Here is a 142,655-nt window from a genome sequence, read left to right as displayed (position 1 = left end):
AATCCTTCACCAAAGGCTGGCCTTGAAGAAGAGCTGCCCCTGTGCTCAGCTGCAGAGATTTGGGTGGATTTAACAGAGTTTTAACGTGGTTTTGGCCCAAGGAGCTGCCCTGTGTTTTCCAGCCACACGATCCAGGAGGGATGGGGGGTGTCAGGACACTGGAGGTGACACCAAGGGACACGAGGAAAGGGAACTCCAGCCCTGCAAATCCCAGCGTCGTCCTGGTCCTGGACGTGGGGCAGGAGCCCTCCTGGTGACACCCCTGGAGCTGCAAACATCCCCCAAAACTCCCCAAACACAGAGTGGGGCACAGCTCCAAGCTCACACATCTCCTGGGGCTGGGTTTGCTTCCAGCACAGCTCAGCCCACCCTTGTGCAGTCTGGAGCACAGAAAGGGAGTTCTAAAGCACAGAAAAGGAGTTCTAAAGCACAGAAAAGGGATGTTCTAAAGTACAGAAAAGGAGTTCTAAAGAACAGAAAAGGAGTTCTAAAACACAGAAAAGGAGTTCTAAAGAACAGAAAAGGGATGTTCTAAAGTACAGAAAAGGGATGTTCTAAAGAACAGAAAGGGAGTTCTAAAGAACAGAAAGGGAGTTCTAAAGCACAGAAAAGGGATGTTCTAAAGAACAGAAAAGGGAGTTCTAAAACACAGAAAAGGGATGTTCTAAAGCACAGAAAAGGAGTTCTAAAGCACAGAAAGGGATGTTCTAAAGCACAGAAAAGGGATGTTCTAAAGAACAGAAAAGGGAGTTCTAAAGCACAGAAAATGCTGTTCTAAAGAACAGAAAGGGCTGTTCTACAGCACAGTAAAACAGCTCCTGCCCCTTTCCGTGCCTGTGGTGCCCAGGTGGCCGTGCTGAGGCACAGCCCAGCCTTTCCCTGCTGGCTCCATCCTCCTCCCGCTGTCTCTGGGGGATAAACTCCCCATTCCCGAGGGTCTGAGCAGAGCAGTGTGTGAGGATGGCATTCCCGGGGCTGGCATTCCTGCTTTTGGTACCCGCAGGTGGCACCGTTTCCCTGCACTTGGGCTCCTCTGCTCACCGCGCTGTAAAAATCAATTTATAGCTCAGCATCGCTGCAGGAGAACTGCTGTGCCGAGCTCTGCTCTGTCCCAGTCACACCAGTGCCGCACCAGTGCCACCAGCTCGCCCAGCATCCTCCCCCCTTCAACAGACGCAAAACATCCTCAGAAGCTCGGGGTGTGCTGGAGAGCTCTGACGCCTTCTGTGAGCGCTGCAGATGAATAATGCAATCAGCGGCTGCTTCAGGCAATCAGCACAGCTGACGATGGCAGCAGCGATTGAGCCCGAATTGGGAAAAACATGTGCCCAGAAGAAAAAAAACAAAAACAAAAACAAAACAAAACAAAAAAAAAACCAAAAAAAACCCCCCAAAAAACAAACAAAAAAATCAAACCCCCCCCAAAAAACCAAAAAAAACCCCAAACAACAACAACAAAAAAAATAAACTGAAAAAAAAAAAAAACCAAACCCAGAGCAAACAGAAGAATGGTGGAATAATGGCTGGCAGGGAGGCACAGGATGTGTTATTGCAGACCTTAAACGCAGCAATATTCCGTGTCTGCTCTCTCCTTCCCCCCTTGCTGAGCAGCGCGGGGGGCTGGGGGCTTTGGGACGGGGCGCAGGGAGCTGGCAGGAGGAGTTATTTACATTTCCATGGAGGTAAGGACGCCGGAATTGCGATCAGCTCATCTGGGGCTCCAGGATGCTCAAGGCAGGGACAGAGGGAGCCCCCAAGGAGGGAGGAGCAGGGTGGCTCTGCTGGGTGACACCCGAGCCCCTGGCTCTGCAGGTCCCCTCGGCAGGAGGAAGGGTCAGGCTGGAGAAGGGAAGCTTTGCCCATCCCCATTCCTTGCCAGGAATGAGCTCCCTGCACTTCCAGCAGGAATGGCTCGTTCCCAAATCGCTCAGCAGCACAGCAGAGACCCCGTGCCCCTGGCTCTGCAGGGGCTGGCAGCTGGAGCAGGAACGGGACAGTGCAGCAGGCTCTGGGTTTTCCTTCATTTGGCTGAGGTCTGGTTTGGTCTGCACTGCCACCATCCCTTGGGATGGGGTCTGGAGCTGAAATCCACCCAGGGACCCCTCGTGCTGCACGTTCCTGGGGCAGAGCCAGCACTGCTGCGTCCTGGGAGCCTGGGGGGGACATCCATGGACACCCCGAGCTTCTCCTGGGTGGGACATCCATGGACACCCCGAGCTTCTCCTGGGGGGGACATCCATGGACACCCAGAGCCGTGTCCTGGGAGCCTGGGGGGGACATCCATGGACACCCAGAGCCGTGTCCTGGGGGGGACATCCATGGACACCCCGATCTTCTCCTGGGGGGGACATCCATGGACACCCCGAGCTTCTCCTGGGGGGGACATCCATGGACACCCAGAGCTTCTCCTGGTGGGGCAGGGCTCAGCCCTGTTCATATTTACAGGCAGGGAACCTGAATGAGAGGAACAAAAGCCCTGAAGGAGTTCAGCAGGACCCCAAGAACCTGATTCCACAAATCCCTGGTGCAGGGTGGAGCTGCTCCCCTCCTGCAGCCCCTCTGCTCGTGCTGCTGTCCCCACCAGGAGCCCTCAGTGCCACAGCAGCAGCTCAGCCTCCCCTCGCTGGAATAAAACCTCCAGAACATTGCAGAGCTCCTCAATTCGGCCCCTGTTCAGGATTTTCCTAATTTGTTACGTTGATGGTTCCTTCTCCCGACAGTTAATTTTCCATGCCTGGAAACAGATGTGCTTCCTCCAGCTGCTGGGAGGGCTGCAGCTCTGAGCAAAGGCTGAATCCTGACCTCACGGCCACATTTCTCTGCTGCCAGAGGAGCCATCCATCGGGGGAAGCCACCTCCCCTGTATTTGTGCCTGCACGTGCTGATGGAGTCTCCTCTCTGTTTCCTCTTCCCAAATGACTCAAGCTCACTTCTACCAGAGATGCTGCCCAGACTCTGAATCATTTTTAGGGCTCTTTTATGAAGCTTTCCAGTTTTTGAGCCTCCTCTTTGATCTGCAGACACCAGAACCACTATCCCAGAGAAGCCTGGGGGATGGGGCTGGATGGAGTGGGGAGCTCATTGCACCAGGTCTGTGCAAGGCAGGATTTGACTTTAAAGTGCACAAATTTCAGTGGGAAAGGAGGATAAGAGAGGCGTGGAAAAGGGGAGGTGTTTCCTGGAAGGATTAAACTCCTGCTGGGGCAATGAGAACATCCACACTCGGATTAGCCTGGATGGTAAAGGAGGAAAGAGGAAGGTGAATTCTGCTGCTGCTTCAGAGCAGAACCCAAGAGTTGGGAATAAATGCCAGCTTTGGGTGGATTCATTCCCCTGGAACTGCTCACTCTGCAGGGATGGGAGATGCTGGGATCTCTGGGAGCTCTGGGATGGGTGGTCTGGAGGGCACCTCCTGTCCATCCATGGAGTGGGGACACACAGGCAGCAGAGACAACGCTGTGCACTCACAGATTAAACCCTTCTGCTCCCCCCCTGCCCCCAGGCCTCTCCAGGTGAGGAGGGAAGGAACCGAACCTCATTTTCCAGCCTCCATCGGGGCTGGGACTCGGCAGCCCCTGAGCCCTTCTTGGCAAACAGCCCCCACTTCTCCTGGGCTCCGAACCTTCCAGGTGCAGAATAAAACAGATTGCTCTGGAATTTGGAAGCAAATGAGCCATGCTACTTGCTCCAGGCTCCCAATTTAATAAACATGCATCTATAGCTAATGGACAGTCTGTCACTTCCCTTTAATAGAAATCACCTGCTCCTCTAATAATCATTAAACAAATTGACAGCACGATAGCCAAGGCCTCTCATCTCAATGCCACCTGCAGCAGGACTGAAATAATCCACCCCCATCTCCCCAGAAAAGCCATTATTCTGCTTAATTGGAAGGCACAAACACCCCCTCGGTGTGACACGGAGTCAGACCAGGAGAACAGACTGCCGAAGAATTCCCTTTGTTTATTTAATGTGTGTTTTATTAGCGAGATCATTTCTCATTTCCTGCTAATGAGGATGATAATCTCTCCTGTCTCCTGCAGTGCCTCCTCTGCTCAGGCCAGAAGCAGCTTTTTTTGGGGCAGAACAGCCAGCAGGGACATCCCAAAAGCTGCTGCAGACACTGCTGGGAGGTTTTAGGTCCCCTTTTGGAAGGGATTAGAATTCATCTCCTCCACACCCTCCTCTGGCAGGATCCACGGGGATATTGGGACTTCTGACATCACCTGTAGAGCTCTGCTAAGGCCCACGGTGGCAAATTCCCATAAAAGCAATAAAGATACTTCAAGGCTCACAATAATTGGAGGGGAAAAAAAATCTCAGGAAGGAAGATTGTCAGCATTCTCAGGCGTTTGCCTCGAGCATCTGCTCCTCTTAGGCTTGGCTCTGGTTCTGCCTCCCCAAGCCCTGATTCCAAACAGCTCCCACCAGCCCCAAGCCCTGCCTGGTGCTGGCCCTCAGAACCTCTCACCCACAGCATTCCTTACTGAGGGACACTCCAAATTAATGAGGAATTCTCTCAGCCACCCCCTGCAGCCAGGGTGTGCAGAGCAAAGTTTTGGGACACTCCTGGTGTCACTCAGCTCCATCCTGGGATGGTTTTTGTGCACTCAGGGCTTTGGGACACTCCTGGTGTCACTCAGCTCCATCCTGGGATGGTTTTTGTGCACTCAGGGCTTTGGGACACTCCTGGTGTCACTCAGCTCCATCCTGGGATGGTTTTTGTGCACTCAGGGCTTTGGGACACTCCTGGTGTCACTCAGCTCCATCCTGGGATGGTTTTTGTGCACTCAGGGCTTTGGGACACTCCTGGTGTCACTCAGCTCCATCCTGGGATGGTTTTTGTGCACTCAGGGTGTGCAGAGCAGGGCTTTGGGACACTCCTGGTACAAATTTGCAGGAACAGAGGAGGAGGAGCTGGGCTGAGCCCACTCAGGTGACTCCAGAGAAGCCAAACACAGGGAGTGGCTCCTCCTGCTCCGTGCCATGATCAAAGAACCTTCCATGGGTATAGCAGAGTGTGCCCAAAGTGCCTCAGACAGGCAGAGATTAACAGGCCTAAATGATACATGTGCTCTAATTAGAGAGCGTAATCACCTCGGGCTGATCATTATTGCAGCCTTTATGTTTATCATTGCACTGCATTAAGGTCCCTGGCAGTTCTTTCATCTGACTTACACTCAAGGACATCAGGTTTTTAATCATTAAACACCTTAAACACTATTTTTCGGGAACCTTTGAAGAATAATTATTTTACCAGTATAAACTGTACATCTCTGAAGGTTGATTTAAAACCCTCTCATCTCCAGCTGCTGCACTCGTGTCAAAAGAGCTCTTTGGAAATCAGGCTCGGGGAAAGGAGCACAGAAAACACAGAAAAAAATGTTTTGTCATTCTTACTCTGCTTTTTCATCTGTTTTGTTTTGTTGGAGGATTTGTAGCTCTGCTCTGGGACCTGTCAAAGTTTCAGCCCTGTCAGATCTGAGGGGTTTTCATTGCACACAGAGCTCTGGGGGCTGCTGGACAATTCCTTCCTTCTGATTTCCTTTCATGTTCCTGCTCACATCCAGGTGCTCCCCTCCCCTTCTCCCACAGGGGAAACAACACAAACAAAAATAATTCAAATTGCCACACGATTTCCCTTCCAAAAGCTCCCTTTGCAATATTGGTGATGTTCAGGAAAGACCAAGTGTGACTTTTTACGCATCCTCTGCCTCGTGTTCTTGGGATGTGGTGGAATTAATTTGGGATGTGGTGAAATCAATTTATGATGTGGGATTGAATTGTGACGTGGTGGAATTCAGTTGTGACGTGGTGAGATTCAATTGTGATGTGGTAGAATTAAATTGTGATGTGGAATTCAATTGTGACACGGTGGAACTCAATTGTGATGTGGTGGAATTAATTTGGGACGTGGTGAAATTAATTTATGATGTAGAATTCAGTTGTGACATGGTAGAATTAATTTGGGATGTGGTGGAATTCTTCTATGATCTGGCATTCAATTGTACCATGGTGGGATTCAGTTGTGATGTGGTAGAACTCAATCATGACGTGGTAGAACTCAATTGTGATGTGGTGGAACTAATTTGGGTTGTGTAATTCAATCGTGACATGGTGGGATTCAGTTGTGATGTAGTGGAATTAATTTATGATACGCAATTCAGTTGTGACGTGGTGGAATTAATTTGGGACATGGTGGAATTAATTTAGGACGTGGTGGAATTAATTTGGGACATGGAATTAGAAGCTCCAGGTACCCCCAGGGTGTTTCACTGTGTGCTCCCCCCTTTGCTCACTCGATTCTGACTCTGCTCCGTGAAATGAGCAGTGCTGGGCATCCCCAGCCCCCAAACTGACAGGGAACGTGCACAAATCCAGGAGAAGCATTGGGAGAAATTGTAAACATCCCTGACCCAAGCTGCATTTCTGATGCAGTTCACGGCACACTGAGCCAGAGCCCTTTGAAATTCAGATTCAGCCTTTTCCAAATCTGTTTGAACACTGTGGGGCTGTGCTGGGCAGGCTCCTCTCACACGTGCCACGGATGCTTTTCCTGCATGAATACCAACAATTCCCAATAAAAGCAGCTTTGCTGACCATGGCAAGGCACAGAAATCAGCAAAAGGCAGAGGGCTCCTTCTCCCAGCCCTGACCAGGACAGGGACCCCTCTGAAGGCCAGGAATTCTTTGTGTTTGGGAAGACAAAGTCCCAAAAAGGCCTGGGAGCTGCAGGAGTGGCAATGTGCTTTTTAAGGGGTTCTACAACACAACACTGAGCCTGCAGCCAAGAATTCTCTCTATTATTAGAAAATCAATTACTCCTTCCAGTCTGACTGCAAATATTGGAGGTGGCTAAATAGCCTGGGATGTTTTTCACTCATAAACTTCTCTCTCTACAGTGGGAGTAGCAGAGAGGGGGTAATAAAATTTGTGTCTCGCGGTTCCTGCACGTTTCAATATTGCTCTCCTGCAGTGGAGCCTGGTGAATGGAAAACAAATTTAAATCGAGATAAAAGCCCAGGCAGTTCTCATCCATCCATTTTGTTAACTGCTGTTATGGGCAGAGATGGATTTTGGCTCCTTTGGGAAGGACACTTGTCATTTTTTCTCAGTGTGGAGCTGTAACTTTTACTGTCCCCGAGCAGGAGCAGTTTTCCTGGGGTGGGATGGAGGCTGGGTCTGAAATGGGATGGCTTGGGCTCCTTCCTCATCAGGAGCACACAGATCCTCTGCCCTTGTTTTCCTGTCTCCATTCCAGCTCAGGGCTGGGGCCAGCACAGGCCCTCACGTGGCTTCAGGAGGCTTTGGAGCTCAGCTCATCACAGGGATGTGCTGGAGAATTTCCAGCAGCAAGGTATAAAACACATTCCCTTTGTGGAGGGGTTGGGGTGCTCCTGCAGGAGCCTCAGCTACACCGGGAGTGTTCATCTCCAAACCCTCCAGGGACATCCCTCCACTCAGGCACAGCTCATTAATTAATACTCCTCAACGGCCAGAACACAATTTGTCATCAAAGCTCAAAACAAATAAAACACGCCTTGATCTCCCCTCCCTCGCACGGTCACACCATGACTGAACTGCCAGAGCTCCAGAACTCCATCACAGTGACACTTTTCCTTTATAATCCTTTGAATGAGGGAAAACCACAGATTTCCTCCAAAGGACTTGGCAGAAATGTGCACCGCAGACAGCCTGAGCTCTGCTTCCATGGAGCTCACACCTGCTCCCCCGGCTCTGTCCCTTGTCACACCCAGCCCAGCGCCTGCCTCAGCTCTGCAACCCAAACCCACACCTGCACAGGTGCAAAGCCCCAGATTGCCCAGATTGCCACTCCAGCCCGGGATGCAGAGCGGTGCCAAGGCTCCTGTCCCTGCCCTGGGAGCTGACGCAGCTGGCTCAGCTCTGCCCGTGTCACACCTTTCCTTCACCCTGGCCACAGTGACCGCCAAGGACTCCACTTTTCCAAACCCAGCAACCGCCTGCTTTGGATATTTTCCAAAACCCCTGCAAATCTCAGCCGCAAAACAACTGCAATCACTCCGTGCTTTCCTGCAAGGAGACTCCAACTTCTCCCTCCTGCTGGGCCCAGGGATCATTAACATCATTAATGTTCTCCCTGCAACTGTTTGGAGACTGTGACAAGCGCCATTTGTCCCTGACAAACCAGGTGGGAGTGAGTTTGAGACGCCCCAGCCTGGCTGCTGTGCCCTGCACACGGCTGGTGCCTCCTGACAGGTGGAATGGCTCTTTTGCTAGAGGAGCTGTCATTTCATCAATCTTTTCAGCTGGCTCCAGAGGGGAAACCCCTCCACTGCGCTTGCTTTCATTTCTGCTTTTAGTTTGAGAAAAACTGTCTTTAAAGTGCGAAGATCAGAGCCCCAGAAGGGAAGGGAATTGCTCAGAGGTACCCAATTCCTCGAACAGAGCGATTTTTGATCAAGTTGTTAACAGGTTGGTTTCAATTTCTGCCTTTACACCTTTATTCTGATGGATTCACTCCACACCGAGCTCCCTCCTGCACCTTCCCCTTGCTGCTTCTCCAAAGTGGCAAATCCACACGTGCAAATTGGGGGATCAAGCTGATGCCAGGGCAGATAAATAAGGTGGACTCAAAATCAATCTACACAACTAATGTGGGACTTCTTCCTTTTAAATCCTCCCAGAGCCACGCCAGGAGCTGCTCAGAGGAGACTCACTGGTCTCTTTTGGTGGAAGATGCTGGTGATTACCCGGTGAGAGTTCAGAAACACCTGGACAATTCCCCAGGGGGTGATTCTGGGGGGGGGGGAAGAGGAGAAGGTGAGTGTGAAAGGTGCTGCAGTCGCTGTGTTTGCAGCAGAGCTGAGTTGGTCCATCCCAGCCCCAGCGATCCCTGCTGCTGAGCTGCCCCAAGCAGCGCTCTTGGAGCACAGGGGATGCAATTCTCCTCTCTGCAGCTCCAGCAGAGACTTGCGTGGCCTCAGAGCTCGTTTGGAGCTAAAATCCCGATGAGAAATGCACAACGAGAAAGGTCTGACAGTTGAATGCGCTCCTGCAAAGGAGAGGGAGTTGCCAGGAGGTGGATGGGATAAAATGATCCCCGAGATCAGCTGCAGGTCGGGGCGTGCAGAGGGACTCAGGGCTGGGGACGCAGCCTGGGTGACACCTCTGGGAAACTCAGGGCAAGTCTTAATCAAGACTTCAGCACTGTCAGGTTATTTCTGGTTGTTTTTGATCCCTGCCTCTGGTCAACACGACTCAATTCAGTATCTTGGTAACTTCTGGATGCGCACCCAAAACACCTCTGGGTGTGTTTGTTACAGAGTCAGGGAACTCAGACAATGTCCCGTGGTAGAGAGCAGTGTAAAACACAGAAGCTCAGCCAAGAACTCACAGTCCAAACTGAAAATCCAGGAAAAGTGACAAAATCCAGGAAAAGTGACAATCCAACCAGACAATGCAGGACAACTGTTCTCGGGGGGAGCAGGCTACAGCTCTTCAGCGATCCAGTCCTGCTGTGATTCCCAGCTCCTCCATCCCTCCTTTCCCCAGCGTGGGCAATGCCCAGTTCCTTCTCCTGGCACGGGACCTGTGCAGCCACCCCTAATGAACCCCAGGTTAATCACCCAAACCCCTGTCCAGGACCACCTGAGCTCCAGGAGGCTCCCCCAGCTCCTGTTCTGATCTTCCCTGAGCTGTCACAACCTGACTCATCAGGAGCCTGAGAACAAAGTGTTGGCATCATTTAAAAAATAAAATACAAGCAAAGCCAAGATGCTCGCAATGACATCTTTGATGTTTTATAGATTAAGAGAGTCTCTCATGAATAACAGTCATTCCTTGTGTCATCCCTTTTCTGGCTTGGAGAGTTTTCATTAACTGAGATTAACATTAACTGGAAAATAATTAAACTGGCTTAGAGAGTCAGGCCTTCTCATCAGCACCAGCAATAATTAATCAACACAATCAATAGATTTTAATAGCATTAAAATTCTGATTTACTGCCTTATTGCTCAAGCCCACACCTCCCACTCCTATTCTTAGCCTCCCTGTGGGCAGGACAGTCCTTAGGACAATACCAAGAGGACAAATATAGAAATTAAAATCAACCTTCATTTTCACTGTCCCTGTAAGAAAAGGTCGGATTTTTTTTTCTTCGTAATTTTTTCTTCATAATTCCCCAGCATCAATTACCCCTGCCTGACCTGTGATTCTGAACTCATCAGGTTCCCTCTCAGCTCCACAAAGCCAAAATAAGGAGAATAAAACGGGAGCCCAGCCTGTGGCCAGAACCAGCTCAGCCCCCACTTCATCCCCACCTGGGAGCAGAGAATTCCCTGGCGGGGCTGGGACAGAGAGGTCCTGCAGAGCCGCTCTCAACAGGAGCAGGATTTTCTGTGGAAATCCAGGCAGATTTTCCCCCTTGTCAGTGAGGATCCATCGGGTTTGGAGGCAGAGCTCGGTCCTGGTGAGCTGATGGAGGAAGGCTCCAGCTCTGGGGTTTCTCTGCACCCATCTCATCTCATTCCTCACCACGAGCTGCATCTCCTCTCCCCGGGGAGTTCAGTGCTTTATCACAAGGGACAGCTTTAATTCTCCATTTCTCCGTGTCTGCGGCACTCTTTTAATTAACGTCCAGGTTGCTCGGGAAGCTGAGCATCCCGTGCTGTCTGTTAGAGCTGGATTAACCATTTCCTTATCACAGGAGCCACGTTTCATCTGCTCCCAGCACTGCTCACACCTGAGAGCGGCAGCAGCACCTCCAGCCCCCGTGACCGAGTTCTACAGCTGGGAAATGCAGGAAAAATGAAATCCCAGGTACTTCCTAAGCCTCTGAATGCAAGGCCTAATCCAGGTAATCCACAAGCAATCTTGCTGGCAATCTAATTTTGTTTTCTGTGGAGGAGGCTGCAAGAACAGTTTGTTTACACATAATTGGATCCCTTTATATGTTTGTATTGTGCTTATTTCTGAAACCTTTCAGAATTGAAAGGTCTCCTGGAATATTTGGCTTGGCCTTCTACTCCAGCCTGAGGGATTACCCATTATTTTGCACATAATGGCCCAGACAAATATGAATTTTGTGTTAGCACGGATCAGAAAGTACAGCTCTCCCTCGAGGGCCAGCAACCAGGACTCGCCAGGAAAAGGGAGGAAACGGCGCTGGGTTTTAAATCCCTTTTTCTGTTGAGTTGTTTCTCTCGGGAAGCTCTTGCTGGAAATGCAGGTCCGTGGGGAGAGCAGGGCAGGAGAGGCTCCGTGGCTGAGTTTTTAAAGTCACCACAACTTTCACCCAGATCTTTGTCTGCATCTGCTCAGGGAAGGGATGGACCTGGGGTGGGCTGGGGGGTCCCTCCATCACCCCCACAGCCCAGGAGGAGATTCCAGAGCCCTGCCCAGGGCAGCAGCAGCTCCTGGGGGCTGCAGAGGGAGCTCAGCCCTGCTCTGGCACAGAGCTCCATGTGCAGACACCCCTGGTGTCACCTCATCCCTGGGGATCCTGGTGTCACCTCCTGGTGTCACCTCATCCCTGGGGATCCTGGTGTCACCTCCTGGTGTCACCTCATCCCTGGGGATCCCGGTGTGACCTCCTGGTGTCACCTCCATCCCAGGGGATCCTGGTGTCACCTCCTGGTGTCACCTCCATCCCAGGGGATCCTGGTGTCACCTCATCCCAGGGGATCCTGGTGTCACCTCCTGGTGTCACCTCATCCCAGGGGATCCTGGTGTCATATCCTGGTGTCACCTCATCCCTGGGGATCCTGGTGTCACCTCCTGGTGTCACCTCATCCCAGGGGATCTTGGTGTCACCTCCATCCCTGGGGACCTTTCCCTGGCTCTTCCTTCCCCTCCCTGGGGGACATTTTCACCCCAGTCCCAAGCTCTGCTGCAGAGGCTCCATTGCCTCGGAGGGGGCTGGAAGATGAATTCCAGGATTTTGCCAGGAGTTTTTGCAGCAGCTCAGTGAGGAGCCCACTGCTGGCTCCAGTCACGGCCACTGCCTGGTGCTGGAGGAGAAAACACCAATCCAGGGAGCCAAAGGTGGGGATTTGTGTGCCCAGAACTCCCTCCCTGCCTGGGCTCGGTGTTTCCTTTCCTTTTCTCCACACCTGGAAAATCCCAGAGCAGATCAGTCCCTGTTTGCTGCTGCCCAGCTCCCTGTGAGGGTGGGAATGAGTGGGGAAGTGGGAATGTGCTGGCCCCACAGGTAGGGGTGGGCAGCAAATCAAAGCAATCAGCACCAGGTGAGAGGGGTTGGGGCCAGAGCAGCAGCCGAGGCTGAACCTCATCACCCTGATTGCAGCACAACTCGCACTGCTCTGCTTGGAGCCATCCTGATGTACAACAACCCCAAATTTGCAGTTCCAGCTCAATCCAGTCACTCCACAAAAAAGAACCTTTCATGCTCGCTGTCGTAGCAGACAAAAGCTGCAGCCTGCCTCGCTCCTCCTGACACTTGTAAAGCTTTTCAAGCAGGCACACAAGATTTGTCAGAACAAAGTTGACATTTTAAATGAAGAGTAATGATGAAATGTCTAAAGATGTGCTGCAGAAACGCTCTCACAGGGAGTGCTGGCAATTTGAATACAACAGCAATGTGTCATCATGGAAAAGTCAAAGCAGGGATTCTTTCATGTGGCTAAACAGGGGATGAATTATGGAAAAACTGCAGGAGCTGTGATGCAGAAGGGGGAGTTCATCAGCTCTTGGTTTGGGGCTCCACATCTGCATTGGGAACTGCACTTGTGGCACTCCTGACACGAGCACAGATATTCCACGGACACAGAGTGGATGGAAAGCAAAGTCTGGCTCTCCAAAAAGCCAAAGCAAACGAAGCCTTTTCCATCCTGTTGAGCTGAATTTGGAGAATCCCCCCCCCCACCCCCTCAGCATTTCAGCTGCCCCAGCAGCACCGATAATGGTGAATTTATTGGAAACAACAGAGGCTCTTGGAAGAGCTGGAATGTGTGGAAATGCAGCTCAGCATTCAACACCCTGCCCTGGCCAGGGGAATCCTGCTCTTTTCAGGAATGTCTGGCCCTGGAACATCCACACTGATGAATTTCAGTGAGAATTCAGAGATTTCTTTCTGCTGCCCTCATCCTCCCTCCCAGCAGAAGCTAAGCATGCCTAATGCTGTAACATGGGGACACAATAAGAGGTTTTAATCCAATTTTCAACCGCCCTGGATGCAAAGGAAATTTGTGAAGCATATCTAAAGTAACAAATGCCCAAGCTGGAGACCATTTTCCATTTCAGAAGTGAAAATTTATTGGGCAGCCCCAAAGCTAGAGCCACTTCTCAGGACACGGAGAGAGTGGGGAAGCCTGAGAGCTCAGCCCTGCTTTATCCTCTGCTGAATCCCAAGGCAGAGATTCCCTGATTCCCATTCCAGGGCTGCTTTGTTGCAGAAACTGAGCCTTCCTTTGCTTCTGCATCTCCCTGATCCACAATCAAAATGAGATAATGAAGCACACAAACTCCAGTGAAGAGTCAGCCCATCGTGGCAGGATGCAGGGATGTCTCTGGAGCTCCAACAAGGTGAGGGGGGAACTTTGGGGCCCCTTTTTTGCACCTCAGTCTATCCCTGCTTTCTCCTTTTCCACCTCTCCTCGCTTCCAGAGCAGTTTTGTTTAACAAGGCAGGTGATGACCCACTTTGAGCTGCAGAATTGGCACTCGGGGGGAGAAATGTGCATTAAATGTGTTTAATTCCAGCCTCTCCAGGATGGATTCAGGGAGCTGAGCCGGTCCTGATGTGACAGCGCTCAGCAGGTTTTGTTTTCTTCGCTTGTTTTGGAGTTTACAGGTCCAGGAGGCTCCGTTTGGAGCAGGCTCTGCAGAGTTCAGCGGAGAAATTCCCTCCCGGGGACCCATTCCTGATCCCCTCGGGAACGCACAGCGTTCGTGCTGGCTCAGAATGCGTCCTGGCTCAGCAGCAATCCACGGTTAATTAGTGACTGACCGTGCCCTCTAATTAGCTCAGCTGATTGGGGCAGGCAGGGCTCCGTGGGTGCAGCGCTGTCTGCAGTGCACATCCTCTGCCAGACGGAGTCTGCCTCCCGTTCTCAGGTGTGACACTGCGGATTCTGAGGTGTCACAGTCCCTGCTGGGGCCACAAGTGAAGGAGCTCTTTGGAAAAGCCCACGGTTGGATTTGCAGAGCTTGAGTTCCACTTCCCACCCTTCACTCCCATCACCTGCAGGTTGCCAACAACTCTCTGCTTCTCAGGCTTCCCAAGACAGAGAGAATTCCAGTGGATGGCGGTGGAATAAGAAGATGAAGAGTGGATCTTGCTTTTCCCAGCACTCCCAGCTCAGGTGTGACTTTATTTGGTGCAGCCACAGGTACCCCAGGGGCTGCAGGTGGGGCTGAGCTCCGTTCTCAGCCCTGAGCCCTCTGAGCTCAGGTGATTCCAGCCCAGCTTTCACTTGCTTTGTCTTCCCTTTTTTACATTAACGTTTTAAAGACTGAAAAATGAGCCGAGAAAACGTCCTCAGTCAGCAACCTGCAATCTATTACAGCAATTAATCAAAACCACACTTTGTCAACTCCCCCTTGTTCCCTTCTGCTTTATGGCTGTGTTGTTATTTCATCCACACAATAAAAAGGGATTCGTCTTCATTGCTGGGGGAATTCTGCTCGGGATGAAGGGTGGCAGCCCTGGCTGTGCTGCTGATCCCGTGCTCCTGAGAGCAGGATTCGTCTCTGTGCATTCACGGGGCCCTTGGGGCTGTGTTTTGTGTCCTGCCATTGTCACAACACCCCTCTGTCACCCGGGGGAACATCCCCAGCAGCAGTGAGGCCTGGGAGGGTGTCCCTGGGTGTGGGACTGGATCCCAGCCCCAAAAACAGAGCAGGATGTGCAGCCCTGCTGGAGAGAGCCCTACAGGTGCTCAGAGCAGAGCAGGAGCCATCCCTGCACCTGCAGACATCCCCAACAGCTCTGTGTCACCTGCAGACATCCCCAGCAGTTCTGTGTCACCTGCAGACATCCCCAACAGCTCTGTGTCACCTGCAGCTGGTCCCAGCAGCTCTGTGGTGTCACCTGCAGCTGGTCCCAGCAGGTTCTTGCAAGGCAGCTGGCACCTCTGGCACCTGTGGCACCTCTGGCACCGATTATCAGTACAGGAACAGGAGATTTTCCAAGCACAGCACAGCCAGAGCGAGTTCCTGCAGCAGGTCCTGTTTGGCAAAACCTCCCAGCAGCGATTCCAGCAGCTCACTTCTCACTGAGTGACAAAAACCTGACTTGCAGGGCCTTGCAGAAATGGGGCTTCCAGCCCGTGAGGAAGCAGCACAAGAGCACGATTGCAATTCCAAACACACAGCGAGCTCCAAGAGCTTTGTCCTCATAGATCTGAGAGCATCAGGGCACTAAAAATAAACATTTCCCCAGAACAACAGCTGTAATCACCTCCCACATCCCTTCAGCCCTCAGAGTTTCTGTAAACTTTTGCATGGATTAGAAAACCATGCCCTGAGTTATAACTCCTCTGTATTAAAGTGATCATAACAGATTAGTGATAAATACAAAGTAATTGATTTTTTTTCATCTCCTCCCTCCCCAAAACAAGCTTAAACTAATAACAATAATTACATGAAAATGTTGCCATCGGGAAGTTTGTGCATTTCTGGCGGTGAAATCAATTGTTCCGAGGGTGAATTTTATCTCAGGAATTAATCACTGCTGCCTCCAGTGACTGCATCCCCAATGCCCTCCAGGATGCAGAACATGCAGGGGAGCATCTTCATTAGGAAACGAGGCTGTGCACACCCCAGAGCCTCGGGAGGGGAAACTCCTCTGGTGGAGCCCAGGGACACCAACACTGCCAGGCCAAGGTTTCCTGGGAGCTGCTGCAAGTAGAAATGGAAATAAATAGAAATAAATGATGTTTACCCCGTGGTTCTGGCCGTGTCACTTCCACAATTCCTTCCTTCCACCCTTGCTTGGAGCAGGTGCCCAGGGATGCCCTGAACATCTCTGCCAGCCCCTTCTTCCCAGAGTCAAAATCCCTTCTTTACAACGAAGCTAAATTGCAATTTTCCACCTCTAAGTGATACAAATTTATTCCTGTGTGCAACTGGGGGTGCTGGGCTGGGAAAAAGCTTTCCCACAGCCATTCTTTAATAACGTCATTTAAAGAATCCTTTAGGGATCAAGGAAAACTATGTATTTTAAACATTACAGTATTATTAGTAGTAAGCAGTAGAAGTGATTGTTCTGGAATAGAAAAACATTTCCTGAAAGAATCTGTGCCAGCCTTAATTGCACTCCCATTGTATTTTATCTTCCTGCTCCCCACACTGAGACAAAGGGTGGGTGGAAAATAATTGAAACAAGGTGAAAATGAGTGCTCATTAAATTGCAGACTACACAAGTACTCATTCCATGTGAGAGGGCTGTAAATATGACTTTTAATGAAGTTATGACATGCTTGCCAATAAAAGTCATTTACTTCACAGTTTTACAGTTAATTATACACAGCTGGAGCCATTTATTGCCCATCCCTTGTTAACTTTGCCTGGGCTCGTTAACCCTTTCACAGCTCTGGGCCTGTCACACTTCCAGGCAAGAAGGAGAAGGCAAAGGGCTTTTCCAGGGGGGATTTCAGGAGGACGAGTGGGGATGCTGCAGAGAACAGAGAGTGCAAAGGCTCCAGCTCGGATTGTGCACCAGCTGTGGGAGCAGCAAACCCCGAGGAGCCCCTGCAGTTTGTGCCCTGCTGCTCTCACCTGTTAATGGGTCTGCAAATGGAGTTTCCCTGGGTTTTCCTGCTCTGCTGTAGCTCGTGGAAGGTCCTTTGTGCAGCTCCCAAGGACTTTCAGCTCCCCCAGTCCTCGCCCCTCTTGTCCTGGAGCGTTCCCCTGGTTTGTGAGTTGAAATGAAAATTCCCCCAGCCCAACAGCTGTGATCACCTCCCACACCCCTTCAGCCCTCGGAGTCACTGTAAACTCCTCCATGGGTTGGAAAATCCGTGCCCTGAGTTATAACTCCTCTGTATTAAAGTGCTCATAACAGATCACAACAGATTTGTTGTGCTCTGACCTGCGGCCCATTCAAACCCAACGCCTGTGTTATTCCAAACTGGGCAGCACCCAGGTTTTTAAAAACCCCAAATCAAAGCACGTTAAGCGACCTTGGCACCACAGCATCATTTGCTGCAGTTTGATAATGAAGATGAATTTCCCTGAGAATTCAGCACGGCTCTGTTCCTGACCTGCAAACCATCCTGCTGCTTCTCCAAATCCTGTTTGTTCCTTCTTCCTTCTTTATTTTAAGCTCCTGCCTGCCCCAGGTGCCTTTTATGTAAAGAGGAATTGGTCACTGGCTGTGTGAGTTTCTGCAGGGAGCCCTTTCATGGAGACTCCTGCAATTTTCTCCAGGAACACTCCAATAATTGCAGTGCCTGGGGACTTACACTTGGGTGTCTGAGAGAGAGCTGGAGGGGAGGACTTGTTTGTTAAACTCCACACAGGAAAAAAAAAAACATTGTGCTGAAGCCACAGGGTGTCCAAAAGCAGCAGGGCTAGGGGGGGATCCAGAGCTTTGGGATTTTGTGGTGTTGTTCCTACAGCTGGGACAAGAGAGATGCAGGCTGGCAAGGGGGACATGGACAGGGAGGGCACAAGGAACACACAGGGAGGAGGAAAGGAAGGAGAAAAGCAAGAGGTGAGACTGGCCTGTGGCTTCCAGGGGTTGGGAAGAACTCTTGGTGGGATCAGTGACCTGACCAAACCATCCAGCACTGCACAGCCCCAGTCTAGAGCAGAGAACGAATTATTTGAATTACTATATTTTCATTATCCATGGGGTGTGTGGGAGCCAGGGAGGCACTGCCCTCTCCACGGGGGAAGCATTTTCATTGGAGTTCTGCTGTTTGAGCTCCTGCACTGGCACCACGAGCACTCTGCTGCACTGCAGGAGAGCAGGAAGGACAAAGGGAGCCAGTGCAGGCATCACTCACCTCGGGTATCAGAGAAACCACGAGACAGCAGCTGCAGCCCCTCTGCTGCTCAAGGCTGAGGAGCCGCTGGTGAAATATTAATTAGAGAAGGAGCTGAAACTTGTGAAGATAAAAACTCGGGGAATCGTGTTCTAATGGCTGGAGTAGTTAAAAAGCAGAATACAATACCCAGCAAGTAATGCTTAATCTGTTGGATCTGTGTCCCACTGGAGATTTTTAAGGAGAGATTAGAGGAACACAAGAGCAGTGCCAAGTCTGGCTGATGCTGCCTTTGAACGCGACCTCCAGAGATTCCCTTCAGCTCTGTTTTTCTGTAATTGTGTGTTGTGGAAGGCTCTGAAATTCAGCCTTTATTGAAAGACAAATGTAAAGCTTGAGAGAGTGCCTGAATACGAATGCAGCATCTCGCTGCATCCAGAAGCTGGGGAAGGGATTAGGGGATCTCAGGAGCACAGCCAGGCCTTGCTGGCTCTCCACAAACCCTCAGCACTGCTGTGCTGCCTGCTTTTGACTCAGAACATTCTCACTTCCAGACTGAAGCAGGAAATGGGATTTTAGAGAATGCTCAAGCAGCCCCTGCATCACCGGGAGCTGCTCAGCAAAGCCTCTGCTCTCAGGCACTCACAGGAATATTCATGGGCTGGACAGGCAAGGGGAGAAGAGGCAGAGAGAAAAGAACCCCCCTGAATTCCAGGAAAAGAAAAGCTGGAGCAGAACCTGGAGGTTTTAGCTCTGGTCTCCAGAACAAGGAGGGGTGGCAGATCATTTCTGCTTCTCCCTCATTCCACTCCCAAGCACCAGAACAAAGCTTGGCACCAGGAATTCACCCTGAAACGTTCAGATCCTCCGGGCAGGATCACGGGAGAGGAGCCCCTTTGAGGACAGGGGCTGTGTCCAGGCTGGGACTCTGATTGCCTCAGCTAACGAAGCAATTACTTTGCTAAATGAAGATTTGGGGTTGATGCCCTGCTTGCAGGGGCTCTGTTCCCAGTCCTGCACCTTCCCTTTCTGTGCAGGATCCTGCTGGCAGGGTTCCTGCTCACGCAGCTCCTGCTCTCTGCTCTCCTGGGCCTGGCACTCGCCAGCTTTGGGATTTATCGAGCTCAGGGTTTAATTCGTGATGAATTCCCTCAGCCTGGTGAATCCCGAGTGCTGCTGGCAAAGACCAGTGGTCCCAGCCCCTGTGGCAGGCTGGAGCTGGGGGGAAGTTGAACATCTCCCCTTGCAGCTGAGCAGGGACAAAAGGAAGGGGAAAGCAAAATCCACTTCAGGAGCCTTGGGTGGGTGAATGTGCTGCAGAATCAAATACTCTGTTAAGGAAGATCTAAGGAGTTTCCTTTTCCAGCCGGGTGTGTCAGCCTCTACCACCAATTGCCTGTGAAGAAAAACCCCAGAGGCTCCCCAAAAAGGGATCTGCCATCCCTCCGTGCTTAAATACTTTACTCTTCACCTATTCTATGAGCTCTCACTACTTTAATTTTCATTATTGTGGTTCTTACTACGGAATTCTTCAGGGCCACACGAAGAAGGAAGGAGAAATAAGATTCTGTGGTTCCTGACAATTGAATGTCTCTGATTCCTGAGCCATCTGCAGATTGGATTATTCCAGATGCTGGGTTTGAACAGGATCCCTAATCTTCCTTCAGAAGAACTCGGGTAGGGAATTCAAAGAGGTGTTGAGAAATAAGGGGGGAACACCAGGAAAATCCAAATCCCAGCTAAGTGTGGGCATCCCGAGGAGCCAGGACCAAACCAGACCCTAGGGATGGATTTGGAGGGAGCTGGATTTAATTTGGCTGCAGCAGAAGCAGCCCCAGAGCAGGGACTCTGCAGAGAGGGCAGGACTCAGCAGGATCTGCTGGAAAAGGAAAAGGAAAAGTTTAATTCAGTTTGCAGCTCATGGTGTTTAAGCCCCTTCCATTTAAGGTTTTTGTTGTTGCAGAGTGTGGGCTTGCACACTCAGATGCACGGGGGAGGTACTTACACTTTTTGTTTGGAAGTAAAACATGAAACCTCTCCCCTCCTAGACCAGAAGGGAATTCAGCCCAGCCTGCTCCTGCTCACAGAGCAGCAGCTATTCTTTATTCTTTATTCTTTATTCTTTATTCTTTATTCTTTATTCTTTATTCTTTATTCTGTCTCACCTTTGCCACTTCAGACAGACCCAGCAGTGACTGATCAGAGGAATCCTGACTCCAAGGGCCCCAGAGGGAAGCTGGAGAACGCCCCAGCTCTGCTCATTTCCCAGGGAATGAGCAGCTGAGGGTTGCAGCAGCTGTGAGAAGAGGATTCCTGTTTACAGCAGCAGCCCATAACCTGCTCTTGTCTAAGGGCACCTGCTCCATCCCAGGCTGGGGATGTCACAGCAGGGACTGTAAATTACTGCCACAGCAGCTCCCACCACCTGCAGCCTCTCCGTGACCCATAAATCTCCCTGACATCCTTTGCCACAGCTCTTTTCATGCTCTTCCCTTTCTTCCCTCCCTCCCTCCCTTTCTGCCCCTCTTTGCTCTGAAGAGCCCAGCAGTTCCACCAGGAGGAAAGGGGAGGAGAAGAGCAGCGAGGAGCAGGGAATAATCAGGTTTTGTGGGGAAAGCTGGAGGGGAGCACTGGGGGAATTGAGAGTCCTGGTGCTGTCAGTGCCTGGCAGTGTGGGAGCGAGAGGGGCTGGCAGGACAGAGGAACCCTTCACAGGAGCAGCAGGCTGCTCGCAGGGATCGGCTGAGCCCAGCTTCCCCTTGAGTGGGAGCAGAGATGGAATCTCATCCAGGACGGGCTGCTCTCCTGTGGTGAATCCCTGCTGCTGAGGGAATCTGTGAGCTGCTCCCCCAGGACAGGGGCGCAGGGCACAGAATGAGCTCTGCCTGCTCTGGGCTGTTGGAAACGGTGAAATCCTCACTGCTCTGTTCGGGGGGACAGAGGCAGGAATGGCAAATTCCTGGCGGTTCAAACAATCCTGTGAGTTCCTGGGATTTCCCCCTCAGCTGTTTGGGATACCTGGATGTGCTTAGTGGGACTTTGTGGGGTCTCAGGAATTCACAGGGGGACACAAGGGACAGTGAGAACTCACCCGGAGCCTTTGGATTTCACAGCCTCTCACCAGACTGCAAATTCTCCGGGCAGAGAAATCACTGAACCGATTTATGCAATAATAATTTCCCCTCACACCTCCTCCTTGGCTCACTGGACAATCTGACCAGAGCACAGAGATTGCTGCTGGATTTTCTCATTTCATTACTCATTTTGCTTTTTGCTGTTACATTTATTTGATTTAGACAATAACATCTCTGTCAAGTGCAGTTTAATTGGTATCTAAGGCCTAGTCTGCATTTACATTTTACTGGAATAATAATGGTGCTAAGGGGGAGGATATTTTTTAAAAAAAGACTTATGCTGCTCTGAACTCCTTGGTGGCTGCGATGAGGTTGGAATAAAAGTGATTTACTCTGGTTTGCTTCTTCCCTTACTCCGTGGTAATAGCAATCTAATTATAAAGTATGTTTATGCTGACACAATCATATCCACAATCGGGGTTTATTCTTTCATTCTTCATTTGTCTTAATGTAAATTCTGCCGGAGGAAAACGCCACACGCACCAGCAACAGGACCAGCAGAGTCCCCAGAACCCATTAGGGTGAATTCATCAGGAGATAATTCTGTCCCTGGGGCTTTCATCTGGGGTTTGTGGGGAGTGACTGCTCCATTTGCATTGCAGCAATAATAAAAGACTCCCACAGCGCTGAAAAACGCCGTTTATGGGACTGCCTTTTAGGAAATGGGATCGGCAGCAGTGAGGGGCTAAACTGATTTTACTTACAAAGACCACCAGATTCGTGTAACCCTTAAAGCTCTGCTATCAAACTACCCTGGTAAGAAAATGCCAGAGCTTCTTGCAGTCCTGTGGAAAAAGCAGAACAGCTGGAAACTGCACAGCAGGAGCTGGGCTGCTGTGCTGAGAGAAGGTAAAATGCAGTCAGTTCCTGGGGGGAAAAAACAATTACTGCTGTTAAAAGGAGAAATCAAATGGCCCTTGTGGGAGGATCAGCTGGGAAATGCACAATTAGGGGCAAGAGGGAGCAGTTCATTAATTGGTGCTTAAGTCTTGTTGTAGGAGAGCCAGGACTGCACTTGGCCAGGGGTTTGGGCTGGTTTTGGTGTTTTGGTTTGGTTTTGGTGCTTTGTTTTTGGTACTTTGTTTGTTTCTGATGCTTTGTTAGGTTTTGGTACTTTGTTTTCAGTGTTTGGTTTGGTTTTGGCCTTTGGTTGGTTTCTGGTGTTTTGTTTGGTTTTGGTGCTTTGTTTGTTTTTTGCTGTTTATTTTCGGGTCTGTTCTGACTGCTCCTGCTGGCTGTGCCCATCTGTGAGGTTGGATCCGACCCTGAGCATTCAGATAATCCTATTTTCGTTTGGTTTAATCTGATCAAGTTCCTCAGTACCAGTCAAGATTAAAACCCATGACCAACAAATGCTTGAATAAAGATAAAATGCAAATGGTGTTTTCTGCACCTCGGAGTCAGAGGGTTTAGAACAATTCCCAATTAATGTTCAGCCTGGAATTAGGGCTGCAGAAGTGAGTGCAGGGATGAAGTGGTGACTTTTCATCCCCCAGAATAAAGACAAAATAAAAGGATTACAGCACAGGTTGCTCGAGTTGCCCTTGGGCCGTGCAGCAGGAGATAATTCTGGGATCACAACAGGAGCATCCTCCTGGAGACAGCTGCACAGGAGGGCTTGGGGATGAGGAATCGTCCTGTCCCTGTTCCTGTCCCTGTTCCTGTCCCTGTTCCTGTCCCTGTCCCCATCCCTGTCCCTGTGTCTGTCCCCATCCCTGTCCCCGTCCCTGTCCCCGTCCCTGTCCCCGTCCCTGTCCCTGTCCCTGTTCCCATCCCTGTCCCGTCCCCGTCCCTGTCCCCGTCCCTGTCCCCATCCCTGTCCCCGTCCCTGTCCCCATCCCTGTTCCTGTCCCTGTCCCCATCCCTGTCCCCGTCCCTGTCCCCGTCCCCGTCCCTGTCCCCATCCCTGTTCCCATCCCCATCCCCGTCCCCATCCCCGTCCCCGTCCCCGTTCCTGTCCCCGTTCCTGTCCCCGTCCCCGTCCCTGTCCCCGTCCCTGTCCCTGTTCCTGTCCCTGTCCCCATCCCCGTTCCTGTCCCCGTTCCTGTCCCCGTCCCTGTCCCCATCCCTGTTCCTGTCCCTGTCCCCATTCCTGTCCCCGTCCCTGTCCCCATCCCTGTCCCTGTCCCTGTCCCCGTCCCTGTCCCTGTGTCTGTCCCCGTTCCTGTCCCTGTCCCCATCCCTGTCCCTGTTCCTGTCCCCATCCCTGTCCCCATCCCTGTCCCCGTCCCTGTCCCCGTCCCTGTCCCCGTCCCTGTCCCCGTCCCTGTCCCCGTCCCTGTCCCCATCCCTGTCCCCGTCCCCGTTCCTGTCCCCGTTCCTGTCCCCGTTCCTGTCCCCATCCCTGTCCCTGTTCCTGTCCCAGGTTGGACACATCTGAGGGTGGCACTGATGAGCTGAGGGGAGGCCGGGCCATGACAGAAAAGGATGGAAGTGTTTCCCAGGCAATGCTGCAATAAAAGCCATCCCTGGGGTGGCTCGGGGATCATCGGGCTGGGTCCTGCCAGGGGCTCCGGGGGATGCTCAGGGGCTGCTCTGGCAGAGAGGTGAAGCTTCCAAGCAGGATTTTCATTTGGTTTCAGAGTGAAACTGCTCTGGCTGCTCTCCTGTGGTGAATCCCTGCTGCTGAGGGAATCTGTGAGCTGCTCCCCCAGGACAGGGGCGCAGGGCACAGAATGAGCTCTGCCTGCTCTGGGCTGTTGGAAACGGTGAAATCCTCACTGCTCTGTTCAGGGGGACAGAGGCAGGAATGGCAAATTCCTGGCGGTTCAAACAATCCTGTGAGTTCCTGGAATTTCCCCCTCTTGTTCTGTGCTTCTGACCAGACTGTTCAGGATCTGAAGGCGCCTCACCCTCACAGCACTGTGCAAACACGGAGAGCTGCAGCTCCCTTCGCAGGTTCAAACGCCACACTCGCACTTTTATCTCTGAGAAAAACCACCCTGCACAAGCCAGCAGCGGTTTCAGTGCAAAAGGAATCATCCAGCAGTGTGGGAAGTCCATAATTTGCGGGCTCCTGCTGCTCCCCTTGGCCTGTAATGACCCAAGGCTGTCGGAATGTCACAATTCCAACGGGGAGTGAAGTTACAGCCCTAACACTGCGTGTGCAGGCATCAAACATTCATGCCCACAGCTGAGGATTTCTAGGCCATAAACCTTCTCTGAACTCGAGTAATGGAGTTATCAAAAAGACAGAGCAGCTGTTTGTGGGGTCTGTGTGACATCCTGGGCCGTGCAGCACCTTGGGATAATCAGAGCTGTTGTATAAAATATGAGCCAGATCTCAACTTCTGGCTTTTTCCAATTTTCCCCTGCAATTTCAAGGATAAGCGCATTATTTGGTGCAAACTTTTTTTTTTTCTTTATTTGTGATCCTTCTGGAATAGGTGGGAATTTTTAAGGTCACTTCTTTTTCACTGTTTCACTTGAAAACCAAACCAAGCCCGTTCCTGTTTTCTGTCATTTCCAGACTCTTTCTGAGGAGATTCCTGTGCTGTGCTAAGATTGAGTCAGTCCCTCGTGGGAGCTGCATGGAAAGGGAATGTTCCAACACCTGGAGCAGCGTGTGGGGATCTGCTCGCTGCCTTAGGGGATGGAAGTGGTGAATTCCCAGTGATCCCAGCTCAGGGTCACCAGTGCCAATCCAGTGCCGCACTGGTCCCAACTGAGCGCTTTCCACGGGGACAGGGACAGGTTAAAGGTCTCACCAGTCAGAGTTACACTGAACTCCTCATCCCACGGCTGCTGCTGGCCTTTAGGAGCACACTTTGTCACACCCTGAAAATTGGGAGCTCTGCAGTCAGGACATGGGGACAGCGCTGGCTTTGGGGTCAGCACCAGACCAGTGAAGGTGCTGGGACTGGTGACCCTGGCACTGTTCTGGTGATCCTGGTTCAGGACTGGTGACCCTGGCACTGTCCTGGGGACCTTGGTGTTCTCCTGGTGACCCTGGCACTGTCCTGGTGATCCTGGCACTGTCCTGGGGACTCTGGCACTGTCTTGATGATCCTGGTTCAGCACTGGTGACCCTGGCACTGTCCTGGGGACCTTGGCACTGTCCTGGTGACCTTGGTGTTCTCCTGTTGACCCTGGCACTGTCCTGGTGACCCTGGCACTGTCCTGCACACCCTGTGGTCCCTTCAGCACCGCTTTAATCCCAGTGACACATTCCCTGGCTGAAGGCAGCAGCAAAGCTGAGCAGCAGGAAGGTTTGGAGCTGTGCAGAGCTCTCATGTCCAGCTGCTGTGGGGATTCCTGAGCTGCAGCCTGGAGCTGGAGCTGGGATTTATCTGCATGCAGAGCCAGCAGGGCCTTCCGTTTTCCATATGGCAGCAGGGCAATAAGATTTGAGAGCGTTCTGCTGGACAGCTCGTGCTCCAAACCTTGTGTCCCTGCCAGGGAAATCTGCTCCTGTGGCCCGGCAGAGCAGCCCTGACGCCCAAATCCTGCCTGAGCCTTGCACTGAAAATTTCCCCCTGTGCCTGTCTGAATTTTGCAGCATCACCCCGTGCACGTAAATAATTTATGGGGAACATCCCCTGGATTTTAAGCCTTGCCCTTTTGGCACCTGCATTCTCAACAGGGCTGGGACAAACGAGCTCCCCCGTGCATTGGCTCTGGTGGATTTTAGGAGAAAGCAAAAGTAGCTGTTACTCAAGTAAATATGCTAAACTTTGCTGGTAACAAACTGGGGGGGAAAAAAAAGGCTAATTAGTGTAATTACTGTCATTATAATTCTAATTTAACGGCATAGACTTGTATTGCAGCAACATCAGAGCTGTCACATTTGCAAACTGCATAATTATATGTATTAAGTGCTGTCTCTGTAGCATCCAATGTATGAAATGGGCTGTTACCTTGGAGTGCTCCAAAAAAGAAGTCAGGATGTCACTAAAGGGCTGACTTCTTGGTTTTTCTGATCACCGGTGAGGGGTGAAACAAAAAGCTTGTCTAAATAAACATCTCAAAATTTCCTTGATAAAATTCATAAATAGATGGGGAGCAGGAAATGCTGAATGAAATCATTCCAGGCTTGTCAAAGAACTCCAAGACCTGGCAATGCTGCCACAGAAGAGCAGTTCCCAGCATGGAAATGTTTTATTTGTGTATTTTTCACAACGTTTTGGTTGTGTATTTCACACACAGCTCCTGGCCGAGTGCAGGTTTGGGCCAAGTGACAACTTGGGAACCGCCAGGAAGTTCTCCTGGAACTGGCTGTGCACTGGGACATTGGCTCCTTCCTCAGGCAGGAATTCTCCTCCTCCGGGGTCTGAAAGTCGTGTTTGTCACCGAGGTGGGAGGGCAGGGGTGGTCACCCTTCCTTTGCTTGCCCAGAGCTCCCAGTGGGATTCACTGGCCTGGCTGGGAACTGCCCCAACCTCTGAGCACAGCCTGAACCGAGGACTCCAGCTCTGGTCAGGACGAGCAGGAAACTCAGACAGGAGCAGAGTTCTGACACGACCCGAATGAAATTTGGAGCCCGGCTCTTTGAACTGGGTTTTGTTCCCTCAGACCATGACATGTTGCACACCCTCCCGAGCTCCCAGCCCTCCTCCAGCAGGCTGGGGAAGAGCATCCTGTGAGACTTCCCTCGTTAATATGTATTTATGCTTCTGGAGCACTCTTGACGGTTTGTTTTCTCCCCCTTTCTACATAAAAAATGAGTTGCTTTTGTAGCGCTCAGCATTGTGTTATGAATATTAATCCAGAGGGTTTATTTTTGTTATTCTAAATCTGCCTGTATCCTTTGTAAGAAGAAAAATGGGACATAATTAATCTCTGTGTTAATCTTGATATTTGCATGGAACAAGTGAAACAAGCTCTTCAAACCACTTGGTTGACTCTTAAGAAGTATTTACACTGCAGTTCGGAGGGAAACTCGAGGGCTCCTTTATTTATTTATTTCCATCATCTAAGATTCAATACACACAGCGGGAGGCGAATTTTTCCTAATTCCCGGTGAGTTTTATCTGGTTCAGTGCCTTCTGGGAGAGGTTCAATCCATGGCCCTGGGGCACGGCTCAGGTTCCAGGCACAGGAGCTCTCCAGGTTCACTCCTGGCTCTGGGCTTTGGGGACCTGCTGCAGGGTGGGACACTGGGGTCACCTGGATGTTCCTGGAAATGTTCCCTGTGCCATTCCCTGCCTCAGGGACGTGCGGGGTGCAGGAGAAATCCCAGAAATTCCCAAGGAGCAGCAGGGCTTTGGATTGTTTTTGGAGCCAAGCCCTGTGTGTGAAAATTTTGGAAGCCAGCTCTGGTGCCTCGCTGCGCTGGGGATGTGAAGCAGAAGGAAAACAGAGTTTTGTTCCCCCTCTCACCAGCCAGGTGTGAATGAACCCCTGAATCCTCTCCCTTCAAAGTTCATTTCTTCACAACTTCTCTGCCAAATTGCTGAGGTGTTTCCTCTGCTTTTTCCAAATATCTCTCAACTGGGCAGGGATGTGACAGCAGCCTTGGTGGCTCTGGGGTTTATTTATTGAGGAATTTGGGTTCCTCTGGTTGCCAAAGTGGATTTTAGGGCTGTGTGAGTGCAGAGGATCACAGAGCCCCTGTCACTCGCTGTAAAATGTTTTTTTGGGGCATTGCTCTGTGTAACTTCCCATCCCTTAGAGAGTTTTTAATGTGATTTAAATCCTTTCAGCAACTTCTCTGTACACTGAAGAACAGAACAGGGAAAATAATAACACATAGTGGACCCCTTGCTGGGGAATGCAGCTTCTCCCAAGTCTCTGAAGTGTAATTGAGTTAATAACTGGTTAACACTTGCTAATGTATAATTTTCCCATTTAGGCAAGTAAGTTGTAATTAACACACATGGCCTACGGATACATGCAGGGGTGGGAGGGGAGGGCAGGGAGGATGTATCTCATTTTCCTCCCTCTTTTCCCAAGTATGGATAGATTAAAACATATCTTGTTCCGTGGGAATTACATTTTAATGAACTCTAATATGTACAGATCCCGTTAACGAAGAGGTTTTATCAGTTATTTTAATTACCAAGACCAGCTTGGAGCAGAAGGGTTTGAAAAGCTTTGTATTTAGGGGGAAAGGAGAGGGGGGATCTCCATGACAAAGGACTTGTCCTTCCACCGAGCCCAGATGTGGAATCCGCTCTCAGTAACTCACCGCGAGCATCTCTCCACATTCCCGGGGCTGTTGGGGATCCCATTCTTTCCTTTTTGTCCCCCCGAACCCCCCCAAAGAGCTCGCTCTGATTTCAGCCTCGGAGGGTGCCGCTCCCTTATCCCGCTGTCAGCTCCCGGTGTTTTCCCGATGTTTCGGGCAGGATCCCGATCTCTCCAGGTGCTGCCGGTCCCGGCAGTGCCAGCCTGTAATGTCACCCTCTGTCAGCAGGTGTCCCTTCAAGCTCGCCAAAACTCTGCGTTTTTATTTCTGTTTTGATATAAGGACATCGCAGAGATTATCTCGAATGAATCTTTATTTTTTAGTGGTGAAGTATGAGGAGTTGATTGGGGGTTTTGTTAATAATATTCTGGAAAGAGAAGAGAAAGAGAAGAGAAGAGAAGAGAAGAGAAGAGAAGAGAAGAGAAGAGAAGAGAAGAGAAGAGAAGAGAAGAGAAGAGAAGAGAAGAGAAGAGAAGAGAAGAGAAGAGAAGAGAAGAGAAGAGAAGAGAAGAGAAGAGAAGAGAAGAGAAGAGAAGAGAAGGAAAAAAGAAAAAAGAAAAAAGAAAAAAGAAAAAGCAGCTGGTGATGGCCTACGTTCCACAGATGCGAGCTCGTGGCCTGAAGGCACTCGTGTGCTCTTTGGGAGGGGGGATTCAGGGATTCCGTTTGTTCTGGAGCCCAGGCTGAGCAGAGTCAGGGTGAGTGCCTCGTCACAAAAATCCCCCGTGTGCATCCCTGTGCCACCCTTCACACACAGCAGAGCTTCCAGCTCTCCTTTGTTCTCATTTTGGAGAAGTGGAAGTGCCATTGGGAAGGGAACCTGCGTTTTCCTGTGGATTTTTGGAGCCCCTGAACAAGCCTGGCTCTGGGAGCTGCAGGTTTCCTTCAGCTCTCTCCTAGGCTGCATCTAGGGAGGGTCAATTCGGCCCCAAAGGAACAAACAGATTGTCCTGGCCTGGCTCTGCAGAGCAGATCAGATCAGTCCTGCCCTCATCTCCAGGACAGCGTCTGGGCTGCATTTTCCTCCTCCTCCTCCAGCAGGGATTACTGCAATGTTCTCCATGTTCAGCAGTGTTCTCCATCCAGCAATGTTCTCCATCCCCAGCAATGTTCTCCATCCAGCAGTGTTCTCCATCCTTCCTGCTGTGTTCTCCATCCCCTCAGACCTGCTGGAGCCTGTGGCATCCCCGGGGTTTCTCAAGGACCTCGCTCTTGATTAACTGCAGAATACTCAGAAAGAGAAATAACAGACACCTACGATGGGGAGAGGCTAGAAATGAAAATAAATAAATTCAATAAATGAATGAATGCCTCAGACTCTCCTGGGTGATGCTCTGCCTTCCTGTTCCTCCCTGCTTTCCTCTTCTGGCCATTTCCATTTCCCAGAGTGTTCCTGTCCCTGGCGCTGTCCTGGTGCCATTTTGAGCTCCCAGAGTTGTAAATAAATGCCCGGTTGCCAGGGTGACAGCACTGCATGAGCGTCAGTCCAATAAATAAATATGCTGGGAAATTAAACCTGGCTTTGCCAGTCCCTGTGAGCACTGCTGCTCTGAGCTGGAGGGAGGCTGGGACCCTCCTGTCCGTCCTTCTGCTCCGGACAGACGGACACAGGAACCTCCTCAAACCCTCCTGTCCGTCCTTCTGCTCCGGACAGACGGACACAGGAACCTCCTCAAACCCTCCTGTCCGTCCTTCTGCTCCGGACAGACGGACACAGGAACCTCCTCAAACCCTCCTGTCCGTCCTTCTGCTCCGGACAGACGGACACAGGAACCTCCTCAAACCCTCCTGTCCGTCCTTCTGCTCCGGACAGACGGACACAGGAACCTCCTCAAACCCTCCTGTCCGTCCTTCTGCTCCGGACAGACGGACACAGGAACCTCCTCAAACCCTCCTGTCCGTCCTTCTGCTCCGGACAGACGGACACAGGAACCTCCTCAAACCCTCCTGTCTGTCCTTCTGCTCCGGACAGACGGACACAGAAATCCAGCCCTGAGCAGAGTTCCACGCTGCAATCCCACACTTTGGCACTGCAGAGCCCTGGATCAGCTCTGTGCCAGCCCCGAGGGGTCTGGGGAGAGAACCCAGACCCCCAGAATTCCGATTTCTGTGGAAATGGCATCGGGTGATCGGGTTTTGGGAAGGGATTGTTCTGTTCTGCCTCTCTCTGTCGGGGCTGAGAGCTCTGGGGTCTGGAGCTGGTCGGGACCTGCCCATGCCCTGAACCCTGCAGCTCAAACCCCACCTCTGGCACTCATCAACCCCAGCTCTTCTCCTTCTTGCAATGCCCTGCTGTTAATTTGTCACCATAATTTGGGATAAAAATCAGCAGGATTTGAGCAGGGTCAGCTCAGCATTCTCACACATGAGAATCTTTGTGTTTGTTCTGCTGGAGAACGCAGGAAGGGAGATGAGATGAGATGAGATTTTGGGTGATTTGCCTGGCTCGGAGTGTTCCATTTCTGTGTTTGTGCTCCCCGGTGCCTGCCCCTCATTCCCACCCTGAACCCCACCTGCACCAGGATTCACCTGGAAACTTCTCCCTGTCTGCAGCACCCTGCGCAGAAAGAAAAGCCCAGAAACACATATAAAATACATGTAGAATATAAAACACTTAAAAGGTATAAAACACATAAAAACCCACATTAAACATATAAAATATAAAACACATAAAACACATAAAACCCCACATTAAACATATAAAACACATATAAAACACATATAAAACACATAAAACACAAAACACATAAAACCCCACATTAAACATATAAAACACATATAAAACACACATAAAACACATATAAAACACATATAAAACACATAAAACACAAAACACATAAAACCCCACATTAAACATATAAAACACATATAAAACACATAAAACATAAACCACAAAACACATAAAACGTTTAATACACATAAAACCCCACATTAAACATATTAAACACATATAAAACACATAAAACATAAAACACAAAACACATAAAACACATAACACATATAAAACACATAAAATACATTAAACATATAAAACACCTAAAACATATTAAACATATAAGACACATCTAAAACACATAAAACATATAAAACGCATAAAACATATTCAATACATAAAACATAAAACATACAAAACACATATAAAACACATAAAACATATAGAAAACACATAAAGCACATAAAACAAAATATATAAAACACATAAAACCTAAAATACACAAAACAAAATGTATAAAACACACACAGAAAACACATAAAACAAAATACAGAAAACATGTAAAACGTGTAAAATATATAAAACACATAAAACATATACCACGTATAAAACACATAAAACACACAAAACATATAAATAATATAAAACATATATAAATAATATAAAACATATGAGGAGCTGGAGCCCAAGCCCACTGCTGTCACCAGGGCAATCTCCTCATCTTGCATTAACAGTTGGTGTTTTGATTCCTAATTTCTTATTTTAGCTTAAATATTGACTGCCAGGGACTGCAGAAAATAGAGCAAGGGGTAATCTGAAATGATCTGTTAGAAGGTTTGTTTTTTTAAAAGGTTAATTAGCTGCAAAGCTGACTTTAAAAAAAACGACCCAATAAAAACCCAAGCACAGGAAGGAAAAGTCGCATTAACTTAGTGCTGCTCAAACCCCAGATCTCCCAAAGCATTCATGGCATGGAAAAAATGCCCAGAATTTTGAATTGTGAAAAAAAAAAAAACAAAAAAAAACCAAAAAAAACCCGGATTGGGTCTCTCCTCTGCCTTGCTCCCAGCACTAGAGGGATGGGAGGAAAAGACAAGGACGGGCTGCACAAAACCAGGTTTTTGTTTGCCAGGCTCCAACCCAGCCGGAGCTCGCTGTGCTCATGGGTGAAGATGTTTGTGCTCCTGGAGCCCCAGAAAGATCCCTGAGGTGGCCCTGGCAGGGTTGGAATTCTGTGCACTTGCACATGGAGTCTCTGCCCCGTGTGATTTCTCCTCCTCTGCTGTCACCCCGCAGTGCTGGGATGTGTTTGTGGAGCAAATCTCAGTCTGCTCCTGCTGAAAGGGGCAGGGGGGCACCAGGGGCTCCTGCACAGCGAGAATTTATCTTTATTTTCCCTGGGGCTGGGCAGGAGTGCTGCTCCCTGACCATTGGCACCACAGAGCAGGGGGTGGCACTGGCACAGACAGAACAAAGCCACTGATTTTTCAGTTTGCTGCTCTGTTAATTCCTACTCAGAGTTAATGACATAAAGAACAAAAGAATGGGGGTTCCTGTGTTTTTAAGCTTCAAGAAGAATTTCCACATAGTTCTAAAACTCGCCCCTCTTTGTTGATTTTCTGTCAGGGGTTTTGTTGGTTTTTTTCCCCAATTATTTTGCTGAAGACAAACTAAAAAAACCCTGATGCTGTGAGTGTAAAATTCTCCTTGATCTGTTCTTAAAACCTGAGTACCCCCTGAAATAATAATGGGTAATAATGGCATAAATAATTAATAACCACGAGTTTTAATGAGCTGATGAGGAGGTAGAATGAGGTTGTTTAGCAAGATGTGCTGGGTTTTGAGAGTGCCTTCTCACAAAGAGTCAGGAAGAATCCCGGGGTGTGAGTGCTGGGAGTGCCAGCCATGCCTGGCGTGTCCCAGCTTTGCACACCTCGGTCACAAATGAAATCCTCAGTTTGGAACCCTTGAACTGCTGGAATTCCAGCCCTGCTTCACTCTGGGGGTTGGGATGTCTTGGCTGGGTGAAGCCCTGCTCAGGGAGGTGCTGCACACCTGGGAAAAGCCCAGCTCGTCTCCCATCTGGGACTTGAGGAGCTGCAGGCAAATGGAAACGTGCAGCTCTGTGCTGGGCTGGCACAAACACGGGGCAGGGAGATTCCGTCCTGCACGGCGTGGCCAGGTGTCCTCCTTGGAGCTGGACCTGCTGGCACAAACACCTGAGCAGGAGGAAGCTCAGAGCTGCCCTGCAGTCTCTGCTTGTGCCCGGCACTGTCACGGGGCAGGAGGAGCACGAAGCTGAGCGTGACCAGGGAAATCAGGAACCAGAGGGAAATCCTCTGGAATTCATCATCTGAGCTGAGGCTGTTGGGAATCTGAAATGTGGAACCCCCCAGAGCCCCAGGACCCTGCCCGGGGGCAGCAGCACCTCAGGCCCATAAACCTCCCATCCTGCCCTCGTTTCTGAGGGCAATAATTGCAATAATTACAGGAATTACCCCATGTCCTTTAGTCCCCCTCCCCACAGGCTGGTTTTCTTAGGTTTTCTCTGGTTTTCCTCTGTTCTTCCTCTGTTTTCTGCAGCCCGATCACATCCAGCAGAATTCTGAGCGTTCCTGGAGAGATTTGGGCAGAGGGATTTTACAGAGGGATTTTCTCCTTGAGGCTGCTGCTCTGCCCAGACCAGGAGCTGCCCAATTTCCACTTCAAACCCTGCTGAAATCAATTCAGTGCTGCTGGATTCGTCCTGCAGGAAGCAAACCTGCTTGGAGGCACCGTGTCCTGCCCGGATCCTTTAATGAGCATTCCCTTCCAGGGCCTGGGAAGGTCCTGGCAGGCTCAGCTCCCTGTGCTGCTGCTCCAGGGCATCGTGAGGAGCAGCAGCTGGGCTTTGGTGTGGAATTCTCTTTGGAAAGCTGTGTGTGCTCAGGTATTGACTGCTCCCTGCTCACAGCAGCAGGGTTATTCTGTCCGTGCTCAGGATTTTGTGGTTTTGCAGATTTTCTGACTGGAGTGTGGGAAAGCCTCCTGCTGTTTCCAGAGTAGCCCAAAAATTCCCTGTTTTTTTTTCTTTTTCTTTTTTTTTTTTTTTTTTTTTTTTGTGCAAGGGGCAGCATTTGGACTACCTTTGAGGATAAAAACAAAACTGATTCAAGGAAAAGAAAACCCCACGCTGACCAATTGAGCTGCACATTTTTATTTGGTACACAGAGCATTCTAATCCCTTCAAATCCCAAAAGAAATGAAAAGCAATGAAAACCTATTTAGGAAAAACCCTCAGAATGGGCTTAATTAGGAGGAGACCTCTCTGTGTTTGTAAATTGAGCTTTATTTTGCAGGGTTTAGGAGTTTAGGCCCAGCAGGCTTGCCCAGGTTTGGGCTCAGGACACATTTCTGGGTTCCCAATACACATTTCTGGGTTCCCAATACACATTTCTGGGCTCTCCCAATACACATTTCTGGGCTCTCCCAATACACATTTCTGGGTTCCCAATACACATTTCTGGGCTCTCCCAATACACATTTCTGGGCTCCCAATACAAGTCTCTGCGCTCTCTCAGGACACATTTCTGGGCTCTCTCAGGGTTCCCTGAGCTGCTGAGGAGCTGCTCTCACACAGAGAGCCACGGCAGGCTCCATTTCCCCCTGTCACATCCCATTTACAAACTGGGACTGCAGGGGGATGACAGCAGCCACCGAATGGGGAAGGCCTCAGAAAATAAATAGAGATGAGGAAGTCAGAGATCATTAGAGCTGACACCACCTCACACGTTCATTAATTATGAATCCCCTGGCAGAGGCTCCTTAGCTGCTGGTGGAGCACTCGACTCAGCTCCTGGAAGATGGGAACAGAGAAGGCAGCGCTGAGCTCCAGCTGGAAGCTGGAATCCAGCTCCAGCCCAGCAGTTCAGTTTCTTCAAGGCTGGAATTTTTGCCAAGTGGGTTTGTTTCTTTTCTGTAGTCTGACCTCCAAAGTGTTTTACTCATGGCAAGGAGATTTTCTGTGTGGAAGAAGTTGTTTTTTTCCCCCCGTGAGTTTCCCAGGGAAATCCCTGCAGTCCCCAGTGGAGCCCCAGGACTTAAATTAAAGTTTTGGTTCTCCTTTAAAGAAATGACTGCAGCTCGTTTTCGGTCCCCAGGTAAATCCCTGTCTGTGGGGAGCAGTTTGGGTTCATCCTTTATTGATGGAGGGGAGAAGCAGCTGGAGGTGATCCCTGTTTGGGTGATCCCTGTTTGGGTGATCCCTGTTGGGTGATCCCTGCTGGGGTGATCCCTGTTGGGTGATCCCTGTTTGGGTGTCCCTGTTTGGGTGTCCCTGTTTGGGTGTCCCTGTTTGAATGATCCCTGCTGGGGTGATCCCTGCTGGGTGATCCCTGTTTGGGTGTCCCTGTTTGGGTGTCCCTGTTTGGGGGATCCCTGTTTGGGTGTCCCTGTTTGGGTGATCCCTGCTGGGGTGATCCCTGTTTGGGTGATCCCTGCTGGGGTGATCCCTGTTTGGGTGTCCCTGTTTGGGTGATCCCTGCTGGGGTGATCCCTGTTTGGGTGATCCCTGTTTGAATGATCCCTGTTTGGGTGATCCCTGCTGGGTGATCCCTGTTTGAGTTCCTGCAAACTGGGGCTGCTGGGGCACAAAACCTCTCCAGAGCTGCTGCTGGAACTGGGGCAATGGCGCTGTCCTGGCCCAGTTAAACCCCAGAATTATCGAGGTTTGCCCGTTCCACATTCCAGCCCTTCAGCTGGGGCCTTTGGGCAGCTCTGCAGCACAACAAGAGAAGCAAAGGGAGGAGCGCAGCGTGTCATTGGCAATTCCTGCAGTCCTTGAATGATCCCCACCAGGAGCTGCAGCCTGAACTGGAGGATTCAGCGCAGGAAATGAAGCTGGATTTAGTTTAATATATTCCCAACAATGTTTGGGAATGTTTGTAAGTGTTACAAATCAAACTCAAACTAGAAATATCCCGCTCTTCAAACATTCTTACGTGTAATTGCATTTTCACTGTAATAACATTATCAGAGCATCTTTCAAGCTCCAATTAATGCAGACCTAATTCTCCTTTAATACCAGTACCAGGAGGATTTGAACTTAAGAACACACAGATTTATCTTGGAGCTCCAGGATGATTTTCAAACGCCTTTTGTACAAGTTTTACACGGAGTGGAGCTGTGCTGATGGAGAGATCTGCATCAGCCTGAGGACCTGGCTTTGCTGGTTCTGGTTTTGCACAGCAGCTTTTGTCAGGATGGAATTGTGACCTGCAGAGACCATTCGGATTATGCCAAATAATAAAAGACAGACTCTGAGAATTCACCAACATTCCCTGACTTCTATTCTTAGCTATTTCTGTTATATCAATAAATATATGGAATTACTGACACTTCTGTTTAACTGCACCTTGTCTCAGAATGGGCAGCACTAATTTTTAATTTGCTTTTGATTGCAGGGTGCAATTAATGATAGAATGTATTAATGTATTACTGCCGTTAACGATGGAATATTGTTAGTATTTTTTTTTTTACAGTGGGCTTTTTTCCCGAGCTATTTTAATCCACCTTTCCAGAGAATATCCAATGTAAATGTGCAGAGCAGGCAGCACAGCACATCTCAGTCATGTCTGAAGTTACATTAGCATCACAGTTGTTTTTCTTTTTTTTTTTATGGGTGAAATGAAAACAGGTGTAAAATTTGTGTCTGGTTTAAAAATTTATCAGCGAAGTCTCACCAAACGTTAAGTGGGTCGTTTGTTGACAGTGCAAAGCTCAGCACAGGGGAGGGGAGAGGAGCAAAGCCCTGAAGTGCCTGTGGGGAGCTCAGGGATCAGCTCAGGGACTTGTCCCCCTTCCCGAGGCTGGGGGAGCACTGATCACTCCTCACACTCCGAACGGGAGCCCGAGGTCACCCCGAGGCACGCAGATTTTATATGTAGAGCCCCAGCTGGTTCATTCCAGCCTGGAGCAAGCACAGGGGAACCAGGACCTGCAGGGAAATCCCAGCTCTGTGCCCTGGTGCTGGCCTTGAGTTAATGGTGAAGTCAGGGGAAAATCGGGAAAAGCCCAACCAGAGGGATCGGGAGCTGGGTGGCATTTGGGGGTCTCAGGTGTGGAGCTGATGTGGCTGAAGGCATTTCCAGGCAGGCAGGTGTGCAGTGGGAGCTGAGGGGGCTGCAGGGAACCCCTGGACACCAGAAATGCTGCAAGGAGCCCTGCCCAGGGCTCACCTGCCCAGGGCTCACCTGCCTGTCCAGGGCTCACATGCCCATGGCTCACCTGTCTAGGACTCACCTGTCCAGGGCTCACCTGCCTGTCCAGGGCTCACCTGCCCAGGGCTAACCTGTCCAAGGCTCATCTGCCAAGGGCTCACCTGTCTAGGACTCACCTGCCCAGGGCTCACCTGTCCAAGGCTCATCTGCCTGTCCAGGGCTCACCTACCCAGGGCTCACCTGCCCAGGGCTCACCTGCCTGTCCAGGGCTCACCTGCCCAGGGCTCACCTGCCAAGGGCTCACCTGTCTAGGGCTCACCTGCCTGCCCAGGACTCACCTGCCTGTCCAGGGCTTACCTGCTGTGTTTCAGCACCCAAATCCCAGCAAAGGGGCCTCATTTCACATCCCTTTGTCTCTCCAAACTGGTTTGGATCCATTCCCGCCTCCCTACTCTCACCAGAAACTTTCCTGGGCAAAGCCTCTCCCCAGTTAAGCTTTGCTGGTTTGCATCTATTCCCTTTTTAAATCCAGAATAAAGGAAAACGTTTCCCTAGGAAGTGTTAGACAGGTGAAGGCAGCCACAGGTGTGCTCCACCCTGGAGAGAAGTTGGGAGAGCTCTGCAATGACCAGGAGCCACCAAAAAGCTGATTTATGGGGAGGTGAAGGGGATAAAGAGGGAGCAGCCACCCCCCTCCCTTCATCTGCAACCTTCACTTAAGCTCTGAAGGTATTTGGATAAACCACACTGGGTTTGGCCTAAAATACACTTCCCATCCTGCCCCAGTGGGATTGGAATAAAACCATTATCAGTTATCACACTGAGATTTAAATTAAAGTTTTTGTTGTTTTTATTTTTTTTTCACCCCCCTTTATGAAACTGAACTTCTAAACCAAAATCTCAGAGAAGAGGAGCTAATTGCAGGATCTGCACTGAATCACCAAGAGACCTGGTTTTATTTCTGTGGCGCAGCAGAAAGCGCTTCATCAGGAGTTCACGTGGAGGAAAAGCAGGCATGTCCCACTTATTGAACACGAGTATGTCCGGGATGTTTAATTATCTCCTGATTAATTAATTTAACGTTAAGGCAGGCGAGGACTGCGGCGTGTGCGGTACCTGCGTGCGCCCCCAGCTCTGCTGAGTTAAAGGCACCTCGTGCTCTCACCTGCAGCTGCTGTAAATGAATTATTTCTTTGCCGAGCTGCTTCATTACCCCGAGGAGATGCACAAAACACGCCCCGGCTCAGGTGATTTGCAGCAGCTGTGCTGAGGATTTAGTGCCGTGTAGCCCGTGCTTGCAAGGATAAAACACGGGGGTAAAACAAGTGTAAGGCATTAGTTGGGAATGCTTGGGAAGCTCTCAGTGTGAGCAGGGAGAATGTTTTCCTCGGGTTCTTGCGGGTATCTGATGGAAATTTAATGGAGATGAAGAAGCAGAGCGCAGACACTGAGTAGCAGAGGTCACCACCAGCCTGGGAGTGTCCCCTGGGGACCCTTGGCCATGGGGACACTCCTCAAGTGGCAGCCTCTGGTCTCCCCAAAAGTTCCTCAGAGTTACAAGAGGAAATATTTAATGTGACCAGACAGATTGATGGCTCCAAGACGGGCAATCTGCAGTGCCTAATTAGTCAATCAAGTCAAATTGCACTTGGCAAACACGGCACACTTGCGCTACAATGGGAACACAAAGAGGATTCTGCTTTTGTTACCAAGGGTGGGAGGGTTTCCTTGGGAATCACGAGGGTTTTCTTGGGAATCACAAGGCTTTCCTTGGGAATCACGAGGGTTTCCTTGGGAATCACGAGGGTTTCCTTGGGAATTACGAGGGTTTCCTTGGGAAGAACGTGGGTTCCTTTGGGAATCATGAGGGTTTTTTTGGGAAGGAATCACAAAGGTTTCTTTGGGAATCACGAGGGTTTCTTTGGGAATCTTGAGGGTTTCTTTGGGAATCACGAGGGTTTCTTTGGGAATCTTTGAGTGTTTCTTTGGGAATCATTAGGGTTTCCTTGGGAAGGAATCATGAGGGTTTCTTTGGGAATCATGAGGATTTCTCTGGGAATCACCAGGGTTTCTTTGGGAATCACCAGGGTTTCTCTGGGAAATGTGAGGTGGGAGCTCTCAGACCAGTTCCTGGCCCAGGCTGCATTAGTGAGCACCAGTTTGGGTCTCTGAGCCGCCTTTCCTTCCACCCAGGATTCCTTTGAGTGGAATGGCACTGGGAGCCCTGCCTGGCTCTGTCCTGCTGCGATGGTGAAGAATGATGCAGTGATTATTGTTCTCTGTGTTAATTAATGTCCAGCTCAGCTGTCCCAGGGCGTGGGGAGCCCCTGAAGTACAAACAGAGCCCCAGAGAGTTTTCCTCCAGGTGAGCACTGACCCAGGGATGGATCTCTGCTGACTTCTCCCAGCTCCTGCCTTGGAATGGGGATTCTGAGGAGTGCAGAGGCGATGGAGGCTTTGTCTCCCCCCAGACGCTGCCACACAGGATCTGTAATTAAATGTGCATCTTTCGGAGGCTGGAGAGATGGATTTACTGGTGTGGGAGGCACAAATATTAGAGGGAGAAACCACTCCATACATCATCTGTGCAAGTGGAGTTTGGTTTCTGTCTAAATATGGCAGCCTGGTAATAAAACTTAATTCATGAATTATAGATGGGTTTGGGCTTTTGTTTGTAGGTTTTCTTTTTCATTTGGTTTTGTTTCTCCTGCCTCCCGACCCCCCATCCCTTCCTGTCCAGGTAAATGCTGAAGTATTTAAAACACTCTGGCTGCAGGTGGGGCACTCAGAGGATGAAGCAGGCTCAGACCAGAGCTGCAGACAATGCACAGTGGTGTCTCACGGTTTCTTAGCAACTCCAGCTGAAGAGTTCAGGTAGAAAACGCTGTCATTTCCACGGCTGAGATCTCCTCTCCCCCCTCCTCTGTATACACAGGGTTTTTTTTCCCCAACAGATAAAGTATTTTGTACATTTTAATGATCTTTCAAATTGAGTTTTCAGAAGAGCCTGCTATTTCTGCAGGGCAATTGGAATTAAATGATGAATTTGGAGGATCTGAGTGTGGCTCACAACAAGAGCAGGAGATATTAACCCAGGATGGATAAAAACATCCCCCTGCCATGTGGGGAGCTGGGAAATCCTGCTGGCATTTCCCTCCCTGGGAGCTGATATCGGCAGATCCGTGCTGGTCACCAAAGCTCTGCCCTGGTGGCACTGGGAGGGGGAACTGGTTTTGCACTGGTTTGCACTTTCCTGAGGACACCAAGCCTGCTTGCCAGGAGGAACCCGGCGGCTCCCTGAGCTGCCTCCTCCTGCAAGAATTGCCTCTGGCAGCAGGTTAAAAATAATAATAGCAGCTCTGAAAGTTTTATGAAAGCTCCGGGGTAAGTGTTACCTGGACATCAGCGGCTGCGGCACAAACACAAACCTGCAGTTTATGGAAGGACAACGAGGACAGGCTCCGGGAGCTCCGTGTGCAGGGGAGGGCACCTGTGGGATCCAGGTGGGGCGAAGCAGCAGCCCCTGGCACTGAGCTTCAGCCCTCCAGCTTTGAATTGGACAAAATATTTGCTGCTTCAGGCCTTGGGAGCTGAAGAGAACTGGGATTCTGCTCTGGGGATGGGGCAGTGCAGCCACTGCCACCTTTGTGTCACTGCAGGAACCATCATCCCTCCCTTCCCTGGGCAACATCCCAGAGGCTTCTGGATATGGAAAATGTGTGTGGGGGACAGGGAGAAGGGGATGGTGTGGCTTTAATCCGAGCTGGGAATTATCCAGGAACCTGGAACCTCCCAGCAACCATTCTCCGTGGGATGGGGGGAGGCTCTGAACGCTGCCTGCTCTGAGCAGAACACCCCAAAATCCTTTCAGATCTCCTGGAGGAAGCTCATGGCCTCCTCAGGAGCCTGAGGTGTTGTAGGGCGAAGTTGTTCCACCACAATCAGTCCCAGAGCTGCTCAGGGATTTCAGGAAAAGGCTCCAGGTGATCAGTGAGGAGGGAATGGAGCCCCTTAAGGACATGGGGCTGATTTGAGTTGCCAGAAAGAGCAGGAATAAATAGTGCAATCAATGCCTGCTATAAATACACATTCATTTGCCTGCAGCTCTCTCACTCTTCTTCTGTGTCTTGGTTTGAAACTCAGGAATGGAAAATGCAAACGCCTTTTGAGGTGCCCCCCTCCCCTGAGCTCGGCTCTTCTTTTGTTTTCCTTCAGTACCCAGTCCTTAGTGTCTCCTAGCAACTTATGGGAAAAAATCCTACAAAGTCCTGGGAAACACCAGTAGCTGGAACTGGGAAGATGAGGGTGGATAAAGAGCTGCTGGAGCACGACCTCTACGGGCTGCTGGGGAGGAGAAGGAGGTGAAGATCTCTGAGGAGGAGGTGAAGATCCCCAAAGAGGAGCTGGAGATCCCCAAGAAGGAGCTGGAGATCCACAAGAAGGAGGCGAGGATGCCCAAGAAGGAGCTGGAGATCTCCAAGAAGGAGGTGAGGATGCCCAAGAAGGAGCTGGAGATCTCCAAGAAGGAGCTGGAGATCCCCAGGAAGGAGGTGAAGACGCCCAAGAAGCAGGAGAGGACAGCAGACAGAGCTCTGGCAGAAAGCCCTGAGCTGCCACCCAGACAAGAACCTGAACAAGCCCGGGCAGTAGAAATCTCCCAGGAGCTGTGTCAGGCCTTGGCCGTGCTCAGGGATGCAGGACAAGCCTCTTCCCCCTGCCCAGGACAAGGAACGTCATGGCTTCCTCATTTCATTACTGCACTTCCACAGTTATTTTATTGTTATTTTATTACTGCACTTCTGCGATGGTTTGTCCATCCAGGAGTGTAAATAATGCATCGGGATCTCACTGGGATGATCTCGTGGAAACAATTCTGCGGCACGGGTGTTTTGGATGGTATCACCTAAACACCCTCTTAGCATTACCTGTAGGAAATCTGGGGGCCTCTCAGAAGTTTGGAAAAAATTGTGATGTAAAGGTCATCATCCGTCAGCTGCCATTAGAAGGGAATTTACTCCTGTGGAGTAATTAAGTGGGGTAAAGTGTAAGCCTGAAGAATAAATTGCATCCCACTGTGGGCCTGTCTTTTTAAAATTATTTGCTGGAGGATTGTTATTTAAAAAAAAAAAAAGAAAGCATTGCCTGTACTCAGTTGACAAAAGGGGCTCATGGAATGTTTGTTTCCTCTGAAGAGCTGCTGGCAGGAGAAGTGGAGGGAAAACAAAAATCATTGGTTAAGCTTTTCCCAACTGCTAAATGGTTTGGAGTGGTTGTTGGTGAGATTTTTATTGGAGCTCTTTTCCCAAACAGGTTCTCAGTGGCTCTCAGGTGGAGAGCACTTAATTCATCAGAACAGGGGGAATTTGGGTTAAATGCATTCAGAAGTTGGTGTGCAACAGGGTCAGCCTTGACAGGGTCAGCTCCGGGGTTTTGGGCACTGGATCTCGCCCACAGCTGCTTTTGTTCTACCCGAGGGGAGACAATTCCTGCAGAGCTGTTCACTGCCTTAGCTCAAATCCCTCCTCAGAGCCTCTTTAAAGCCACAGATGATGCTGTGCATCTCATTCTTTACTGAATCAAAGTGTGGGATCAAGTGTGAGGTTCACAGAGAGGTTTGGATTCAAAGATTGCTGCTCCAAGGGTGGTGTTGTTGATGTAGATGAGCATCATTTACCTTTCAGTATTAAACCCCGAGTTTCCACAGACTTGGCTTTATATAAAAAACCAGAGCTGAAATAGAGATGGGAGAGGGATAATCCTGACACTGCTTGTGATCTCAGCTGCCTCTGTGACCTTTTCCTGTGGCATTAGCTGGATTCTCAGCAGCTTTGTACTTCCTCCTCCCAATTTCCTGCTGAAAGATGAAAGCTGCTCATGCTCCAGGCAGCAATTGTCCAATGACTGTGTACAGGGAACACCTCGGAGAGCGTGTGGAAAGGGCAGACCCTGGTGTGGGTGCTCTGAGCCCTTCCTGGGGTGCTCAGGATGTGAAGAGGAGCAGGTGAGCTCTGCAGCACCGGGAGGGGCCGAGGTCAGCGCTGGTTCCTCCTCTGATCTCCCGGGAGGAGAACAGGAGGAGAACGAACATCAGGAGATGAAGTGGGGGTGCAGGGCTGGAGTTTTTGGGCTGCTGGGTGTGTCCCGTGATGGGTGTGTCCCGTGATGGGTGTGTCCCGTGATGGGTGTGCCCTGTGCCGGGTGTGCCCTGTTGGATCCCTGCTGTTGGGTGGCTCTGCAGCCAAACCAAACCCAACCAAACCCAACCAAACCAAACAAAACCAAACCAAACCCAACCAAACCAAACAAAACCAAACCAATCCAAACCAAACCCAACCAAACCCAACCAAACCAAACAAAACCAAACCAATCCAAACCCAACCCAACCAAACCAAACGAAACCAAACCCAACCCAGCCCAACCAAACCAAACTAAACCAAACTAAACCAAACAAAACCAAACCCAACCAAACCAAATGAAACCAAATCCAACCAAATCAAACCCAACCAAACCCAACCAAATCAAACCAAACCCAACCAAACCACCCTGACTCTCCCCAACCCTCAGCCCCCTCATTCCACATCTCTCCAATTCCATGGGTGCCCAGCTCTGGGAGCAGCACGGGCAGGGCAGCCAGGACAGGTTTGTCCCCGGGTTTTTCCAAAGCCACAGGAGTGTGACGCTGGAGCTGTGGCTGTGAGGAGCTGAGCCCATCAGTGGCCTGGCACAGCCAACCCAGGCAGCAGTGCTTTAATTTAACAACTCCCCAGAAGTGGCTCCTACTCACAGCGACGTTCCAAAGTGATTTTGTGCACTTCTTAATTAAGACCTGCTCGCAGGAAAAATCCTAATCCATTACAGGTCGATTTATGCCTTGAAGCAAGGTCAATTCTTCTTTTCCTTCCTTAAACCCATGCAAAGGTGGGATTTTCTCAGTGTGTGAGCTTGATTTTGTTTTTTTATCTGTTTGGAATTTTGATGCCTGATTGCTGCTGCTCAGAACATGTCCTGAGGTTTGTGAGTTTTCTTTCTGGTCCACTGCTCTCCCTCGCTGTTGAATAATGAGAACAGGAGAGGGAAGTGTCTGATTTGCCACTTTTGCACTCGTTTTAACCCAGGATCTCTTTTACACCGATGGAAATAGATATAATAGGTATAAAAAAATACATGGAAACATCCTGCGCCTTCTCACTGCTGATTCCAGTGCAGACATCAACTGGAGATAAGGAGAAATCTCCCGTAATTTAAGGAAGAAATTGTAAGCCCTGAATCTGCAGAAATCATTGCACACCACACTGGGCACCCAGCACAGCTTTGCTGTGCCTTTAACTGGTTAAACTGGGATAAAGAGAGCAGTGTGGCTTTGCCTGGCTGTGCTTTGCAGGAGGATGTTTTTGGAATTCCTCAGCAGGGCTGGCTGGCCCTTGGAGATGTCCAGTCATGTCTGATGTGCTCGGGCAGAGCTTGCTGCTAAACCTACCTTGATAATCCCAGCCCCCAGAGGCTGCTGCTCTGCCAGGGAGCCAGGGATCCATTCCTGCCAGCCCCGGCCTCCACAACCCCTGCCAAGGCAGAAATCACATCCACTTAGCACCACTCGCTCAGCACAGGGCTGAGGAGCAAAAAAAAATACACAAAAAAACCTTTTAAAGATGGAGCCTCGATAGACTGAAGAAAATTCTGGAGGTGTTATAAACCCAGCCTCAGTTTAGTACAGCCCACTCAGGATACTTGGAGCTGCTTGGCTGATTTCTCCCCAGAAAACATGTTCATGATTTAACTGGAGAAGTTCGGGATTTCTGTCGTTCCAGGCTCTCATTTGAGGGGGCTTTGGCACAAGGGGGGACTCACAAATGGGGCTGTGGGCAGGATTCCCTCAGGATGGAAGAACATCAGCCAGGAGAAAACACTTCCCTGAGCTGGAATTGCAGGACATTGATGCAATTCTCTGTTGTAAACCCAGCAAACCGGATGGGCACAGGAAAAAAAAAAAGGAAAATGAAATAAAATCCTTTGCTAATGAGCTAGATCCTTTGAGCTGGGCTAATCCCAGCCTTGGGAGGATGAGAGGGGTGCAGAAATCCCAGCAGGAATCGGTGACTGAAGGCTCCTGGTGAAGAGCAGAGCAGAATTTGCTCGGGGTCTGAGCGCTGCGACTTTGAGAGAGCATCCGCTCTCCTGGCAGGCTGGAGATGCCAGCTCTGAAGAGTTAACTCGGCTCATCCTGCAGGGAGTGCGGGCACAGCTGGTGGGGGCTCTGCTGAAAGGAAAAGCCTCTGGCAAGTTCCTGCTCTGCAGGGAGGGGAGCAGGGCTTGCACAGACAGATGAAGCTGTTCTCAGGATGGAGCTGCTGTTTTCTGTCCAGCTGCTGCTCACAGAACAATTTGTATTCTCTGAGGGCGCTGCTTTTTCTCTGCCTTCGCTCTCCAAAGTTCAAGCTCCTCTTCTGGAAGTTGTATTTAACCTTTAAGAAACAAGCTGAAGTCTCTGTCCGTGACCTTGGAGGATGGGGGCAGAGAGGGGAGGAAATATCACCGTGTCTCACCAGGGCCACCTTTAGAAGTACCCGACAAGGCTTTCAATGGAAATCGGGAGAAAAGGACACTGAACTGGAGTGACAGGACCCGGAGAGGGGCAGAGGAACGTCCTGGAGCTCAGGACAGGGGATGGCAGACACAGCGATAGGGGCGTGAGACAAGAGCAGGGCAGGTGTGGGAGAAGGGAGCTCGCTCACAGGTGATTTTCACAATGGATGCAAAGGTTATCACTGCACAGATCCGCTGAAAACGCCGAGTGGAAATGTCATTTCTCCCTTCTCTTTTCCCTGCCTGGCCCGCGCTGCTGATCCCTCGGTGCCGGGGCACAGAGAGGGGGCACCGCTGCCTCGGAGCCGATTGTGACACAGGTGCTTTGTCTGGTGTGGTGCGAGGAAGGAGCTCGGCCTTTGTGAGGCTTCAGCCATGGCAGCTCCCGTGGTATTGATCATGAATGTGACAGGAGCCTCCAGGTAGAACCTTCCCCGCCGGGAGCTGGGGGGGCTGAGGGCAATTCCTGTACCTGAGCTGTCCAGGAACCAACACCTGACCCTGCAGGAGACACCTGGGGGTAATTCCTGTACCTGAGCTGTCCAGGAACCAACACCTGACCCTGCAGGAGACACCTGGGGGTAATTCCTGTACTTGAGCTGTTCAGAGATCACAACCTGACCCTGCAGGTGACACCTGGGGGTAATTCCTTTATCTGAGCTGTCCAGGAACCAACACCTGACCCTGCAGGAGACACCTGGGGGTAATTCCTGTACCTGAGCTGTTCAGAGATCACAACCTGACCCTGCAGGTGACACCTGGGGGTAATTCCTGTACCTGAGCTGTCCAGGAACCAACACCTGACCCTGCAGGAGACACCTGGGGGTAATTCCTGTACTTGAGCTGTTCAGAGATCACAACCTGACCCTGCAGGTGACACCTGGGGGTAATTCCTGTACTTGAGCTGTTCAGAGATCACAACCTGACCCTGCAGGTGACACCTGGGGGTAATTCCTTTATCTGAGCTGTCCAGGAACCAGAACCTGATCCTGCAGGTGACACCTGAGGCACCACAGGGGTTTGGTGGTGCCAAGGAGGGTTCTCTGCTGCAGAGCACACCTGTGGGGGTTGGACCTGGACCTGCCATGTCCCTCTGCGGGGGCTGCATCCCCCTCAGCCCTGCAGGAGCTGCAGCCCCCTCCCCAAAATCCCCTCCCTCCCCTCTGGCCGCTGCTGTGGGAGATCAAGGGTTCTGACCTGTGACGGTGCCCCCGCCTCGTGCCATCCCTCGGGGCTCGGGATAATTCGAGTTTTGGGATACTGGGGGGTCAGAGAGCCCCGGTGCTGCCATTTCCCTGGGACGTGTGCCCACGGCAGGCCGGGCACGAGGTACCTGCTGTGCCACAGGCACGCTCACCTCTCTGCAGAGCTGTAATTGAGGCAGCGAGGTTACCACGGCAACCCCTGCAATTAATTAAAGTGCCTGGGCATGGGAAGTTTAGAGATGCAGAAAACATTTTCATATATAAATAGTGCAATCTGTTTGTGCTCCCAGGATTTGCCCCTTCCCTGTTTCTCCTCTAATCTCAGCTGAGAAATTGGGCTTTTTTTTTCCCCCGCCATTTCCCCCCCCCCCCCCCGGGGATTGATAAATCATCGAGTTATTGCCCATAGAGTGGGTAAATAAAGTCCCTGCAGGTCGTGTCCCCCTGCTGAATGCCGGGTGAGCAGCACAGGACGGGGATGAGCCTCCCCGGGACAGCCCAGGCCACTGTCCCCAGCACCTCCTGTGCCCCGGGGTGCCCTCCTGGCTGCTCCAACAGCTCGTGGCACTCCCGTGGCTCCTGTGAGCCCAGCGGTGCCACGGGCTGAGGTGCCCTGGCTCCCTCCTGCATCAGGTGTGGTTTGGGGCTGTTTTATAGGGGAAAACAACAGCAGCAAGGCAGGGCACTGTCCCTGTGCCCATGTCAGTGTTCCTGTGTCCATCCCTGTGTCCATCCCAGTGTCCATCCCAGTGTCCATCCCAGTGTCCATCCCAGTGTCCCAGTGTCCATTCCAGTGTCCCTGTGTCCATCCCAGTGCCCATCCCAGTGTCCCAGTGCCCATCCCAGTGCCCCTGTACCCATCCCAGTGTCCATCCCAGTGTCCCAGTGTCCATTCCAGTGTCCCTGTGTCCATTCCAGTGTCCCTGTGTCCATCCCAGTGCCCATCCCAGTGTCCATCCCAGTGTCCCAGTGTCCATCCCAGTGTCCCAGTGTCCATTCCAGTGTCCCTGTGTCCATTCCAGTGCTCATCCCAGTGCCCCTGTACCCATCCCAGTGTCCATCCCAGTGCCCCAGTGTCCATCCCAGTGTCCCTGTGCCCATCCCAGTGCCCATCCCAGTGCCCCTGCAGGAGCCCTGTGCAGCAGCTCAGAACAAGTGATGCCTGTGGAATCCGGGGCTGTCTGTGGGGCAGGATGGGCAGAGCTGAGGGGGGACAGCTCAGCTCCAGCTGGGCCTCATCGAGGGCTCCGTGGGACAGGCAGAAAGGAGGAAAAAAGAATCCCCAGGAGGACAAAACCCCAGATGGAAAAGGAGAAAAAAAACAAAAGATGGATGGTGGTTCATGGCAGAGGAACAGATTCCTGCTGGGGCTGAGTTTTCAACGAGTTTTGTTCCTTCAAACTCTCTGCCACTCGTTCCTCTTGTTCTTCTTGGCACCTTTGGGAAGGGCTGGGAGAAGTTGTTGGGGGCAGCCCCAGCAGTGTCCTGGGAGAAGTCCCTGAATTAAATTAATTTCTAATTTTTAACGACGGGGACACGTTCTTGGTGTGATCTCCTGCCCTTCCCTGCATTTCCACCCCCTGGCAAGGTGCACATTTCCCTGCCCAGCTTTGTTCCCTTCCTTCCCATTATTCCAGCGTTTCATCCTCATGTACTCCAAAGCGCTGGGGATTTCTAAATGGTGTGTAAAATGAACATCTGCCACTGGCAGGGGTGGCACATCTGGATCCATTAATTTTTCATTATTTCCCCGTGTTGGAGGTCAGATGTTCACGATGTGGTAACGCAAGAGATTCCACTGGTGGCTTTAATGTCTCTGAAGCAGATAATTCTATTTACAAAAGCATTTTAAACCCCCAAACTGTGAGGCCTAACTGCTAGAAAGGTTTGTTTTTCCAATTATGTATTTTTAAATCAAGAATCCTGCAGAACTTATGCAAACACCAACCCACTTACGACTTACAGAAGTTTGGAAACTGGATTATTCTGCTCTCTGTTGTTTCCTGGATGGCTCTGCTGGGGTTTGCTCTACCACTCGTGGGCTTTTTTTACCTTTTTCCTCTTTTAAGCGGGAGGAATCCCTTATTGGCATTCAGAGTTTGGAAGCAGAATAAATAGAGGTTAAATACATTAAATATACAAAGCTGACAGGCTCTTTTTTTCAGCCCATTGTCACTTTTTTTTGGCGCCACCAGGGAGGTGCCCTCATCCCAGGAGCTCTGCAGCTCTCCCAGGGGGAAATTGTGCTGATGTGGTAAAAAATAATCAGTAAAACTCGGAGTTCTGTGCCCAGGGCTGGGATTTCAGTTTTCTCCTGCACCCCAGAGCAGCTCCCCCCAGTCCTGCCCAGGGCTGGGCTCGTCCCTCCTGGTGCTGCCAGCAAAGCAAACATCACCCAAAGGTCACCCAAAGAGAGCTCTGCTGCAGTGGATCTGAACTTCAGTGGGGAGGGGGGAAAATAAAAAAAAAAAAAAATTAAGGAGGAAAGGAAGAAAGTTTTAATTTTCTTGGCATTTGCTGCGTGTGGAGCAGCATCGCCTCGGGCCGGGCTCGGTGCTGGTTGGGAACAGCAGTATGCTCAAAAAAAAAAAAAAAAAAAAAAAAAGAAAGAAAAAGCTGCAAAGCTCAGCCTCTCTCAGGCTCTTCACTCTCACCTGGAAGGACAAATTCAAGGACAAGGGAAGGGACAAGGATGAAAGGGACCCAGCTGAGCCTCTGCAGGGCAAGGTTTTAACCTGAATTTCGGGGCAGGGAGAGGATGGCACCCCTGAAATGCTCGCTGTGTTCTGTCCCAGGTGCCGCCTCCTTCAGCCTTTATTTGGCCCAATCAACCCTGAATTTCAGAGTTCCCCCCCAGCTGCTAACCCAGCACTTGACATTTAACGCCAAGCTTGGTCCTGTGTTGGAAAAATGAATTTATTGCGTCTCCTTGGCAGCTTCCCCTGTCTCCTCTGCATCCCCCCCGTGCCTCCCCCTCTGCCAGATGCCAGCCTGGAGAAGCAGCGGCAGCCCCTGGGGACACGGGCAGTGACAAATGCGTGCAGGAGCAGGAACGGTGTTTTCCTGTGCCTGGGTTAAAGCAGGAGCTGTTCTGGCTCCACGTTAGAGCTGAGCCTTGCTCTGGATCCAGGGATTTTCTATGTCCTGGTATTTGGGATATTACAAGAGCAGCTCTCTCTTCCCCAGCTGGTTGCCAGCCCAGCTCTGGCTGTTCTCAGGGTTTTTCTGGGCGGCTGTTGGGGCAGAATTTGGGCCAGGAGGTGACCCAGGTGCAGCCAGGCAGGGTTTGGTCCTGCTGCAGCCACGGGGAAAGCGCAGGAGCTCAGGTGTCAGCTCCGAGCTGACTTTGGGCACTCAGTGACCCAAACCAGCTCCATTTCTGCAGCTCCCCGAGCGCACTCAGCTGAATTAACTTCTCTGCAAAACGCTGAGCTGGCCCCAGGGTTCCCAGCATCTCCTGGCTGGGCTGAGGTGACGCTGCTGCTCTTTGTCCTTGGGGGCGTGCAGAGCTTTTCTGGGGAAAGGGAAGGGAAATGTCCTGGCAAAGCAGAGCCCAGAGCGTACCCAGGCGCTGTTTGAGGAGAGCCCAGGCTGCGCTGCCCAGGGCTTTGGGACACCGCCCTGCCTGGGGGACCGTCAGGGCTCAGAGCAGCCTGCTGGCCTCTCCTCGCCCTTTTTTCCCTTCTCTTGTACCCCTGTGCAGTGAGTTTATCTCTGGGAAGAGTTTCCCCCTCTCCCTGGCCAAGCTGCAGCTCCTTGGAACGCTGCAGTGCCAGGGAAGGGCAGGAGCAGCTGCTCAGAGTCAGACCTGGAGGGGATGGAGGGGATGGAAAGGACGGAGGGGATGGAGGGGATGGAGGGGATGGAGGGGATGGAGGGGATGGAGGGGATGGAGAGGACGGAGAGGGTGGAAGGGATGGAGAGGTTGGAGGGGATGGAGGGGATGGAGGGGATGGAGGGGATGGAGAGGACGGAGAGGGTGGAAGGGATGGAGAGGTTGGAGGGGATGGAGGGGATGGAGGGGATGGAGGGGATGGAGGAGATGGAAGGGATGGAGAGGACGGAGGGGACGGAGAGGACGGAGAGGGTGGAAGGGATGGAGAGGACGGAGGGGACGGAGGGGATGGAGAGGATAGAGGGGATGGAGGGGATGGAGAGGACGGAGAGGGTGGAAGGGATGGAGAGGACGGAGGGGATGGAGAGGGTGGAAGGGATGGAGAGGATGCACCTGCAGTGCCCCAGCTCCTCCTGCAGTGCCCTGGGTGCCCCCGAGGCAGGGCTGGATTTATTTTGGCACTCAGCTTGCTCTGGCAGCGCCTCAGGCAGAGCTGATGGATCCGGGGGGTGGGGCCCAAAGCCCTCCCAAAACCTTCCAAAGCAGATTTTGGACAGCCCTCGAGCTGCCTGGTGGGATGTAAAGGCCATAAAGGATCCTGGTGTGGCTCTGGGTGTGAGAATTACCTGTTTGGGCTCTGCTGAGTGCCTTCAATTCCTGCATTGCCTTCAATTCCTGCATTGCTTTTAATTCCTACATTGCCTTTCATTCCTGCGTTACATTTAACTCCAGCACTGCCTTTCATTCCTGCCCTGCAGTCTCTGCCAGCCCCTTCTCTGCTCCTTGTCACTCTGTGTTGCAGCAGCCTGGAATAGGAGCAATTAACACTGGGATTTCCAGGATGGGTTTGGGATAGGAACAATTAACACTGGGATTTCCAGGATGGGTTTGGGATAGGAACAATTAACGCTGGGATTTCCAGGGTGGGTTTGGGATAGGAACAATTAACGCTGGGATTTCCAGGATGGGTTTGGGATAGGAACAATTAACGCTGGGATTTCCAGGGTGGGTTTGGGATAGGAACAATTAACGCTGGGATTTCCAGGGTGGGTTCACTCTGATTTGAATGGAAGGGCTGGGAGGAAGGGTCAGTGGCTGTGAGGAATCAATCTTCGCTGAGCTGTGCTGCAATATGGATGAGGATGGAGTGTCCTGACAAGGCAGGGGTCAGCGCTGGGGCTGCTGTGCCAGCTCAGTGAGGCTTGCTGACACCCAGGGTGAGTGACCGAGGCACAGGGACAGCACAAGGAGCCGTGTCTGTCTCATTCCCGAGTTTTCCTGCTGCCCCAATCCCATGTGGCTGTGCCTGGCACCGGCCTTTCCCCAGTGAGGGCTTCCCACAAACTGAGTTAAAAACACTTCATTTCAACTTCCCTCTGGTTTCTAAACTGCCCTGTGGAACCCCTCAGAACATTCCAGGGGCTGCTAGGAGTAATAATGGAGATAATGAGGTGATTTCCCTGGTTAGAAATGACAGAAAATCCTGGAAGTGTTGGGAAGGACGGAGCGAGCTGTGAAATTCCTCTTGCAGAGTGTGGGAGCCAGCAGGAGCATCCCTTGGGCTGTCGGGAGCTCAGGGAAGGTTTTTATTCCATGTACTCCCTGCTCTGCCCAGGTACCCCCCCTTCCCCTTTTTATTAATGTCAGAAGACGTTTCCAGCCCCGCAGGGCACAGGCAGCATTTCCCAGCTGGGCTCGTTATTAATTCAGCCCCAAAATTTCAATTCCAGGCAGCCCGAGGTGAGGCTCGAGTCCTGGCAGCCCCTCACTGCCCCAGCAGCCTCCCCTGTAACAAACTCTGCTCCCTCATTTCCATTTTTTATCGGCAATAAAACCAGGTACTGCTCTTAAACAAGGAAAATTCGGGCTCTGCTTTTCTGCGATAGTTCCTAAAGGATTTTGTTTAGGAAAATAAGCCAGGGTGTAACTCATTCTTCAAGGAGAACCAGGGGGAAATGCACTTTTTAAAGAGCAGCTTGCTTTTTTTGGTGCAAGCCTTGTGCTGTAATCTCTGTGAACTCTGGGCCGGGGTTTTAATGAGCCTCGTGTTTGCAGAGAGCTCCCAGCGCCTTCCTTAGCACGGGGAATTAAACAGAAATAATCAGCGAGGGATGCAGGGAAGGAAATCACCGCACCTTTCCCAAAGTCAGAATTTTAATTTACTTTCCACGAAGCAAAACTGTGAAGTTCTCTCCCCGAGAAGAGGTTTCAGCACTGTCACAGCCCCTTAAATTGGTCTGATGGTGACAAATCCTTTCAGGAACGCTTGTCACTCCTCGGCAAGTTTGTAAATCGAGCAGGAGCTTAAGGTACTTTTCCTTCCCTTGCATTTTAATGTTGTTGGTGTTTCCACAAGCCCAGGATCTCTGTTCCTTGTTTCCTGCTCAGTCCCAGCTCCCTGAATCTGACAGGAGCCCGTGATAATGAGCAGTAAATAATTGCTAGCCGTGGGCAAGTGTCGGAGGATTCCAGGTAATGAGAGGGAAGATTTATCCCTACATCCTCCAAGTGGGGCTGAGGAAATCCAGGGTCCTGCTCTCACAGGGGTTTGTCACCCACAAACGGCCTGACATTTCTCAGAAGAGCTCAGCTGTTAATTAGCACCTTTAAAAATCAGAATTTTTTTTTTTTTTTTTTAGCCCAGCAGCTCCCACAGGAGTGACAGCGGTGGTTCAGGTATTTCTCAGTGCTGAAGCCTTGGGTCTGGGCTCTGAGGTCACTTCGTGCTCCAGGTGTGGCTTCAGGAGCTGCCCGGAGCTCGAGGACACGATGGGATCAAACAAAGGGGAAAATGCTTGGGTGGAGAAGGCACTATCTCCATCTTTATTTCTGTATTTTTATTTTTTTTTTAAATTTGCTTTTCTGGTGTTGATTTAGGGCTCTGCACTGGAAACTTGCAATCAGCACGGAGCTCTTTGCCACCAGCGTGCAGCAGGTTTGATGGGAATATTTGATTTTACTCCACTCGAAGCTAAATTAGCTGCAAAGCCTCTCCTCTCCCCCCTCCAGGGCTGAACTCGGCTTGGTGAGCAGAGCTTGGAGAACACAGAGGAATTTTAATTTTTTTTTTTTTTTTTTTTTTTTTTTTTCTGTGGGAATTTTGTCCCGGCCCTGGTTTTCTCCCCCCCCCCCCCCCTCCCCGTATTCCTGGAAAGTCTTGAATAATCAAATGGGTCATTTCTGTTCAGCTGCTGTAATTTATTGTCCCACCGAACCCACATCTCCTGAATGTTAATGAAAAAATTCCCCATCAGCCCGACTCATGCCATCCTGCTTTATGACCTTATTAAGTCTCCCACTTTGCTATCATGTGGTGACAATTACTGCAGGACGGGCCAGGGCTGCTGCCACCAACACTCAGCGCTGGCAGCGCCAGGGCCGGGAGATTTACACCCCTGAACAGTCCTGAGAGACGTTTTTACACTCCTGACAGGATTATATAACAAGAGCAAAGGCCATTAACAAATATAAAGGAATGAGCGGCAGGGAGAGGGCAGGTGAGGAATGGGGCACTAAATCTCCGCCTCTGGCAGCCCGGGAATAAAATCAAATAAAATCACCTTGCTGGAAGATTGAATGAGCTGCTCACCCCTCCGAGAGGGGGGCTCTGATCCCGGGGCTCAGGGTGGGCTCTGGGCACAGCCTGGCACTGCCCGGGCATGGTTGTGTCCCTGGGATGTGCTGGGATGTGCTGGGATGCACTGGGATGTGCTGGGATGTCCTGGAACATGCTGGGATGCACTGGGATGTGCTGGGATGCACTGGGATGTGCTGGGATGCACTGGGATGTGCCAGGGATGTGCCGGGATGTGCTGGGATGTGCTGGGATGCACTGGGATGTGCCAGGGATGTGCCGGGATGTGCTGGGATGCACTGGGATGTGCTGGGATGCACTGGGATGTGCCAGGGATGTGCCGGGATGTGCTGGGATGTGCTGGGATGCACTGGGATGTGCCAGGGATGTGCCGGGATGTGCTGGGATGTGCTGGGATGTGCTGGGATGTGCTGGGATGCACTGGGATGCGCTGGGATGCACTGGGATGTCCTGGAACATGCTGGGATGCACTGGGATGTGCTGAGATGTCCTGGGATGCACTGGGATGTCCTGGGATGTCCTGGAACATGCTGGGATGCACTGGGATGTGCTGAGATGCACTGGGATGCACTGGGATGTCCTGGGATGCACTGGGATGTGCCAGGGATGTGCTGGGATGTGCTGGGTTGTGCTGGGATGTCCTGGAACATGCTGGGACGTACTGGAATGTGCTGGAACATGCTGGGATGTACTGGGATGAAAAACTTTCTAGTTTGATGCTCAAAGTCTCATTTAAGAGCTGTCAGTTTGATTATTGCTGGTGGATTTAGGCTTGAAGTAGGCAAATTTTAATTGATACTTCCTCTGCTCTGCGTGGATTAATGACACATTTTATTTCTGGGGGTGAGTGCCATGGCCAGGATCCCATTGTCACCCACTGGATTTAGTGGTGGGAACACACCAGGGGCTTTGTCCCTCCTTCAGTCTCTGGGATGGCTCAGGATGGGTTTCGGGGGGCTGTTCTTGAGAAGGAAAATAATTAAATGTGTTATTTAAAACCATAAATCCACCCCCAAACCTCTGTGCAACCCGTTCCCAGTGCCTGGCCTTGCTTGGCCCCAGCAGTGAAAGGACAGCAGGGTCAGGGGTCAGTAAAAGACTCTTTATTCATAAATAGCTGATCTCCAGAATTCCCATCTGTACATCTCTGCCCAAAGGCTGGGGCCACACAGGTCTGAAACTCTACAGAAAACACCCAAAGTGTCCACGTAGACTTCTCCAGGACAATAGAACACAGCTGCTTGGCATTACCAAATATATATATATATATATGTATAGATATTTATATATGTACATGTGCTGAAAAAAGAAGCCAGTGCAGCCTTTTCCAAGGAGTCTTTCCCAGGTATTTTCACTGTACAACATTCAGAATTTACATTGATAGAACAAGGCACAGAAAGTGTGGTATGAAGCCAAGGCCATGCTTTTGATTCCATGTTCTGTCTCCCTTCAGCTCCATCCTACAGAAAGGGTTCAGAGCTCTGCCCTCCTTCACCCCAAAAACGCCGAGCCCGGGGCAGGGAGGGATGCTCAGGCAGAGCAGCCAGGAGCCGACCTTTTCCCAACATATCCATTGCAAAAATAAAGGAGCAGAAGAGAAAGAGGTCTCTCTAGAGGAGTACTTGTGGGTTTTTTTTCCCCTCTCTTTTTAGGGAATTATTCCCGTTTTGTGTTGGATTGGGTTGAAGTTCCTCCTCCTGTTTTCACCTAAGAGCTGGTCCGAAGTTTTGGGAGTTGAAAATGCAATGGGAATTTTGTTATCTCTGGTCTGACACTGCTCAGAGTCTCACCAGAATGAGCAGCAGCACGTTTTACCTGACCCAAACCCGCACTGAACGTTACGTTTTGGGATCAGGGTCACAGTGGGAGGAATTGGACTGAGGGGTGGGAGCAGTCCCAGGGGAGCTGGTGGCAGGCTCCTGTCCCCAAAGCTGGGTTTGTGAGCCCAGCCTTTGTGCGTGCCCTGCCCAGCTGGGTGAGGCTCAGCACTTAGGGCTGGGCTTTAGGTTCAGAGGGGAAAGAACACAAAAACCGACAGCTTCACCTAAAGATATCCCTCCCTGGCCTTCCAGAGCCTGAATGGGGACACCTGGAGGTGCTGGAGGAGAAATCCTGACCGACATCCCCAGTTCCTGTGGGGAACGGCACAGGCTGGATGTCCCACACTGCCAGACCCAGGGCTCGGGCAGTCCTGGGAGGGTTTGAGAGGAAACCCCAAACCTTCCCCTCCTGCCAGGCCAGGCTTGGTGCAGGGCACCCTGAAGTGCCCTGAGTGCCACAGAACCCCTGGGGCTGGGCAGAGAGGGCTGTGTGCAGTGTCAGGGTGACACCAGTGACTGGGTCACACCGGTGACAGGGTGACAGTGGTGACAGGGTGACAGCGGTGAGAGGGTGACACCAGTGACAGGGCAACAGCAGTGACAGGGTGACAGCGGTGAGAGGGTGACACCAGTGGCACTCAGGACAATGCTCAGCACTGGGGGCTCGTGGGGCTGCTGGAACAACCCTGACCCTGAGGGCACAACCACAGCTCTGCTGGCACCACCACAGCTCTGCTGGCACCACCACAGCTCTGCTGGCACAACCACAGCTCTGCTGGCACAACCAGAGCTCTCCTGGCACAACCACAGCTCTCTTGGCATCACCACAGCTCTCCTGGCATCACCACAGCTCTCCTGGCACATCCAGAGCTCTCCTGGCACACACCAGCCCAGGCACAGCTCAACCCTCGCTGTGGGACTCCGTGACTCCAGCTCTGGGCACCCTGTGGCACGGGTGGGGGATGCTGCCCTTGTGTCCTGGCACTGCCCCTGCAGCACAAACCAAAACAACTCCACAGCTCGGTTAAAGCAGCTTCTGTACAGCTTGGGAATTACAGCCCCCTCTCCCCGGGCCTGGATCGGGGCAGCAGCAGAATCTGCACCGTTCACCTCTAACACAGAAACTAGAGAGGCAAATTCCTGACCTCGACTGCACAGCACACTGAACACGACACGGACAGCTCCTCCAAAGCTTTCACCAAAGCTCATCCCGGGAGTCAACAACCCCTGGCAGGGGTAGCAGGGACAGGCTCTGGGTGAGGGATGGCACCCTCTGCTCCTGAACTCCCTGGGGGAATCAGCCCAGGAAAGGCCACAGAGGCAACCCTGGACATCATCCACGGTTGTCAAGGATTTAAAATCTCATTTCCTGTTTTCCACTCGGTTAATTACCAGCCAAGAACTGACACAGCTCTTTGCTGCAGTCTGTTTTACAGACAGAACCAGCCTGAAAAAAGAAGATTCTGGTGGTGATGAGAAACTCAGCCCAGTCCCTCCCTTGTTTAACTCACCATGGACCTGAACTGTGTCTTTCTTTTTGTGGCAAATATTCTCTGGAATTGATCAGTTATTGAATGCTTTAGAACTCACTCAGCACTGCCTTGCAGGTGGAAAAGAAGAATGGATTGCAGTGTGCTGTGAATATCCTGGAGCCTGCAAGGTCCTTTTTGGTGATTTGTGCTGAATAAGATTCTCTGAAAGCCAGCAGTGCCCAGGCCAGAGAGGGGGAGAGCAGCTGTAGCCAGAGATAAAAACAAGGACAAAAGCAGCTCCCTGGATTTTAAGAGAATCGTCTTGGTATCTTTTAATCTATTACAAAAATCCCAATAAAATTTCTGTGGGAGTGCAGGGTGGTACGAAATGGAAATGAGCTTTATGGTGCTGGCGGAGCTGGGAGTCATTTTTAAAATGCAGCCATTAGTCTGCAATGACTCATGGCACAGAAATACCTGGGCAAAGTGCTCAGGAAGATGAAAATCTATTAAAGCAGATTCTTTGGTGATGTAAAATCAGAATGGCTCCTTCCACTGAGCAGAGCCAGGGCAGCCATGTGGAATCTACAGGGGGGAAAATCACATTTCTCTTTCTTTTCCTTTCTTGTTTGAGAAAATTGTTTCTCAAATATCATAATTTATACAACAGAAGAAAGGAATGAATTTTTAATTTCTGGCCTCTAATATTTTTCCAGGTGCTCCTCCACATCTGTGTTTTGGGTAAAATCATATAAATACATGCGGAGATTTGCAATAGGCCTGTTTAAGAGAAAAGGAGAAAGGAAATAAATATTCGGGGCATTTCTGGTTCATTTGAAGAGCACAAGAGCATCAACACAGTCAGGAATAGGAAGGAAAACTCGAGAGTTGTTGATTCAGGTTCTCACAGAGTGAGATCAGCAACCAAGAGCTGCTTTAGCCAAAGGGAAGGAAAACCAGGGAGCAAAACCTAAGGGGCAACATCCCAGTGAGCCCTGCCCTGGCCACGGGGGAGCAGTTTCCTTCTGGAATTGTCCAATTTGAACATTTATTCCCTTTCCGGGCATGAACTCCGTGGGATCGTGGGTGGAACTTGGATTCTGGTGTGGGGCTGTTGTGAGCTGGGCTTTGGGGGACCAGCCCGGGCTGGGGTCCTGCCCTGGGAGGGTGTGCACAGCCCCCGGGCTGTTCCCTGAGGAAAGGCTGGAGGGGCCGAGCTCGGAGCTCCTTTGGCCCCGCGGTTTTGGGAAGCAGGATGCAGGATGGAGCTCTGGGAATGGCCCCGCAGCTCCAGGGGCTGTGCTGGGGGGGACACCAGCCCAGGCTGCTGGAGGAGCAGAGCTGCTCTGAGGCGCTCAGAACAAATTCCCTGCTGCACACACCGGGGCCCGTTTCCCCGACAACGGCAGCTCCGCGTTTTCCCTGGATGCCATTCCTTGTTTTGCTTTTTCTAATGCCTGACATTTTGCCCAGAGAAGAGCGGGTTTCTGAGGAGGAGGAGGAGGACTGGCAGCCACCGGAGATACAATTCCAGCCCCACGAGGAGCATGTGCTGCTGAAAGCAGGGACGGCTTGCAGCCGATATTTCTGTCTGCCCCCAGATCTGCCAGGCTGCAGGTGATGCTGAGCTGCAGGAAATGTTTGCACAGGTCTCAGGATTCCCAAGTCTCAGCCTGTTCCTGAGCTGGCCAGGCAGTGACATTGGTGATTTCAGAGCAGCAGGAGCAAGGACAGAGATGCTGTTGCTGTTCTTGCTGTTGCTGTTCAGATTTTCACACTGCAGTCCTGGTGAAGGAATGGTTCCAGACTGGACCTGCCCTGGGGGCTGTCCTGCTGCCCCCAGCCAAACACGAGGCTAAACCAGCCCCCAGATCCCTGCTCTGGGTTTTCTGCATTTCCCTAAAGCTCCCAAAGCCTCATTTCTGTTCCTGTTTCTCCTGGCTGACCCCTGGCAGCCAGGACTGAGGAGCACCTCGGCTGTGGTGAAGGATGGGAGTGAAAAGAATGCTCAAAATAAATAATGGTGACAGCACCAGCTCCACCAGGCCCTCGCTCACAGTGACAACTCTTTTTGGTTAGGCCGAAGTCATAAATCATATTTGTATGGAACGGATAAAAAACGAGGTGAGTTCTCTGGTTAGATTCTGATTTTGGGGGTAAATGCAATTTGTAACTAAAGCAAGGTAACACAGCCAGCTCTGGGTCCTGTGAAATTCCCAAATTGTGCAATGAAATCAAGGCCAGCGTTGGCAGTGCCGTGTGGGGTTTGTGGTTTCCCTCTGAAACCAAACCAAAATGAAGCTATGCTGATTGCCTCCACCTTCAGCTCAGCCACAGAGCATGAAGTAATAAAAATAAATATCTCAACTTGGTAAAACAGGGCTGGAAATTTCCCGTGTGTTATTTGGTTATTTAAATCCACCCCCAAAGACAGTTTTTGACTATGAAAGTTTGCGGACGTAGAAAATTAGAAAATTCTTCTTGCGTGTGCACACCCCCCAGTTTCAGACAGAAGGGGTTTGTTCTGAAATTTTGGTAGCAGAGCAGGCACCAAAGCTCTGCAGCAAGTGTACATTCATTAGGGGGCTGAATTTTTAAAACAAATTATTTGCAACACACATGATATGGAATAATTATGACATCTTCTAATTCCTCAAACATCTGAACAGGATAAGGCCAGATTTTCAGTTTTCCTGTAGCAGACATAAAGTGACAACGTGATGGGGTTTTAAACCACTCTCAAAGCGAGAAACCTTTTAACCAGGACCAACCTCCAGTGGCTCGAAATGTCCACCATTATTTGTTGATTTTCACTAGGCATCACATGAACATGACTGTTCCTAAATACACAATAACATTTACCTCTTATGGCTCTGCGTCTCTGTCCCTCCTGCCCCGGGACTGACACGAGTGCAGGTTTGTTTGGGGCACCAAAAGATGGGTTTGAAGTGGGGGAGGACAGGGAGAAGCTCGTTTTCCTCATCACCAGAGGCTTTTTAGCAGGGCTGCTTCTGCTCCTCCCACGGCCACTGATGGGGTGAGTTCCATCCCCGGGGGCACAGACCCTCGTGTCCCCTGTCCCCTGTCCCAGGGCTCAGGGCTGGGCTGGCCGCGTGTCCTGGTGGGACAGAGGCACTAAAGTCCGTTCCTGCTGCAGGGGAACTCGGGCTCCTCGAGCTCGGGCTCTGCCACGTCGGAGAGCTGGGAGTGTGTCCTTCCAATCTCCTCCAGGGCACAGGCCAGCGAGTCCAGGTCCCCGTCGTGCTGGTGCCGAGCCTCCCACAGGTCCAGGATGACAGCGGAGGGGCTGCTCTGGGCCGCGAAGAAGGACAGGTTCCTGCAGGGGAGGGAGGGAGGGAGGGAGGGAAAAGGGATCAGCAGCTGCTGCTGTGCCCTGGGCCCAGCACCATCCGTGGCTTTGGGAAATCAAAACTCTCCAGCAGAGCTGGGGGATCAGCTGAGGAGCTCCCCAGGGCTGGTGGCTCCTCACGTGGCACCTGCCCGGGGACAGTGACCAAGAACCTGGGGTATCACACCTGCCCGGGGACAGTGACCATGAGCCTGGGGTATGGCACCTGCCTGGGGACAGTGACCATGAGCTGGGGTATCACACCTGCCCGGGGACAGTGACCATGAGCCTGGGGTATGACACCTGCCTGGGGACAGTGACCACGAGCTGGGGTATGGCACCTGCCTGGGGACAGTGACCATGAGCTGGGGTATCACACCTGCCCGGGGACAGTGACCATGAGCCTGGGGTATGACACCTGCCTGGGGACAGTGACCACGAGCTGGGGTATGGCACCTGCCCGGGGACAGTGACCAAGAACCTGGGGTATGACACCTGCCCTGCCCAGCTCACTACAGGACAGTGACCATGAGCCCAGGATGTCCCCAGGCCAAACTTGGCACAAGGACAGTGACCACAAGCCCGGGATGTGGCAAATGCCCAGCTCAGGGACAGTGACCATGAGCCCGAGGTGTCCCCAGGCCCAGCAGTGCTGCCTCTGGGATGAGCTAACAAATCCCTTCTGGAAACACAGCAAGGATTTGCCAGGGAGAGGAATTTACAGCACTTGGTGCTCGTGGTTATGCAAAGACACAACACCTTTTATCTGTGATTTTCTATTTTGTGAATGCGCTGTTTTTAGGACCCTGCAGGGGTGATTTGCACACAGAATTTGGGAAAACAAAGTGTTTATCCAAAACTCTTCTTCCTGTAGCTCAGATGTGGTTTATTGAGGTTCCCACGCAAAGCCAGGAGCCAATGGAAAGTTACTTTGCTTGATTTAAGTATTCCTCTGCTCTCCTGGGAACATGTTTATAGAGTTTGTGACAATCAGAAAATATTTTTGTGAGGGAGCTGCCTCCGCCAATTTAATTTAGCCAAGCAGAAAAAGCAAAGTAAGAACTAAATTGGTTTTCACAGCATCTTTCAGTTTTAATAATCATAATATTATTACTCCCAACAGTAGAGCATGACTGTCTCTTTTAAAGATGTCTTTCCCTTAAAAAAAAAAAAATTGCAGGATTCATTTTGGAATAGGAAAAGCATCCATGGGAGCCAAGGGGATTTGTCTGGGGGAATATGCGGCCTCCTGAGTGCTTTGAACAACTGTTTCCATGATGGACAAAATCCTTCTGCAGCCTTGGACTCCCAAGAGTGGCCAGGAGAGCACGAGGAGCAGCTGGAATGAGGAACGAGCCCCACGGAGCCCTTGGAGCCCCTGGTCCCCCACACCAGGGAACAAACCAAGCCCTGAGCAGCCAACAATTCCCACTGCAGCTGCCAGAGCCCCCGGGGCACTGCTGGAGAGGCTCCCTGGAGCAGAGGCTGGGCAGAGTCAAAGGAATAAAGTGGAATTTATTAAAAGGCTTTTAAAGGATTCACCTTGGGCAGTGAAAGAGCCGTGGCTCTGCCCGAGATGGACCCCACGAGTTTCACCCTCTTATAAGTTTTGGTTCATTTCCGTATTGGGGTTAATTGTCCGACCCCAGCTCCAGGTTCTGCAGTCCCATCCTCCCAGATTCTCTCCTCAATTTGCTATTTTTTTGGCACTTTTCTGGGGCTGAAGCTGCAGCGGTGTCCTTGGTTCTGGGGGCTGTTCAAGGATTGTTTTGTGTGACTGAGCTGGGAGGAGAACTCGCTAACACTTTGTGTGGAGTTCAGTCACACACTAAGGCAATGCAGAATCTGGAAAACATGAAAGCTGAAGCTTGAGCATCATCACCTGCTGATGCTGTTTTTCTGGGCCAGCATCTGCCAGTCCTTGCCCTTGGCGCCGGGCGAATCGAAGGTGGCGCAGATGCGCTGCCGGATCGAGCGCGGGATCTTGAACGCCTTGGGGCCCAGCTGGGCCGGGAAGGAGCTGTCCTCGTGGGAAAAGAAGGTGATGTTTTCTCTCTCAGTCTGCAGGGAAAGGGAAAGCAAGGCAGGTAAAAAGCAAAGCAGGTGAAGGGAGAATCAAACCTGGCCTGGGATTCCTCCTGCTGCTTGAATTGACAACAGGAAATGACTGAGCTAAGAGGTGCTTTTGTGATTTGTGAAAGAACACCTAGAAAATAACAAGGACCTGTGCCTGAAAAGCTTTGAAATGGTGCTGTTTTCCTTCCATGAGTTTTCTTTTTTGGTTATTTTTGTATTACAGTGCAGGGCTGGTTTCCTACTCTTTGATTGCTTAAACCCAGAACATGGACACACAAATTTGTGTTTCTCTCTCTCTTTCTTTGGGCTTTTTTAAACACCTGAACTCCATAAGCACTTCAGCTCTCTGAGCCCCTCTGGAATCCAGGTCCTTTGTGGATCTGGCCCCTCTTTTCCTATGGAATCACACCAGTCTCCCATAACAGAGTCAAATTTCAGTGCATTACTCATCCGAGAGTGACACAGCATCAACATTAACCAGCAGCGATGGTGCGGTCTCCATCCAGCATCTGTGACACATCCCCAGGGCCAGCCAGGCTCAGCCAGGCTCAGCTCCGGGTGCTGCAGCTCCACCCTGGGCCCTGCTCAGGATGCAGAGCAGGAGATGCTCCGGCCCTGCACGTGTGAGATAAGCACAGCGACCCGAGCGCTCCGGGGATTGTCACGCACGGAGCAGCTCCGGGCGGGAGTTGTCACTTATAGATTTATTTTGCAGTCAAATTATCCTCCCTCTTCAATCACTGCTGGAGATAGGCATGAGAAAGCCTTCCACAGCAGCAAATGTGCTTGAGGCAGAACTGGAACATGCTCTGGGGACTTGTGTACAGACAGGGCCCTCAAAAACACAGCAGAGAGGGAGAACAAGGCAGCAGCAACAGGGGCTGGAGACACAGATAGAGTGACAGAGGGGTTTGATGGAATAACAACAAAGGAGAGAAAACACTCGGCCGCTTCTGAGGAGTTCTTACACAGGATGATGTTCTTGCTGCTCTTGTCCAGCTGCTGCACTCCCTGCTCAGAGCATTTATGGCTGTAGAGCTCTAATCCAGAAGCATTAACCCAGATTAATCAACAAAGATGCTCAAAAATCTAAAAAACTGCAGCTGCCGAAGTTCTCATGGCTGTGGGACATATCAGCAGCTTGCTCAGCTGTAGCCATGATTTCTTTAACCATGAGCAGGGCCCAGTCCCTGGGCACAGTTTGCAACCCTGTTCCCAGCCCTGCTAGGAACCTGCAACCACCAACCCAATCAGTAAATTATTAAATTATTGATCAATTATTGTTAGTGCTGTGGAACCTCAGTGCCTTGAATTCTTCTGGAAATGGGATCTGCAAGGCTTTAAAGACTGGTTCCAGCTTTGAGCAAAAACTACACGAGGAAAGGGCGAAACTGGGTGTGCAGAGAGGTGGTGCCCCATCCCTGGAAGGGTCCAAGGGGTTTGGGGCAACCTGGCAGGGTGGAAGGTGCCCCTGCCCATGCCCGGTCTCTGCCCTAAAAAGCACCTTTTAATCCCAAAACCTCATACATGAAATGCTATCTGCTCAACAGAATTGACTCCTATGAGTAAATACTTTGAAGAAAAGAAACATTAGGACAGGGAGGTTAGAGCCAAGATGGGCAGAAGCCACATTTGTCCTCTTTGCAGTCTGGATTTAAAAGCCAATGTAAACTCATGCAGCAGCCTCAAATTTACACCCTTGGCTTTCTAAAAGCCCTGATGTAAATCACCATGGCAGAAAACAGGGACAGGTCCTCCCTATCCTTCTCTCCAGCCCACCTGTGGCATGCCCATAAATCTGAGGGAAGCTATGCTGCTTTTTAAAGCCACCTAAGATGGGCCTGGATGGGATTTAAGGTCTTTGGTCCTTCCAACCCAACCCAACTCAACCCAACCCATCCCAAACCAACCCAACTCAACACACCCCAAAGCAACCCAACTCAACCCAACTCAACTCAACCCAACCCAACCCAACTCAACTCAACTCAACCCCACCCCACCCCAGGGTTCTGTTCCATGACCACTTCGCCCTCCAGAGCAGGGGCTGCCGAAGGTTTTACCTCGAGGACGGAGGTCTGGACGTGCAGCAGCTGCTCGTGGCCCTGCAGCTGCCGGACACACACGGTGCAGCACAGCTGGGTGGTGGCGGGGCTGAAACGCTCCAGGGAGAAGGCGCTGAGCAGGGGCCGGGTGCTGCCACGCCAGACGCGGGAGAACGGCACCTCCTGTGGGACAGGGACACCTCAGGGACAGGGGACACGGCCAGAGGGGCAAACACCCACGGCCTGCTCTGCTGGGGCCAGCTCAGTAATGTCCCCTGCAGCTCCAAGCATCACAAAGCCAGAAAATGGGGATTGCATTGATGAACACAGAGGTGTCGCGGTGACTGAGAGGTGTCAGGGCTGACTCAGGGGAACGAGTAATGGGAGACTCTTAAAAAAGATGCTTAAAGACACTCAAAAAGATGCACTTCACTTCCTCGCCCTCAGCAGGATCAGGATTCTTCTCTGTGTCTCCTTGGAATCACCTTGTAACCAGAATCCAAGGAAAGGAACTTCACACTGGAATCTGCCCTGGCCCTGCCACCCTCCCCTCCTGCCCCCAGCTCCCTGCCTGCCCCCAGCCCAGGCCGATCCCCAGCTGGGAGCAGCAGCAGTTGGAAGATGCTCACAGTGATAAAGGAAACATTAGCAAAATGTTAGAAGTGGAGCAACTGTAATTAGATTTTTTTTCAGGGTGATCATCTCTGCTTTCACTCCGAGTGGAAGAATCACTCAGCTGAAAGGAGCTGTGTGAAACAATACAAAGCAGCAAGAGTGCTGGAGCAATGAGTGGTTGGAGTATTCCAGAGATGATTTCAGCTCCATTCTGCATTTGTAATTAAGCTCCTTGAAGACAGAGAGGCCGTAAATCATCTCATGGCCCCAGGCAGAGCTGGATCCTCCAGGAGATGCAGGATGGGAGGCAAACAGCTGCTCTGAGCACCCAGAGGTTCCTGCCCAGCTCCTGCCCTGCCGTCCCTGCTCTGCTCTGGATCCTCCAGGGATGCTGGGTGGGCAGGGAGCCAAGCCCCGGGCAGCTGCTCCTGCCAGGCCAGGACAAACACAGGGTCTGAGCAGAGTCTGCAGGAATGCTGGTGCCACCTGCCATCAGCTGCCTTCCAGCAGCTCCTCAGCATGATTTATTCACTGCCCCGGCCCTGGAGCAGCACTGCTGCTTGTCTGAGACATCATTTCCATCAATCTTCCCTCCCCGCGCTGCCCAGGGAGGTTCTGGTGGTGGACCAGAGACATTCCTGGAACAGGCTGTGCTCAGTTGTTCCTGCCAGGCAGCACAAGCAGCTGCTCTCACAGGGTGGGATGTAGGAGAGGAACCCAGGGAACACTGGAAGAAACTCCACGTGCAAAAATAGATTCTTTTCTCTATAAAGAGGCTGGAACAGAACCAGAACTGTCACCAGACTTTCCACTGCGAGGGAAGCACAGAGCCAGGCGAGGTTCTGCAGCTCCTCTTAGGAACTGTGGTTGTGTTTCTGAGCTGTCCAGGCCAACCCAATCACGCTCAGCTATAAAATGTAAATATTCCTCTGGGGCAGGGCAGCCCTGGCTCAGCCCATCCTGGCAGCAGAGGTTTTGCATAGACTTTTTTCCAGCCCTGAGTCCCTGCTCTGATCAGCCTCTAAGTGGCACTTGGAGGTTGAATTCCAGACATTTATTCTTCGTGTTTGGACAAGGGATTAGGAGACAATAAATTAATCAAAGTATGGAGCTCTATAATCTGCTGAGGGCAGACGTGAATTTGTTGCATTAAGAGGAAACTCCTCTGACTTGATTTTCTTTTGGACAGACATTGGCAGGTCTCTGCTGAGAACTGGGACATCCTAACCCTACTCGGTTTGGCTTTTAAAATACAGGTGAGTGAGAAGAACAAACAGAACACCGAGAAGCTGTTCTTCCTAAGAAGCTGAAAAGGATTCATTTATTTAATTTCTGAAGTTGAAGCCCAAATTATCCCCACGTTGTTAATGAGGAGAGGCTTGCTCTGGCTCTGTGTTTATAACTTTCAGAGCCCATTACCCTCATGTTTTGGGGAATGTGGCAGCACATTTGAAACAGGGTTTTTGCCAAAATCTTGGAGGATGAATAACTGTGACTCTGCTTCTGGGAGAAGGGAGATTGTACATTCTAATTGAGTGCTGTGTTTTAAAACCAGCCCACTCCATGTGCCAGCACATTCCTTAGGATTTCCAGTCATCAGAATCCTTGGAAATCCTTCTTTTGTTTTGATTTTTCCTTTGCGGTTTTCAACAGCCTCCTTAATTAATGGAGAAGAGAAAAACCAATTTGCTGCTCTTCAGTTCTAATGCTTGGTCTCCGTGCGCTGTGATTTGAACTCATGGTTACAGTTAAATGTCATTTGCAGCCGTATTTCCATAGTTATATCAAAACTGGAATGACAGATATTAGAAACATCTTGAGGAATGGTTAAGTTTGAGCAGGAATATTTGCCTTCTGTTGGAGGCAACTGAAATGAGGGGAAGCACAAGCATTTCTGTAAAATGACAAATTTACAGCATTCTGGTATAAACGAAATCTGTGTTTGTCAGAATCAAAAGGCAACATGTTTTTGTTAAATGCTCGGGAGCTTTAAAGCTGTTTAAATAAAAGGAACCTTGGTTCATTTGGGTTCTGCCCGTCAGGGCAGAGGGAAGCAGGGAAATGCAGGTACCTGACAGGCAGTGAAGGGTTTGATCCTCCACAGGAAGGGAGGGACGTCCAGCACTGAGATCTGGAGGCTGCAGGTGTTGCCTTTAAAATGCAAAAGTTTGGGTTCCTCCAGCAATTGCCCCCCTTGGAGTCTTTCATCTGAAACCACTTCCTGCAAGGGAGAAGGAAGAATATTTTCAGTATTAGGAAGAAACCCCAAACCCAATGAAATTCCCTCTCTGTGGAGGTCCCAGGTTCCCCCCCAGTGCTGAATGCTCAGTGGAGTTTCTCTCGTGGGCAGCTGATGGGTTTGAAATTTGTATTTCCCAAAAGGCTGGGTTTGGGCACTGCCAGCCCCACTTCTGGACACATGAGGGTGGTTGGACACTGAATTTTTGGCTGTCTCCCCTCTCTAACACCCCCAGCACAGCTGGACTCCTGAGCAGCTTGGCTGGAACTTCTCTCAGGGCTGTTCAGAGCTCTCCAGCACTTCAGGTGAAATCATTAATTTCCATTTCCCACCTCTGGGGCATTTTCAGAAGCACTGGCCATGACCCTGAGCAGTGTGAAGGGCAGAGTCTGGGCAGGGGTTTGCACTACACCTCTCCAGGGCTCTGCTCCAAGAGAAATTTGTATGTAATTCTGTGAATTTAAAACATAATGGCTAAAAAAAAATCACCCCTGCCTGCACTTAAGCAATGTTTATTCCTGTGCTGTTGCAGTAAAAACACCAGTGGGGGAGGAAAGGTTGCAGAAGTCTTTAAAAATCAGCAGGCAAGCAGTGCTTCCAAATTACCTTTCTTAATCCACATAAATTATATCAAATCTGTGTCATCGGAGGGGTTTAGTGCTTGTCAGGACCAAAGTCGTCATTAGAGGAGCTCCTGGAATCATTGTGACCTTCTGAAAATTCAATGCTCGAGCTCTCTGAAACTGCACTAATGGATTTGTATTCTGGACCAATTTTTACAGGCCTTTAGGTTGGTTTAACCCCTTGTGGTGGGATTCATATGAAGGAAGGAATTGGGAGACTTCAGTTTTTGGTTTCCAGCCGCAAAGGGAGCAGATTATTTCTTAACCATTCTCAAAATTCCTTGAGCATGTTGGGTGTTTTTGCTGCTCTGCCTTCAGTGACAGACCTGGGACTCCTCCAGCAGCATTTGGGTAAAACACAAAGGACCTGGGTCTCTCCAGTTTTGAGAGCCAGGAGTTTCCCAGGAAACTCAGAACTTCACAAAGGCCCAGCTCAGCTGCTGGAGGAGCAAGGACAGTTTCTGCATGGGGAAAAAAAATCAAAACCAAGGGAATTTGGTCTCTTACATAAACCTGCACTGTGCAGGATTAATCATCAAGCACAGTTTGGCAACCCCAGCTCTGATATTTTACCCCAAAACCTCTGGAATTTCCCGTGTTCCCCACGAACATTGACTTGCTTTTAGGGGCCACATCCTTCTACAAGTGCACGCTTGTCTCACTATCTCCAACCCCCTGCTCTCGCTCCTGGGAGAGCAGAGAACTGGTAATTATTCTTCTGATCATTTCCTCCAGACTCATCAGGAAGACACCGGTACCCACTAATTGTCTAAGTGTTATAAAGAGGATAATTACAAAGCCATTGTGAGCATCTAACAATCCTTTATTAGAAGCACAGAGACAGCAGCATGTGCTTCAGTCAGAGCCGTGTTTCCATTCCTGTGCCACAGCAAAAGGAAGGAAAAATTCATCTCACAACTGGTTGCATTTCAGTTCCCCAAAGAACAGCATTTTGTGAAAGCTCCTGGGTTTATCAAGAGCCAGAGAATGACATTGTTTTGTCCTGGAACACGGTGCAGGAAAATCATTGTCGTCTCAATTGCCATGCGAGGATTGGGCTTTTTTTTTTTTTTTAAGAGGAAATGCAGGATAATTGAATTTTTGTAAATGAGGGCTGGGTGAGTTTGGGTAGTTGAGAATGTGGCAAAAAATGAGAGAGCCAACAAGAGAGTTTGACTACCCTAAAGCTCTCAGTGGAAATCCACAACTGCAGGGAAATTAAGGGATTTATTCTGATGGTGCAGCAGTGCTTAAAAAAAATCCCACTATTCTCATTGGGTTAAGGCTGGGGCTGCCCTGGGAGCAAAAGGATGTCAACATCTTATGGGAAAACAAACCAAGGCCAGAGGAGCAAAGCGAAGCCATTTACCTGGAATGCACAAGGGGTGTTATCCACACAATAAACCCTCAGATTGTAATCCAGAGAATTGCAAGACAGGCAGCCAAAAACGGCGACTTTCAGCTGTCGAACGGCGCAGTCAGAGATGGGTTCCCCAATTAGGGCATAAGTTCCAAAGCTGTTTAAGAGAATGTGACAGGCATAAGGATCCAACAGGCAGTAGCAAGAAGTAGTTTCCTCTTCCACAGACATCACTTCCTGCAAAATGAAATTCAGGTTTAAAAAGAATAAAGCGAAGTCGAATCAATAGGCCTCGACAATAGGAGTCATGGCATTAATTCTTTATTTTTATTCATCTGGGATGCAGAGTGTTGCTGAGAGCCAGGCTGCACTCCCGGGGAAGGAGAGAAAGGGAACTGCTTCCCTGAGTAAATATTCCCAGTTTAGCCCTGAGTCAGCAGGGGGATTTATGGCCATGCCCTGTGCAGAGCTCGCTGTGTACATACAATCATAATGATGATGCCTAAGCAATTTTAGCAGCTTTTTTCGAGTGCTCTTGACTTTCTGGCTAATTTTTCCCCCCAATGTCAAGTTAAAAAATTACCTTGAAGGTTAAAGTCAATAAGCAAACCTTGAGCAATGGCTGGGGTTTGACTTCCTTCCAGAACACCCATTACAGCCACATTTGCCTTCCTCAAAATCTGCCTCTGCTCTGCCTCTGCTGCTCAGTCCTGCTCTGTGTCCCTTCATCCCTGTGTCCATCTGTCCCTGTGTCTCCCTGTCCCTCTGTCCCTCTCCTCATTGACCCAGGCTGCTTGAGGCCAGAACTGCTGGACCTGCCCAAGGACTGAGTAAATCTGAATTAGGAAAGCGGAAATTCTGCTCTGGGGATGGTTGAAAGCAGAGCAAAAACCAGGCAGGGGCTCAGAGAGGGACAGGACAGAAGGACAGGCTGCAGCCATGGGATCCATGGGTGACCTTTGTAGCCATAAACTTCTGCACACCTTGGTAAAACACCCAAAACCAATTCTGCTGCTTCTTCACAAAACGCCAAATCTTTTCGCTGCAATTCTTTCTCCCAGACGCCTCTCTGTGTCTATCCCTGCCAGAAACTCTGCACGGCCGAGGGTTAATTCCATTTCCCTGGGGCTGGGCTTACCTCCCACTTGCCCTGCTGCGTCCTCCTTTTGAGGTGGATGCTCCAGTGCTGGGGGTCGGCGTGGGCGCAGTGCGGGATGCTCAGGGCACACGGGGTGCTCGCAGCCAGCTCGGGGGGCCCGCAGCTCACCTCGGGCCCCAGCAGCACCTCGGGGCCCTCCGGCTCCAGGCTTGGGGCAGCAAAGACAAGAGTGGCTGTCAGGAGTGAGAATTCCCTGAAAATATTTCAGTTCAAATCCAAGCACCTCCCTCATCTGCTCATTTCTGCTCGTTTCACGTGGAAGCAGCAGCTGGAGATGAAACAAACCCATTAGACCCCATCTAACTCCAATCAGCGCCTGGTCAGTTTAGGACTCTGGTATTTAAAATACATTTCAATTTGTTTAACCCAAATGCAGCAGTGCAATTGCTCTGTGCCAGCCAGCCCTGCTTCGAGCACCAGCTGCTCCCATCCCCACCGTGCTCTGCCTTCAAACGCTGCCATCAACAGTATTTTCACAGGAGCGAAGATAAAACAAATTACGGCTTAAAAAACACAGGCTCGTAAATTTTTCCAGATTGAGTGTGATCTCCCTGCTTTGAAAACCCATTTTTATTCTGCAGGAGGAAGGAGCTCGGTGACTTTTGCAGACTCAGGGGCAGGGCTGTGCTTGGATTTAGGACTGGGCCAGGTGGAGCTGCGGCTCCAGGACAGGCAGGGGAGACTCCACCAGCACAGCCCAGCTCCAGGGATTCACCTGGCCTGAATTACTGGCTGCTTCCTCTGCCTGCTGACCTCCAGAGATGTGTAATCTGCTTTTCTTCTCTCCCACTCCAACAAATTGAACCCACCCCCACATCCACATGTTTTCTGTAACTCTTGGAATAAATCCCTGGCCTGGAGCAGTGCCAGAGTGGAGGAGACTCCCTTGGACACCGAACCAGCAATTGAAACCTCTTGCCCTGCTGGTTTTGTTGCTGTTTGGTTGTATTTTAGTTCGTTTGGGTCGTGTGATGCCCATTATTGGCTTCTAAATCGCTGGGCATGCAGTTCCCTCTTCAAATGAAAGCAAATGGTGTTTCCAAGATAAAAAATGGGAGGAGGAACCCCAACCAAAATAAAAATTAGGGAAAGGATCTCGACCAAGATAAAAATAAGAAGATACAATGATAAAACCAGCATATAAAAAGGGGAAAAGTCCAAGCTGACTTGGAAACCCCATTCCAGTGGCTGTGCTGACACCCTGATGGGGATCTGTAGCTGTGGGTGCTCAGAAAATGCATTTTCCAAACAGCATTCCTGCTAAAGAGAGGCTGGAATGTTCCAGCCCTCCCCTCAGCCTGTGTGTGCAAGTCTTGGTGAGAGGGAGACTGCAGGGAGAAAAAAACCCACACATCAGGGTTACAAAAAAAGGCCAATTTTTTTGTTTCTCCTTTCTCAAGTGCCACAATAATAAATTCTGCTGAAGCCTCGGTGTTCCCAAGTGTCTGTAGGATTCTCAGGTTATAAAAAAAATAAAAAAAAAAAAAAAAAAAATCAAAGCACCCCCAGAGCCCCAGGTGCAGCTGCCAAGTTCCTCCTGAGCAGGGAGAGGAGAAGGGAGCAGCAGACATGAGAATTCCACGGATTTCACAGGAGCAGCACTCCCAGAACATTTCTCTGTCCCTTTCAGGGTCACCCTTGCAGTGGGGACCAGCAGTGACTCCTGCACATTCCGTCCCAATCCCATCAAGGGAAGCAGATCCATGATCCTGGATCTCTCACCTGGACTCCTTCTGGGTGATGGCCAGGTAGATCTCCCAGGAACTCTCCTCTGGAATGGCTCCGTGTGGAATCAACAGACTGACCCCTGGAAGAGAGCAGGGGCAGGGGTGTCAGGGGCAGGGAGCACACCACGAGGCAGCAGCCCTAGGGAATGTTCCTCTGAATTCCAGCTTCTCGTGGCCATCAGATGAAAGGAACATGAGTGATCAAAGGATATAAAGCTGTTACTTCTCCATTCAAGGAAAAGACATCTTATTTCCCAAAAGGCCTCTTGAAAGCTGTTTCCTTTTTGAAATCAAGCCTGCTCATTGTGGCATCCCAGGGAATGTCCCCATGGAGAGAGCACCTGCAGGGCACCCACCCCTTTGTTCCACACATCCCAACTCCTGCATCCAAGTGATCCCACTCTCCTTTGACACCGCCAGGGTAGATCAGAGCTTAACAAGGCACCTTTCACTGGAATTAAACTTTATTTTGCTCTCAGGAGAGGTGGGATGTGTTTGGCTTTGCATCTGTGACACCATGCCGAGGCACTGACTCGATCACACCGGAATTCTCAACTGCTTGGCACAGCTGATCTTACATAAAGGCTGCAAGAATTACATAAATTGCAAGTGGACCAAATACATATTTTAATAATCTAATTGATGGGACTATCATTACATAAAGTAGCTAAATATACAGTATGAGGGAATTCTTAATTCATGCCTTAACTTCGTGCCTCTGCAATGTTCCTTCCTCAGCACAAAACCAGTCTGTGGAGAAATGAAAACATTCCACACGTTGTGCATGCCTGGCTTGTCACTGTTATCAACCCTCTCTAAACACAAACCACGTTTTTGATGGTAACCTTTAAAGCACTCGTTTTGTGGGACATGAAGGATAAAGCTCTAAATCATCCAGTTCAACCAGAGAGCAGCAGATAATCCTGGAGCCACTGGTCAAACGAAAACAGAGCTGAATTTAAAGTGAATAAGTATCACTGGAGTTGAAGGATGATAACCCCGAGCTGGCAATGGGGTATCTGGGTTTTTATGCTTCCTTTTGGGGAAAGAAAGTGCCCAAGGTAAGGACTGGGATTCGAGGTGATGTAAACAGAGCCGTGAGGTGTGACCCTGGCTGCCTTTGCTGGGCTCTGATCTGCTGTTCAGCTCATTTCCCAAACAATCCTGCAGCTCTGAAACACATCCCACAGAGCCCTGGGATCACAGAACTCCTGAGCAAAGCAGAAGGAGCATCCCAGCACCCAGCCTGGGGCAGGGCTGATGGGAAGGGCCCCGCGGGGGGAATCTGGGGAGCATTTTGCTCCAAGATAGGGGAAAACAGAGGGGGCAGGAGCCTGGAGGGCAGTGGGGCTGTCCCCAGGCCTGGCTGCTGTCCCTCTGTCCCCCCAGGAGCTGCTGCTGGAGCCCCTTACGTAAATCCAGCATCCACCCTTCCCAGGGAGCCTCTCCTTGGGAGCAGGATTCAAGCAAGGCACAGCTTTGATTAATGTGACTTTCATGCTGAAGACATCAAGACAGGCAGTAATTTAAAACAGTTCAAATAGGTACAATGCCTCCTCAGTGCTCAGCCCAGGCTTCCCTCTGATCACTTGTGTCCTGTGTGGGCAATGTGCCCTACTTCCCAAAATTTGCATTAACAGGGCCCCTACTCCTTCTTTCCTGGCATTTTTTACAAGTTTAGTTATAAAACACTACATCAGGCAGCCTAATCTCAAATTCTTCACATGCTTTGATGAGAGAGGAGCCCCCCACCTGTGTTTGGGATCACCAAGCGGCCGCCCAGGTGCCCGAACAGGGCCGTGCTCCTCAGCTCGCTGCTGCTGGAGATGGAGGCCAGGTTCTGGATGAACATGGCTTTGTTCCTGGCCTGGATGGTCCCGAAGGGCCTGGGGGTGCCGTGGGGGAAGCTGCCAGGGGGGGCCTTGCCGTGGTACTCGGCCCTGTCGCTGACGCCCAGGGACACCATGAAGGAGCTCTGCACCTTGACCTTGATGTCGGCCAGCGGGTTGAACAGGGACGATTCGGTCATCAGCTCCTTGTCCAGGGGGTCCTGCAGGCAGATGGGGCCGCTGTAGGTCCTGCTGACCGTCAGCTCGGGCTGCAGGGACGAGTTCAGGAGCAGGGAGTTACCTGTGGGGACAGCAGCAGGGTTTGGTGTGGATGGAGGGGACTCCTCAGTAATCCCTTCCCAAACCCTTCCCTCTCCTCCCTGGGACCCTCCCTGAGCTCTCAGAGCCCCAAATCACAGCTCTGTTCTCTTAGAGAACAGAGGAGCTGCTGCAAAGATCTGACACTTGGTGTTTGCCACTCCTCAGGCAGCTCCAGAACGCAGGAACCCAAGGAGGAGCCTCCTTTGATTTGGATTCACGTTTGTGTGTTTGCCCTTTCTCCTCTCCTGTTGTTTTCTTTCCTTACATTAAACCCCACTGGGTGACAACATCTTCCTGCAGACCTTTTACACAAACCCACAACTTCATGCCTGAGGGAAACTGGGCTGAAAGGGAACTGGGACAAGAGTGATACATGGGAAGACACCACAGTTATTCATTTTGAGGTGTTTTACCTCAGAAAGCACTCTGAAAAATGAGGATTGGGTGGATTTAGGGCCTGAATCCTCTGGCTGCTTGGTTTTGTGGTAGGGTCTTTTTCTTTGGTTGCTTGGTTGAGCATTTTCAGAGCATCCAGAGTGAAAGGTTTTAGGCATTGAGCCAAGCAAACAATTCCCCAGACTCAAAACAAGATTCAAACTGAACCACAAAGGAAAATGCTCCTGTTCGAGACAGCCATTGAGATTTACACAGACCTAATTAAAGGTTTGGATTTAGAAATGGATGAATGAACCTCCTTCAAATGTCCTTGTCTGCCAAGCCCTTTTCCCAATTTCTTGCAAGTCATGCCTGGTGAGGAATGTCTCCAGGAAATAAAGAAACTGTAAAAACAACACCACAAAACCCCCCCAAACAAACTCTGCAACATATTTCCCTTTTCTGAAGAGAGAACAGAGACATGGGGACGCTTTCACACTCCACCCACACTCCCACCTACCCACAATCAGGCAGGTCTGAGGTAGAATGGCAGCACAGAATCAATAAACATTCTGCTTTTATCCCCATTTTCCTCCCTTCTCACCCTCCTGTTCAAAGGGAATAACATTCCTGAAAACTTGAGTGCTGTTTTTAGTAAATGTTTTGTCCATATTTTATGGAACTGGTGGCTTTTTCTAGAACTCTTGGGGTCCAGTCTTGCACCTTTTATTTCCCACAGACCTCAGTGCTGGTGTGTTACAGCAGGTTACAAAACACTTCCAGCTGGGGGTCTGAGATTATCAGGAGAAGAATAATCCCTTTTATTGGAGTGAGGGAAAGCTCTGCAGCTGAGAACAGGAGGAACTACAGCTGTGGTGCCTGGGCTTGCTCTGATTTGGCTGCTTTGCTTTAATTTGAGCTTCTCCTGAATCAGTGTAGGAGCTGGGCACAGCATTTCTAAAGCACCTGGAGTGTGGCCAAGGAGGATTCTGTGTTTGTGGGACAGAGCAGAGCCAATCCCAGGCTCCCTGTCCCTACCCTGCCTGACCCAAACCACCCCCTCCCCCCCCCCCCCCCCAAAATCCAGACGCGTGCCTGAGCAGTGGCAGCTCTGCAGAGAAGGAAAGGAAATCGCCGCACTAACCTTGTCTGACTGTTTTAAAATTAAAAGTCTGGAAGCCTCCCGTGAGTGCAGAGGAATCAATGACATCCACGCCGTACTCACTCTGACTGCGCCGGTACAGGGTCACCCCCAGCGCCAGCACGGCCACCGCCAGCACCGCCGCCGCCAGCCCCGAGTACAGCGCGATGTCCCCGCCGCGCTCCACGTCTGCCAAGGAGAAAGAAAAGCCACAAACTTTGTGTGGAAAGGTCAGTGTGAAAAACGAGGTTCACTTTCCTGGTGTCCTAGGTTACAATGTAAAGATGTGCCCAAAAGTTTGTATTCTATCACCATCTGTTGAAACCAGGTGTGGCAGTGATCCTTATCTCTGTGGGAGATATCTCCTGTTAATGGGCCAGATTTCATAAACCAGGTGTGGCAGTGATCCTTATCTCTGTGGGAGATATCTCCTGTTAATGGGCCAGATTTCATAAACCAGGTGTGGCAGTGATCCTTATCTCTGTGGGAGATATCTCCTGTTAATGGGGCGGCTGTTAAGCCAGCTGGGGCAGTATTCTTTATCTTTCCCACAACCCATCCGTCCTCCAGGAGATATCTCCTGTTAAAGGGCCATTGAGTCCCCCTGCATGACTGATTAAATTCCATCATCCCATTGGGAGATGCTCCACCCAGGGGGAGGAGCCAAGCATTTCCCACCTAGATAAAAATTTGAGATTTGGAACACCAAGGCAGCCCTTACCCACTGGTTTCCAGAGGACAAGAGCTACCAGACCTTTCTACAGGATCACTACTTCAACAAGACCACTTCAGATTTGCCTCCATTTTGCTCGCTTTTAGCTGGTAGCTAGAAGTGTTACAGAACTCTCTGTATTTTAGGTAAGATTTAATAAACAACCAAATCCAAACATGAGAATTTTGTCTCCTTCATGTTTTTAATCCTAACTCTAAGTGAAGACAGAAAAAAATAAAAACAAGCCACTAATTAAGTGGTGCAATTAACCCATTTACAATCTGCCTTCTCTGGCAGGTCAGGAAACCACACTGAACAAACTGGTGATGTGACAAAATCCAACTTCCCAGAACAAGTCCATTGCCACACAGTTCTACCAGATCAATCACAAAAGGATAAGCTCTTTTTTCATTTGTTTGGGTTTTTTTGAAGCCTTTTTTCTCTCTTTTTTTTTTCCCATGAGATCCCCCTTGAAAAATGCTGTAAAAGGAATTTTAAGTGTTTTAGGCTCAGTTAGGGATTGCAGAGAGCGAGATTCTGGCTGACAATGTAACGATGGGAGAGGCCAGAGAGAAAAAGCAAATGCAAAGCCCCAGGGTCACCAAGGCAAACTGGAAATGTCTCAGATCACACAGAACAACACAAACCCCAATCCAAAGCCCCACTCGCACAGCTCTGGTTTGTTCCTCAGCACCAGGTGCACAAAGGGAAGTACAGACAATAATTACATTTCTATTTCTTCCAGTTTCCCATTCCCAAGTTGCTTTGTTGTTACAGGGAATTAATTATGAAACGCTATTGTTGACTTAATTTCAGTGGGTAATTAGAGCAATGAATGAGCCAGGAGGAGGGAGGGGATGGATCTCCAGAAACTCGGGAACAATTTGGGGTCTTTCCCTTCCCAGGGAGCCATCGAGAGCTCGTGGTTATTGCACCATAAAGCATTTCAATTCTTCCCTTTGGATCATTGCTTTTAAAAAAGAAAGGTGCTGAAAATGTGAGTTACCCCTCCTGCCTTGCTGGGATGGTAAATTATCGAGTCTGAAAGATGCAGAAATATCCTGGCAGGAAAAACTTCCAGCCCTCAGGACAGCAATGGGGGAGAATCCCAGAGCTGATCTCCTGCCCTCCAAAGCAGAGCATGAACCACTCCTCAGGTGCTCACTGGAGCTGCAATTTCTGACTCTAAATCTCCTCAAGTGCTTCAGCATCTCCTTTTCCATCGATTCCCAGGTCAGGCAATTCCACTTTCCCACTTTTAAACTGTTGTACATGGGTTAAAGATGAGAGGGAGGGCATGGAATAAAAAAAAAAAAAGAGAGAGCTTTGACTCAAGCAGAATCTTTCTGAAGAGAAGAATTTTCTTTTCATTGACTCTGAAGTATCTCCAGAGCCTGAAATGGACACTGCTCTATAAATTTGATGATTAAAACCTCTCACAGGAATTCTTCTCGAGGTTCCTTCGCTGGAATAAATTGGTCATTGCTCTGTTCCATGGAGCACTTGCCAGAGTCACCCAGGTGATCCCAGAACTGCCCCAGTGCCAGGAAAACCAACCCCAAACCTCAGGGGAGCACAGAGCTCACAGGCAGAGGAGCCTTTCCAGGATTTAGTGGGGCTTTTAAACAGTTTTGTGCTAAAAGGGCAAACCCAGCGTGATTCAGTATTCCTTGAATTATTCCCATGGAACACAGCTCCATGAGAAAGGAAACTTTCTTTTTGGTTTAGGATTTCAGTGTTTCTTCAGAAATAACCACTGTTTGTTCGGGTGTTTTTTGGTTTTTTTTTAGAGTAATTTTTACCTCTTCACCTTCTGATCTTTTATTTTGGAGAATTCCTTCCATAGGAGATTAGAAATTAAGGGAAGGAGGAAGGTGTGGGAAATTTGGGGGAGCAGGGTGAGGTTCTGCTTTGATTTTTTCCCAGAAGGGAACAAAGTGGAAAGCAAACAAACAAACTAGAAAAGCAAACATTTATAGTCCACCAATTATTCCTTAATGAGCTGCATCCTCCCAGCCCAGGGGCGGGAAGGACCTTGGCAGGCACCACAATTTTTATCCCTTTCTGCTCCAGGATCCATGTTTGTGCTAATTGCAGCCCATTTTTCACTCCACCTCCTGCCACTGTTACACAACATTTATTGAAAGCACATTTGATGGTAATGAAGTTTCTATTAACTATGATTAAGTTTCATAAAGCACCTGAAGATAATTTAAGATGTGCAGGAGCAGAAAATGAAACATTTGGTTTAGTGCATTAGGAGACGTAATTGATTAAATTATCTCATTTACAAGGAGTGCTTTGCAGGAGCTGGGGAGGACCCACTTCCCCAGCTCCAGCAGGGATGGGAGATCTGGGATCTGGCCAGGAGATCCCAGAGGTTCTTCCAGCACCCCTCTCTGAGCTCCCATCACTGCCACGGCCCAAAGTTCTCCTCATCTTGGAGAGATCACAAGTCAGGGACTGGGGTAAGAGATCATTCAGTGGAACAGTTTGTCCCTCAATTATCTTCATAATTGGCTTTGATTTTGTATCCCTGATGAGTCAGGAAGTCCTGGAGCAGTTCCTGTTCCATGAGCAGCAGGAGCTGAGCTCTGTGTCCCTGCCCCAGGGTGGAACTGAGCCCTTTCCATCTCTGGCCTCTCAGAGCCCAAACCAACCTCACTGCAGCTCATTTTTGGGTAAACCAGAAAAATCTCTATTTTCTCTGTGAAATGCAACTGCACAGACAAGGAAGTGAAGCCACAGCCTGAGCCCAGCCTGGCACAGAGCTGGGGGACCCAGCAGGGGCAATTCTGGGACACCCAGACAAACCCAGAGGGTTCCAGGCACCCTCAGCTCCCTAAAGTGATTTTGGGTATCCTGAGAAAAAAAAGAAAAAAAACAAAACCCAAAAACCCTAGAACCAGGAATGTAAAATCACAGAACCGGCAAGGGTGGAAAAGCCCTCGGAGATCACCAAGAACCAGCCACAGCCCCAGGTGCCACCTCCAGGGCTGGGCACTCCCCCACCTCCTGGGCAGCCCCTGCCAATCCTCTCCAGCCTTTTCCAAGGGGAAATTCCTGCTGACGTCCAAGCCTGGCACAGCTCGAGGCTGTCCCTCTCACCCTGTCCCTTGTCCCCTGCTGCAGGTACAGGGCAGAAGCCCCAGAGCAGCCCCAGAGGATTCCCAGGCACAGGGAAAGGCCCAGAAACACCTTCCAGGTGAGACAGGAGGGAGCTGAGCAAGCTCAGAGCCAGCAGTGCAGCCAGATCTGCTCCAAGAACCCCACACTCTTGCATGAATTCATTTTTTCCTGATTCCAGCTCCAGAAGTCCATCCCAAGTGGAGCATGCCCAGAGCCAGGAGTCCCTGTCAGACAGAAATTGCTGAGGATGAGCACTCCCACGAAATCTGGAATCGGAGAACTGCTCCAAAAGATGCTTCCAGCAGATGCTAAAGCCTCTCATAAAACCTTGGCTCCTACTTAGCTCCTAAACAAATAACCCAAATGGCAGAGAAGATGAGGAAAATCATATTTACAAGAGAAAAAAAGAACTTACTTTGGGATTTTATTTCATGAAGAGGTTTTTTATCTGAGAGGGAGAGAGAGAGAGAGAGAAAGAGAGAAAGTTGCACTTAATAAATTTACATGGAGCATATCTATTTCCTATATTGCTTCTGTCTCACTCTATAAAAGAAACATTTTCTCCTCATTTGCTGACAATATGAATATTTTATGTTGTCCATGTTTTTCTCTTCATCTTCTTCTTTTTTTTTTTTTTTCTTTTCCTAAATCCCTTTCAGGAAGTTCCTTGGCAGCAATTTCTCACTTGGCTAATTCAGATTATTTGTTGGCTCTATTGGATGCTGTTGTTTATTTACACCTCAGCAAGAAGGAAGTTCAATACCTTGCAGTGGATCATTGGCAAAGAGACTCGGGTCAGAATTAATGATCCCTTTGTGTGTTTGATGCATGGAAAAGCTGGTGATGGGCACTTGAATTAGTTATAAGATATAAAAGTGCCCGGTTTATTCGCATTTTTGTACCTGTATACCCCCAGTAATGGCACCTCTCTGTGTGCATATGAACACACATCCATAGATGGAAATATGGGATAAAAGGGGTTTTCTATGGGACTGCAGCTCTCAAAAATGAGCCTTCTCTGCATCCCTCATGCCAAGCACTTGAGTGACCATCTATAACCTAAAATCTGCCAAAGTAATCCCTAAAACTGGGAGACTCAGGTGGATTACGAGGCTCCTCTCTTCATTTTAATGCTTGTGAGGATGCTCAGTTTAGAAATACTTAACCCAGAAGATTGCTGGACTTTGGCTTTGCCAAAAACATGTTGGGATGGGTTTCTTTTTTTCTTCCCTGCCCAAGATTGGTGTTGATTTTGCAGGAAACTGAGGCACAAAAACACCCAGAGAGGAGGGTCAGGCTCAAGTCTGCAGTGGAGCAAACCCTTCCCTGCTGCTGGCAGGGGCTGTCTGTACCAAACTGCAAAGGGAAAAGCATTTCCTGTGAAAATGGAGATTCTTGCACCCAGGAGCCTCCCGGCAACAGCAGCAGTGCTGCTTGGAAAATGGAAAATAAAATGATTTGTGATTGCTTAGTGATTATTCTGGGTGCATTAGTGAAAACTTGTTTGCAGGTCAGTCCTTGTGGCCCTACTTGTTTGTTTTGGTTTTGGGCACTGGGAGAAGAAATCAATAGGTTTTGAAGTCAGGAAAAATAACTTTAAAGCAAACAGATAAAAGTAAAACAAAAAGCTCTCCAAACCCTCCATCTCTTTTATTGAACAAAGAGAAAGCTTTTACGTCTGCAGAAGAGAGAGAGAGAGAGAAATCCACCCTGGCCAAGCATCCAACTGGGAATATTGAGAGGAATAAACACTGGGAGAACCAACGTGCAGGAAACCAGTGAGGTACTGGGATTGCCTGGGGTCCAAGTGACATTTGCATCCCAGGCCATCGTTGTGCAGCCCTGGAAACCCTTCCTCGCTATCAAATCCCACACGAATCTCCCTCCTGCATCCAAGTTTGGATCTGCACAAGGGTTACAAGTCCCAGGAGAAATTCCCTGAAGGAAAAGCTCTTCTAGTGGCTCCCCAGTAAGGACTGGAACATTGGGATCCACCCAGGGAATCCAAGGCCAAAGGGAGCACTGGGATGTTCCCGTGTGGTTCCTGGGGTTATTCCCAAACTCTCCAGTCAGGGACTGAGTAAAGAACCTCGGAGTCGATCCATTTTATCCCCATTTCATTCACTGCCTCCACATTTGAATGCTCATCCCAAGGATCAGGATTTTCTCAGCCAGCTCCAGGCTGGCTCTTCCCTGGCACCTCCATTCCCATCCTCCCTTTCAGCTCTGTCCTTATTTGTTAACCAAAGGAATGTTTCTATTTTTGCCTCACAGAAGGAGCAAAGTTAACGAGTTGTGCCTGATAAAAAAACCTCCAAGAGATTGGTTTGCTGTGGCTCAGGGCTGCGTTTCCTCCACAATTCCCCATGGGAGGAGAAGCGGAGCAGGAAAGGCGCATACTGGAAGATGAACAGGGGAGAAGAGATTTTTAAAAAATAGGCTAATTGCATCAATTCCTAGCTGAGAAAGTAATTACAGCCCTAAAAACAAAGTGACACAAGGACATGGGGACAACTCGAGCCATGGAGGAGGGACAGGGTCACACCTGGAGATGGAAGGAGCCACGGGACACTCCAGTGCAGCTGCACCCACACGGGAATGCAGCTCCTGGAGCAGAGCCTGGGAGGGCTGGGCAGGGCTTGGAGCCACCTGGGACAGGGGAAGGTGTCCATGGAAGGTGTCTCCATGGAGGAGAGCAGGACTGGAGGGATTTGAGGCCCTTTTGCCACCCAAACCACTCCAGGATTCTCCTCCCCAGCCCGAGGAGGGAATGATTCTGTGTGAGCCCCAAAGCCTCACGGGGCAGAGCTGACCCAGCTCGCCCATGCCTCAGGCTCCCTGGCACAGTCCTGGCTCTGTCCCTGTGCCCCAGGCACGGCTGGGGCGTGCATTAACCCCTGGACTGCCACAGGACCCCACGGGGAGGGAGTTTGGGCCAGGACAGGAACGTTTCCCACCCGCAGTGCTCCTGCAGGCAGTGACCTGAGTGGGCCCACCTTGAACTGACCCTGGGGACATCACGGACGGAGCCAAGGGGGTGGCAGGTCCCCTCTGGCTGTGACACCCTCACTGTGCAGCTTCAGATCTGCTCCTCATGCCCTTCCCTCACTGCCAGCCCCCCAGCATATGGGGATGGACACCAGGATGGATTTGGGATTGACCCAGCCACTGGCGTTCATCGATGGACAGGGAGGAGAGAGACCCAGAAACATCCCGGGATCAGCACAGAGAGCTGAGTGAATGGCACTGCTCCCAAAGCCTCTCTGGTTATTCTTTCTTAAAACACAGGGGAGGAAAAGAATTAAATGTCATTTCTGTCCTTGGACACCTTGGAGCTGCTCTGCAGCCCTGGGAATTTTAAGTGCTCGTATCCACAGGCAGAGTGTTGAGTGCTCCCTCCCACCAAACTCCAGCAAAATCTGATTGAAGGTCTCAGCTCAGGTATCTCTGAGGCCTGAATAAATACACAGGATGCTCTCTGCCACTGAGAAAGTATTAAAATCTCAGGGCAAAAAAAAGAGAGTTCATTTTGTTTAGAAGAGAAAAGGCAATGCAGAACCACAGGAGCAAGGACAGAGGGCTGCTCAAACACAGCATTACAGAAAACAGACACATCCTTGTTTGCACCTCCCAGCCCTGGCTCTCCTGATGGCTCCCAGGGCTGCTGTTCCACCTGAGGAGGTGACAGCCCCTCCACAGGGACAGGAGCGGGCTCGGGGCAGGGCTGAGCTCCCAGATCCCCCCCGTGTGCGGAGCCTGCGCAGCTGCAGGGCTGCTCTGCCCAGCTCCCCGTGCTGGGTCCCCAGCAGCTTCCCAGTGCCAGCTGCTTCCCAGACACTGGTGAAGGGCAAAGCCTTTCCCAAGGAGCTGCAGATTTGTCTCAGTTTAACTCCTGTTAAAAGCAGCAAAAGGAGCAAACTCCGACCTTGGCTCCTGCACCTGCAGCTCTCCTGGGGGAGCTTTGCTTGTTTGCTGGAAAGGCAGAGGCTAAGAAGCACATTTGGTCATGGAGGTCAGAGTTACACCCTGCAAAACCCCAGGATTTGGGATATTAGCATCATCTGATCATTCACAGGCAAAGAACATGCAACAAAAACCCAGCGACCCAGAAAACTCCAAACTCCACACGAAAAGCTGAAAAAATCCAAACTCCACATAGAAAACCGGAAAACTCCAAACTCCACATAGAAAACCGGAAAACTCCAAACTCCACATGGAAAACCGGAAAACTCCAAACTCCACACGGAAAAACAGAAAACTCCAAACTCCACATAGAAAACTGGAAAACTCCAAACTCCACATGGAAAACCGAAAAACCCCAAACTCCCCACAGAAAACCAGCGCCCTTTTCACAGGAATAGCTCGGACACAAGAGTCCCACCCGCACAGGTTCCCCTAAACCCGCGGGCAGCCCCGTGGCAGCTCACCTTGGATGCAGAGCCCCTCGGTGCAGTTCTCGGACTCCTGGCTCAGGCCCTCGCAGTGTTTGCCCCCGTTGCGGGGCGCGGGCGCCGCGCACTCCCGCACGCGCAGGTGCTCGCACTCGGGGCTGCACACCGACCACTCGCTCCACACCTCCCAGCTGCCGTCCACTGCGAGGGCAGGGAACAGAGTCAGCTCTGCTGGCCCGCCAGGGAGATCCTGCAGCAGCGCTCGTTTCGCCTCTTCCCTCCGTAACTCCGTGTCTAATGTACTTCAGGGCAAACTTTTGTAAGATAAACGATGCTTTTCTCTTTCTGGTGGTGTTAACATTGTCTCCCCCTTCTAAACTAATCCTGGACTCCACCCAGGTCCCTAATTTCTCCCCCTGAGCCAGTGGTTGTCCTGACAGGGTTTTGGTGGTGCCAGGTAAGTTCCAGCCTGGCCACAGGTGCCTGGCACTGCATTCACGCCTGCACCAGGCTCGGCCTAAACCTGACTGCATTTCCCATTCCCATCCCAACTCCCTGCCGGGTGCTTCCCACCGAAAGCTCTCCTGTGATCGTGGCCCCCAGAGCCCTCCCTCCCTCCCTGGGGCACTCACCGGGGCAGAGGGAGGTGCAGGTGATTTTCTGCACGGACATGCCCTCGCAGAAAGCTCCCCCGTTGAGGGGCGCGGGGTTGGTGCAGGTGCGTGAGCGCTTCTGCCAGCCCCGGCCGCAGCGAGCGTTGCAGCTCGACCACTCCGTCCACGAGGACCATCCCCCGTTCACTGCAAAACACCAACACGGGGGGTCTGGGGGGCTGTGCCAGAGCCTCCCAGTGCCAAACCTAAACCCAAACCCAAACCTAAACCCAAACCTAAACCCCTGCCAGCGGGAAGGGCTTGGCTGGGGGATCCTGTGTGTGCCATGTTTGAATCAGCGCAGCAAGAACAGCGCAAATCAAAGCAGGCACAGCCAGCTCTGCCCCCAGCCCCTGTCACTGACCATAGACCACCACGGTGGCCGACAGGCTCCTCCTCTTGGCCACGATGTTGGCAGCCATGCAGGTGTAGTTGCCCGAGTCGGACAGGCGCGCCTGGCGGATGATGAGGTTGTGGTCGGCCCTGGTGTCGATGTTCTCGTCCAGGTTGGAATCGATGGGCTCCTCGTTCTTCAGCCACTCCACCTGGCAGGGAGGAGCACAGGAAAACATGGAGCAGGCCAGAGGCACATCGTGACCTCGCTAATTGGATGGGGAAATGCTTCCTTTGGCTGGCAACTGAGAAAAGCTGATTTTTCCTCAAGGAACATGGAATAAAATCTCAGCTGAGAGAGAATGGGAAATATTTTTACATGTTGCTCCTGCTGCACCATGCATTGGCTATTCAAACACTTGGACAGCTACCAGTTCTATGAAATAGATAATAAGCATTATTAATTCCACTTTTTTGTGAAGAAAGAGGAAGATGAAATCGCCTGACATGGCACACGGAGGAAGAGCCGAGTCATCATAGCAGATTCCCGGCTGACACAAACACCCTGAGGACAGAGGCCATTAGTGTTTGCTGCCACGGCCCATAAAGCCCCTGAAATGCTGTGTACCATGAGTTCCAATCCATCTTCTCCAGTTCACAGCCAGCATCTCCGAGCACACCCAGGAATCACCCGCGAGGCGCCTTTCCACTCCAAACATTAACAGAAAATAGTTAAGGTATGGCAAGCTGCTGTCACAGGAGAGCAAAATTAAAAATAGAAATAAAATCAACGGATTCTATTAAAAGACCAAAGAACAGGGTGGGGGGTGGTTGTTTTAACAGCTTTTCTAGATCTGGAGGAGCTCTGGCTGTGCCCTGCAGTCAAACTCCCTTCTCCACTCAGTTCAGATGAATAACCTTGTTTAGGCAACTTGTGGAAGGACTTGGAACTTTGTGGTAATGAGCTTATGGCTGCGGTAGCTGCAGGCATTCATTAGCACTCAGCTCTGCGCAGATGGGCTGCAATTTGTACATTTTCCAGTTCCTAAACAAATCTGCAAACACTGACCATCGAAGCCAATTACGTTTGGTGCCAGGCAGCAGATCCCCTCCACAGCAGCACTCCCGGCTTTGCTGGGATGGATCCAGCCCTGCACGTCCTGGCCAAGGGCTGCAAACTCACCTGGAAAAGGCTCCAGGGCTGGGGCACCTCACCCTACACAGTGGTTATGGAATTAAATCATGGTTTAATGGACACCCCTGTGCAGATGTGAGCTACCTGAGGGCGAGGTTCAACATCACATTGAGCATGGGGAAACGATTCCAACTTTGGGATCCCTTTGGGATCTCAGTCCTCCTGTATCCAACCCTTTCTCCCAGACAGGGAACGCTTCCCAACAGCCTGGGCACAGCTTGGGAGCAGGGACCAAGCAGCCGTGCTAAATCCAGCCTTGCCAGACCCTTCCCTGGACAATATCCCTGGATTGTGCTCCCTTTTCCTGTGGTCTAAGACACACAATAACCAACTAATCCACTCGCTATTCACTTCCCCTTCTGCAGTTAACCTTAACAGTAATTATCCGAGGGGGTTTCAGCAAAGAAATTAGGAATTCAATTTAAATTATGGAGCAGCCACACGGGCATAAATCAAGTGACAGGAGTTCGATGGTGAACACACCTCATGTGCAGTGAAATGGGCAGAGAAATGACAAACACGGTCAGCATTCCCAGAGTCCATTATTTCACGAGTGTGTTTATAAATTTTGACTCTCCTCAGACCAGGAGATTTTTTGGGGTGGTGAGAGGGGTTCAAGGTCCCCGTTCGTGTCACCCTCACCCTTGGAGGGAGCACACATGGATCCTGGGTTTGCTGAGTCTGGGAATGTGGGCTTTGGTGAGCAGAAAACATTAAAACATTTACATTAAAGCAGAGCATTTAAAAGAATAATGATCCCAGCGAAGGGAGAACATTAAGCAGACGGAACATAAACCCCAAAGTGTCAGGATGTGAAATCAAACCCTGATTTGTCAGGGAGGACTGCCAGTACTCCCCTCATTCCAGCCCCCCTCCCCTGAAGAAAACCAGGTTTATCCAAGGCCATCCCCTGCTCTCCCCCAGCAGATGGAGGCTTTCAAAGATGGAGAACCAAGGGATGGATTTATGGGATAAAAATACATTTAAAGGAGTCGTGATGACAAAAGATGTTTGTCACTGGCAGGGATGTAACCTTTGGGAAACTTCAGCCCCCGCACAAACACTCACAAAGCAACCAGGGAAAATAAAAGCAGCCAAGAACCTAAAACATCTCCCCATGGGATGAGCTGTGGGGTCTGGACTGCAGTGCCCAAAGAGCAAACTCAGAACTCCGAGTTTCACTTCCCTCACCGTGGAGCTCACAGAATTGTTTGTAACAGAATTAAATCTTTTTCCTTTTAAGAATTAGTCTGATGATCTGGAGCCAGACTTTAAACCTGCTATAAAAATGCTGTAGGTTTGTAGAAAAAGGTCTGGTTTTTTTTCTCCTCTGAAATTCAATCTACTCAGAATTAACCCCCCCTCCCTCAGTTTCCAAGGAGGGCTGATCACATCGGGATCCGCAGCTCGGGGCAGGCAGGGATTAACTCAGCCCCTCCCTGGGTGGCAGCAGCACAATTAGCATCATCATAAACTCGTCCCAATTACAGAAAGCAATTATCACAGACCAGCTTATGTCATTATCACAGTAAAATCAGCTCAACACCCCAGAGCCTGGGCAGATTATGGGAGGTAGAGAATTCTTCTCCCTGAAAAACAGATCTTATCCCGATTCATCCACTAAGAGCTCCTCACCAGTCGCTCTGGTGGACATTCAAACATCCCAAGGCCTGGGACTGAATTTTTGGCTCTTTTTGGTGACCTTGTTTGAGATTCCAAGCAGATTTAAGCCCCGAGGAGCTCCCAGCCCTTGTGGGGATAGTTTGGAAGGTCAGCAAAGGGGCTCCTGTTCCTGCTGTGGGATTTTCCTGTGCCTTCCCCATGGTCAGTCCCAGCCACATCCACACCTCAGACAGCACAGTGCCAGTGCCAGCTCCTCCTCAGGGGACAACCAGGGGCTTCCTGATCCAGAGAAAAGGCACAACCTAACCTAACCCTAATCCTGATCCAGGCTTTGGGATGGGGAAGGTGACTCAGGACAGCACGAGGGCTCCTGTAGCACAGTCCATGGTTTTATCTCTCAGGTGGAGAAGCAGCAAAAACCTCCTCACCTTCCACTAGCAAGGAACTCCTGCTCCTAAGAATTCCAGCTGGAGGAATGTCCCTCACTGTTCCAGCTGGGGTTAGGATGGGGATGGGCAGGGCAGGTGCCCCATTCCTCTGTCACTCTTATCTTCCTTCCCACCCTGAGACTCAAACCAGGAGGGGAAGCCTCCACCAGCACAAATCTCTGGGGGGTTTAACACAAACCCAAGGGCTGCACACACTGCTCCCTGCCTTTATTACCATTATTTTATCAACACCATCACAAGCCATTAATCCTCCACCAGAGCCCCTCAGAACGCCGGAGCAGGTCAGCTGTACCTGCTTCATTTTTGTTTTAAATTAATCCACTGAGGGAACTCTGTTCTCGAGCCATTTAATCACAGCACTGTCACGCCGGGCAGGTAAGCATATTTTTCCTTCATTAGATTGAATGTATAATCTCATTGCAGGGATCTGACACGTTGGCTAACCCATAAATCAGTGCTGGGGAAGCTGGAGGAGGCTCAGCTCTGAGGGTTGCACTTGGTGGTGGCCACAGGGATCAGCTGAGAGCTCCAGTGCTGCTCCTGCCTGGTTCTGTGCTGCTGTTTGCCTTGGGCAGGCAGGGAGGGTTTGCTGCACAAATCCTCCTTTGTGGCCACCACGGGCCAGAGCTGCTCCTCTGAGCTCCTCTGAAACCCCAGCCAAACCTTCACACTGGTGGGAGATCCAGAGGAGGGAGTGAAGGCCAGCATGGTGGGGAGGGGGTGAGTCAAAATGCAATTAAAATATGATTTGGAATCGGTGTAAAGGGAGAGGTGACAGCCTGGACGTGTGCATCAATTTATAGAGCTAGAGGTGGGCAAGGAGCTGACTCAGCCAGGCTATTTTGGATCCCTGGGATAAGGAGCCACTGCTAAAAATGCCACTGCTAATGGTACCTTGTCTGCTTGGTAAAGACATCATCAAATCCCAAATAAGTTTATCTTTATTCCTATTTTTGGCGTGTCTAGCATTAACTGGAGCACTGTTTGGTATCTCCACGCACAAATGACGAACAAAGCAGCGTTAATAACCCCAAAGGTCCGTAGGGATGGGAGTTTCCCAGTGGGACAGAGCACACACATGGCCTGACTTCAATGATTTGATGGTGAGCAGAGACAAAGGATCCTGCAGCTCAAACCCCTGTCCTTCCAAAGCTCAGCAGTGCGGGTGAGCAGCTGAGCCTCAACTTTGGGTTTGCAGAATAGCTCCTGATTGTAGGATCCAGAGAAATCCACGGATCTCATCCAAAAGTGGCTCTCAGTGCCCAGCTATTTGGGCAGTAATTCAAGTGGTAATTCAAGTGCTGGTGAGGATGCTTGCAGGGTTTTGCTAATGTGGCCTCCTGATAGCAGGATCACATTTCTGTAGGAAATGCTCGGAGATAAGGAAATCATCACAGGAAGCTTTCAGTAATTGAAACCAAAGACTTCCAAGGCTGTAATTTCACCGAGTTGTGGGGGATCATCAATACCTGATGATGTTCCTTTGTGTCAGCAGCCTTCAGGTGGGATGAACTCAAGAAGGAACTGTGAGATCTTACAGGAGTCACAGGATGACCTGGGCTGGGAGGGACCTGAGAGGTCGCTGAACACCTTTAGATTCGTTAAAGAATCATCTTTTCGTACACACTGGAAACAGCATTTAACCCCAAACTCTACAGAAATTCAATTGTTAGTTAACAAATGTGTGACACTTGCCTGTCACTGAGTATTAAATGCAACAGGCACCAGAATCAAGACTTCCTGCTCTCTCTTCTAAAGTTGTTTTCTATAGAAAAAGGTGTCAATCTCTGTGCCCGGAGGTAGAACATTCCCCAACCATTAAAGCATTTCAATGTCACCACTGGTGGTGCCTCCAGCTGGTCCAGTCCCCACCTCCATCACTGTGAACTTCCCAGATCCCTGCAGGACTCGCTCACACAATCAACCCCGTGATTACAAACACAATGATAAAGTCTCACAACTTATCCTTTCATGTTCAAGCATTCAAAATTAAAAACATTTCTGGCAACAGAGCCGGAGAAAACAGACACCGCTGCAAAGCAGCACATCAAACCCAGAGAGGCCCCAGAGCACATGTCTGTATAAAAAGGAATTATCTATTCAGGGGAACTACAAAGTTATCTCCCCGCTTTTTTCTTTTCAGTTTAGCAATCTAATTCAGAAGTGCTTCACTCCAGAATTTCTATTTCATGACCTCGCTACCTCCTGGCTGTATTGATTTATTCACAACGAGCCAAATCTCAGAAGGAAAACAAACATTTTTTTTTTTCTTTTTCTGCTGGAGGAAAAGCCCAGGCACAGCTCCCCTGCCTGCCTGAGAGGCAGCACAGCCCCTCATCCGAGGGCTGTGTCCAAGGAAGGGACTGAGGAGCCCCCAAGGGCTGCAAAATGGACAAAATCAGCAGGAGAGGCACCTGGAGATGCTGCAGAGGGGATGGGAGCAGGGCTGGAAGTGCCACTGCCTGGGGTGGCTGCTGCAGGGACAGAGGGGACAGTGGGGACAGAGGGGACAGTGGGGTGATGGATTTAACACATTCAGGACAGTGGAAGAGCCCAGAGTGTCCTTCAGGACCTTGGGGTGGCAGTGGAGCAACCCCAAGGAGCCCTGACCACTCCTGGAGCTCAAAACACCCCAAATTGTCCCGGTGCCAGAATAAATCACAGAGCAGGATCACCTGGAGCAGCGGGTGAGGAAGGGCAGAGCGTGCCTGAGGGTGTAAGAGCACATCAAATAAATGGAATTTGGAAACGGGACTGGCTTGGTGTTGTCCACAGCAAACACCCCAAACAGAACAGCTTTAAGTGAGGCCAAGTTTGACACAACAAAAAGGCTGACACATCATTAGACCCCCTTGTTATAAAATCAGTCCAGACCAGCGTGTCCTGTACGAGCCAAGACAGCTCTCAATCTTTGCTGGATGGGAAACTATAAAAATTATGAATCTGCTCTTAAAAGCAGCTAAAAATCTCAATCTAAATATCAGCTCAGCCACAAATGAGACATTGCACGTACCCTGAGAGTGAAATATCTCCGGTGAGACGCGGAGCACGTTTATTGGACTTGTAACTAATATCCCTGGAAAGCAAAGCAAATATTGCTATTGCAGATGCAGAAGCACCTGGACAAATGCAGGCTGTTTGCACGGAGCCATCCCACCCTGCCCTGTGGCTGCAGCAGGATTCGTGGCAGGCTGTAACTCTCAGCCTGCTTTGCTGGGGTGTTTTACTGCAGCCCCATTATCCTGCCCGTTTTAGTGAGCGTGTGCCAGCCCCATAAATACCCAAACTTATGTAAAACAGGCTCTGGCTGCTTCTGGAGCCCTCGCAGCTTTTGAATTTTATGTGGGTTTCACGTTGTGTTGATGTGCTCGCAGTGGAATGTGTGCTGCCCAGAAGAGAAATGTTTTTACATTTCCATTAAAAGCCCTGGTGGTAAATAAACCCTTGGAACTCAGGCAGATATTCCTGGGAACATCTACAGCACTCCATTAAAATGTCAGAATCTGTGTTAAACGTTTGAAAAAGCAGCAGTGGATACAACACATTTAAATCTTAAATATATGCATATATTATGTGATAAAGATATTTTAAAGTATTTCACAAACCTCTGCAGAGCACTCAACAGTAATAGTTCAGTAACAGTAAACTATGAGTAATCGTTTAGCACAACAGCTGCCCTTTTATTACAAAAGAAACCCAAACCCAAAACAAAACCAAAGCAAACAAAAAGAACCCGAAACTCCTGAGAACTCCACCACAAGCAGAGCAGACAGGGAGAGCTGTGAGCTCCTGCCAGTGCTCAAATATCGGGTTTGGCCTCAGTGTTCATTCAGAAGAAAGGGATTTAGGGGGAATTCTAAGGCTCAGGTTTGCACTTCGTGCCTCACAATGGGTTTGGCTGCTGCTCCCTCTCCATCCCAGGATTTCCAGGTGGGAATTGGTTCAGGTAAAGATAAGCAGAGTGCAGCGAGCTGAATTTGGGGTTGGGTTCGTTAGTTTGAAAGCTGGAGGTTTATAAACATATATCTCTAATATCAGGGTTTGTGGCACTTTAATAGCAGGGCAGGGAGGTTTCTGAGGGACAGGACAGGACAGGACAGGATGGGACAGAGCAGTGGTGACAGAACTGGTGACCCCCCCAGGGCAGGTTTAGCCCCATTTCCCAGCACCTGCAGATCCCAGATTCTCCATTTCCATCACACCCGGGCCTGCAGGAGGTGACTCCTGGAGCTTCGCTCCAGTGCAGGGAATGGCAGCTCCCTGTCCAATCGAGGGAATATTTAAAAAGCTGATTTTCAAGCCCACTGAATGAAACAGGAACAAGCCCTGACAGCTGAGAAATCCAGAGCCCATTTGTCACTGATGGAGGAGGCAGCAGTGACACTCCCCAGCACACCTGCCTCAAGGATTACCAGCTACCAAAACACTTTTTTTGTTTGGTTGGTTTTTTTTTTTGCTCCTGTACCCGACAGAATTAATATTTTACACTCTGAGGCACTAACAAGGCCAAACACACAGCCCAGAGATTATCCCCAACTTCATTAAATGGGTGTTGACCACGGATTTTCCAGGTTAAAGCTCAGCCCTGCTCTGACAGCAGCCGCAGGGTTGGGGAAGCAGGTGCTGGAAGGAATTACCAGCTGTGAAGGGTGGAATTCATTGTGTGGCTGGACCTGCCAGTCACCCTGATTGCTCCCGAGCTGCTCAGGGTGACAGAACGGAGCTGTCCCTGCTCCTCATCCCTGGAAACGCTCCTGTCACCCACTGCAGCTCAGCCCAGAGAGAGGAACAGCCCTGTGGCATGAGCACCGGGGGGACGGGGTGACCTGGCAGCATCGTGGCTGTGCAATCCCCGCAGAGCTGCCCATTCCCATCTCTGCCTGCCCCGAGCAGCTCTGCAGGGACACAGAACATCACAGGCAGCACAGGTTCCACAGGGTGAGGGCTCTGCGCCCTTTCAGGAGCCCCCAGCCCCGTTCTGCTCTGCAGAACGGGTGATTTGGGGGTGATTTAAAGGTGAGAGCTGGGGGAGCTCACCTGGGGCTGGCGGCTCCTGCCAGGGTCTCTGTGACCCTTCCAGGATTTGTGCAAACAGCAGCGATTGAGGAGAGCAGGGTGGGAGGATGGGACTGCACAACCTGGAGCTGGGATTGCACAATGAACTCAATGTGTAAAGGGACCAAAACTTATAAAAGTGTGAACTCTCGTGACCAAGATCCACCTTGGGCAGAACCACGGCTCTTGCACTGCCCAGGATGGATCCTTGAAAAGCCTTTTGATAAATCCCCGCTTGATTCCTTTAACTCTGCCCAGCCTCTGCTCCAGGGAGCCTCTCCAGAGCCCAGAGCTGACTCCTGCCCAGGCCAGCTCCATCAATAGTGAAAGGAAGGCTCTGCTCCCACCGAGCCTGTGCCAGCAGAGACTCTCCAGAGCTGAATCAACATTTGCCTCAGCGGGGGATTTTCAGCTGCTCTATTTAAATGCTGAATTTTCTTTTTCATTTCGATGCTTTGCTCATAAAAACTGAATTTATTTGGGTTGGGTGCTGATGCCTGCAAGCACAGCTGCTCACCAGCTCTCTCTGCTTGCTATGTAAATGCATGAGAAGAGGATTTAAAAGCCTTTTCCAGCCTGCCCAGCGCTGGGATTTGGGTTTTCTTCCTCTCTTACTGCTGTGCTGATGCACCGAGGGTGCCCCAAAGCAGAGCTGTGTAAAAAGGTCTCATTCCCTGCTTTGTAGAGAACTCTGGAGATGGGAAACGCCTTCCCAAAAAGTGCAGGGGCAGAAATAAATCCAGGCGGGCTGTAGGGGAAGAAATAAATCCAGGGTGGGCTGAAGGGACAGAAATGAATGCAGGGTGGGTTACAGGGCCAGAAATAAATCCAGGTGGGCTGTAGGGGCAGAAATAAATCCAGGGTGGGTTACAGGGGCAGAAATAAATCCAGGTGGGCTGAGGAGAGGCTGAGGGCAGCTGATCTGGACCTGCCCAGGAACAGCAGCAACTTCAGGAGCAGAGCCAGGAGCTCCAGGACATGGTACCTGGGGTTGTCACCTAGAGAGAGGTGCCTGTCTCTGGATCCAGAGTGGTTTCAGCATTCCCGGATCATTTGAAGAGGTAAAACAAGAGGAAAGAGCTCAGTCAGTTCTCTGCACTGCTGCTGCCACAGGAGGGTTGGGTGTTCCCAAAGCCAGAGCTCCAGGAACCAGAGGGGGACTGTGGCTCCATGTGAGTGCAGTCCAGCCCTCGGGAAGGGGCTGCAGGCTCGGGAGCTGCTCCCTGCTCACATCTCTGCAGCTGGGATGTGCTGCCGAGGGAGCCAGGGCACGTCCCAGCTTCACCCTGGGCTTGCCCAGCCAGGCCTGCGAGAGCTGAGCTGGAATTTTGCTGCTCCCTGTTTGTAATCCCTGGATTTTGCTCTCACTGCTGTGTTGCTGGGTTTAAAGTCCATTTGCCACACTGAGCTGTGTGAGCAGAGCAGCCCCACGAGCTTCCATTGCTGGGAAATCCACTTACACAAGCTGGGTTTGAGCCATTTTAGCTTCAGACACGCTCAGACTGTGGGTCCAGCCCTTTAATCCATATTCTCCTGACTGGTTTTGTACTCGTGTGCAGAAATGAACACGTGTAAAAGCAAACTTAATCTGGGTATTTCCATCGCTGCTCTCTCCTTCTGGAACAGATGGCAGGAGCAGACACTGCTCCCAACTAAACTTCATTTGCAGGAATTCTGCCTAAAGTCCCTCCCAGGAGCTGGGATTTGGATCCCTGTGTGATCCCTGCTGTCCCACCCCGGAGATAAATAACTAATTAATGGGATTAGCACAGAGAGGCACCAGCGATGCTGCCCAGGAAAATTCTTGAATTCCTGTTCCTGCACAAAGGCACAGTGAGAGGCGGCCCCGAGGGCACAGAGCACCCCTGGGAGAGGGGGAGAACTTTCCTACCAAGCACCAGGAGCTGCTGGGAGCCACTCACTGGGTTGTGGCCAAGGCAGCATCAGCACCAGGTGAGAGGATCAGAGCAGTGACCAGAATTGTGGAGAGGAACCCGGGAAAGCTTGGTCCTCCCTCCTGGGGAGGTAAATCCAAGGTTATTCCAAGGAAACCGTGGCAGCCAGCACTAGAAATTATCCCACAGCCTCGGGGCTGATGCAGGAATTCCCACATCAGGTCAAGAACATTTTCTTTTAATGCTTCTGGCTTCAGGTTTAAGAGAGCTTCAGCACGTCCAGGGTCCAGGAAAAACCAACTCCAGGGATGAAGATTTCTATCCTTGGTGATGGGGGTGGTTCCCATACGCGACTGGGCTGAACTCAGGATTTATCCCAGGTGTGAACTGCAGGGGATGCTCAGAGGCTTCCCTGGGCCAGCCACAAGGGCTGGTGGTCAGCACGGGGAATGTGTCTGGATTGTGGGAAAACAGCATTCCTGGAGTTCTGCAATTGGAATATCCAAACCCTGACAGCATTCCTGGAGTTCTACAATTGGAATATCCAAACCCTGACAGCATTCCTGGAGTTCTGCAATTGCAATAACCAAACCCTGACAGCATTCCTGGAGTTCTACAATTGGAATATCCAAACCCTGACAGCATTCCTGGAGTTCTGCAATTGGAATAACCAAACCCTGACAGCATTCCTGGAGTTCTACAATTGGAATATCCAAACCCTGACAGCATTCCTGGAGTTCTGCAATTGGAATATCCAAACCCTGACAGCATTCCTGGAGTTCTACAATTGGAATATCCAAACCCTGACAGCATTCCTGGAGTTCTGCAATTGCAATAACCAAACCCTGACAGCATTCCTGGAGTTCTGCAATTGGAATATCCAAACCCTGACAGCATTCCTGGAGTTCTGCAATTGCAATAACCAAACCCTGACAGCATTCCTGGAGTTCTACAATTGGAATATCCAAACCCTGACAGCATTCCTGGAGTTCTGCAATTGGAATATCCAAACTCTGACAGCATTCCTGGAGTTCTGCAATTGGAATATCCAAACTCTGACAGCATTCCTGGAGTTCTGCAGAATAACCAAGCCCTGACAGCATTCCTGGAGTTCTGCTCTTGGAATATCCAAACCCCCGCGAGGGAGAGGCTCTGGCAGGAGCAGGGATGGGCTGGAGCCTCCTTCCCCCTCATTCCCACTTCTCTTTGGGTTGAACTAACCCCAACCATCAGCACCCGCTTTGCGTCTCATGAAACGCCAGCTCCTTTGTCCCGAGTTATTTCCAGGTTTACATTTCCCTCCAGGGCTGCACCTGAACTCCGATGAAATCAATTCTTGGATCAGAACCAGGGATTTGCTGCCAGCTCTGGGGTTTGAAACCCTCAGCAGTGCTCAGCTATCCCCCGGTTAATCGGGGCAGGCTGTCCTTTAGCTGCAAATAAAGCCGAGTTTATCCCCCCAGCCCGGAGCCAGGGCTGCTCTAACAGGTTTAACCCACTTTCTAAAGACACTGAATTATTTCCAGCAGACTCTTTGTCCTGATGAGCCCAGAATTAGCCCGAGCCTTTATGGGACATTTTATTGGCCAAAGCAAATCTGACCTGGTGAGATTTGCCAGCTTTATTAGCAGCAATAACAATTTTACTGTCAACAGCAGTAAATCAGGGTTCATTGGGAACTCTACCACTTTTATCTGGAGCAAGCAATTAAGATGTCAGGTTTTCATTGGACATAATTCCTACCTCCCATAGAAGACAGACTCCCTGTTTAAGCGGGGAGTGTAAAGCTGCCAGTTCAAAGAAACCCGAAATTCTCAAACTCAACCACACCAAGGATGTTTGGGCAGCCACACCTGTGGAGCTCTGTTGTGTCCACAAACCAGCTGCGTTTTCCGGAGCACACATTCAGCAATTCTCTGCAATGCAATTTCCATTTTTCTGGCTACCCCAGAGCGGAGGAGAAGGTGGGAGCAGGGATGGGAACGGCAGAGCAAAGCAGCAAACCCAGGACGCAAACCCAGCCGCTCACGGAGCCCATCTCTGCCTCCTTTTCCTCTCCTTGAGCACTTCTGCCTCGCTGATGGTGTCTCTGCATCTCTCCTCTTTATTTCCAGGCACATCTGCTCCAATCCCTCCTCATTAACTAAAAGCACACGTTTCTCTGGGGTTTATTTTCCTTTTCTTCCTTCGGTTATTACCAACCCCAGCCATGCTGGGGATGAGGGGGGCAAAACCAACTCTTGATCCAGCTGCTCTCATTCCCCAGGAGGTGCTGGAGGGAACTGCAGGGTGCAATTAAAAATTCAATGTTTCCTTGGGTTTTTAAAGCCCCTACAGTGGATTTTTAAACACGACCCACTTCGAACTTCTCCCTCCAAGAGCAGCCTGGTTATTGCCATTTTAAGGCATCCCCGTTGTTTTCCTGTTAAGATCCAGCTCTCATCACAAAAAGCCTATTTAAAGTGAAGCCAAACCCCACCAAATTATTACTTGCAGCAGATTTTCTCTCCCCAGCAACCATTTATCATAATATTTTTAGGTTTGGTTTTTACTTTGTCTTGTTTTTCAAGGAGAAAAGTAATTCCTGGGAAAATGTGCCACAATCTGCTTTCAGTTCAGAAGCGCAGGACTTGAAAATTGCCTGAAAATCAGGATTTCTCAGCAAAGAGCCCAGAATTTGGATTAAAAAGACACATTTTTGTGAATCTAGAGAATCAGAAAAGGACACTCGAAGCATTCTGGGGGAGAGGAGCACCTGGACCAACCCCTCCAGCACCACACAGGAGCTGAGCCCTTGGCTTCTCCCCATCCTTCCCCCACCCCAAAGCTTTTCCTTGTGCCCCTGTGCCCATCCCAAACCTCACCTCAGCCGCGGGGACACCCTCGGGGGGCCGGCAGTGCAGGACAATCATCCCCTCGATGGGAACCTCCTTGCCCTGGGGGTCTTGCTCGAAGTTCTTCCGTAGATCTGCAGGGTTGGACAAAAAGAATGAATTACAGCTGGCATTCCTTGGATGCAAGAATTCATCACAGCTGGCATTCCTGCCCAAAAGCTCTGAGGGGGCTATGGGGTGAGTGACCCTGGCATTCCCAGTGACCCTGGCATTCCCAGTGACCTTGGAATTCCCAGTGACCTCGGAATTCCCAGTGACCCTGGCATTCCCAGTGACCCTGGCATTCCCAGTGACCTTGGCATTCCCAGTGATCCTGGCATTCCCAGTGACCCTGGCATTCCCAGTGACCCTGGCACTCCCAGTGACCCTGGCATTCCCAGTGACCCTGGCACTCCCAGTGACCCTGGCATTCCCACTGGGCAGCCCAGAGCTCCAGGACACCCCAGATTCCTGGATCCCATCACCTCCAGCTCTGTTCCCGTTTCTCCACTCTCCAAACCCATCTGTGTTTGACACAGGCAGTGCCAGAATCCACAACCCCCAGGTTCCATCTCCAGAGCCTCCAAGGCTCCGGGCAGGAGCCTCGTGGAATCCCCAGGGTGGATTGAGCGGGTTGGGATTGAGCTGGAACCGAGTGAGCCCGGCCTGGCTGGGCCGTGCCCTGCTCAGAGCAGTGTCTGATACCCTGATCTGTGCAGATCTCACCCTGAGAGCTGCTGGGAGAAGGAGAAAGGGGGGCTGGGAGCAATCCGTAGATACCCAGAATGAAAGAGGTAAAGACCTCTGAGACCATCGAGTCCAACCTGCGATGGATTCCACGCTGGGGACAGACTGCTCCACTGCTGCCGCTGCTGCCCAGGTGATAACTGAGGTTAAGAAATGGCTCAGGTGCTGCTGCACCTCTGGGTGTGTGAGCAGAGCAGAGCAGACCCAGCCCGGACCCCGCTGGGAGCACCGGATCCCACCCATGCCTGGAATTCCTGGAGTTTCCTCGCTGTGGAAGCGAAGGAAACCCTCAGGGATGCTCCTCGCTGCCGGAGGAGGCTCCATCAGGAGCTCTCGTTGTGTTCCCAGTGTCTCGGGCTCCACAGTGGGGATTTACTGACTCCATTCCCAGCTGATGAAATAGAGCCCTGGCACTGCATTTTCCAAAACGCCCTGAGGCTGATCGGAGCGAGCCGCTGCTGCAGGAAGATGCTCACAGTGCCTGCATGTTCCCTTCCATGAATCTTTGTTAATGTTGATTCCCCCCCCTCCCAGATAAGTGATTTCTTTTCCAGCGCTCTCTTTAAGAACGCATTCATTAACAGCGGGGCTGCGCTTGTGCCTACAAATGCCTTTATTAGGGTGAAAAATGGAGCAGGATCCCTTCGCTCTGCCTTCCCCACTACCACAAAGAAATACTCACCTGCTTCTCTGGAGAAATATAAAGTGCTGCAACACTGTGGACTTGACTCACAATTCACAAACTTCGGGATTTTAGTGCAAAACAAGGGGGGAAATAGGGGTGAAATAAAGCTTCTGGTTCCTCAGTGCCCATCCCAGGGGCACTGGGAGAACGTTATGGGTTCTGTCAGACATTGGAGCTATGGGGTCTCATCCCTGATCCCCCCAGGGTGATCCCCAAATTGTAAATCCAACCCCAGGATGTTCCTGAGGAGCCCCTACAGGTCTCCCCTCTGGAATTGCTGCTTTTCCCATCAAAATAACTCAGCTTTGAGCAGAAGCAGCCCAGGAAGTGGCAGAGAGGAACTCAGCTCCCAGACAGAGCCTCCAGGCACCCCCAGAACACTCCAGGCGCCCCCAGAACACTCCAGAGCCTCTCCAGAGCACTGTGGGGTTAATGGGGTCTCGGGGGCACTGGGAACAAGAACTGCTCCCACAGTGAGGGGTTGAAAAGCCCCAGCACACGGCTCCTCCTGCTCCTGCTCGCACTGAGCCTGGCTCCAATTGCCATTTTGTGGGGCTGGGAAATCACAGCACAGAGAAAAGTCAATAAAAATTCAATTCAGATAAAGGTCCTTTCAGCACGGCAGTGCAGGGGAATTATTGGCTCAGTGTTATGACAGTTAATGCAGTGAAATAAAAAATTGAATTTACACTTATTTAGACATTCAGACTGAATCAGCCAACAAAGAAAAAATCCACCATTAATGAAATGAAGGTTTTCTCACGCTGTCCTTTTACTTCAGACAAATGTTTGTTTTATCTTGTTAAATGTTTATCCTGCTAAAAGACACCTTTTTGTATTGTCAGGAGCTGCTGGAACACTCCCTGCAAAGTCTCCCTCCAGGTTCTCCCTTTGCCCCTGCCCTCCTCTCCCAGCTTTTTGCAGGCTGCACCTCCTTTCCCAGGACAGCAAGGGGAAGATTTGGGGATTCAAAGGAAAAGGGTTCACCACAGGCTGGGGAAGCAATCCCCGAATCCTCTGCTGGCAGGGGCAGTGTCAGGCTCTGGTTCTGCCAGGAAAACATCCCAGGTCTGAATCCAAGAGTGGGATGAGGCCTGGAGCAGCTCCTGGCGATAGTTCTTGTGTGGGGCTGTGTCCCTGCTGTCCCTCTCTGGGGATTTGGAGCATTTCTCTTTTTGGCAGCTCCCAGCAGGGTCTGTGGGTGATGAGTGACCGCCCCACAGCACATCAAGGACACGAGGAGTGGAAGCTCATCCCCACCTTCCCTCCAAGGGCAGCAGCTCCATCGTTTGTTCCCCGCCAAGAGCAGCTCAGGGCCCTGCAGGATTCCCATGGCACCTTTGGGAGGGGTTTATCCCAAGAAAGGAGAGAAGGTGATTTTCACCTGTGGTTCCTGGGCTGTTCCTGCGGGGACAGGGTGCCTGACCACCCCCATTGGAAGCCCAAAGCCAGTTGTCCATCCCGGGAAGCCCCAGAAAAGCAGGATTCACTCACAAGCGATGCGCACCGACGCCTTCCTGCTCTTGGAGGTGCCCAGGTGGCTCCAGGCCACGCACTGGCACCAGTAATCCTCGGGGCCGTGGAAATCCTCCACCTGCTGCCTCGTCACGTTGATGGAAACCTCACGCACCTTCAGCCCTGGGGGGAGAGCACAGAATCAGCAGGGACAGGCACAGGGGTGAGGCTGAGGGACGCAGAGCTGCCCTGTAATCAACAGTGCTGTTTTCAATCAGGGCAAAGCCTTAATCACTTGCACAGCGATGTAGTGCTGCTAATTAAACCCTGTGAGATGAGCAGGTCAAACTGCGCTGAGTTCATGGAATTACCCCCACCGTGATCTTTGCAACTCCTCATCTCTGGTGCCTCCTTCACCCAGGATGTTTGCCATGAATTCAATCATGGACAATTAAAATGTCTTTCAAGGACATCTCCGTGGCCTCGCAGACCTCCCTGAGCACCCTCAGACCAGGAGCATTTCCCCCAGCCAGGTAAATTCCAGAATCCAGAATCCTCCCAGACCTTTTGTGTAGCACCCCTGGGACGTCGCCCAGACCTGTGGCCACCTTGGCATGACAGCCTTGGGAGAGGAAACCAAATCCAATCCAATCCAATCCAATCCAAACCAAACCTGGCACTGGGAAACATTTGAAAGAGTCAGAAAAACATTAAATGAAAATAGAAAACATCCAGGCCTTGTTCTTGCCCCTCTCTCCTCCTGCACAGTCCCCAGGCAGTTATTTCCCCTCCACTGGAAATGGAGGCAAACCCAATCTCACCGTATTTCATGCCTGTGGAGTTTATAAAGCAGCAAGATTTCTAAACCTGAACTCCATAAAAATTGGCTTCCACTTAATCTCAGGCATCATTAACAGCTGGGCAGCCACTCCTCAAAAGCACAGGGTGGTCACAGTGCTCCTCTGGCAAAGGAGGGATGGGGTTCACTGGGATGCTCCAAAAGGGAAAGCTCAGAGAAGCTTTAAATCCTGCACAAAAATACCGAATATTTTGTACTTTTCCAACAACAGGAAAAGGAGATTTGTACTTCTTTTCATTAAACCTGGCTTACAGTGAAACCCAAAGACAGGGACAAACCCTTGACAGCTCCCCAAGTTGTCACAAGAATCCCTTCAGTCCCTCAAATATTTATTCCCCCTGCAACAAACAAGCACAGGTTCCTTGGCTGCTTTTATTTGCATTTTGTTTTTCCCTGTGTTGATGCCGTTTTGAACAAAACTGTTTACAAAGCCTCCCTTTAGTTCCTGACACGGTGACAACAAACCCTGAGGAACAAAGGCTCTGCCAGAGACCCTGCCAGGAAAATGCACCCCTGAACGAAAGCATCTCTGCTCTGCCAGCCAGAAATCCTTGGATTCTGGCATGAAAATGCTTTGCAGAGAGATCTGCACAGGTTTGAGGTAAGAGAAGATCCCTCAGAGAGGATCGGAGTGCCAGGGGCAGAGCAGGGCTGCCCTGGCTGAGGGTTTGGGATCTCATTCCCAAAATTCCCATTCCCACCAGGAGCAGCTCCCGGGGGGGAAAAGGCCTCCTGGGATTATCCAGAGCTGTGCTGACCCCACTCACACACCCGGGTTCTGCTCTCTTCACTCCTGAGCTGCTCTGGGCACTTTGGGAAGCAGCAAAGACAGACAGAGCTGTGGGAGCTGCCCCTGCTCTCAACGATGGATTTTGATACTAAACAAAAAAAAAGTCATCACTTGATGATGAATTTTGGAGAAGCTGAAGCCATTTCTTGGCTCCTGGGTGCTGCAAATTTCTGAGCAGGCGTCAGTGAATTCAGGCATTTACAGCTCCAGATTTATTAAGGAGGAATATTCTCCAGCCCGGCTCTTCCTTTCATTGACACGGCGTTTAATTAATCTATAAATCAGCCTGTATTTAATGTGGCAAACAAAGAGCACAGTTTGGGGAAGCTGGTGGTTCAGCGTTTTGACAATGGGCCAGGCAGGAATTCAGGACCTCCAAAAGATCTCCCGATTCACCCAAGACAAAATAAACGCATCCAAAACTGCAGAATCTCGGAATGGTTGGGGTTGGACGGGACCTCTGGAGAGCTCAGCGTCTTTGGGGGAAGTGATGCTTTGTTTATGGAGAAAGGACATCTCTTTCCATTTGCTATAGGTACAACGCCAGGAAACAAACCTACCGGGAGGAGAGGAATATTCTCCATTTATCAGCCCGCTATTTCAGCAGCAAACACGTCCAGCTCCCCTCTGCACCTCGGGAAACGCCAGGAAAATCCTTTCCTGGTGAAAAATCCGTGCGAATCAAACCAGGCACCTCATAAACCACAGCGACATCTTACCTGCAACTCCAATAACTCCAATAAGCACCGTGAGCCCAACCCTTTAAATTATTGTGCAAATTAGAACCATCATCTTTTGTTTTACAGTAGAGCCGTGCAGAATATCAAGTGCTGGCTGTGGCACTGAAATGCTAATGGGCTCTGCTGGATGCTCGAGCTGCACAGACCGGGGCTGGCAGCAGATGAATAATTGCTCTCCGTGTACTAAACACAACGGAGCTGCAGAGAACTTCGGCATTTGTCAGCTTTATTTGTTTAAATGAGAAAAACACTGACAGCAGTTATTGCTATAATCCTTCCAGTTATCAGACAAGGAAACTCTGCGAGCGAGGCTGGGCCTCTGCTCAACCCCAACCCCAAATACCCAGACAGGTTCTGGAGTGCGCAGGAAATGCAGCAGAGGGAAATTAATCAGCCCCTAATTACCACACTTTGATCACAGCAGCATCCACGAGCTCGGCTCTCCCCGGATGAGGCAGAGCACGGAGAAAACAAAGTCCCTGCTCTGCCACGCTTGGGAATAAACAGGAAAAGAAGAGGCAGAGCAGCAGAACCTCCACAGGGACATTCCAGGAAAAACCTTCCAGACGTCCCCAGGCAGCAGCAAAACCCTCCCTGTCCTGCTGCTCCTCCTCGCTGGCATCCTCGGAGGTTTGAATCCTCTCCTATAAAAGCGAAGCCATGGAAAAGTGGGCTCGGTGCCCAGCAGGGTGACAGGGCTCACCTTGCCTTGGGACCCCCGGGCGCCACTGCAGCCCCCACGGCTGCTCTGACACCTTCCCTCCCTTCAGCACCAAATCTCCTCCAGCCCGGCTCCTGGCTGCTGCTTTTCACCACTTCTCCACATCCTCTCAGCACTTGGATCCCAAGCCAGCAGTGCAAGGCTGGAGAGGGTCGGACCCTTACAGTGCAGAGTCTCCTTGAACCAAAATCTCCATTTTTGGCACAAATCCCAGAGCAGATTTTCCCAGCTGGAGCCCCCCCCAGGGCAGCAGACCCGGGCTGTGACTCCAGAAAAGAGGACACTGAAAATTCACACAAAAAAAACCCCCAAACCCATCAGCTGCTGCTCCCTGAAGGGTGAGGAAGAATTCCAGACTAATTCCTGGCTCTGGACACGGATTGTGGTGAGACAATTCCCTTCAGGGCTGCCCCTCTCTGCCGTTTGGTGCCCTCAGGAGCATTGTGGCACCTTGGGAACCCCTGGGCACTGCCCTGCCTGCACCACCTGGGTTTTGGGCACAGATTTTTGGGGCATCCCCACCCCTTCAGCGTTTCTGCGGGCAGGGGAGCTGGCCCTGCCCATGGATGAACTCCCTCCCAACCCAAACCATTCCATGATCCAAACCCAAACCATTCCATGATCCCAGCCCTGCTGCTCCGTGTCTCCAACCTCGACATTTAAACCCCACCTCGTGCAACCCATCTTGATTTGTTCTGTTATTAACCCAAAGCTTAGAAAACATAATTGCAGCACTCACAGAGAGATTTTCTGTAACCATATGGAAGGAAAGCTTTTAAGGACGACATTTCTCCCATATTGATTCAGCGGTGCCTTTGGAAGTAAAGGTTATGCCTATTAAATTATTTCTGAAAAGGTAACTGCAAAAATTAAAATTCATTCAGATTAGCATTTACAAAAAAAAACCCAAAAAAAACCCTTCTAAAATGAAATTTCTTCAGAATGTGTCACTTCAAAAGAATGCCAAGCACTACTTTAGGAGGTGCAACTTCTTTTTAAATGGCATTTTTGCCTCTAAAAAAGGGATTTCTTGTGTTGCTGGAGAAGGTGTTGTACACAGAGCGCTGCTGCCAAGGCTGGGGGTTGCCTAGCAATGCTGGGAGGGGAGAGGGGAGAAAGCAATAACAGCCAGAATTGTGGAGCCACAGCGTTAAATTGGTCTGCAATGCTTATCAGCCAAATGAGAGGAGCTCCAGGCTCTGCTTGGAGCTGATCAAATCTCCCCATCACTCCCAGATCTCTCCCTTCTCCATCTCTTTTCTCTTCCACACGCACTGGATGCTGTGGATTTCTCCTGCTCGGGTTATTCCCACCCCAGTTCCTGCCCTGGCTGGGGCTGGGGGCAAACTCCCAGCAGGAATCCCCTAAAAATGGGCTGGGGGCAAACCCCAGGCTCCAATGCAAGAAAAATCCCATAAAAACTGGAATTGCTCTATTTCCAGCTCCTGCTACAAACAGAATCAGAAGAGCCCCAGCTCCCTGAAGAGCTCCCTGTGGGGTCAGCACTGGGATTCCCACTGGGAACTGTCCAGGACCAGTTCCCGGCGGGGTCAGCACTGGGATTCCCACTGGGATCTGTCCAGGACCAGTTCCCGGCGGGGTCAGCACTGGGATTCCCACTGGGATCTGTCCAGGACCAGTTCCCGGCGGGGTCAGCACTGGGATTCCCACCGGGATCTGTCCAGGACCAGTTCCTGGCGGGGTCAGCACTGGGATTCCCACCAGGATCTGTCCAGGACCAGCTCCTGGCTCACCTGTGGCCTCGTCCAGGCTCTCGTGGGACACGTGCTCGTTCTGGTGCACCCACTCCCCGTTGCATTTGAAGAAGATCTGCATGGCGGGCGCGGCCCTGCAGCGCAGCACGATGGGGTTGCTCTTGATGATGTAGGAATCGTCCGGCTCCTCCAGGAAATGGGGCAGGGTCCCCGGGGCCGAGGGGATGGACTCGGGCAGGGCCTCGCTGTTCTCATTTCCTGAAAGAAACCAAAGGACAGGTCACGTTTTCCACGTTTCTTCTCTCGCCTCGTTTTATTGCTGGAGTGAAAAATCAATTTTGGGTTTTATTTAGGATGGTTTTACTCCAGGAGTGCCTGCCGAGCTGCCAGGTTGGGCTTTGTAAGGACACACACACAGAGAAAAAAAAAATGAAATGATTGAAGTGAAAGAACTCTAAAACTGCCTAAAAACAGCATCAGAACCAGCAGAAAACTTCCCAAAGTGGGGAACTGAGAGTCCAGAAGCTGCAGGATGGGAATGGAGAAGTTTCCACCACATCCTCTCACAATGGTGATCCCCAGCTGCCATCAGGGCCAAGGGCATTCCTCCAGCAGGGGATGGGCCCAGCTGCCTCCATTCCTGAATCCCAGAGCTCTGGAGCAGAGCTTTGCCTTTAGAACAAATCCCATCCAGCCACATCCTCGCGGCCATTGTCAAACTCAGGAAATTCCCATCGATCTCCAGCAATGCTGGAATTTATTTCAACGCCTTGTCGGTTTTTGGCAAAAATTCAGAGGGAGGAGACAGATGTGGGTGAGAGAGGATTGATTTCTGCAGGGAGCTCAGAGAGCAGCGAGCACAGCCAGGGATAACGGGACACGGGTGAGGGTGGAGGGAGCAGAGGGAGCTGACTGAACCCAAAGCGGTGAAATTAATGCAGATGAGAGGGAAGTTGTGGTGCCACGAAGGAAAACCAAACCCTTGCCGGGTCTAGGAGATGACGGAATAACGAGAATTGTTTTATTTCCATCAAACCCGGGGGGCTGTCCCCCAGCATGGAGCTCTGTGTGTGCAAACACTCTCCGAGCTGTGCTGGGAAATCTCAGCCACCTTCCAAGCACTTCAGCCCCTTCTCAGGGTGCTTTGTAAAATATGATCACAGCTTTCAGCGTTTTACTCCTGAACATTGATGCCAATTCCCATCTTGTCAATCTTCAGCAACGCTGAGTCCCTGCGGGCTTTGTTAAATCCAAGTTTTATAGGAAATAACAAAAAAATGTCACAAGATTTTGGAGAAGCTGGGAAATCCCAGGCTCCCATCAAGGCTCCACCACCCCTGGAGCAGCAGCTGAGTCCATCAGGATCACCCAGCTGGAGAACTCCCAGTGACCCCGAGTTATTCCACTGAATTTGTTATTTAGGGCAAGGCACAGAGGAGGAAATCCCAGCCCCGCTGAAATCCAGGGAGGATTTCTGCTGGCAGTGTGTGGATCGTGTGGTCTGACTCTTTTTGGGTGTCAGGGAGGTTTTGGGGCTGGGAGTGGCTCCCTCCTGATGAAAACCTCTCCCCTGACCAGGTAAATCCAGGTGTATCTTTTCCCTTTGACATTTTCCTTGGAAAATCCAACCAGCCAAAGACCCAGCACACAAAACCAGGAATAATTCCCAATCCCCTCCCCCTCACACGCAGATATTTCCGTATTTTCCACATGGATTTGCCTGGACATTCCTGCCCCAGGTGGAATCAGCACAACATCCCTGGATAAATCACATTTTCCCCATTTTCCTCCTAAAGTGCCCTTAATACTCAGGATTTTACCTCAGTGCCTCTTCCTCTTGTGATCACCTTTGCTGCGCCCTAACTCAAACTCACATCGCCCCAGGAGCTGCTGGAACTTTCCCAGGGGCTGATTGCAAATCCCTGAGGTTTTCCATGTGAATTTTTGGGATTCTGGCTCTTCAGAGCTGCACAAAAGAAGCTCTTTTGTAGCAGCAACAGATGACAGAAGAGTAAAGCCTGACACACAATTCTTGTGGTTTTCATTCCTGGAAAATTACCTTTCGGGAAGGGTTTTGTGTTTTATACTCTGCACACGAGGCCAAAAGGGACGTTAAATCTTTTTATGACAATAATAGAAATGAAAAAGAAAGGAGGGGTAGGGGAAAGTTAGGAACAAACATTTCACCCAGGCTGAGAGAGAAACCAGGCTCCAAAAACAGGGCTTCCTTCCCATGCTCAGAGACCACAGCAATAATAAATGATGAAATTACAATTTAGGGACGCACAGTGGCCGAGTGAGACATCACAGAGCAAATCTCAACAGCGGAGCCTTAAATCCCTGATGAGCTCATTAAAACTGGACTGAGGAACTGCAGCCCCCTCTCCTTCAGGTGACTCAGTTGGTGAGAAAATTGGGCCCTTTAAGTATTAATAGACATAATTTCAACATGCAGTGCCCAGTTTCAACAGGAGTTTAGAGGAGAAAATTTGGAAATCTCAGATTTCCCAGTTCCTGTAAAATCCTATACTTGCCTGCATCTGCAGGAATTTCCAGTCCTTGTTGCACTTTGTCCCGATTGAATTTAATGATGGAGCTTCGTATTTTGAATTTTTGTTTTGTTGCGGTTGAGGAAACAAACTTTGTCTGCAGTTAAACAATGAAATTTGCCATGTAAAATTTTATAATTTTTTTTTTCTTACAAAACAGATTTGGGATGTCTGTCCAGTTATTGAAGTGTCCAAAATAATCACTCAGGCACTTGGTTTTATTTCCTATTCCCATTCCCATTCTGATTCTCATTCCCATTTCCATTTCCATTTCCCATTCCCATTCCCATTTCCTGTTATTCCCCCTGCTCTATCTCCCATGGCAGTGAATCGCAGCCTGGGGCGGTGAGGCTCCCCTGACTCTGCTGTCACCCCTTCCCTTCCCTTCCCTTCCCTTCCCTTCCCTTCCCTTCCCTTCCCTTCCCTTCCCTTCCCTTCCCTTCCCTTCCCTTCCCTTCCCTTCCCTTCCCTTCCCTTCCCTTCCCTTCCCTTCCCTTCCCTTCCCTTCCCTTCCCTTCCCTTCCCTTCCCTTCCCTTCCCTTCCCTTCCCTTCCCTTCCCTTCCCTTCCCTTCCTTTCCCTTCCCTTCCCTTCCCTTCCCTTCCCTGTCCCCATCAGGAGCTTCAGCTCCCTGTTTACTCAGCCCCCCGTGGGGGGAAGAACAAAAGAATCCCCCCAAAAAAACAAAGGGAAAGAGAAAAACAACCCCCCAAACCCCATTTGGAAACGCTCTCCCGCAGGAACCTCCCACGCCCAACGCCCCTACAGCTGACGGTTTTGTGCAGCACAAAGATTAATAATTTTCAAAACCTGACATTTTCCATCTGAATCACAAGCTACTTTGTGAGAAATCTTTTCCATATCCTGCTCCATGCTGCTTCTCTCACAGAATGGGCATTTTAGGCTGGGGCTGCTTTTGTCATGGAAAAGAGACGGCGGATTTCCAGCTGGTGGAGCCGGTGCTGCCAACATCGAAGGATTCCAAAAGGATTCCAAAGGATCCTCATTCCCTCCGAAATCCTCAGGCTGCCCCCCTGACACCTTGGAGAGCTCCAATCCATCGCCTTCCCTCGAAGCAAAGCCCTTCCCACAGTCCCAGCTCCCCCTTCCCCATTTGCAGCCTGGTTTTGAGTATTTTTACTCAATATTTGCAGTTTCTGATCTTTTACAGGATCTCTACGAGGCTTTTATGATGAATTCTTTTACGGATTTTACAAAGTTCTACAGAATTTTCCAGATCTCTACGAAGGGGCCTGCAGCTCTGGGATCTCCAGAATCTGCTGATGGGAAAAATTCCTGACTGTGGGATCAGGGAACATCAGCCCCTTTTGTTTCAGCATTTCAGGAAGGGACAGCCCAGCATCCAGGGAACGCCTCCTTTATCCCCTCATGCTGGAGGAAACTTTGAGATTTTGGGTTGATTTCTAAAAGAATATTTTTTGCTTTTCCTTTTTTATTTTGGCCTCCATGAAATCAGAATTTTCCCTGCTATTGCTCAGTTAACAACCCCAATTTCTTTTCTGCGTGGGAGAGGGAACACCATGGCCCAAGCAGCTTTTCCAGCAGATGAAAGGCTCTGGGGAGGGAAGGGCAGTGATTTTCCTCAGGTCCTGCTCAGGACTGAACTCCTGGCAGAGAACAAAGCCGCCCCTTCAGATCCCAATTCACACTTCAATTTTCCTGAACCTTGTAATACAAGTCATTACATCCTCCATGACTTATCCTCAAATTGCTGGTAATTTTTATGTTGAACAAGCACCCATTTGCAGGGCTTTTCGTGCCATTAGGAGCGGGAATATTCCAATTTGGAAGTGGCGGCTGATGGTCGCTCCCTTTAATGCAACCCACGGGCTGAGTGCAGAAATACAGAAAACAGACCTTGGGACTCAGTGCTGGGGGGTTTTATAACACCCAGAGCTTGAAACCTGATGAAAATCTGCTTTTTTGGGGGTTTTTTTTGTGCCTAACAGGGCAGGGGAAGAGGGTGAGCAGCCACCTCTGCGCTCTCACAACTCACCCGCCGCTCTCACAACAAAAAGCAGCAATAACATCCCACAGCACTCCCATTTTCCACCACCCCCCCCCCCCAGCTTGTCAAAAATTATGGAGGATGACATTAAAATCTCTCTCCTTCCAGCTCCCTGAACATGATATTGGAGTTGAGTTCCTCAGTGTTGGGACACGTGGGGTTTATTAGGTGTAATAAATGTCAGCCCCAGTGATGGGTGAGGATCCAGTTCCTCCTCTGGGAGCTGCTCCTGCAGCTCAGCCCAGCTGGGCTCTGTCTCTGAGGATGGAGAGCAGGATGTGGCTCCAGCAGCCTCCCCGATTCCACCGTTCCTCACGTGAATGTTTACAGCCTGCTGCCTTCTCACCCCATCCCTGCTTTTTTGGATGCTCTCCCAGTTCTCAGTTTGCTGCTGCTCTCCTGGGGAAGCTCCTGCAGGTGAGGCTGGCTCAGCTCATCCGAGCCCTGTCTGGAACCTTCCCCTCCTGTCTGAGCAGCTAAAAATATCCCCAAGCTGGTGCCAGCAGCCCGAGCCTCCGACCCAGCTCCGACGGAGCTGCAGCAGCTCTCAGGCTGCTGGTCAGGACTCAGTGAGAATGAAACACGTGCTTGACTTGCAGCTCGTGCTGAGCTCCTTCCTTTCCCACTCTGGGAATTTGGGAGCTGCTGGGGGTGTCCGAGCCCCCCCGGGCCACTGCCAGCCCTGGCAGGATCTTGATCTCTGAGCAGGCTCGGATCCACACGAGGGAGAGCTGGCACCTCGCCGCTCCCTGTGCCTGCCCGGTGGGACCAGCTCTGATGGAACAGGCTCCCTGCAACCTGGCCGTGCTGGAAAACTTCCAGTTCCTGCTGCTTCCCAGCTGGATCCTCCTGCTGAGCCCGGCAGGAGCAGAGCGAGGCACAGCAGCGCTCAGACAATCCCTGGGACGTGCAGCCAGGTCAGGACACAAACACCTCCAGCAAAGGGAGCAAATCTGCTCTGGGGCTGCAGCCCCGAGCATTTTGTCACTCTTCAGTGGGAGCAGCTCTGCCAGAGCAGCACACGGTCCCGTGTTCCACGCTGGGAGCAGAGAACAGAGAGGAACGGCGCCGGTGACAATTTGTTATTAATAATGAACAAAGCCCTCCCTCGTCAGCCCAGACGGCTGCCAGAGACAAAGACAGAACAAAGTGGAGAGGGTTTCATGTCACTTCTGAATGATCCAACTTATCCTAAGGAACCTTGGGAACGCTGCTGGGGTTGTGCCTTGGACAGGGACAGGCTGCTGAGCAGGAATCGTCCCCACAGACACCCCTGAGCTCAGTGTCAGGAGCTGACACTGACAATTTATCCCTTGAGCTGTTCCCATCCATCCATCCATCCATCCATCCATCCATCCATCCAACCATCCAACCATCCATCATCCATCCATCCAACCATCCAACCATCCATCCATCCATCCATCATCCATCCATCCATCATCCATCATCCATCCATCCATCATCCATCATCCATCCATCCATCATCCATCCCTCCATCCCTCCATCCCTCCATCCCTCCATCCATCATCCCTCCATCCATCCATCCATCATCCATCCATCATCCATCCATCCATCCATCATCCATCCATCCATCATCCATCCATCCATCCATCATCCATCCATCCATCATCCATCCATCCATCCCTCCATCCATCCATCATCCATCCCTCCATCCATCCATCCATCCATCCCTCCATCCATCCATCCATCCATCCATCCATCCCTCCATCCATCCATCCATCCTCATTTACCCCATCCCAGAACTGCCCCCGATGGAAACTGATCCTAAAGAGCCTTGGGAGCTCTGCTGAGCAGGAATCCTCACCACACACCCCCTGAGCTCAGTCCCAGGAGCCGACACTGAGAGTTCATCCCAATGAGCTGCTCCCATCCATCCCTGGAGCTGTCGCTACCTGTCCATCCCTCATTTACCCCATCCCAGAACTGCCCCGGATGGAAACCTGTTCCCCTCCACCTCGAGCTGTTCCTCTGAGCAAATTCCAGCTTTGGGAGGGAAGGATCAGACACTCTGGGATGTGCCCTGCAGAGCCCTGGCGTGCAGCAGCAGCCCCGGTCGGGCTCTGCCCCCACGCTCTGCTCATCTGTCAGGAAAAGCTCCGGGAAGAAGTTGGAATTATTCAAGAGCGCTGCTCCAGTGCCCTGTGAACAATATCCTTTTCATATCTGCAGCATGATAAAATCACTTGTTACTTCCCCGCCGCCTGAGTCATCCTCTCGCAGCGTTATTAACCCCGTGCTCACAGCCTGCTCGGGGACTCGGAGCCCTTTTGTTCCAAGAACTGGAGATTTATTTGTCAAGTCTGACAGCTCTGATCTCCTCTTGCAGGGAACAGCAGTGCCTGAACAGGAATTTATGAAATCATGAGCTGCAGGAAATAGCTGAAATCACGGCAAGGGTTGATTTGGAAACGAGGAGGAGATAAACAACATGGAGATAAAAATCTGCATTTCCATAAAAAAAATACTTGCTAAAAAGATCTGAAAGCATCAAGGAACAGGGCAGTGACAGAGCTCACATGTGCTTAACATGTGGTTTATAGATTTTTGAGAAGATACAAGAACATTTAAACTCCATCCAGACATCTTTCATTCTGGATCTTGAGAAATCAACAGGTACAAATGAGACACGTTTAGGGTGAAAATGAGATTGTCTTTGCTCTTGCCCATGTGCTCAAATGAGTGGTGTTACCTTGGGCTGAACTTAAATCCACGATGTTAGAAAACAATGATGTGATTACCATCACCAGGCCTCACCAGGGCAGTGCTATGACATTTTAAAGTCATTTTCCTCATCACAGAGCTCCATCATCTCTTGTGAGTAACACAACCCATGGGCACAGGCAGCACCATTCACCGCCAGGATCTCGTGAAACACAAATAAACCAAAATAAACCAAAATAAACCAAGTGAGCAGAGCTTGCCCACCCCAAATCCCAGCAGTGTCACACTCTGGGTGATCTCAGCCACGTTTTGTGTATTTGAGTACAAACCATAAATCACAGAAAGCCCAGCCAGCCTCCCTCTGGTGTGAAGTTTTGTGTCTTATTGGAGTCAGGAACCAAACTCACACATCTTGGGGATTTACGGACACCCAGAACCAGTTCGAGCACTGGGCTGGACTTTAAACCTGAGCCCAGTCCCAGTGCCCACCCTGAGCCAGCCCAGCAGGACCAGGGGACCCCTGGGCACCCCCAGGAGCTGCTTTGTCTCTGCAAGGTGAATAAATCACGAAAAGAATGGAAACAAATAAATGGAAATGAATAAATCCGCACAGATGAATTCCACCTTTGCCAAAGCCCAGCCCTCAGCACCTCCATCACCCTCCACCGGGCCTTAGGGGTCGATCAAAAGTGCTGAAATACCACCCAGGCTGTGCTTGCCGGGCTTGGAATTCCCTAAATAAATGAACAAACCAGTTCTGCTGGGATTAAACGCTCCGCGATGCTGGGGTGGATCTCCAGGCACTGCTCCCTGCAGTGGCCTCAGACCTCCCTGCTGCTCCTCCTCCAGCATTAAAAGGGGAATGAAAACTCAGGAGTTCAAAATGCAGCCCCTTTCTATGGTTTTATGGAGTCTTAACGACACAATCAGGGCATGTGCGACCCACGAGGAGAAGCAGCCGTGCAATAATAGCCCAAAATCTGGTGGAATACTCTGTTATTTAGGCTGAGCTCAGCCCCAAAAGGCACATTCTGTCTCGTTCTTGGAGGGCTAATTAAGAATAATATTGGGGAGGGGGGCGGAAATCCCCATGAAATCCTCACGTCTGAATGAAGCAGCTCGGGCAGGAGAAGGGGTTCTGCTGCAGGGGTTCTTACAGGGCTGAGAGGATTTTCCATTCTGGCCACCTCCTCCTTGAGCTGGTTTTTAACTAATGCACACTGGATGGTGAATATTTAATAGGTTTTCCTTATGGTGGTGTAAAATCTGGCCATAAAATGAAGCAAAAGAGGAAGAAGGGATGCTCAGAGGTTGGATTTTCCAAGCACTCTCTGGTCAGAGGTTCATTTCAGGAGAACTTGGAACCAGCTTTGGAAAAAAAAAAAAAAAAAAAAAAAAGCCCACACAAAACCCCAAAAAGCAACAGCTCATTGTCAGGCATATGCAATGTTCCCAGTGCTGGAATGTGAACCCCAAAGCCTGGAGTTTGCAATGTTCTGCAGAGGTGAGGAGCAGCCTTTTGGGTTTGCAAGGATGTTGGAGCAGATTAAATCCCTGATTTTCCCTGGAATGAAACACCACCATGGGCAGGAAAGGGTTTAGCAGAAAAATTCCATCTGGGATTCCAGGGTGGAGGTGGCAATTCCTTGAGGGGTTGTGGGGGAATTGATCCATCAGCACAAGGAACATCCCGAAAAAGGGAACAGCAGCAAAACGATCCCAAATCCAAGGGATTTCCACGGCTGATGGACACCCCCAGCCCAGGGAAGAGCTCCCGTGCCCTTCCAAGCAGAGATAAAAGATTCCCTGTCTGGAATTGCGTAACCAGGATGCAGCAGAGCCTTTGAAAAGCCAGCTCTGCCTGGTTCTGGGCTCGCTGGCAGGGCCCAGCCAGAAATTAAAGTTTGTGGAGGCTTCAAGGGGAACTTTGCATTCCCCTCGTGCTCCCCTGCCACGCTCAGTAATGCACAGCACCGGGGGGAGAAGGGATGAAAGGAGCAGTGGGGAAGTAGCCAAATGAGGGGAAAAAACCTGTTCAGCAATCTTTAATGAGGTCCTGCTGGTCCCTGGCTGGAGCTTCTGAGAGCAAGGCAGAGAAATTCCGCTTAATTACAACAAAAATCCTCGGCACAAGCCGGATCAAATCCGGTTTTCAAGGTAACAATGGACTGCTCCTTCTGTGAGCGACCGTGATGTCAAAGAGTGAGTGAGAAACAAATCTCCTCTTTCTCATTTTGGTCCCATTTCAGTTCTAAACTCTGGATTTTAAATCAGTTTAGTTTGGAATGGATATGGTCTTACTCTTGTCTGCTCTTTCTTTGGCTCAAGAGCAGGAATTTCCACCTGAGCACGGCTCTGACTGGCAGTGGCATCACCTAGGGAGTGAGAAAAGCTCTTTTTGAAGGGAAAAAAACCCAAAACATAAAAAGGAGGCTAAAGAGGAGCCTGATGGTGTGGATAACCTCACCCCCAGCCTGCTGGGCAGGAACTTCGTGCTCCAGAGGGGAGCTGGAGGTGCCAAACCTGACCCCAAACCACAAGTGTCCCCGTGTCCCCTGCACTTTGTGGCCACTGGCCCGAGGATGGTGGGCAACCCCTGCCTGCAAACAGGGATTTGTGGGAGCTGCAGCCCCTGGGCAGGGATTTGCTCTCTGCTCTCCCCTCCCGTGGGAGCTGAACCTGGGCCAGCACTGTGGTTAATAAAATATCAACAGGGGTTACTCCAGGGGAGGAATAAATTCCAGGATAAATTCACCTTGTCCCTGGTGGAGGACAGGATCCCAAGCCCTGGAGCTGCAGCAGCTGAAACTGCTGCCATGGCCCTTTTCCCCGTGCCCTGGACAGCAGTCACACTCCCAGCACTTTTTATCTCTTGTTAAAAGCAATATAAAAATTTTATCTCTTCCTCTGTAGCAACATAAACAGGGAAAGCAAAACACGGCCGCCCTGGGGAGAATTTGGATGGCCTCGCCCCGTTTGTTCCCCAAAACTCCTTTTTTATGGCCCCCGCATTGTCCGTGTGAAACATCACCCGTGCAGGTGGCGATAAAACCGTGCTGCTCTGGGACAGCAGTTAAGGGACGGCACAGGATGGCACGCAGGAATTTAACATTCGTTAGTGCCAAAGCGAGGCACATGGAGGAGTTCTTGGATGGAACAACCCTGGGACAATCCCACTCTGGGGCTGCTGGCAGCTCCAGTGGGGCTGGAGTCGCCCCAGACCCTGCAGGTCCAGCTCAGCACAAGGAGAATCCCAGCAGGGAAAATGAGCAGCAAAGTTTAGCCTGGCACCGAAAGTTGCTAAAAATGATAATTACAGGAAACAAAAATCCCACTGCCTCTGAGAGGAACAGATGATTCAGCCACATTTAGCTGGTTTGGGGGAAAATACCGGCTGCTGGGGTCCCGTTCGAACCGAGGGTGGCAGCTCCAGTTTGCCCAGTACAGCAGCTCCCAGTGGCTCCAGCACAGCCCCTGCAGCATCCCTACTTCAGGATCATCCCCTCCACCCCACAGAAGAACAAACCTGCCCCAGGTGAGCCGGGACGCCGCAGAATAGCAATTAACCAGGATAACACTTAACCAGGATAATGATCCCGAGCCACCAAAGGCAAGAATCCCATTCTGGGAGAGCCAAAGGGATCCCAGCAGGGGTAAAATTCCCATTTTTGGGAGAGCCAAAGGGATCCCCGCAAGGGCAAAATTCCCGTTTTTGGGAGAGCCAAAGGGATCCCCGCAAGGGTAAAATTCCCGTTTTTGGGAGAGCCAAAGGGATCCCCGCAAGGGCAAAATTCCCGTTTTTGGGAGAGCCAAAGGGATCCGTGCAGGGGTAAAATTCCCATTTTTGGGAGAGCCAAAGGGATCCCCGCAAGGGTAAAATTCCCATTTTTGGGAGAGCCAAAGGGATCCGTGCAGGGGTAAAATTCCCATTTTTGGGAGAGCCAAAGGGATCCCTGCAAGGGTAAAATTCCCATTTTTGGGAGAGCCAAAGGGATCCCCGCAAGGGGTAAAATTCCCATTTTTGGGAGAGCCAAAGGGATCCCTGCAAGGGTAAAATTCCCATTTTTGGGAGAGCCAAAGGGATCCCCGCAAGGGTAAAATTCCCATTTTTGGGAGAGCCAAAGGGATCCCCGCAGGGGCAAAATTCCCATTTTTGGGAGAGCCAAAGGGATCCCTGCAAGGGTAAAATTCCCATTTTTGGGAGAGCCAAAGGGATCCCCGCAAGGGTAAAATTCCCGTTTTTGGGAGAGCCAAAGGGATCCCCGCAAGGGCAAAATTCCCGTTTTTGGGAGAGCCAAAGGGATCCGTGCAGGGGTAAAATTCCCATTTTTGGGAGAGCCAAAGGGATCCCTGCAAGGGTAAAATTCCCATTTTTGGGAGAGCCAAAGGGATCCGTGCAGGGGTAAAATTCCCATTTTTGGGAGAGCCAAAGGGATCCCCGCAAGGGTAAAATTCCCATTTTTGGGAGAGCCAAAGGGATCCCAGCAGGGTTCTGACTGATGGCACCGGAATTTGCTGTCACCTCCACGTTTCCCACTTCACTCCTTTCACAGGTTTCCAAATTACCCCGGAATTGTGTTGTTTGCACTTTTAATCTTGTAAAAACCTCTCCGGCAGTTCCATGGGGGAGGATTCCTAATTTATGTAAAGTATTACGGAAAATGATCTATATGACAGTTTGGTGTAAAATGCTAAATGCAAGTCATTACTCACTGAAGATAATTTGAGAGTGTTGTGTCAGGGGAGACATTAGATCGCAGAGGATAAAAAGTTGGAATAGGTATTCACATATTTATCCACATTTGCATAATCAGCTGCAGGAGGTGGTGGCTGCTCTCCTGGGCCCAACTAACACACAATGAACTCAGCAGCAGTTGGGAAACTTTCCATTATTTCCCAAACTATCCACACAGTTCCTGGTTTGTTATTTTTTTTTTTTTTTGGTGGTTTTTTTTTTTGGTAATTTTTTTTTTGTTTTCCAATGGCAGTTGCAGTTCCTATCCCAGAAAAAAAAAAAACAAATCCCCCCTCCCCCCCAAAAAAAAAAAACCCACAAAAAAACAACAACGACAACAAAAAAAAACAAACTAAAAAATAAAAAAAATAAAAAGCCCATTCCTGGATTCTGGTGGTGTTTGGAAGCAGCCAAAGCTGGTCCCAAGCTGGCTGAGGGGATGGGGATACTGCAAGGGTGGGTTGGTAGCTGCTCAATGAAATATTAATTGATAATATAAATAAATATAAATATAAATATAAATATAAATATAAATATAAATATAAATATAAATATAAATATAAATATATAAATAGAAATATAGAAATACAGACTTATACAAATATAGAAAAATAGAAATACACAAATATGAAAAGATAGAAATATAGAAATAGAAAATATAAATATAGAAATACAAAAGATAAAAATAAATAAATAAGTAGAAAATATAAAAATATAAAAATAGAAATACATAAATATATAAATATATAAATATAAAAATATAAATATCTAAATATAAATATATAAATATATAAATACATAAAATTATTTTACATAAATATATAGAAATATAAAAATATAAAAATAGAAATACATAAATATATAAATATATACATATCTAAATGTCTAAATAAATAAATATATATATTTATATATAAATATATAAACAGATATTTATATAAATATCTAAATATATATTTATATAAATATATATTTATATATTTATATAAATATATAAATATATAAATATATAGATATATAAATATATAAATATATTTATATATAAATATATAAAAATATAAATATATAAATATGCTTTTTATTCCCTTTATTTTGTCTGGCCTCTGTTTTCAGGCAGCCCGAAAAGGCAGCAGCACAGCCTGCAGGTTTTCCCTTGCTGCACCCAGGGGTTTTTCCATTTTTCCATCCTTCCCTCTCGACTGAGGCCCCTGTGCCAGGTGCAGCTCCCTGCCCAGGAGGGTTTTACCTCCCCTGCTCCCTTCTGGTCCCGATTATCCCAGCTCCACACTAACCCTCTCCCAGACAGATAAGCAGCTCCCCTTTCCAGGGCTCAAATAAATTCCGTTTAATTCACGTTGCGGAGCTCTGGTTGTGAAACCTTCCCTGTCCCTGCTTCCCCATTGTCACCCTTAAATCTGGGACCTTGCGCTGGGATTGGGAAGGGGCTCCTGTGCAGGCAGGAGGGAATATCCAGAAGGGAGCCCTGAGGTTTGTGCCAGGTTTGTGCCCCAGCATTTCCACCCTGAGCTCAACAATCCCCAGCCCACAGAGAGACGCCCCAAAACCATTCCTGAGTGATCCCAAAAATCCTCCAGGAAACGCCAAACACCCCGCGCTGAGCCGAGGCACCTGCAGAGCATCCCCTGAGCCCCAGCATTCCCTGGAATTCTCCAGGAATCATTCCCAGGCATCCCCCGAGCCCCAGCATTCCCTGGAATTCTCCAGGAATCATTCCCAGGCATCCCCCGAGCTCCAGCACTCCCTGGAATTCTCCAGGAATCATTCCCAGGCATCCCCCGAGCCCCAGCATTCCCTGGAATTCTCCAGGAATCATTCCCAGGCATCCCCCGAGCCCCAGCACTCCCTGGAATTCTCCAGGAATCATTCCCAGGCATCCCCCGAGCCCCAGCACTCCCTGGAATTCTCCAGGAATCATTCCCAGGCATTCCCACCTGCAGAGCTCCCTTCAGCCTTCCCCAAGCCCAGATCCATGCTCTGCTTTCCCCACTCCTCACCAGGGTTATTTTTAATTAAAAAAACCAAGGAAAAAGCAGAGCTGCTCTGTCCTGGAGCCCCTTGCAGGCCCCGAGGGAAGGAGATCCGGCTCCAGATTGGTTTTCCTGGCACAGTCCCTGTCCCCTGGCAGGACTTGATGGCAATTCCAGCCACCAGATGGGAGATGGAAACCCTGTCCCAGTGCCCCCACCCAGCGTCTGGCTCTGGGACACGGCACCAGCTGCTGGAGGTTCTGGGATCCAGCGTGGAATCCCCAGATCTGCACTGGGAGATTTGGTGACCAAAGCTCGGGGATTTGGTGACCAAAGCACAACCAGGCCAATTCCTGAGCTGGTTCCTGCACCATCCATGCTCTAAGAGGGAGGGTTTGGAGCTTTCCCAGCAGGATTTGCACTTCCACCCTCACTGCTGCAGTTTGCACTCCAGAATTCCAGCCCTGCTCCATCCCTCAGTCCCACAAATCTCCTGCTCCATCCCTCAGTCCCACAAAACTCCTGCTCCATCCCTCAGTCCCACAAAACTCCTGCTCCATCCCTCAGTCCCACAAATTTCCTGCTCCATCCCTCAGTCCCACAAAGCTCCTGCTCCATCCCTCAGTCCCACAAAGCTCCTGCTCCATCCCTCAGTCCCACAGATCTCCTGCTCCATCCCTCAGTCCCACAAAACTCCTGCTCCATCCCTCAGTCCCACAAATCTCCTGCTCCATCCCTCGCTCACACCTTCCCTGCTCGTGGATTCTAAAAGAACACGACAGAGGAGTTGCTCCAGTGCTGTGTGAAAGAGTCGTTGTAAATTAAAAATGAATAAGTATTCAGCAGCTCCAGAAAGGGTTCAAGCCCATCTGTTCCTGTAAATTACCTTTTGTTCCTTTATCCTAATGGAACCATATGCCAGGGGCTGGGAGCTCCTCTCTGCCTCTCTCCTGTTTGGGATCCACAATTAGCACCGAGCTTTAATCACCATCTCACGCACTCTGCATTCCCTGGCAGGGCTGGGGATCATCCCAAGGCAAGGGTGTGAGTCAGGAAATCTGCTGGGCCCATTGCCTGCAGCTCCCCTGCCTTTGCTGGGGGCACTGTTATTTATTACTAATCATTTCCATTAATCCACAACAACTGAAGATCATTTGGAGCCCCTGAAGTTTCTGTGGCATCCCCCAAGGAACCTGTGCTGGATTCCCTGTGCTGAGATGTAATAAATAAAAATTCCCATTGGTGAGTGGGGAACCCCTTGCTTTGCTGGGGCTCACTGTAATTTATAACAAATCATTTCCATGAATCCACGGCCGTTAAAGTTCATTTGGAGTCCCTGGAGTTTCTGTGATGCCCTCCAATGAACCTGTGCTGTTTTCCCTGTGATTTATGGAGTGTTTTCCCAATTAACCGAGATGTAATAAATAAAAATTCCCATTGGGAGGGTGGGAACAGCACACACCTGACCCACCTGGTACAACTGGAGATGCAGAGATGGGAAAATCTCACCCAGCACTGGCTGGAGAGAGCAGACTGCACCAAACCCGACAAAACTCAACCTTTGGGCACAGCCAGGTTCCCAAGGAATCCCAGAACCACACACCAGGCCTGCCACAGCCTGGATTTCAGAAGCAAAATCCTAAAAACTTTAAAAACAAACCCCAGGGGTTTGACAAACTCCCTGTTCTGTTCATTTTCTGTTTAAAATCCTCCTCAGGAGCTCTTAGAAGACACAAAGATGGGCTTAGTCCAAACTGATCTCACCATTTTTCTCCTTGAGGATGAACTTCAGTCCTCAGAGTGTTAAAGCCTGGAAATGAGGGATTGATAAGGACAGCAAAGCACATCTGCCTCCCTCCTTAATCTCTCCTCCAGGGTTTATCTTGTCGCAGCCCAGTCAGGCTGGATGATCCCAAACAGTCCCAACCCCGCCACAGGCTCCTGAAATCTGCTGGAATTGAGAAATGATTTTGTCCCTCACCACCACGACCAGCCAGCACTCGTGTCCTGTTCCCAGCCACTATTTACCCTGAAAAATGTGATATTTCCCACCTTTATCAGCACCAAAACTCTCCTGTTCCCAGCCATTATTTACCCTCAAAATGTGACATTTCCCAGCCTTAAGGGCATGAACAAAGTTTCAGGAATAACCTGCTTGTCCAGCACGCAGGCAGGACAGGCAGCCCTGGAAGGGAACTCTCACTGTCCACCCTCGGTGTCACCTCCAGCACAGAAATTATCAGCACGGTAATTTTTTGAGACATTTTACTATTAAAGCCTGAAATAGATTCAGAGCACCAAATAACACCTCCACTAAATGTGCTTTTTCAGCCCCTAGCCAAGTTTAAAAATAAACTTTGCATCTGTTAGCGTTCTATTTCTGCATAAAAGAGAGCAGAACAAATCCTCATAATTTTAAAGATAAAATACTCCACTGAAGATAATGCCACTGCACCACTGCTGGATAACTTCACAGCAGCCAAAGATTCCGTGTTGTAAACCCTTTTATGAGGTTTTAGTGCTTGGAAATGAAATTGTAAATGGGGAAGCGCAGATTGCTTTGATTTAGGAAATTGTTGCCATTAAAGAGTTTACAAAGAAGCCGGTGCTGCGGAGCCACCGTCCCCGAGGTGTTGGGGGAAGAGATCCCAGCTCCTCATAAAAATCATTGATATTCTGGGGCTGCTGCTCAGAGCAGTGGGAAAAATCCTGTGCAGTCCTGGTGACCCAGGAGAGAGAGGCAGAGAGATTTTAGTTCTAGTTCAATTAAAGAAAAAAAAAATAATAATAACAATAACAATAACAATAATAACAATAATAATAAAGCTTTATTTGGAGCACGTGGGTCACCGAACTCTCCAGTCACTGGACCAGGCTTCCCAAATCCCTGTGTACATGGAATTATCCCTCTCAATTTGCTCTCTGCCTCTGGCCTGGACAATTGGCAGAGGGACAAAGGCAGGAGCAGGCAGAAATCAGGACGCACCTTCAGCACACTCTGATCTCCTCACCACAAACAAACAGCCATAAAAAACCCAGATCCAAGGATTGAAACGACCTGGAGATCGCTGCTTGCTGAGAAACTCCTGAGCCAGGTGAGAGAAATTCCTCCAGGATGCATTGAGGAACCCAAATACATCAAATAAACTCAGCTGATCTGCTCTCAGCGTTGTTTTCCAGGCCATTTCTCACGGGCTGCAGTGCTGACCTGATAATTCACTTTATCACGAAGGGGAGGGGAAAGCTCTACACAGCAGGGCACAGAGAGGACAAACACCAGGGCAGGCAGAGACAGCAGCGAGAGAAATGCAAACGGACAGGATATTTTCCAGAAAGGATCCAGAAAAATTAAAAAAAAAAAAACCAACAAAAAAACCCCAAAACAACAAAAAGAGGGGAGATGGCCTTGGTGAGGAAGCACAAACCCAGCAGCTTCCACCAGGCTTTGCCAGGAGCAAACCCCGAGCAGGAGAGCAGCAAAACAAAGATCACTGATTGTCCCAGGGAGCCCCAGTCCACACCTCCATCCTTGCTGGGCTCCTCTGCAGGGAAATTCGGAGCCCTGCCTGGTTCAGGGCTGAGCCTGCCACAAAGTTCCTGCCTGGACTGGTCCCCACCTTCCCAGCCCTGCCCTGCTCAGGCTCCCCCAGGAATTTCATCCCCATTTCACAGCAGCACCTCAGGAACAGGGAGAAAGGAATAACCTGGATGGAGATTCCATCCATCCATCCATGGAATAACCTGGAATAACCTGGATGGAGAATCCATCCATCCATCCATCCATCATCCATCCATCCATCATCCATCATCCATCCATCCATCCGTCCATCCATCTGTCCATCAATCATCCATCCATCCATCCATCCATCCATCCATCCATCATCCATCCATCATCCATCCATCATCCATCCATCCATCCGTCCATCCATCATCCATCCATCTGTCCATCCATCCATCTGTCCATCCATCCATCCATCATCCATCCATCATCCATCCATCCATCCATCCATCATCCATCCATCCATCATCCATCATCCATCCATCCATCCGTCCATCCATCTGTCCATCCATCCATCCATCATCCATCCATCATCCATCCATCCATCCATCATCCATCCATCCATCATCCATCCATCCATCCGTCCATCCATCTGTCCATCCATCCATCCATCATCCATCCATCATCCATCCATCCATCCATCATCCATCCATCCATCCATCCATCCATCCATCATCCATCCATCCATCCATCCATCTGTCCATCCATCCATCCATCCATCCATCCCTCCATCCATCCATCCATCCATCATCCATCCATCCATCCATCCGTCCATCCATCCATCCACCCATCCACTCTGGGGTGCACAGGGGGAAGCTCCAGTGAAATCCACGCTGGCTGAGAAACACAAATGCTCCACCAGGGACATTTTTTTATCAGCGAATTCCTTCCCACCGAATCTGGAATCTCTCCCTTATTTGATCCCTCAATATTAAAGATGCTTTTGTGCCTCAAGGGTGGAAAATCAAGGACTTTGTTCCCAGGCTTCTGGCAAAGTCTCCCTGCCAGAGCTCTGTCCCAGGAGGAAATTTCAGTTCTTCAAGGAGGTTGTTATTTTTTTTTAATATCACCATCCATTAGCAGAGCTCTGAGACTTAAATATTGATTGACTTTTGACACATTATTGATGAAACCACTGTTTCATGCAATTTATTCCCACAGGCATTATTCAACTTTAAATTAAGGTCAATGATTATTGCAATTATTTTAAAATGGAATTATTAGTTAAATTACAAGCAAGGGCAATTTCAATTGTTATGAATAAATAACAATTTGGGAGGTCAACAAGCGCTTTAATCGGTTTTAATTTGAGAGTGCCAAATATCCTCTCAGAGTAATGAGAAGAAAATGGATCCAGATCCAGAGGTGAATTTTCAGAGCAGATGTTACCAGGGCAGCTTTTCCTTGTTCTGATACTGCCCAGATCCAATTTCATCTTGAATTAAGTAATTGGCTCCTGGTACAGATAACAGGGGCCCGGACAAGCACTCGGTTTCCCTTTTTATCTTCTTGAAGGACAATAATTAGTTCTGCATTCAGAGCTCTGTTCATCCCCCTCGTTCCTCCCACAGCATCACTGCTCTGAATGGGAACATGGGGAGAGAGAGAGAAAAATAACAACAAAACCAAAAGTTCAAGGCCAGAGCAGCTGCAGGAATTGGGATTTTCAGCAGGAATTTGGGATTTTCAGGGCTGAGCCCAACCCTGAACTCTGTTCTGTTCCCTCTGACCACCAAGAATTCCTCAGCAGCTTTAACTAAAAATCACCTGGAGCCAGGGCTGGGGGCTCCTGCGTGCTGAGGCTGCAGCAAAGGGAGATTTTACAGCACAAAAATCAGCCCTGGCACAGCTCCTGTCCATAACTCAAACCCTCAGCCTGGTGCTGACAAACGCCCTGTGCAAATATGGCCATAAATCCCCAAATTCCCCATTTCCCGCAGGTTTTACTGCCAGAGCTCCCCGGGAAGCTGCCCGGGTTCCTCAGGTCACCTCCCAGGTTAAATAAAGAGCAAACCCCAGCGTTTGCAGAGCTTGCACAAAGGCAGCCCGGCGCCCATAAAACATTTTAACTGAGCACTAATTTCAACACAACCTTTGGCACTCACAGCTCGCTGCAACGCTGCTGGAAAAGCACATTTCTCCCAGGTTCAGGTTCTCCTGGTTCATATTCATCCAGGCACAGCCCAGGGAAGCCTCTTGCCTCCCATCACTGTTAAAGTTTCTAAAATAACACCCAAACCCGCTGCATTTCAACCCAAAGCTCCAATGCTCCATAAGCCAAACCCACCCTGTAAATTGGCCTTTTTTTGCACTGATTAATTTTGGAGATTATCTGAAAATGCTGGTTGAAAAGAGGAGAGGAAAAGCCCTGAGTGGAGGGGGGGGAAAAAGGGAATTTAAAAAAATGAGGAAAGGGAATGGGAGCAGAGCACAGGAGCTGTGACATTCCCATCCCCAGGATATCCAAGGTGCCACTGCAGGGCTGGGAGCTGGGAGGACACTTCAATCAGAGCTGGAGAGCAAAGAAAACACTTCAAAAATCAACCTGCAAGGAAAATCTCCAGGAGCAGAACAAAACAGAAAGGAGGAAATATTCCTGAATAAAAGGCCTGGGGAGGCAGAGAGAGAGATCCAGCCAGGCTGGGTCCGGCCAAAATAGAAACCTGGAAAAGTCTCCTCAGCTCTGGCTTCTTGAGAGTCACTGCTACCACACCAAAAACGCCATCACAAACCTCCCAAAGCGCCAGGAGAGCAGGTACAGTCCTCTGACAGAAACACAAACGGAGGGGGAGAAGATAAAATCCCAAGTGGGTTTTTCTCAGTCCTACAGAACGGTTCCTGGGCTGCCCCCGTGGGGTGTCACCATCCCACCCCCAGTCACGTGCAAAAGGAATTATTGCCAACTCCAGAGCACTGGGGAGATTTTTATTTCGAGTTGTTCATGAGGAGAGTTACTCTGAATTATTTCTGAAGGATTCTGAGCTCTGGAGCTGTCTCAGAGGGGTTTAGGCACCAATGGACACGAAGCATGGAAGGTTTGTTTTTTTTTAGAGGATCCAGAGATGATGCAGAGCCCGTGGTGGCAGTTGGTGACATTTCCAAGTGGCAGCAGCGCCAGAGGCAGTCACAGCACAGGGATGGTGACGTGGTGACAATTATGTCATGGTTAAGCAGTTTGGGGTTTGTGCCAGCCTTGGGGAGGGGGCGCAGGGCAGAGGTCGTGGCCGATGAAATCCACTGACAGCAGTAATCCAGCGGAAAAAACCTCAATTCACATGCAATTAAATCACTCTTTAAAGGGAAAAAAAAGCCCAGCAGGACAATGCTGTGGGAGCAAACTCCTCTGGAATTCTCTGCTGGCTCCTCTTCCCTCCCTTCCCTGCCTCACCTGGAGCCCTTGCCAGGGGGAAAATCCTGTTTGTCCCTCACGGATGCAGCACCGAGCCTGTCCCTGTCCCCCACTGTGTCCCTGGGCACTCAGGGCTTTCAGGGATGTTTAAATTATTTCATTTAAACCACACCAAAAAACCTCCCTGTGCTGCTCAGCCCCTCTTTGTGTCCTGAGCAGCAGAGCACGCGAGCGATCCCACGTTCCCTTTGGTGGGATTTTCCTGCCAGGTTTTTCCTGTTCCAGAATCCTGCCACGTTTTCCCATTCCAGAGTCTTGCCACCTTATCTCATTCCACATTCCTTGCAGGGTTTTCCTGTTCCAGAATCTTGCCAGGTTTTTCCTGCTCCTTCCAGGTTTTCCTTGCAGGTTTTTCCTGTTCCAGAGTGAGTCCTTGCAGGTTTTCCTGTTCCACATTCCTTGCAGGTTCTCCTGTTCCAGATTCCTGCCAGGTTGTCCCGTTCCAGAGTCCCTGCAGGATTTGCTGCCAGCCCCAGGAAGGTTTTGAGGGTCTCTCACTGATTCCAAAGGGGGAAGTCACACCCCAGGTTCCTTTACCCCAAAGTTTCCCTGATTCCTGGGAATTCTTCTCCCAGACAATTGGGAATTTGATCAGCAGCATTTTGGTGGTTCCAAACTTCTCCAACTTCCCCAGACTCCTCAATCCCATTCCTGCAAACACACAGCCTGGACAGGCAGGACAGGAAATCTGATTTTAGGGGTTCCAGAAGAACTCTGGGAACAGACAGATCCATCAGGAACATCTGGAATTGTCCAGATGAAGATTCCTGATGCTTTCCGCACACATCCCCCAAGTTCCTGGCCCTGGCAGCAAATCAGTGCTGGCCAAATTCAGAGCCCAGCACCGAGGTGCTCTCACCTGTCCGGGTGGGAAAGGAAGAGATCTGCTCACCCCAAAGCTTTGGGATGTTTTTGGCTTTTTCCCCACAGAAAACACAAAATTAAATTTCCGGGGCTAATGAAACAGAAGGTGATGAGGTTTGGACAATCCCTCCCAGCCTTGAGTGTGTTAATTGCCTGCACTGAGAGCTCCCAGATCCATCCTGCAGTCAGTCAGCTGCTGATGGAAGGAACCTGCAGCACATCTGATTTATTTATTTATTTATTAATCTGAGGGTGCGCGAACAAACAAAAACCCCAAGCTCCGCCACCTCCAGGTGAAGCAGCACTATCGTGCCAATTATCTAAAGCCTAATTAAGCACAGAGGATTGCTGTCTGTGCAGCGTTCTGTAAATAAAAATCTGCTTTTCATCTGGAAAAGCCTCCTGGGGATAACCAAACTTCCATTCCCGAGGGCTGACCTGGGCCTGCAGCTCGGGGCAGGGAAGGGAGGAGACAGGGATGGAAATCCCTGGGAAGGGAGGAAAAGAGGGATGGAAATCCCTGGGAAGGGCGGAAAAGAGGGATGGAAATCCCTGGGAAGGGAGGAAAAGAGGGATGGAAATCCCTGGGAAGGGAGGAAAAGAGGGATGGAAATCCCTGGGAAGGGAGGAAAAGAGGGATGGAAATCCCTGGGAAGGGAGGAAAAGAGGGATGGAAATCCCTGGGAAGGGAGGAAAAGAGGGATGGAAATCCCTGGGAAGGGAGGAAAACAGGGATGGAAACCCCTGGGAAGGGAGGAAAAGAGGGATGGAAATCCCTGGGAAGGGAGGAAAACAGGAATACAAATCTGCCCGTTCAGCACTTCCACTGCACAGCGAGTGGGAAGAGTCCACGGCTCCATTTGTTGTGTTAATCCACCAGTTTTAGATAAAATTCTGTTGAAATGCTCCCAAAAATCCCTTTTGTTCCCAGCTGAGCCCGTGACATCAGCAGCTCTCCAAGACTAATTGGTTCTCACCAAATCTATCACAGAAAAGCCTCTGACATCCTCAGCCCCAACTTGAGCAGGGTTTAAAAAATGAGTAAATAGGCCTGAGGAGTCACATGCTGCAGCTGTAATTGAGGAGAGGCTATTTCTGCACTTGAATTTTAATGCAATTTAAGATATTAAACTAAAACTGGTCCCTTTGAGACACTCTGCACCATCCCAGCCCCTCGGTCTGCAGGAGAACACAGGGAGGCTGTGCCAAGGTTTTATTATTTAAAAATAAAAAAATAAAAAAAAATAAAAATCCTTCTCATTTAGGGTTTGATGCATTTCACCTTCCTCCACACAGATTAGGTTATTAGGAAGTTAATGAAAACTGTCTGCAGGACGGAAGATTTTTATTCCTGTGGGGTTGCAAGTGTCGTTGTCACCTCTGGGAGCATCCAAGGCAATCTGAGCTGATTGAGATTCCAGCAGCAGAGACCTCCTCCCTGCCAGGATTTCCCTGGATTTTGGGGCTTTGTGGAGCAAACCCCAGGTTTTTAGGGCTGCAGTGGGAGGAGGAGTTTTGCTGCTCCTGTGGGATTATTGGGAATTCTCCAGGAATTCAGTGCAGCCACCAGCTCTGGGGGGACAACTTCCATACAAAATTATCCCAAAATCTTATACCAAACTTCAGGGCCTCACTGGCTTCACTTTGAACCAGCCAGCTGTGGGGATGGGGCAGACCTGGAATTTCATTTTCCTGCCTGGAAAATCCCATTCACTTGTCCCTGTTCCTCCTCACCACAGAACCCTGAAAATTCCCCTTATTTTATTGGAATTCCCTGCTGTCCCCTCCTGCCTCCTCAACCCCCCGGGAAAATTCCATCATGGAGAAATTCCAGCCATGCTGAGCTTCCCAAGGGAAGGGTTTTGGACATGGATGGAGCTGAATGAACTCGGGGCATCAGGGCTTCACTGAGCTCTGTCTTCCTTAAATGTAATAAAGAAAACAGGCAATAATAATTAAAATAAAAAAAAAATACCCAGAGAAGCAGCCAGCAAGGAAAAAAAAATTGTTAGGGATGGTGACGATGTCAAAGTGTAGTTAAGCATAATTCCCTGCATGGAAATTCCTAGAAGTATTTGGCACTAAACAATATTGGGCAAGTCACTGGCCTTGAGAAAAGTCTCTTTATTAAGAAGATTTCTGAGAGGTTCAAAAGGCCACAGGAGGGTGGGTGGGGAGGGGAAGGTGATGGGAACCTTCATCACCTCTGCGCAGGTAAATCCTGGACACTCAGGCTCCTCTGAACCCCTGCCTGCTCCAAAATGGGATTTATTGATCCCGAGAGAGCTGATGGGACACAAACCCTCCTGCCCAGAGCCATTCAGAAATAGAAAAGGAAGCAGTTTTGTGTTTGAGGCAGATGAATGCGACCATCTGCTCCAGCAGCATCCCAAAGGCTCTGGAACAGCAGCCTCTGGTGTCAGCATCCTGCTCCTTCCCTCAGACTCCACCTTCAGCCAGAAGCAGCGCTAAAAATACAGAAAAGACACAGCCAGAGGCCCTGAGGCCTCCTCTGCTCTGTGATTTTCCATCTTAGCATAAATCACATTATTTGTGTTTGGAACACACCCCAGCAAATTAAACCACAAGGATCGGTGCTCTACACCAGACCAAGCTGGAGCCTATTCCTGCCCAAAGCCAGGCTTTGCCACTTCCTCTCTGAATTCTCTCCCACATTCTGCTACAGCACAGCACAAACACAACAAGAAATGCAGAAAAGACTCGGGGCTGCACAGAACCCCCAAGGAAATCACTCCAGAGCAGGCAACTCCTGCATCCTGCAAAGCCCCCAAATCCCCCATGGTTCTGAGAGAGCAATCCTGGCTCCAACCTACAAAGGGCAGCAAAGCTCCAGCACGCCTGGACAGGTGGGATCTGGACCCCGAGCAGCTCCTAAACCCAGCAGGGAAGGGGGTTCATTCACCTCCTGGGAAGTTAGAAATGAAATAACATAAATATTGACGGAGCCCACACGAGGCACTGCGGGGGAGTGGGAGGGCAGCTCCGAGCAGAGCGCGAGGTTGTTCTTTTAATCAACGCTTTGTCCTAACGAGATCAAACCACAGAACTGCCTGCGTGGAGCCACTCGAGCAGAGCCGGGAGAGGTTCCAGCAGCACCCAGGTCCTGCCTGGGGTCGTGTTTATCCCGTGCCAAGCCCAGGACTGGGGACTGGAGAGCAGAGAAATCAGTACAGGGACACCTGTGGGCACAGCTGGGGCTGGCACCGCAGCAATGTCCCACCAGAGCTGCTGGATGCCCCCAGACACCCCAAAAACCTCCCCCTGGAGCAGGGATGGGCACAGCCACGAGTGGCCCTGGTGGCTCCTGCACTGCCCCGGGCACACGGTGAAACCCCAGCCCCTGCAGGGTGAAGTAATTGGGGATCATCCAATTTACATCATGAAATGCGAGACAGAAGGGGCAGCCTGGGCGCAGCTGGCACCCCAGCCCTGCCCTCACCTCCAGACTCAGCCCCACATCAGCAGAAATCGCTGTTTTTACCCAAACCCAGCATTCTTCCTGCAGAGCCTGGGGACAGCACCGTTGCACGCACACAGCCCTCTGAACGGCGGGTGATGATGGCAATTAAAACAAGCAATTAAAAACTCCCCAAACCCACAGCAATGCTCGGAGATCTTTGCCCCAACAGCTCCACAGTGTCACCCCACTCTTTTTATCATCACAAACCCGAGCAGCGCACAGAGAGCCGGAAAATCCCCAAATAATTCCCCTTTAGCACCAAATGCACTCAGATCTCTGAGCACCGTGTAAGACTCAGCTCCGGGCTCGGGGATCAAGATGCAGACAAGAATTAAGGCTCGTGTTCACACACACCTTCATTCAGAGATGTGCAACTCAAAATCAGTTTGGAGGCATCAGTGAGATAATAAATATTAGTGACTCTCTCCTCTAATTGCCAGCCTGTCTGGGCAATCTTTTCCTGTAAAAACAAAAGCCCAGAGCTATCCGTGTATGTTCATTCCAGCAAATTTCAAATGCCATGCCACGGGTTTCTACAACCCTTCCATTTGTCATTAATCCCCGCTCAGAACAGAAATCTGAGCACAATCTGTCTCTGAGGCAGCTCTGGGACAACTTCATAAACTAAAACCTCACAGCTCGGGGGTTTTGCTGAGCCTTAACTGCTTGAGCCAGAGCTGCCAATGAACACCAGGCAACACCACCAAAAATCGCTCTTCTGCCCAAAACTCTGCCCCAGCCCAGAATCTGAAACGTCCAACCTGCGGAGTTTTAATTAGAGCTGGAATTTGTTACTTGGCACCAGCAGAAGCATCCTCCAGCTCCGTGGTTTGAAATTCCAGATGCTTGTCCCGGAACAAGAGCTGCCAGAGGTTCCCAGGTGGGAGGGTCAGGAGGCACCGAGCGCCCCCATCACCGATTTAGGCACCACCACCTCCGATTTAGGGACACGTTTCCCTGTGCAGGCACAGCTGCTTCTCCATCAAAGTAAAATAAAAAAGAGGAAATGTTATTTTCCATGCTCCTGTCTTCATTTATTTCACTGTCCTATGAACTGCTGGGGTTTTTTTTCCCTCCCCCAAAAGGAAACGTTTTGTCTTTGGCACAAAATGCCTCCCGGCTTTTCCTCTGCTGGAGCCGCAATTCAGGGAGAGGTCCGGGCAGGTTGAGGTGGCCAAGGACCTGTGGCGAACCGGCACAAGCCCGTGGCTACAGAGAGCAGAGCCCATAAATTCCATCCGAAGGGAAATGGAAGCGCAGGCACGGCGGGTGTGTGTGAAGGGAGAGGAGCCCGTGAGGAGCCGCAGAGTCCGATTGCTGCGCTGTGCAGGAGCGAGCGGTCTTGATGGACACGACAGAGCCTGGACACGGAGCTGCCTGCCCGCAGCGGGTGCCTCTTCCTCCGAGCGGGAGAGCAGAGCCCCGCCCGCGCATCCCCGCACATCCCAGCGCATCCCCGCGCATCCCAGCGCATCCCAGCGCATCCCCGCACATCCCCGCACATCCCAGCGCATCCCCGCGCATCCCAGCGCATCCCCGCGCATCCCCGCGCATCCCCGCGCATCCCCGCGCATCCCCGCGCATCCCCGCGCATCCCAGCGCATCCCCGCACATCCCAGCGCATCCCAGCGCATCCCCGCACATCCCAGCGCATCCCAGCGCATCCCCGCACATCCCAGCGCATCCCAGCGCATCCCCGCACTCCCCTCGCCGGGAGAAGAGCAGCCAGCCCCGCCGAGCCTACGGGACACCGCGCGGTGAGGGCTGGGCACATGCTCGGGGTGGGTGTCCTGAGGAGGTGACTGCCCCCCGGTGATAAGTTCGGTAAAATTACAAAAAAACCCCAAAGAACTCGGAGCATCTCCGGTGCCTGCCTTGCGCATGGGAAGCAGATCCACCCGCGTGTGCGCTGCAGGCACCCGGGGGATGAGACCGCGCTGCCCGCGGGCTCCGTGAGCCTCCCGAGCGCCGTCCCGGGCCAGAACCGGAGCAGCCCCGGCTCCGATCCCGCGGGATGCCCGCGGCTGCTGCAGCGCACAGCGCGGAGCGCTCCGTGCCCGGATCGCAGCCTGCGGGGCTGCGCTGCGCCCCAAGGACCCGAACGGCCGCGACCGCCCCGGGACCGGCCCGGGATCACCGCCGGGACCCCGCAGCGCAGCCCCGAGCCGTCCCCTCCGGTCCCCAAGGCGGGGCTGGTGTTTTCTCCGGGAGATGGGATAGCAGATGTTCCTCCCGGCGCTGGGGGATATTTTTCCCGGAGATGGGATGCGGGTGCTTCTCCCAGCGGGTCCCCACCATCCCCCTCGTCGCGCTGCTCCCACTCCCCCATCCCCGCTCCCCCATCCTCCGGCGCTCCCCCCGCCCCGGAGCAGCCGGTGGGACCCCCACGGCCCGCACTCGCCCCGGGGAGGGCAGAACGAGCCCCGCTTACCTCGCAGCGCGGCCGTCCAGCTGCACAGCCCCAGCAGCAGCAGCAGCAGCCGCCGGTGCAGGCTCGGGGCTCCTCCACCCATGCTGAGCCCGCAGCGCCGGGGACGGAACCGGGGATGGAACCCCGGGGATAAAATCGGGGATGGAGCCCCGGGATGCGGAGCCGGGCTCAAGCCAGAGAATTCGCCGGGGTTTGGGGCGGTTTGCCCGCTCCTCTCCCCCGCCCCGCTGTCGCTGCTGATGCGGTTCCCGGGGATGCGGTGCGGGCTCCGCTCCCCGCTCCGGCCGCCGCCGACTCCGGGGCCGCGGCGCGCGCCCGCATCACTAATGAGCCGCCCCTCCCCCCGCGGCCAATTAGCGGCGCGAGGGGCGGGTCCTGCCGGCGGCGCGCGCACAGGTGGGGGGGGGGGATGGGGACACGCGAGAGACACCCCCCCCTTCCCCCCAAAATGCGGCTGGGGAGGGGCACCCAGGTGAGCTGGGACACGCCCAGGGGTGCAGGATGTGGACACGCCCAGGTGAGCAGGATGGGGACACGCCCAGGGGTGTGGAATTGGGACACGTCCAGGTGAGCTGGGACACGCTCAGGTGTGCGGGATGGGGACACACCCAGGGGAGCTGGGACACGCTCAGGTGTGCGGGATGGGGACACGCCCAGGTGAGATGGGACACGCCCAGGGGAGTTGGGACATGCCCAGGTGCACAGGATGGGGACATGCCCACGTGTGCAGGATGGGGACGCACCCAGGTGAGCTGGGACACGCCCAGGGATGCGGGATGGGGACACGCCCAGGTGAGCTGGGACACGCCCAGGGGTGCGGGATGGGGACACGCCCAGGTGAGCTGGGACACGCCCAGGGATGCGGGATGGGGACACGCCCAGGTGAGCTGGGACACACCCAGGGATGCGGGATGGGGACACGCCCAGGTGAGCTGGGACACGCCCAGGGGTGCGGGATGGGGACACGCCCAGGTGAGCTGGGACACACCCAGGGGTGCGGGATGGGGACACGCCCTCCCCGCACTGTCCCCCCCGAGGGTGCGGGACCTGCCAGCCCCGCCCCGGGAGAGCTGCCGGGAGCAGCCCTGCGCCTTCCCCCGGACCCCGAGGCCGGGCAGGGACACCCAGGTGTGGCCCCGCGCCCTCCCTGCCCCCTCTGCTCTCCCCACATTGCTCTACCCTTTAAACTCGCACGCTTGGGCCCAAACCCCTAAAAAACGCATTCCTGCGAGCAGGAATGGGATGAAAAATCTCCCCAAGCCCACCCGGCCTGTTCTGGGCTGTTGTTATCAATATTGCAGCAGGCTGTGATTTAAAATTCTGTTTCTTGCCAGCAGCAGCAGCAGTTTCCCTTCCCCAGCTAATTGCACATCAATATTTTTATCACACACCTGATCGGGACACACCACCGAGGTCCAAGGCCAAAATCTCCTGGCTCTGCCCGAGTGAAACCACGGCTGCTCTGCTCTGGATCAATCCAACAGCGAGAGGTCGGAAGCAAAGGCAGCACCTGAAGGAGAGGACGTGGCTGGAGGAGGAGTTGTGACACAAAGAGCAGCAGCTCTGCCAGGCTCCGTCCCTGCATCCAGGCCGGACACAGGATTTGGGGAATTCTTTGGTGTTTTCTTTGCAGTGGGCAGAGGGGGAGAGGAAAGGGGCAAAGCCTCGGTGAGTCAGAGTTGTGGGACACAAACCCTGCAGGAGCAGGGCAGGACGAGGCACAAAATGAGATTTGGTGCCCAGGAGTGGAGATTCCCACGGCACGGGGCAGGAACAGCTGGGCTGTGTTTGCATCCTGGTGCCTGCAAGGAATTCTGCCTGTGGAAGGGGAGCACGGTGGAATTCCCGGCCAAGATGTTGCAATGTTTGTGTCCGCTCCCCTTTGGTTTTGGAAATTAACTCCATTTCCACCAGGTGTTGAGCTGAGCTCAGGGCTCATCCCCTTTCTTTTGGAAATCAACTCCATTTCCTTCCCCTTTTGGAAATCAACTCCATTTCCTTCCCCTGTTGGAAATAATTTCCTTCCTGTTTTGGATATCAACTCCATTTCCTTCCCCTGTTGGAAATCAGCTCCATTTACATCAGGACCTAGAGCAGATCCCCATCCGTGCCCTGAGCTCACCCCATCCCCAAACCCTGGTCATTTCTCAAGTTTAGGGGGGCTCAGGTAGCACTGACCAAACATTTTGGGATCCGTGCCTGGAAGGGGCTGGGGCAGTGCAGCAGGGTCTGTTCTGTCTCCTGAAGAACAGGGCTGGCACTCAGTTCTCCTGCAGGCTGGCTTTGTACTGGCTGCAGGAGGAAACAAATAATTAAAGCAAAAGGAATTTGTAAACAGAACTTTAAGAGAGAGGAGGGGAAAAAAAATCAATATCTGAGCACATCACATCAGAAGATTCCTAATTCCCTCGCCAATGTGTTTGCCAGGCTCGAGCTCACAACGAGGAGCGGAGCTGCGAAGGCATAGAGCAAATATATGAAAAATACATTTCCTTCAAGAGCCTTTTGGGTCATTTTTCTGTGTTCGATGCTGCCAAGGAAAATAAAAATAAAAATAATAATAATAATAAAAAAAAAACCAAACCAAACAAAAACCCCGCGGAGGGGCAGAGCTGGGCATCTCCACGGGAAAGTTTTCACGTGGCAGAGCATCCTCCCGAGCCTGCCCACATCAGCACACGGAGCCACTTCTGCCTCGAGCCCCACTAATTATGGATTTTTGCCTACGCCACAAAGTCTGTGTTTGGTGCTTCAGATAAAAATATCGAGTGCTCGCTTTATAACGTGGCCCTGATGGGGAAGGAGAGAGCAAAAGTAGAAATAAGGGCAGCAGCTGTGGCTTCAATCAGCGCACTTGGAAATGGAAATAAGCAGAATATTCCACAAAAATAAAATCTCAGGGTGAGGCAGCTTCTCGTGAGCGGGTGGAGTGCAGCTCGAGCTGAAGTTCTCAGTCCTTTAAGCGCTGCTGCAGGATAAATAAAAATGCAGAAGAAGAGCAGAAATGAAGCTCTGTGCACACAGGGCACTTCAGTGATTCCAGGAACGGAGGCCTGGTCCACGTTCCACATCTGGAGCCTGCATTTCCTGGAAACTCCAAGCCTGAAGTTTGAGGCAGCTGCATCAAAACCTCAAGAAAAAATAAAACTCAAAGAGGAGAGAATTGCTTTGTTTGGGCCTTTCCTGAGCACCTTGACCCAGCAGCCACATCCCAGCGGGAAAATGCCCCTGGGAGGGGCAGGGAGGGGTCAGAACCCAAAATCTCCACCCCACAGGAACTTCTGGGCTCCTTCTCCCCCGTCTCAGGTTTGTTCTTGTGCCACTCAGCTGGGCGCTGCAGAGACCCCTTCAACGGCCGTGAACTCACTGAACGCGTTCCAGCTGAAAGGAAATCTTTGTGGAGAGGAGACGCCAATACCCCGATCGTTTTCAATAACCTCTAGGGCTGCAGGAGGGGAGGGGAATAAAAAAAAAAATAAAAAAAATAAAAAAAAAAACAAAAACAAACCCAAATCCTGGAGGCTCAGCAGAACGTTCCAGCTGAGCTGCAAAGGTGCTCTGGGCTCCGCTCCGAGCTCTGCAGCCAGGTGAGCACGGCGGGGCTGATGGACGCCCCTGGAGCTCCCCACCTGTGCCGTGCCACAAACCAGGATTTCCATGGGCAGCATTTCCATCCCGGGAGGGCTGCGGGCACAGGTGAAAAGCAGCTGCCTCCTCGTGCTGCTCTCCAAGTGCGAGAGTCCCCTGGACGTGACAGAGCTGCTGCTGTGCACGTGAGCACAGATAAAAGGGAATAAACGCACCTGAACCTCTGGTGTTCGTCACGGAGAGCGGCAGGGCTGGTGTTCACACCTGAGCGACAGGTAAAGGGTTCAGGGAGAGCGGGGCATCCCCGGGAATAACGGGGCAAATAACAGGAATTCGGGAATTCCGTGAGCGCTGAGGGGCTCCGATCCAGCCCGGCCATCAGGAGCCGCGATCGTGCGGAGATAAAAATGTCCTCAGGACACCAGGAATATCCCAAACTGCTGAAATTCAGCTTTTTCTTCCTCTGCCCTCGAGTTTGGGACATTTTGCAGCTGCCCCTGCTGTCCCAAACTCACAGAGGTGGAGGAGTTTAGGATCCCCTGGTGTTTACAGAACACATTCCCCATCCCAGCCCCATCCAGGATCCGGCTCTGCCTGACTGACAATAAAAACAGAAATGAGAGATCGGTTCTGAGCACATTCCCCATCCCAGCCCCATCCAGGATCCTGCTCTGCCTGATTGACAATAAAAACAGAAATGAGAGATCAGTTCTGAGCAAATTCCCCATCCCAGTCCCATCCAGGATCCTGCTCTGCCTGACTGACAATAAAAACAGAAATGAGAGATCAGTTCTGAGCACATTCCCCATCCCAGTCCCATCCAGGATCCTGCTCTGCCTGACTGACAATAAAAACAGAAATGAGAGATCAGTTCTGAGCACATTCCCCGTCCCCCAGCCCAGGGGCTCTGGGCACTCACAGCCTCCCCCTGGCACGTTCTGCCCCTCCCAGGTGAAGCCTTTGCATTCCCACAGCTCCCAGTGCAGAATTCTGAAATTCACAATGCAGAATTTTCTAAATTCACGGCGCCAAAGAAATTTTTATTATTTTGTTTCTCCTTTTGTGCAGCACCCCTCCCTCCTCTCCACACAGGAGCGTTCCCTTGGGTCTGGGTCTCTGTAAAACTTTGCAAACCTCACAAAATAATGAATTACTGCCCCGAGCAGCAGGACACAAAGCGGATCCAGCCCCCAAAGGAGCCCTGGCAGAGAGAATTGCCACGGAATTCAATGAGAATTGAACTCTGCTGGCTTTAACCAGAGAGCCCAGGCTGCACTGCAGCCCTTGGGAGCAGCTCCCAGCTGCATTTTGCAGTCCCCTCAAGTTTTGTGTTGCTGCCGTATCAATAAGAAATTAGAAACCCTTTTGTTTCAAAGGATAAACTTCATCCTCTTCAGAGATGAGGAAAAAAACCTCTTTAAAAACCCTCATGATGTCTCTCTAAACAATTCCCAGCCACTTGCTTTCAACTGAAGTCCCCATCTGATCTGTCACAACCCAGCAGCTCTGATGAGCTGAAAAATCCATATTGTTTTTTAATTCATTAATCCGAGATGAAATAAAATGCAATTATTTGCATTTCCCTGTGTTTGCTCATTCCAAAGAGTGCGGAGCAAAGCGGATGTGATAAAAAGGAAAATGCTGGAGTGGCTCAGGATGGGGAACTGAGCATTAACATGCCAGGGGCGAGACAACATCTGAATTTCACTCATGGATTTTGGGAATCGTAAGACCCAGGCATTTAGGAAATGTCATCATCTTCATACCTAATTCACTCTTTGATTTGTAAATTGGAGAAATCAGCCACACTTGAAATTTCACCTGCACCATTTCCTCCAACTGGGCAAGGAAGAATTCCGACTCCAGCAGTCATTGCTATTTAATTATTATTCAATTATTATTTAATCATTATTCAGTTATTATTTAATTAATATTCCATTATTATTCAATTATTATTTAATTCCAGGCCCTTTTTGGATTTGTAAATCCTCGCTTTGGTCCCACCTGCACTGGCACATCCAGGGGTTTGTGGATAACTGGGGAGGTCAGGAAGGCCTGGAGGTGGCACAGGTGGGGATGGGGCTCACCTGGTGACCTTGAGGAACTTTTCCACCCTCAGAGATCCCGGGATTGGGTAAGAGGTCAATGACAAAAGCTGAATTTCCTCTGGACGTGTCCCTGTGCAGCCCCAGGAGCCCAGGAAGGAGACAGGAAGCATTAATTAATTAAATTAAACTGCAAACACCCCACAGTTTGGGTTGATCGGGGACGCTCCCCCTGCCTGGATCCCACAGTTCTGCCTCCCTCTGGATAAATAATAAAACTCGCTTTATTTTCTCCTAATTAACACCGGGCTGGAAGCACCCAGGTGTCATTTTGGAGTCACCCCCCGTGTTCCAGGAACAGCAGGAAAGGAGCTGTGAACATTTCCTTCATCGTTCCCCTTTAATTATCCGTAATTAACCCAACTCGGGGAGTGAAGGTGACCTCAGGTGTGAGGAGCTGAGATGCTCCTGGAGCACCAAAACTTTTCATTTTGGTTCCTTTGGGTCATTTCAGGTCAGAGCAGAGAGAGGCGTGGGGCACAGGGGACCCCTGTCCCATTCCCACCCCAAATCCCACCCCAAATCCCATCCCAAATCCCACCCTAAATCCCATAAATCCCATAAATCCCATAAATCCCATCCCAAATCCCATCCCATAAATCCCATAAATCCCAAATCCCATCCAAAATCCCATAAATCCCATCCCAAATCCCATCCCAAATCCCATAAATCCCATAAATACCATAAATACCATAAATCCTGTCCCATCCCAAATCCCATCCCAAATCCCATCCTATCCCAAATCCCACCCCAAATCCCATAAATACCATAAATCCCATAATTCCCATCCCAAATCCCATACCAAATCCCATAAATCCCATCCTAAATCCCATCCCATCCCAAATCCCATAAATCCCATAAATCCTATCCCAAATCTCATCCCATCCCATACCAAATCCCATAAATCCCATTCCAAATCCCATCCCATCCCATCCCATCCCAATCAGGATTTGAAAGTCTCCTCTCCCAAGTCAATTAGCAAAAAGCTATTTCAAAGATAATAAACTAAGTTGTTTTCTGTACATTTTCAGTGTGAAAAAAAAATGTGTAAAGGGTCAGGGGAAGAAAAGTAGCCTAAAATTTTATTCTAAGTCTTTTTTCTTGTAGTTTCTAGTAATAAATTATCTCTTTGTACCATTTAAAGTTAAGCCTGTTTTGCCTTCCTCCCAATCCTATCTCACAGCAAAAAAATTAAATAAAATAATATATATATATATAATAAAATAAAATAAAAAATTCAAATTAGCGAACCAAAAACTCCCAAATCCTGCCGGAATTTGGGCACTCCCGACAGTTCTGGCTCCGGGCAGCAGAGGGAAGCAGCCGGCGCCGGAACGTGATTAAAAATGACTGAATTTTGTTCGAACCTGGTGAACTCGGGCAGAGGGCTCGCTGCAAGAGGCCCTGGGTGGAAGTGAGTGAAAGTGGAATTTGAATTTCCTCTGGCTTAGGGAAAACTCTGCGAGCTCAGGATAAAGAACTCGGCCCAGAGGGGTGCAGGGCTTTGCTTTGTTTGTCCACACCTGGCTTCAGGTGTTGGAGATTCACCAGAAAACTGACTGCAAACACAAAAATTCCATCGCACACTTTTCCTTTCCTTTCCTTTCCTTTCCTTTCCTTTCCTTTCCTTTCCTTTCCTTTCCTTTCCTTTCCTTTCCTTTCCTTTCCTTTCCTTTCCTTTCCTTTCCTTTCCTTTCCTTTCCTTTCCTTTCCTTTCCTTTCCTTTCCTTTCCTTTCCTTTCCTTTCCTTTCCTTTCCTTTCCTTTCCTAACTTCCCAGAACTTCCCTTCCCAGAACTTCCCTTCCCTTCCCAGAACTTCCCTTCCCTTCCCTTTTTCCCTTCCCTTTTCCCCTTCCCTTTTCCCCTTCCCTTTTCCCCTTCCCTTCCCTTCCCTTCCCTTCCCTTCCCTTCCCTTCCCTTCCCTTCCCTTCCCTTCCCTTCCCTTCCCTTCCCTTCCCTTCCCTTCCCTTCCCTTCCCTTCCCTTCCCTTCCCTTCCCTTCCCTTCCCTTCCCTTCCCTTCCCTTCCCTTCCCTTCCCTTCCCTTCCCTTCCCTTCCCTTTTTCCCTTCCCTTCCCTTTTTCCCTTCCCAGAACTTCCCTTCCCTTTCCCAGTTCCATCATTAGCTGATTAATGTCTCAGCAAACACATCTCTCCCTTCTCCCTGTTCCAGATAAAAGTCATTTATTCCTGTTCCTGTCCAGGCTGAGATTCCAGCCTGGGGAATCTCACCCCGGCTGTCCCATATTGTCATTTTAATTAAAGCCGCATCCTGGAAATGGCCTGGTGCTGCTGGAGCCCTGATAAAGATCCCAATATCAGAATTTGTGATGCTATCCGGCCCAGCCCACGATTACCTGCCAGAACAGAGGGGATGTTAATTAAACAAAGCCCGTTAATCCGAGTGGGGGCAGGGGATGAAAAGCACTCCCGGTGGATCCTTCCTCTCCCCAGGTCACACCAGCACACCGAGAAAAGGAGGAGCTGCTGCTCCTGCCTCACCCAGCAAAGTTCCGCTCCTCGGCTGCAGTTTAGCGAAGGAATAAAAGCGACTTCAGTATCAATGAACTCCTGGGAGGTGATGGGCTCCCGAGTGCCTGGTGGATGGGTCATTAATCCACAGAAATCACAGAATTCACAGAATTATCGCCAGGTTGGAAGAGACCTCTAAGATCACCGAGTCCGAGCCACTCCTAACACCTCACCTTGAACGGCCAGTGCCACATCCAATCTTTTTAAACACGTCCAGGGA

The 142,655-nt window shown here is 50.5% G+C and overlaps 1 protein-coding gene across 1 annotated transcript; it reads right to left on the bottom strand.

Moving 5' to 3' along the window:
- Positions 1 to 60,744: 60,744 nt before the first annotated feature.
- On the bottom strand, positions 60,745 to 113,824 carry UNC5D (unc-5 netrin receptor D). The gene is made up of 17 exons (XM_062510475.1): positions 113,773 to 113,824; positions 106,525 to 106,743; positions 101,700 to 101,843; positions 98,765 to 98,868; positions 85,715 to 85,895; positions 85,330 to 85,497; positions 84,734 to 84,898; positions 80,722 to 80,754; positions 76,469 to 76,654; positions 74,552 to 74,929; positions 72,795 to 72,879; positions 71,052 to 71,220; positions 69,923 to 70,150; positions 67,763 to 67,912; positions 65,095 to 65,259; positions 62,841 to 63,019; positions 60,745 to 60,946 (listed from the first exon to the last, which is right to left on the bottom strand). Exons 1-17 carry the CDS (start codon positions 113,822 to 113,824, stop codon positions 60,745 to 60,747), a joined length of 2,808 nt encoding a protein of 935 aa, XP_062366459.1.
- Between the last annotated feature and the right edge of the window lie 28,831 nt (positions 113,825 to 142,655).

Source organism: Cinclus cinclus, chromosome 29 (assembly GCF_963662255.1).
Source record: "Cinclus cinclus chromosome 29, bCinCin1.1, whole genome shotgun sequence".
NCBI lineage: Eukaryota > Metazoa > Chordata > Aves > Passeriformes > Cinclidae > Cinclus > Cinclus cinclus.
The sequence above is the reverse complement of the archived record's forward strand: the minus strand, read 5'-3'. Positions and strand labels throughout refer to the sequence as shown.

Coding starts and splice junctions, on each gene's coding strand:
- UNC5D (XM_062510475.1), bottom strand. CDS start 113,824: ATGGTAATCACATCATTGTTTTCTAACATCGTGGATTTAAGTTCAGCC. Junction 106,744..113,772: donor GGATTTAAGTTCAGCCCAAG/GTAACACCACTC, acceptor GGTTTCTTTCAG/GAAATGAGAACAGCGAGGCC. Junction 74,930..76,468: donor TTTTAAAACAGTCAGACAAG/GTTAGTGCGGCG, acceptor CTGTCCCCACAG/GTAACTCCCTGCTCCTGAAC.